At 44.5% G+C, this 144,179-nt stretch overlaps 1 non-coding gene across 1 annotated transcript; it reads right to left on the reverse strand.

Moving 5' to 3' along the window:
• Positions 1-100,650: 100,650 nt before the first annotated feature.
• On the reverse strand, positions 100,651-100,722 carry TRNAC-ACA (transfer RNA cysteine (anticodon ACA)). Its single transcript has one exon. It is a non-coding gene; the product is annotated as a tRNA-Cys (tRNA).
• Between the last annotated feature and the right edge of the window lie 43,457 nt (positions 100,723-144,179).

The following is a 144,179-nucleotide window of genomic DNA, read 5'->3' on the forward strand; positions in this document are numbered from 1 at the left end:
TAGTGAGCCACGTGGATAATAGGCAAAGGAAAGGCTCAGGCAACGGGAACAGCAAGAGCCAAGATCTTGAGTGAGGAGTGTGAGTGGTGCGGCAGGCAGATAGTGAGAGCAGAGAAAGGGGAAGGGGAGAGCGAGGCCTGAGGTCAGAGAGAGGCCAGGTCCCGCCTGGAGAACCCTGAAGACTGCGGGTAGGCCTTGGGTTTCACGCTGCATAAGGCAGGGATTTGCTGGAGGATTTTGAGCAGAGAGGTGATATGACCTGATATATTTTTAAAGGATGACTTGGCTGAAATGAAAACAAGAGATCTGTTAAGAGGATATTACAGCAATCCAGGAAAGAGGAGATGGCGGCGGTTGTGGAGGTGGTGGGAGTGGTTCATTTCTAGACATATTTGAGGCTGAGTCTACAAGTGGCTTAGAAATGGAGTAGTGTCAGGGATGAATCTAAGTGCTTGAGCCTGTGTGTCTGTAGAATGGATTGGCGATTTCATGAGACAGGATGGGCTACAAGAAGCCTGGGCCTGGGATGGGACCAGGCGTTTGGTGAGATGCCATTGAGCATCCCAGTGCAGACGCCAAGTAGGCCATTGACCTGTGTGAGGCTGAGGGAGCGGGAGGAGGTCCAGGCTTCTGTGTGAATTTGGGTATCAGCAGGATCGTGAAGCTGGGTAAGTTCACCAAAGGCGAGTAGGAGAAAGAGAACAGAAGAGGCGCCCGGACTGAGCCCCGAGGCCCTTCAGCTCGTGGAACTGTGCTTTTTAAAGCGAGGGTTTCTCTTCATTAGTGGATTACGAGACTGATTTTGGAGGATAATGAGTAGTACTTTTTCTAATAGGATAAAAAAGAGTGGAAAATGTCAGAGTACTTTGAATATAATATTGTTTGATGAAATATTCTTCGGTTATATATTTCTAAAACAAATATATATGTTTATATGTGTGTCTGTTTGTTTATAAGCTGAGTATTTTTGTATGTAGTGGCGCTAGTGGTAAAGAACTTGTCTGCTAATGCAGAAGAGGTAAGAGACGTGGGTTTGATCCCTGGGTCAGGAAGATCTCCTGGAGGACGACAACCCACTCCAGTGTTCTTGCCTGGAGAATCCCACAGACAGAGGAGCCTGGTGGGCTGCAGTCCATAGGGTCACAAAGAGTTGGAGATGACTGAAGTGACCTAGCATGCACACACATATTTACCTCATAACATGCATACATACACACACATACACTTACTTAAGACTGTATGTAAAATATACTTTTACAACAAGGAAATTTCAAATATGAAAATCACTGTTTTCAAAGCCGATGAGCTATCTGAGCAGCTGAGTTCTGCCCAGGTGGAGAAGGGAACAAGGGCTTAACCACTGCTCTGGCCCGTCTGGTACAGACGAGGAGAGTGGAGAGGGCTGGCCAGTGGGCTTCAAGGGGAGACAGGGGCAGGTGGGCAGAGAACATGGGCATCTCTAAGAAAAAGAAATAGATGAAAAGCCAGAATGCCTTTCCCCTGAAGCCACCTTTATTTCTACCAACTTGTGGATCCATTTCAGGTCCACACACGGGTCTATTCACAAAGGTGTATTTTTGGTATCTTCCTTGCAGCAAACAAGCTGATCCCAGTAAGGAGAAAACCGCAGCAACTCTCTCTATTTCTTGACCTTTCTACTTCCATGTCAGTAAGATGATGCTAATACTATCTTCCAGAGGATGCTATGAGGAGAGAAAAGTAATGGGCAGTAAATGCTTCACAGAAGAGATGACAGCTGATGCACCTTTGTGCCCCACGCTGCTCCTTCCATGCTATCCTGTGCCCCGGCACCCAGCCCATTGAGAGCACAGTCCAGGCACTCAGGGAGGCCGGGGTCTCTTCTGCGTACAGAGGAGGAGCCCAGAAGCACCCCATGCAAGCACACACAATGAGGCTTCCTGTAACAAGGTAGGACATTAAAGGAAAAGTGAAAAGGGATTATAGAAATGACTGGACTGAAGCTCAACTGTCTTCCCTGTGTGGCTCAGCTCCCTGACTGTTGGAGCTGCCTGCTCGGCAGCTTGCAGGGAAGATGGGCACACAGTTGCCCTGCCAAGGGCCAGACCGGAGCAGAGAAAAAAGGAAACACAGACGGATGGATGAAGTGGCTCTGAATTAGGTCCTGGAGGAACAGGGCCAGGTCATCTTCCCCACTCATTTTCTTCTACATAATGGTGATGTGTTCTCAAGGTCAGGAGGAATACAAATGACCCGGACTGGAGGAAAGGAGTCCAGCAATGGGCTTCCATGCCTTCCTCTCGCCCAGACCTGCGGCTGAAGATGCCCCAGGACCATCTGGAACTCACACGTGGTCCTGCCGTGTTGGGTTGGCAGACTTTGGAGCCACGCCTTCTGATCTCCCACCTTGATTTTTATGTGACACTGCTTCAGGCGGTTGTAACCCCATCATTTTATGGAAGCACTTCTGTGAATGTGTATGTTTGCCAGGCATGGGATGGGGGGCATCCTGTGGGCTTTTGTCCTCTCTGCATGGTGGTCTGCACAGAGAGGGTACTCAGAACCTCCCAGAGCCCACTTCCCAAGCTCACCAACCATCTCAGGGCCAGATTCCTACCAAGAGTCCTCGGCCTGGTCATGGACCATGTACCAGCTGCCTCCAGCTGCCCAAGGCCAACACAACCAGCTCCCCAGCGTGAGGCCAGGGCTTGGACCCCTCCGTTTGTTGCTGTGAACCTGCAGCCACACCCAAGGGCAAGGGGTCTTCACCTGGCCTGGTGCCCAGTCGGGTATGTGACTTCCCACACTGTGGGAACTTGCCAAACTAGGCTCCAACTCAAAGCTCACATCTAGAATGAACTCTTAGACTTGCAATTATAAATTTCTTAGTGTCCAAGCTCTAAAACTCAGCCAAACGGGCTTCAGAAGGCGAGCTCTGATAGGACCCTAGTCATAGATCAAGACCGGCTGGCCGTCAGCTGTCCCAGGCTTCACACGCTGCTAGGTCTGGGTCCATCCTCTTTATTGCGGGTAAACGTTGTATATCTTAACCTGATCATGATGAAAGAAACTGCTGCTTACATGAATCAAATCATACCCCAAATATCAAAGAATTAGGCCCAACCTTGCTTTGATCATCCCAGTCACACTAATTTTTCCCTCCAGTAAGTTCTTAGCGGCTCACTTCTAAGTGCTGACTGACTGCCTCATGGTTACGGTGTATCCATTATGCATGCGGTAGCCATCCCCATTCCCCCATCCCCACCCCCCGGGACTCTCGTAGTATTTCACACCCACCTCTGTGATTCCATTGATGACACTATGTTTTATATATGTGCATGTCGTTTTCCAAAATAACCCAAACACCTAGAGGGCAGGGTCTGGGAGCTATTCTTAGCACCCTGCACATAGTAGGTGTGATAAATATTTGTTGGCTGAATGAATTTATCCGTTCAGCCCAGAAGCATTCAGTGAGCAGTTCCTACAGATGAAGCACCCTGTTAGGTGCTGGGGACACAATTCTTTCCCTCCTTTTAAATTTCTCACACTTCAAAAAGGGAGAGAAACATTTAATAAAGAACCAGTGTTGAGTGTGAGAAGTGTGTTCAGAACAATGAGTTAGCCCAATTAAAGGACAGATTCATTTTTTATGAAAGCATGGAGAAGCTTCTGGGAGGAAGGGGATACGTGAGTCGGGCTTTACAGGATAAACAGGATTTCAACAGGTATGCAATGGATAGGGCCAGGCTAAAGAGAGAAGCGTGACTGGATGAAATAATGATGTTAACAGTCAGTGCATGAATTACCCCGACTGCAGCATGCAGTATCTTTGGGCCAGCAACGTTTCTACAATGCTGTGAGCTTGGTGCCAAGCCATCACTACATTCTCAGGGAGTGCTGGCTGGTGATGCTGAAAATTGCTTGAACCTCCTGCACAGTCACCAAGCAAACATGCCTTGGGAGCTGTCAGTGGTGAAACAAGGCAGTTCTGGAAGATTGTGGACATGAGGACAATTGATATTCATCTTTTTTTTTCTTTTTAAATTTTTCTTCCTAAGGACGGTTGAATCTAATTTAACATGTTAAGCAATTTGTTCAAATGAGCCAGGCTGCCTTCTGGAGCTGAGGGGAACTCCGGGGGCTACATTACGGGAATGTAAGTGTAGAGCAATCCAGTTGATCAAAAATGAATTAGCCAGAAACTGCCATGAATTATGTGATCAGAAAAGATGTTTCATGGGAAGATGAGGTAATTAAGGGTTTAGTCATGGAAATGCAGCCAGGGACATGTAAGCTAGTGATTCGGTCCTATTGTTCAAACATATCCAAGCATTCAGAGGGGCCCACCTGCTGTGTGCAAGCCCCTCCCTGGAGGGGACTATTGAGACAAATGATGTGAAGCCTGTACCTTTAAAGGGCTTGTGATTGAATGAAACAAGTATGATCATCAAGAAAACAAGTGTTTTTTGAGTACCCACACCGTGGTAGCCGTTGTGGTGTGTCTAGACCCATCATCGTAACTCACCTGCCTTTCAACCTTGTGATGTATAATTAATCCCATTTTACAGATGGGGAAACTGACGGATGCAAAAAAGTGCCAAGTGAGCAGAGAGGCAGGAGGGATGGTGCGGAAGGGTTCTTGTGCTGTGCTTACTCACTCAGTTGTGTCCACCTCTTTGTGACCCCGGACTGTAGCCCACCAGACTCCTCAGTCCATTGGGATTCTCCAGGCAAGAATACTGGAGTAGGTTGCCATGCCCTCCTCCAGGAGATCTTCCTGACCCAGGATCGAGCCCAGGTCTCCTGCTTTGCAGGCAGATTCTTTACCGTCTGAGCTGCCAGAGAAGCCCAGTACTGGAGTGGGTGTCCTAACTGGAGGGGTTCATAGGGGAAGTCATACCTCATTCACTCAGCCATTCATTGAAAGGGCATTTAATGAGCAGTGAGCAAGTACTGTAGTCGATGCTGGGAATACACTCATGAACAGTGAAAGATGTGGCTGCTGCTATCATGGTCCCCCTAGTTGAGACAAGGCATGGATTTAATCAATGAATGTGTAACTGCAAATTAAGATCAGTGTTCTCAAGAAAAAATACATGATTTTCTGAAAGTGTGTGACAAAGGACCTGGGCAGTGAAGGGGTAGGGGGAGAGAGTGGGGGCAGTAAAGATTTCCTGATGAAGGGTTGCTTGAGCTGGAGAAGAGGAGAGACGGGCTTTATCGGGTGTGTGAGTAACAGCATTAAGAGCTGCGGCATGGACCAAACATGCCCTGTAGAAGAGAGCGCAGCACGGGCAAGGAACCGAAAGAGCGGCCGGAGCCCAGAAAGCCACGGTGAGGGTGGGATGGAGTGGGGGGCAGCTTCTCCCAGGCACTTTGCCATGGAGAGGGGTTGGGTCTTGTCCTAAGAGAAACAGGTAATAGTCAGAGTGACATGAACGTGAGGGAGCTGTGAAAAGACAGCCCTGGCTAGTTTTCATGGGTAGAATAGCCTGAAAGGGAGACAGAACGGATGCAGGATGACTGAGGATGGAGGCTACCGCCGTATCCAGGCAACCTGTGATGGCAGCAGGGCTCAGGGCAAGGGACACAGATGCAGATAAAGTGACTCTGGAGCTGCCGAGAGTGAAGTGGTCTGTTTGATGATGGATTGGAGGATAATGCAGCTGAGCAGGAAGAAACATCAGGGCAAGTCCGGACAAGTGCACTAGCAAGGATGAGGTTTCTAACTAGTGTCTGCTTCTCTGAGATGTGGGGTGCCATGTCCTAAGAAAAGGGGTGGAAAAATTAAGCAAGGACACTGTATTTCAGAATTCTAAAGTGGAAAGACTTCATGGAGGGCCCACTTCATGATGCCGATATTGCCCCCAGGGAAAGACTGCTAAACCTCCACTTCGGATGTGCCCTAGGTAGGAATATTTACATATACATCCTTATGCCTACTTGTACTGCTAACAAACTTCCTGAGAGTCGCTGCTTATTGGGATGAAGCTCTGGAATTCCAGGTTCTTAAAATGCCCCCAAGCACCTGCCGAGTCCTCTTCTCTGGGCATAGCTGACCACAGTCAAAAAGGCACTTGTGAAAGCAAAGGAGGGGGCTGCTTGCTGGAGAACAGAAAGATTTGCAGTCTACCCAGCACAGCCTTGGGCCTCCCTGCTGGCTCAGACAATAGAGAATCTCCCTGCAGTTCAGGAGACCTGGGTTCAATCTCTGGATTGGAAAGATTTCCTGGAGAAGGGAATGAATGCCTACCCACTCCAGTATTCTTGCCTGGGAAATCCCGTGGACAGAGGAGGCTGGTGGGGGTCACAAAGAGTCAGACACGACTGAATGACTAACACTCTCATTTTCACAGCACAGCCTCACTGCCCTGCAAGCAGAGGCAGAGTGCCCAGTAGCAGCAATGGATACGCACTCGAGTCTAAACACAGAGCGAAGGGATGTGAAGAGACCACCTTCTCTGAGCAGTTCCTAACCTAGGAAGTTTTATGTCGATCACAGCCTTCAGCACGCCTTCATTGAACACTGCAGCTGTCTGAAGTCAGAAGACCTGGGTCCCCAGTCACTAGCTCACTGTGGGTCCTTAAATCAGTCTCTTGGCCTCATGCTCCCCATCTGACAATGAGGTGGGATGAGTCCCTCCTTCCAGAGTGAGGGTTTCCCATCCACTTTGTGCGATGGGAGGTGCATTTTGTCCCCTGCGGCAGAAACATCTGTATTTGCGGGTTACCCATGCATGTGTTTTTCATCCCTCTGCCTGCTGTACCACCAAAGCACCTCCTTGGTGGAGGATGAAAAAGGAGACAGATAGAGGGGGAGGAGATGCTGAAGCAAAGACCGGCTTGGGAAAAGTCAAGCAAGTCTTTAGGATTGACCCCTGCAAAGGCCCCAGTGTAGTACTGAAGTCAATGGAATGGGCAAGGGAGCCAATTCCGTAATGAGGAATGGCTGGGGGACGAGGGAAGCATGACAGGCACCAGTTGTTTGTTTCTGATTGTGATCGTCCTCTAGGCTCTGTATCAACATTCTGTGAAGCGCAGAGAAATAATAAGATGCAGGGCAGAAAGGGTTCCTCGTAATACTGCTCCCAAAGGTAATTTCTCTTCTTCCAGCCTCCTTTTAAAATAGATTACTTATGTGGTTGACATCATACTGTATACACCCTTTGCATTCTATTTTTGTTGAGTCACATAATGTCTGGAGCTGGCTCTCACTTACTCACAAGAGCCAAAGTACATCTCTTTCCAACTCTGAATTCAGTGACATCACGTTGGTAGCATGAAATCAGCCACGGTGGGAATATTTACACCATGGAAGTTGGCAGACACTACAAAGCAGAGCTGTTTTGTGTTCATTTTTTCAGATGGCCTGTGGTTAAAGCTTTACTAGCACACCACCAGTTATATCATAAGCATTTCTTGGGTCTTAAAAATTGTCTTTGTAATTAAAATTTTGATGGCTACCTAGTAATGTACTAAAAGCCGTAATTTCCAGGCATTAGATCCAATTTTTCACTATTATAAATAATGCTAATACACTGACATGAAAATCTTAATGCATAAACATTTTATATTTTTTACTATTTCCTTAGTGTAGATCCCTAGGTAGGGAAATATTGAGTCAAAAAATAGGAACAGCTTTCAGGCTCTTGACATGTGTTGGCAAATTGCTTTTCCTGAAAAGTTAGATCAATTGTATCCCCCCCCCCAAAAAAAAACTGTGAAATGACCACTTAACTCACTAGCATTAAACATGGTACCAATACAGAAAAAGGCAATTCAATGGGACAAAACACCCAGCCAGAACAAATATTAACATAGAACGACTACATAAAAATGAAAAGTTTCCATTAGTGCCAAAAGTAAAATCAAGAGACCAATAAAGAACTCATCTAAATTGTGGTAAATTTGACATATGATATGTTATTATATTTAATACAGAAGGAGTTTATACAAACCAACTTTTTTTTTTTTAAGTAGAGGTCATAATAAATAAAAGAGCTAAGAACTGACACACACTACTAGTCTAATTCATCTCCACATCCCAGTTTGAGGACTTTCCAGTTTATGCCAGAGAACAAGAGCAAAGTAAACTATGGGGTGCTGGGACTCCCTGGTCAAGTCTCAGAAATGTCCAGGTAAGGTGGCTCAGTGGTAAAGAATCTGCCTACCAGTGCAGGAGACTCAGGTTTGATCCCTGGGTCAGGAAGATCCCCTGGAGAAGGAGAGGACAACCCACTCCAGTATTCTTGCCGGGAGAATCCCAGGGACAAAGGAGCCTGGTGGGCAACAGTCCGCTGGGTCGCGGAGAATCAGACACAACTTAGCTTTCAGAGGAGATGTGAGCAGAGCCACATGAATGGGGCTGGAGTTTACTAGCATTTGTTACAGTGAATAAAACCAAATTCCTCCTTCTACTGAAAAAAGCCATGTGGAAAACAACACAAGGATCGTGATATAAATAGACCATGTAGTTTACTCTTTTTTTCCTTGAAAAAGAGAGGAAAAAGAGAAGTTGAGAGGATACGGCAGCAATCCGAGAACAGTTCCACGGAACAGATGGGCCATCTTTGGTGAAACGGAAGCTCTGTTGATGCTGCCCACCTCTGAGTTTCCTAGAGTGGAGTTCACTGTTCCTTGAAGATTTTGGCTGTTTCTACGAAAGCTCTGGCTCAGAAGTTTTGGGGAACTGAAGGAAAGCAGAGAGCGATGGGAAGCACCCAAGACAATCATTTTTTTCTGGATTCCAAACTGCTGCCAAGAGTCTGGTATGTATATAAGAAAATTAGTCTTCCGGCAAGTGGAAATGAGAGCCGGAGAGAAACATACTGTGGTTTGCAGTACTTTTCATTATATAAATTGTGTATTACCATGTATAAAAACTTGTACTTGTTTACCAAGCATGTGTGGAGTACCCTTCAGTATCTATCTAGCTGTATGGGGAACAATGATGCTTGTCCTCAAGGACCCCTGAATCTTTCCATGACCACTGTCTGAAAATAGAACCAGAAGTAAAATAGAAGGCTAGTTTCTACAGCAGCCATGAAATTAAGAGATGCTTGCTCCTTGGAAAGAAAGCTATGACAAACCTATATAGCATATTAAAAAGCAGAGATGTTACTTTGCTGACAAAGGTCCATATAGTCAAAGCTACAGTTTTTCCAGTAGTCATGTAAAGACATGAGAGTTGGACCATAAAGAAGGCTGAGCACCGAATTGATGCTTTTGAATTGTGGTGCTGGAAAAGACTCTTGAGAGTCCCTTGCACAGCAAGGAGATCAAGCCAGTCAATCCTAAAGGAAATCAACCCGAATATCCATTGAAAGGACTCATGCTGAAGCTGAAGCTCCAATACTTTGGCCACCTGATGCAAAGAGCCAACTCATTGCAAAAGACCCTGATGCTGGGAAAAGATAGAAGGCAGGAGGAGAAGGGAATGGCAGAGGATGAGATGGTTAGAAATGACCAACTAACCATCTCATGACCAACTCAATGGACATGAATTTAAGCAAATTCATGACTTTGAGCATGACCAACTCAAAAGGAAATCAGTCCTGGGTGTTCATTGGAAGGACTGGTCTTGAAGCTGAAACTCCAATATTTTGGCCATCTGATCCAAAGAGCTGACTCATTTGAAAAGACCCTGATGTTGGGAAAGATTGAAGGTAGGAGGAGAAGGGGATGACAGATGATGAGATGGTTAGATGGCATCACCAACTCAATGGACATGAGTTTGCATAAACTCCAGGAGTTGGTGATGGACAGGGAGGCCTGGTGTACTGCGGTTCATGGGGTTGCAGAGTCAGACATGACTGAGCAACTGAACTGAACTGAACTCAATGGACATGAATTTGAGTAAACTCCGGGAGGTAGTGGAGGACAGAGGAGCCTGGCATGCTGCAGTCCATGGAGTTGCAAAGAGTTGGACACAACTGAGCAACTAAACAACTTCTACAGAGCAGGCACACTACTGTTGGAGTTCAGAGTCAGGGATGAGAGCAACAGAGCATGTTGTGACAATTTCAGAATGTTCCATGATAAAAGTGGAGATGAGCTGGGCTTTGTACTAAGACCAGAGGAGGCCATCTGTCACTATTAGGGACATCAAATAAAGAACCATCTTTATTTCCAGACCAAAATCAGCACATATCTGTTTTCCCAAATAAATTAAATAGTATCCTAAGCTTCATAAACTGTTTGGCAGAAATAAAAGATTCCTAGTCAACGCAAGGACTGACCCAGCATAATCTCTCTTCTAGAATATTGAAAACAGGAAAAAACATGTTATTGTTTTACTCTAGCAAAATTATTTCCCCTATTTATTTTTCACTGTGGCAATATATACTTCAGATGAAATTTGCCATTTTAGCTCTTTTTAATGTACAGTTCAGCGGCATTACGTGCCTCACATTGTTGTACAACCATCATCACTGTCTCCAGAACATTTCCATTTTTCCAAACTGAAACTTTGTAACCACTAAATAATAACTCCCATTCTCCTGGTAACTACCATCCTACTTCCTATCCCTTTGAATCTGACTATTTATCTTATTTTTTTTTCATGATGACTATTAGTTAAGGTCCCAACAAGAAACAGATGACACAGTCATACTGGATAATTGATGAACTTAAGAATGGGAGTGTTTGCAAAGATTTGGATGGGATTTAAGGAAACTACAAGGGAAGATATAAACCATATGACTAGTAACATCAGGGAGTTGTCACCACCCCAGACCCAGAGGGACAGTTACCAGAACCAAAAACTGTGGCTGCATAAAATGCTGTGGTCTTTCCTGGAGGGCTCCGCATGACCTAACAACGTGGGAGCCAAGGGGCTAGATGCCCTGACCTCCACTCTCCTCCCATCCTTGACCTCCTGCCTGGGCCTCCCATTGGCTAAACCCAATCAGACCCCAGAATCAGGAAGCCCGTGGATGAAGACTTGGGAGCGGGGCAGCTCTAAGGGTCCAGGCAGGGTAGAAGGGAGTGGAAACTGGATCTGGGGGTCAAATGAAATACATTAGCATAGTGACCTCTTTTGAAGTGCACTGGGCATGTGATGAATGCGACGGAGCCAGAGGCTGAATATGCAGTAAATTAAGAGGAAGATGATGTGGGAAGAAGGAAGAAGCAAAAGCAATATTTTAGAATTGGTCAGAGAATAGGAATAAACATCTCATCTGTCACAACGAAGTAAACAAATAAATGGGTCTAGTATTTCAGCCATGAGTACGACACCCACAGAGCAAGTGTGACAGTATCACAGCAGTCAGAGGTGAGAGATTCCTAATCTTGTCCACTTGGATCTTTTCATGTATGAAAATTCTGAGATGCAGAAGAGGTGGGTCTCTACACCCTGTGCTTCTTCCAAAGCTCCCACTTCCTTGAAGGTGTTTGTTAATAAATCACTGGTTCTCCTTAAGCTCCTATTAGCCCTTAGTCAGCCTAAGTGTGACTTTGAACTCATCTGTCACTTTGATCAGCATCATTCCCCAAATCTAAAGGGTGGCTTAACTTTCCTGACCTTCAGTCTTCACATGTGTGGCAGGGTATTTGTCAACTCTGAAGCTCTAGATGAATATAGATGATGTTGGACTTATCACTCAGTGCTAAGCAAACATGGGGAATCCCTGGCAGGCATGCAAACCAGGTAGTATGCTCAGTGGCTCCAGTCTGATTCCTTGCAACCCCATGGACTGTAGCCCACAGGTTCCTCTGTCCATGGGATTTCCCAGCAAGAATACTGGAGTGGGTGGCCATTCCTTCTCCAGGGAATCTTCCTGACCCAGGGATCGAACTAGCATCTCCTGTGTCTCCTGCATCGCAGGTGGATTCTTTAACCACTGAGCCATATGAGAAGCCCGAGGCCGTATAATAAGTTCGAGTAGCTTTGGAAGGGCAAGGGAGAAGGCAGAAAAGATCATTCTGTCAAGTCTAAAAGAAGCCATCAGTTTCCTTGTTCTAGGCACTGAATTGTGTTATAGAATACAAAAAAGTATTAGGGTAGCCCCTCCACTGGGCAGGAGCTTCTAGTTGGAGAAATGACCACACAGATGGGCCGGAAACTCACATAGCAACAAGTAGGGAAGCTGGGGTTCCTGTGAATGTCAGAGCCCGGGGGACCTTAGGAGAGAAGCCTCTGAACGGTCGGTGGTCATGTCAAGGCGGTCGGTGGTCATGAAAGGCTTCATGGAGGGAGTGGGAAATTGAACCGGATCCTGAAGGGAGGACGGGATTTGGAGAAGACGAAAGAAGGCATTCCGGGTTGTCAGTGCGCATTGAAACCAAACGTACATTTCTGCCTTTGTTCGCGGAGTCAAAGTGTGCTGTCCCTGTTGATGCACTGGGTTCTCCATGCTCCTGTTCAGGAGCAGGTAGTTAGTGGATTTCCCTTCCCCGCAGAAAGCGTGAGGCCGAAATGGAAAAGCTACTGAATCACTCCAGCTGCCTGGCTTCACGCAGAGGCTGGCCCCAGCGCTCAGGCAGCGCATCTTGTCCCAGCCCCCAAGCCACCCCCAACCCTCTTGGGCAATCCCAGAAAGCTCCACAGAGCATCCAGACATCTTCCCTTCTTGGGCCGTCAGTTTCATCACTGGTAAAATAACACAGTGCGGCTACATGATCTCCAGGTTTCCTTCCATCTCCGTAAGTGTGATTTTTGTTTCTAAAGATCAGTTTGGGGGTATTTTTTGTTATCTGTTTTATACATGGTAGTGTGTATATGTTAATCCCAAACTCTTAATTTATCCCTCCCGCATTTGCCTTTTGGTAACCATAAATTGGTTTTCTATGTCTGCAGGTCTGTTTCTGGTAACGTCATTTCTATCTTGTTCCTTTTTTTTCCTTTTTTTCTACATAGAATTGTTTTCATATGATCTTTTTCTCTGACTTAGCTCACTTAGCATGAAAATCTCTAGGTCCACTCATGTTACGGCAAATGGCGTTATTTCTTTCCTTTTACGGCTGAGTAAACATCCATTGTATATAGGGACCACATCTTCATCCATTCTTCTGTCGATGGGCATTAAGTTGCTTCCGTGCCTTAGCTGTTGAAAATAAGGTTACTATGAAACATCAGGGTGCATATATCTTTTTGAATTAGAGCTTCCTCCAGATATATACCCAGGGGTGAGATTCCTGGAACATATGTTAGTCCTCTTTTTAGCTTTTTAAGGAACCTCCACAGTGTTCTTCTGAAGACTAATTTGCTGACTCCTGTTGGTTGCCTTCCCATCATAACTACTTCCTCTTTGATTTTCTTCTTTGAATGACTAGTCAAGCCATGTTTCAGCAGTTCCCTGCTTCTTATAGAGACATACTGTGCTCTCTCTTTGGCTTCTACACAATCCATTTCAAATGCCTAACATGTACCCACTCTTCCCTAACCTGGCCAGAACTGAGATACTCTTCCCTCTGTCTCCATGTCGCCTTCTATATTTTGCTACTCACTGTCACTGTCCCTTTACACATTTCTCTCCCTCACAGGACTGTGAGCACCTTAAGATCATGGGTCTTACCCCCATCATACCTGTACCCTGTGCGATTAGTCTAGGGCTTAGTTTAGGCTCTGTGTAAAGCAAAAATGCGTAAATGGGGCTTTTGTGGCTCATGGAAGAGGCATCCTGACAGGGTCTGTGGCCTGTCATCGGGTGCTTCCCTTCTACACGTGACTGACCCATTCTTCCCTCTACACTCGCCCTGCCCACATGTCTGCTGCCCACTCCTCGTTTTGCTCCCACCTGACTTCAGCTTGCGTATTGCCCATCAGTACCCCTCCAGTCTCGCTCTGCATCTGACCTTTCAGCTTCAGCTCTACCACCAATAGTCTCATTCCCTGGGGATTCCTTAGTTCTCATTCATAAGACAGTAAGTGGCATTGGCCCACCTGATCTTTTAGCACCAGATCACATCAAGGGTAGATTGATGACTGTTCATTATTTCAATCAGTGCTGTCCAGAGGGCAGTGTTGTGTGTTAGACTCAAGGATATAGAGAGCTATGACCTTCAGCTTAAGATCTAAGCAGAGCAAGCTTAAGTCTAGAAAAATCCATGTTGGCCCATCAGGGCTGTCTTGATCTGAGTTCAAGACAACTTCCTACAAAATACCAGATCACAATCCAGCCCGCAAGTCCCAGCTGAGGATAAGAATATTGTAAGTGAGTGTGAAGAGGAGAAATCCCCAGATAGGGCTGCCAGACACATCAATGGGTACATGGAGGCACCAGGCATGAAAATTGATTTCCCTAAAAGACCTCACTGATCAGAAGCCATTGGCTAGCACCATGAATGTCACCCAGATGCCAGCCATGTGGGCTACGTCCCTGGGACAAGCCGGTGCCACTCTGTCTTAAAGGGAATCAGATGTTCTAATCTCTGCTTTCCTAAAATGGCTCCCAGAGATGGATAGTGACAGCACCTTCAAGCCCTGGTGAGGCTCTAGCCAAATGTGGACAGGACACAGAGGTATGGATAGCAGAACAAGGACACGCCCAGTACGTCGCTTCTGCTCCAAGCCCAGGGAGCAGATTCAAAGATTGATTTAGAGAAGGTCCTTTGTAATAAATTGTTTGTTTCTTCACTCGCAGCAGGGGGGTCAGCTGTCGCCAGCTCTCTCAGCGTGGAGGGCACAACTGTGGGTTTAGCTCACAAGGAGAGCAGCTGGGTACCCTCTCAGCATCTTGAGAAGGGCTGCCAATTTGGGTCTGGGCTGCCATTCGATCTGTTCTTTTTTTCCTCCCCCAGTGCTCTCATTATGCAATGTATGGGATCTCATGGTGTCTGGGAGAGAGAGTGCTGGACCAGGAGGCCAGACTGGGTCTCCCAGTGGGTTCCTGGTTGTTCTATACAAATATTTGAGCTCCATTCTCCATCATGTCTTCTGTTAACCCCAGAGGACCCCATGCCCTACCCCAGAGCTCACAGTCCAGACAGGGAGAGACCAGAGAACAATCGTCATCCAGTGTTGCAGGTATGATGATAAGTAGGTAGAGCAGGGGGAGCTACACCTGGAAGGCTTCCGGGAGGAGGGGATGCCTCAAGAGAGGATTGAAAGGTAAATGAAAGGAGGACCTGCAAGATAGAGAGAGCGAAATGGACAAAGGGCCAGCCACACATAAAAAATCATTCCTCTGACATTTATTCAATCAGTCAGTATATAGTAGTGTATATAAAATATGTATATGGAAGCAGTGTGCTCTTCTGCTTTGCTAGAGGGGGAACAATAATATGAAGAACAGCAGGAGAAAATTCTGGAACGATAGGCAGAGAGAGGTAGGTCATGCAAGTCTGTGAATGTCATCCTTCACTAAGAGTGTGCACAGATTGGGGATTGTCAGTTGGATCCTCAGGCGAGTAAGATGCATGGACTATCCAAGGTTCGGCTTCCTCCGCTATGTGATCAGAGATGAGTCAAGGTCCTACATTTGTTTTGCAGGGTGGCTGATGGTCTCGTTTACTCCTCATCAGTAAGTACTCACTGAGTGTCTCGTGTGTGCCAGAAACTGCAGGGAGACTGCAGGTGCAAAGATGAGTAAGAAGGCATTATTACTGTTTTTTAGTGCCTACTGTCTAGGGTGGAGGTGCCCACAGGAAGAGCTAATTCGCCAGTCAGTGAAGTTAGGGCAGAGGAGGGGCAGATGAGGAGAAAGAGTAAGGGCCTTAGCCTTGTGCTGGATCTTGGGGGATATTATGCTGCTGAGTCTTCCCAGAAGCCCTCTATGGTGAAATGGAAGGCACAGCGCTTGGGATCTTTCATCTCAGTGAATTGCAAATTTCACAGGAGATGGAGGCATGGGCCCAGCACTCTGGGTCAGGCTTACCTGCTTAACCAGTCAAGACTGGAAAAGTGAACCCTTAAAAATGTCCTACCCAATTCTTTCTTTTTATTCCAAGCATTTGCCTTTTCACTCTTTAAAAGGGAATATTCATTCGCTCTCTTGGCTCTGATGAGACCTTGATTTACAGGACTCATGAAGAACTACTTGAATATGCTTTTGAGGCTGGGTATTTGGGGGTGAAGGTAGTCTCATGCTGAGATACCTGTTGGCAGAATAATTCATGCACAGCACAGAAATGAATTTTTTTTTAAAAATTAGGAATTTGTTTCATGGAATATTCATCACATTCAAGGTTTTGCTTGCATTATTTCCTTGTTTCATTGCAGACCAATTGTGAAACAGAATTGGGTTTTTGGACTCGAACATGAAACACCATTTTAAGCAAAATTCCTTAATTAGCACCATCGTTAATGATAATGGCAAATGCAGTGGCCTTTTTCATTCATGAATTTGATCATTCATGCAATCACTTGACAAATGTTTACTGAGCACCTCGCATACATTAGGCAATACTCTCATTTGAGGCATATGGTAATGAGCAAGACAGACACGGTCCCTGCTTCAAAAGGATCTTAGCATTGACAGAGAGAAGACAGTAAATGAATGAGCAAACAATAAAGCCATCTAGGTATATGATTGTGATTGACACATTTATTGTATGCAAATAATAGTATGGTTGATATGTTGTAGAAGTACAATATACTTTGAGAGTATAAGGTAGGGAGACATAACCGAATCAGAATGTGTAAGAGAATCCCCCTTCAGGAGGCTGCCTTTAAGCTGAGCTCTGAAAGATGAAGAGGTATGAGTGAGGTGAGGAAGGGGAAAACGCAGAGAACAGTGTATTAGAAAGTCCCATGGCAGAAAGAGACTTCCAAAGAGACTTCCGTGTTGAGAAACAGCCAACACGGTTATTGAATAATCAAGAAACTGGAAAAAAAAAAAAAAAGAGCACTGTGATTGGTGCCAAGTGAGCAAGGTGGCTGAGGGAATGAGGCAAGGTAGAGCAGGATCAAGGAAAACAGGATATTATAGGCAGACCCACAGAGTCCCTTGTCCCTGTGGCCAACTAGCCAGCAACCAGATCTAATGTCTCATGCTTAATTTCTACCTAGCCTTCAAGGCACAGCTTCAATACCACATCCATCTATTTTGGGAAATGGTACATTACAGTTTCCTCCTCAGAGGGTCACAAGGGAGATTAGGATATTTAGCACTCTGAGGAATCCTGTAACTGAGTCATACATTTGTCCCAGAATTTCCTAAACATATTAGACTACGGGAACATATGAGACACTGGTGTTCCCAGGAGTGCAGTTGGGGAATTGCTCACTTAGTGAAGTGAGTTGTCCAAACCTGGATTGAATTCTGATTGTGATGTTTAACAGCTGGGTACCTGTTCACAAACTGGTGCGCTGCTCTAAGTCACAGAGTCCTCATCTATGAGGTAGCAATGACAATAGCTGTTTTAAAGGTTTTCTATAAAGATACAACAAATAGCACACATAAAGTCTCTATTTCAATGACTGACACATAATAAGTGATCAAAAACATTAACTGACTTCCATTCTTCTATGTAGAGTAAAACAGATTAGGTCAAATTTTAGGGAATATTTCCTCCATGCTGCTGCTGCTGCTGCTAAGTTGCTTCAGTCGTGTCTGACTCTGAGTGACCCCATAGACGGCAGCCCACCAGGCTCCCCAGTCCCTGGGATTCTCCAGGCAAGAACACTGGAGTGGGTTGCCATTTCCTTCTCCAGTGCATGAAAGTGAAAAGTGAAAGTGAAGTCGCTCAGTTGTGTCCAACTCTTCGCGACCCCATGGACTGCAGCCCACCAGGCTCCTGTGCCCATGGGATTTTTCAGGCAAGAGTACTGGAGTGGGGTGACATCACCTCCTCTGTCTTTTCTCCATCAATCAAACAAGACAATTGCTAAGAACTAAAGAATGGGTATCTCTAGCTGAAAGGATCCATCAAGTTCTGAGTGCAAGGCATGCAAAAAAACCTATATCAAATCACATTATCATGAAATTTCTGAACGCTAACAATAAAAAGAATACTCCAAAGCTTTCAGACCGAATAAAAGGTCACATACAAAGAGCTTGAAATCAAACTGGTCTCAGACTTCTCAATACTAAGACCAGAAATTGGATGACAATGGAGAATTGCTTTCAAAATCCTGAAAGAAAATTATTAATTTAAAATTAGAAATTTATACCCAGCTAAACAATAACATGTTTTTTGTTGCTTAATCACTCAGTTCAGTTCAGTTCAGTTCATTTCAGTTCAGTCGCTCAGTCATGTCCGACTCTTTGTGACCCCAAATCACAGCACGCCAGGCCTCCCTGCCCAACACCAATGACCGGAGTTCACTCAGACTCACGTCCATCGAGTCAGTGATGCCATCCAGCCATCTCATCCTCTGTCGTCTCCTTCTCCTCCTGCCCCCAATCCCTCCCAGCATCAGAGTCTTTTCCAATGAGTCAACTCTTCACATGAGGTGGCCAAAGTACTGGAGTTTCAGCTTTAGCATCATTCCTTCCAAAGAAATCCCAGGGCTGACCTCCTTCAGAATGGACTGGTTGGATCTCCTTGCAGTCCAAGGGACTCTCAAGAGTCTTCTTCAACACCACAGTTCAAAAGCATCAATTCTTCGGCACTCAGCCTTCTTCACAATCCAACTCTCACATCCATACATCACTACTGGAAAAACCATAGCCTTGACTAGATGGACCTTACTTGGCAAAGTAATATCTCTGCTTTTGAATATGCTATCTAGGTTGGTCATAACTTTTCTTCCAAGGAGTAAGCGTCTTTTAATTTCATGGCTGCAATCACCATCTGCAGTGATTTTGGAGCCCCCCAAAATAAAGTCTGACACTGTTTCTACTGTTTCCCAATGTATTTCCCATGAAGTGATGGGACTGGATGCCATGAACTTCATTTTCTGAATGTTGAGCTTTAAGCCAACTTTTTCACTCTCCTCTTTCACTTTCATCAAGAGGCTCGTAGTTCCTCTTCACTTCCTGCCATTGTATCCAACTCTTTGTGACCCCATGAAATGTAGCACTTTAGGCTTCCCAGAGCTTGCTCAAATTCTTGTCCACTGAGTTGATGATACCATCCAACCATCTCATCCTGTCGCCTCCTTCTCCTCCTGCCCTCAATCTTTTCCAGCATCAAGGTCTTTTCCAATGAGTCAGCTCTTCGCATCAGGTGGCCAAAGTATCACATAAGCTTAACTGAGTAATAAGACAATCAAAGACGCAAGAAGCTTTATAGCTCATATACTCTTTCTTAGGAGAGTAAATTGAAAGTGAATCACAACATAGGAAGTTGTGGGCTGCAGGAAATGAGGCATCAACACAAAAGAGACACAAAAGGACTTCCCAGGATGATAATCAGAAGACGACCCCGTGCATCAGCTGTGCATCCATCCTGGAAAGCAACCAGTTCACACGGGAACAGAAGGACAGATGGCTGCAGAGGGATAATCTCTAGGGGAAAGAAAAAACCAAAAGCTAGAATTGATAAGTTTGAGTTGATAGAAAAACTCGTGATAAATACCCAGATATGGAAACATATAGGGGAAACTGGAGTAGAGGAAAGTATGGAAATAAAAAAGAAAAGCAATTTATTATCTTTTAAAACCCCAAATATAATACATTTAAGTACTTAGGGATCAATGTACGCACCACTGTGCTGGTGGCGCGGAAGGGAGGCAAAGGGAAATAGCACGTCCTCATCTACCACTCAAGGCAGTCAACAACCCAAACTGATAAGTCAAGAAATGCCAGCAAGAAGGATGAGGGGAAGGGATAGTTAGGGAGTTTGGGATGGGCATGTACACACTGCCATATTTTAAATGAACAACTAACAAAGACCTACTGTATAGAAACTCTGTATTTCTACAGTATAGCAGGGAACTCAGTGTTATGTGGCACCCGGGGTGGGAGGGGAGTTTGGATGAGAATGGATACATGTATATGTATTGCTGAGTCCCTTTGCTGTCCACCTGAAACTATCACACCATTTTTAATTGGCTATACTTCAATACAAAATGAGAAGTTTAGTTTAAAAGCATAGCCATATAAACACATGATTTAGTAACATGGAGAACAATGTTAGGAGCAACCAAGTATGACCGAGGGATTGGTGTATTCTAAGGCATGTATTTTACACTGTGTGACTTTTAAAAAGATGTGCTTTGATAAAAATGAAACTTAATCTTAAAAGAATCCCAGACCATCGCTATACAATGATTAAACTTTCAATTACATAAAGATTATGTGTACCCATGGGCTTGGAAACCTGGACGAACACATAGTGAGTGAAAAGAATTTGATTTGTTGGGATAATAATATCTAACGATGCAGAGGTCCTATGCACAGAAGGCTAACCTACTAGAAGCTATGGACTGACACAGCATCTCTTCGAAATTTGCTTCTTCCTTCTGTAAAACCAGAATAAAATAGACCTTGTTTCATAGGAATGTTATTGGGATTACAGCAGAGAATACACGTTAAGTCCTCGGCACAAGATTTGGACCATATGATCACTCCCTGGTGGTCACTTTTAAGACAGAAGAAAGGAAAGAAGGGAGAGAGGGAGATTTTGTTCAAGAAAGGAAAGAAGGGAGAGAGGGAGATTTTGTTCACTCTTAAACTACACAGCCCTGGAGCGTGTCTTCTGGGCAGGCTGTCCTCTCAGTGACCATCTACTTAAAGGGACTTTGTCAGGGTTGACAGGCTCAATTTAATATACATTAAAAAGAACTTAGCTGTTCCCTGTGTTCCGAAAAGGCTGTCAGTGCCCGAGAGAGAGGGTCAGCTTCCCTGCAAGGTTAAAAGACTTGCTCAAGGAAAACACTCCCATGGTCCAGCACCTCCCTAATCATTCCCTTTTGTTTTTTAGAGCATCCAAGTTCTCACTTGGAAATGCTTTTTGCCAGACAGACACATCCTTGAAGGCTCAGATCCCACCAGGTGAGTTATTCTCCAGAAATAATTAGGCCTTTCCCAGGCAGGGTTCAAACTTCCTCCTCTTGAGGTCCATGTTTCACACTGCCTTCTGCGTACTCAGAGTGGCTAACAGGGACCAGGCATTTATACCCCAAGGAGCAGTTCCCCCTCTGTGAATTCTGTTGTATTTTCTTGTATAAAGCAGACTGCAGCACAGCCGGAAAGAGCCTGGTAGAGCAGAAAATCATGGAGAGCGGAAATCCACACCTGGCCAGAGAAGTTTTGAAGTCAAGATTCAGGACTGGGTTTGAGGTGTCGCTGCTGCTGCTGCTGCTAAGTCCCTTCAGTTGCATCTGACTCTGTGCAAACGCATAGACGGCAGCCCACCAGGCTCCTCCATCCCTAGGATTCTCCAGGCAAGAATACTGGAGTGGGGTGCCATTGTCCTATGCAAATACCATTTCACCTGGCTTTCAAACAGGGCAGCCTGGGCAAGTGGGAGGAATTTACAGGTGTGACCCCAGCCTTTTCACTTCTTAATTCATCCTTTGTACACTTGACTCTCAGCTTCATCATCTGTACAAATAGGATAATTGTGTAATTGGTCCTTGTCCTGCTGACCTCACCAACGTGGATCTGAAATGTAGAAGAGCTAAGAGAAAGGAACAGTAGTGATAGCCGAAGAGCAGACAGCAGCAACCTTCTTCCCAGGCCTTGACGTGGCTCAGACTCCCGTATCTCACATCAAGGAGAGCCAGGCACAACAGGGCTAGTCACTGGTAGCAAACCCAGGTCACCTAGAACCACCTTCCTGGTGATTAGCTTTGATGTGACCTTGCTGCTCACATCTCCCTGACTCTCATTCCCTGACTTTGTGCCCTGGTTCCCTGTAGCTGCTCTCTCCTTGTCTACCAAGCCAACTCAACTCCATCTCTCACTGTATGATGCTCAAGTTTGGACTGACAGCCTCTGGATTGGGGCAGCAGCTACCTCTGCAAGTTAAAGACATTTCTCCCATCCCTTTAATGAGTTACTGCCCAGGCCAGAGGATGGGAGCATGGTCATAGGTACCAGGTAGAGACCTGTGGCTCCTTCTGTCCATTCATTGCTGCCCTTCAGAGTTTTATGGCTCACCCTTGGTGGCTCCTGCCAACTTGCCAGCTCACAATGTCGAAGGAAAGTTTTCTTTCCCAGGGCTCCTTCTTTTGTTTTCAGAGTGGCCGCCCTATGACCAGTTATTGATTAAAAGTGGATGAGAATGGGGAGGAAGGTAGGAAGGGAGATCGAGGGTGGTTTGGTGGAAGGATGGAGATGAAAGAGAAGGGAACATGAAGGATGAGGAGACTGGAAAGGGAAAACAGAAGCAGAAGGCAGGGAGGGGACGAGGAGGAAGGAGGAGCAGACAGATGAGTGTGTTTGTCTTGCCTGGCAGTTGCTGTGCCACCGAGTCTGCATTTGCGATGCGACACTGGGACAGAATGTGACAATCCTTGGCTTCAGCTCAGACCTGAGATCTAATCCTGTTCCAGCAAGTCTTTGTACAAAGGGGCAGGGAACACTGAACCTTGCAGTCCTCAGCTATAAAACCAGAATAACACCACCTGCTGTACGGGATGGAAGGTAATGTGTGGAAAGCAGGGGCACACAGGAAGCGCTCAGCAAATGGTCATTATTATGAGGCGCTTTAACCCTGCAGGGTGAGGCTGCTCTATTGAGTATAGTGCTCTGGAGCTCTCTAGAACCCCAGGATGCTGCCACTGACTGCTGCTCAGGAACAGTGTGGTTTCAACCTGTTCAACTCATTGTATCCTCTTTGGTCAAGAGACTCTGCCCTCCAGTCAGTCTTCCTCCTTTGCTTCAGCTCTTTTCATTAGTTATCTTAGAGTTTCTCAGTGGAGGGAGGGGGAACATTTTAAAAATCCTGCAAGCTTCTGAATTAACCCTTGAAAGCCTTCATAAATTCATAAGCCAAACCATCACAGGAAGTGCCACCATCTTGGAAGACGTGCTCTTGGAACATCTGCCTCTCAACCTCATGAACACACAACCCTATGCTTGGACAAGGCCTGGGTGCCCTGAAGACCACGTGCACACCCACAAGTAGATATGACACCCCTAACTCCAATCCCACTGTGCCTACCCCGTCCTCCAAGAAGCCTTTCAAATTCCTAGCTCCTCTGTGCAGTTAAGTATATGAGATCAGCTGCTGTAACTGAGTTCCGTTCAATTTCTCACTTCAGACTTGGAAAATTGTGTGTAAGGAAAGATTCACATGCCTTTTTAATCAGCCAGAGTTGACAGGAGAAAGGGAAAACCAGAAAACTTCTGGTCACTCAACCATTAAACAAATGCCCGTGACAGCACCACTCTAATTACTAGATTACTGCGTGCTCCCGGTATTTTAAAAAATGACACCCTAAGTCAGCAGGTGTCCACACTCCAGAAACCAATGGCTTCTCCCTTTCTCCCCCTTCACTTCTGCACAGGCTGCTTGGGTGCCAGCCTTAGAGGAGACTGGCTCTGGAGTGGGCAGTGTGCCCTGACACATAATACCAGTTGTTCTGAGCACATTTTGTGAGCTCCCACAAGACTACACAGCCCTGGAGCATATCTTCTGGGCAGGCTGTCCTCTTAGTGACCATCTACTTAAAGGGACTTTGTCAGGGTTGACAGGCACAAGGTTCCATTTTATTACTATCAGCTCCTTTACTCTTTCATTCTTCTTCTGATGCATTTTTTGTGATTCCCTAGAGGGGAGGGATGGGAGTGAGAAGAGAGGCTCAAGAAGGAAGGAATATTTGTATAATTTTGCCTGATTTTCATTGTTGTATAGCAGAAACCAATATACATTATAAAGCAATTCTCCCATTAAAAAATAAATTTATATATATATATATATATATATATATATAATACACAGGAAGAGTTAATTGCAGCATTATTCACAATATCCAAAAGGTGGAAACATTCCAAGAAGAATGAATAAACAAATTATGGTATATCCATACAATGGAATATTATTCAGCCATAAAAAAGGAATGAAGTTCTGACCCATCGTATAATACGGATGAACTGAAAACAGGAGGCTAAGTGAAAGAAAACAGACATGAAAGGAAAGACATTATAAGATTTCATTTATATGAAATAGCTAGAATAGGTAAATTCACAGAGACAGAGGTAGATTAGAGGTTACCAGTGGCTAAGGGAAGGGTAAATAGGGAGTCCTGATTCAATGTGTGCAGAGGTTTTTTTTTTTGTTTTTTTTTTTTTGTTTTTTTTTTGGAGTGATGAAAAAATTTTAAAATTAGAAATTGGTTCGGCTGTACAATGTAAATGGAATTAAGGCCACTGAACTGTACACTTTAAAAATGGTTAAATTTTTAAATGATTAAAACAATTAACATTTTATGTTGTATGTATTTTACCACAGTAAAAATATAAATAGTTAAATCCAAAAAAAAGAAATAGAAAATGAAGCTCATTTAAGCCACAATGTCAATGAGGATTCTACTGGGTGTACACTACAGAAAGCCCAGTATAGCTGGTCATGTAAAGGGAGGGCCTGATTGGTTCACTGAAGCTGAGCAGTCTAGGGGCAGGACTGAGTCTGGGGCTGTGCGGGATTGTCTCCCTAAGCCCCTGCAGATCCACTTGCTACCCTTCCTCTCCCTGCCCTCTGTCCCTGGAGCCTGTGCTACCTGAGCCACATCCAAGAGCCACAATCTCTGGCTGCCAGGATAGTAAGGGGGAAAGCCAGCAGAAGTCTGAAGGCAGGGAACAAAGGGAGGCCAAGGTATTTATTCCTCTGGCTGCCCCGCAGGGTCATCCCGGGTTGAGTGTGTCCCTCAGTTTGAGGCCATGTTTCTCTCTAGGTGACTCTCTCCTTGCAGGTTCTGGAAACTACTCCCCCCTACATCCCTGTGGACCTAGAAGTGGTAACAGTTCACCATGACTGGCCCTGGGTCCCTGGAGGATGTTTGCCCTGGGTGGTTGGGCACCCTGAACCTCCGCCTACAGTGAATGATCCCTTTAGTAAACCTTGTGCCTGTTCTCACCTTTCAAGTGAACCATCTCTTCCCTGTTGGACTCTGACTCTACTGAGATCTCTCATGTGGCTTTGCTGTTGGAACCTTAACTCTCCATCTCTTGATCCATTTCTTGCTAAATTGACTTTAGTCTTAAGTTTCAGGCGCGCAGTAACAGCCGTGGCTCCAGGGTTCTCTTAGTTTCAAGACCTTGAGAAAAACAGATTCTCATTCCACAAAGGATTACCAAAATTCTCGTTTCCTCTCAGTGGCTCTGAATGTGCAACGTGCCCTTTCCTGAACCCATGACAGTGGCTGGAGGGTCTCTTTTCTAACTAACTTGAGTCCCAAGCTCTGTCCTCTGTGAAGAGTTCTGTAAGGGAGTCAAGGGGCCTTCACTGTGATATGGTGATTTACAAGAAATATGTGCATGGTCTTTGCCCTTATTTTTGGCACAGAGCTCCTAAAACCCTTGGAATTTCTGAAGTAATAGGAGTGATTAAGTTGTCTTTTGTTATATTAATGAGGTGACTTTTGGTCTGAACATAGGGCTGGCTGCCAGAAGGACCAACCTTGTGATTAGAGAGTGGGAACATCCAGGCCTAACCCCCTGCCTGACATCCTGGGGGCAGAGCAGAGAGGGGTTCGAGGTTGAATTAATAGTCAGTGGTGTAGGACTTCCCTCGTGGCCCAGTGGTTAAGAGACTGCACTTTCAAAGCAGTGGACGTGGGTTTGATCCCTGGTCAGGGAAGTTCCACATGCTGTGGGGTGAGGCAAAAAAAAAAAAAAAAAAAAGAAGTCAAAAGCTAATGATTTAATCTGTCATGCCTATGTAACTAAACCTCTGTAAAGACTCTAAAGGACTGGGCAGGGTGGTGACAGCCCAGAGGTCTGGGGAGAGAGCTGATCAGAGAGAAAAGAAAAGCTCGGTGCCCTTTCCCACACCTTGTCTTATGTGTGCTGTGCTTAGTCACTGGGTCATGTCCAACTCTTTGCGACCCCATGGACTGTAGCCCACCATGGAGATTCTCTGTCCATGGAGATTCTCCAGTCAAGGACACTGGAGTGAGCTGCCATGCCATCCTCCAGGGCATCTTCCCAACCCAGGGATCAAACCCAGGTCTCCTGCATTGCAGGTGGATTCTTTACCATCTGAGCCACCAGGGAAGCCCAAGAATTCTAGAGTGGGTAGCCTATCCCTTCTCCTGGGGATCTCCCCAGCCCAGGCATTGAACCCACATCTCCTGCATTGCAGGCAGATTCTTTACCAGCTGAACTACCAGGGAAGCTCATCTTGTCTTATGCCCCTCTTCCAACTGGTTGTTCTTGAGTTACATCCTTTAATAATAAGCCAGTAATCTAGTAAGTAAAGTGATTCTCTGAGTTACTGTGAACAACTCTAGCAAATTAATCAAATTCAAAGAGGGGCTCATTGGAAATTCCAATCTAATCAGTCAATCAGAAGCACAGGTGACAAACTGGACTTGTGATTGGCATTTGAAGCTGGGACAGGACTCTGCCCTTTACCGGTAAGAGCTGATGCTATTTCTGGGTAGATATTGCCAGAATTGAGTCGAATTGAGTAGGACACCCAGCTGGTGTTGGGAAACTGCTTGGAGAAAAAAAGGGGGAAAAAAAACTATGTATTATAGTTTAGGTAAAGAACCCGCCTGCCAATGCAGGCAATGCACGGGGTGAAAGTTCTATGTCTGGGTTGGGAAGATCCCCTGCAGAAGGAAATGCAACTGACTCCAGCATTCTTGCCATAAAAATCCCATGGCCAGAGGAGCCTGCTGGACTAGAGTCCATGGGGTCACAAAGAGTTGAACATGACTGAGCATATATACGCACACAGAGAGTATTAGTTACCAAAAAGAGAGTAAATGGAAGCTGCTTGGAAAAAACATTTGCACAGCAGTCACTTTCCTAAGGTCTCACACCCCTAGGAACTCATCTTAGTTGCCTGACTCCGAGCCCCAGCTCTCCTCAGTACTCTCCATTCTTACCTCCACCTCTTCTCCCAGACAAACCTTCTGCCAGGAAGCTGGGACTAGGCTCAGGACAGAGGTTTCTGCAAGCATTCGAGCAGAAGTCAGACAGGAGAAGCAGCAGCCCATGCTGGGTTAGAGAAGGAGGATGGCATGAAAGATGGCAAGTCCAAGCTTGATCAGCTCTGTCACTTTCTACCTCCCCAGACATGGTAAACCACGACCAGGCTTCTGCCACAGAAGATGGGCAGATTAGACAAGCTGGGTTTAAGGGCCAGCCCAGGAAGGAACCAGTGTGGCAGGAACATGGGGGAGAAGTTGAGTCTGGCAGACTAAGTGTGCCCTCTGAAAGCCAGGACAACAGTTGGCTTTCAGAGCACAACATCAGAGTAAGCTGGGATGACCCTGCCTGGGGAGTCCAGGAAAGCCAGCAGATCATGAGTCAATTCCCGCAAAGGGAGCAATTTGCCTGGAAGACTAAGCTTGAAAACACATCCCAGAATAGTTACGCTATTGACTGTAATGGAACTAACCAGGCTCTATTAGAAGTCTTTCAGAAAATATTTATTGAGCTGTAGTCTTGGTACTAAGTATGGAATGAATGAGTGAATGAATGAACAGGGTAAATGGTCTTTCAGACCTATCCCATCCCTAAAATGCCACAGAATCCCTTAGGTGCTAAAGCACAGTTGGGCCATTTGAGGAATCAGGGCACTGAAAGAAGTGCCTGACTTGACCAGGAAAGGCTTCTTAGAGAAGATGATGCCGTAACTTTCGGAACATCACTACTGGTACCATCTTTATCTGGCCCTTAAATACAGGACTCTTCTGATTTGGTTGTTGTTAGTGGCAAGAGCCTGCAAACTTACAGATCCAAGGGCTCAGCAGGCATCCAGAGCATTCCTGATTTCAAGGAAGAAAGGAGCTCTTAGGTCTCTTTCATTGTACCCCTCTTTTTTTATGATTATAAGAGAATTATATAATCATTATGAACAATTAGAAAATTCAAGCAAATTTTATCCCATCCAAGAGTCAACCACTGATAATATGTGGGCACATTCTTCCCAGAATGTTTCTTAGTATTTCATATTATTATCGATTTTTTTCCCAAGATTTGTTCTGCTTGATTTCGCTTGACATTACATCATGAGCATTTACCCATGCCATGAAAATACCTTCATAAACATCCTCTTAAATTGCTACAGAATGTCCCATCCCATACAGATGGGTCATAATTTACATAACCAATCCCAGATCAGACATTTAGATTATTTATTATAATAATAAGCAGCCCTGTGATACACATGCTTGTACATAAAGTTTCTATTTGCATTTCTGATCAGGTCCTTAGGCCACAGGAGGAAGACAGATTATTGGTCAAACGACCTGAGCAGTTTTCAAGCTCTGACTATTCAAGGCCAGGTTATTTTCGAAGTGATGTTGCCCCAGTGTAAATTTCACCAACAGAGCATGTGGAATTGGTCTCTCTGCACTGGTCACTCTATCTTTATTTTCTCTTTCATTTACCCTGTTATCCCTCTGTCTTCATCTAAACCTATCTTCCGGGTCAGAGAGACCTCGGGAGGGAATGAAAAGAAGGCTTAACTAACTGCATTTAGCCCCTTCTCTTTCTACCCAGCAAGGAAAACAAAGCCACCTTAGACCCTGGAATTTTAATTAGCCTCATAGCAGCAGGAATCTGATCCCTAAAGTTAGTCACTGTTCTGAACTCAGTGTCAGAACCCCTAGTAAGAAAAGAAAGAGAATGTACAGGTTATTTACAGTAGCTCAGTTTGATCAAAAATGGTCTGAGGCAATAAGGTATGGTCTTAACCTTTTGGACAGCGAGGTCACATGAATTCCTTTAACCCAGGACCTAGGAATGAAAGAGCCCATTAGACATACAGAAACATATTCAACTGGCCTTCCTAGAGCTTGCTTCAGGAGAAAATATCCTCAATGGCTTATGGCAGTTTGGGTCCTGGTACAAGCCTGCATAGCCAAGGACCAGGATGTGAGAAAGTGAAAGGGGCTCAGTCGCGCCCAACTCTTTGTGACCCCATGGACTGTAGCCCACCAGGCTCCTCTGTCTATGGAATACTGGAGTGAGTAGCCATTCCCTTTTCCAGGGGAATCTTCCTGACCCAGAGATTGAACCTGGGTCTCCTGCATTGCAAGTGGATTTTTTTTACCCCCTGAGCCACCAGGGAAGCCCAGGAGAAGGAACTTATATCCAGCTCAGACAAACATCCTGATCAAATGGATTAGAGTCTGGGAATTATAATCAAGAGAACCAGAACTTAGAAGGGAGGCAGGAGGCTGGTGGAGTAGAGAAGTCTCAGAATTGTTTGGAATGGTTTACAAATGAAGGGCTGTGGGAAGAAATGTTACCACGTGTTCAGTGGTAGAGGCAACGTGAGAACCAGGCTCACTAAACTCCCATCCAGTGCTCTTTCTGCTAGACCATTCTGCCTATATTTTGTTCAGAGAGAGCTGGTTGATTCAGTTCTCATGGAAACGTAGCCATAACAAGGGCCAAGTTGTCTGGACAGAACAGTGCCCTAGAAAGATATGTTACCTAATGGGATAGATCTCTCTTCCTCTCTAAAAGCTGCTTTATCTAGCAGAGATGCAAGGATTTTCACAGTTATTTTTCTGCAGTGAAATTCCAACACACACACACACACACACACACACACACACACACACACACAGCCCCGCCGCATCCTGGAACCCCACCTCGTTGGTGACCCTCTTCTCCTCCAGAGCTCCCGTTCCCAACTGACACACACGCTTCTGAGAGAAAACCACATCCAGTCTAGACCAGGCAAGATGGCTGGCTTGTGTTTCATCTCAAGAACGTTATAACAAAGTGGAATCTGCTTCATGTAAAGTGATCAAAAAGACTGGCAGCCCCACAGAAGCGTGATACAACTCAGAGCCCAGGCGCTACAGCTCTGCAGCTGCTCATAGTTTCCTGTCTGAATTTTCTCATCTTTACATTGGAGAGAAGACCCCAGTTCTTTGGGCGTCATTGTTGGGATCCGTTGAGATCATGCAAGCCAAAGCTTTCTGTAAACTCTGAAACACTTCCCCAGTGTAAGCTGAATGTTTTTTCTTTTTCCCAAGTAAGAAGGTACTGAGCTGGGGGAGGAATAGTAGTCTTCAAGGCAAACAACAACACTCAGCTGCCCCCTCCCAGCCCAGGTCTGAGGATCTTCCTGAGCCATCTTGTCGCAGCTGATTCCTTAGAGCAGATTCTTTTTCTTTCTTTATTTCTTTCTCTCTCTTTTTTTTTCCAACTATTTTTTGTTGAAGCCTAGAATTCTTACTTATAAAGAAATATTTCATGGGGCCCGCTCTCCAAGTCTGAAATTGATAATGGTAGTATTGGTTTGGTTACATTGAGGCTAGATGGTAGGGGAGATAGGACAGAGTCTTGTCTTTATTTTTAACTCCTTAGCTGCCAACTCACAAAAACTGATATATTTATCCATTTATTCAGAAGACATTTATTAACACTGCTAAACATTTAGATCCTGGCAGGTCTAAATCCACTTCCCACCCTCAAGGTATTAGAAGGATGGCTGATGACCAGGTACCTCCACTTAAGTTAAAGTAAAACACTCCACTAGCCTGTGAGGTCTTCTGTTACACTTTCAGCCAATTAGTGCTTTGTCATTAGTGCTTAGTCATCTAATCGTGCAAAAGGAAAAAAGAAAACTCTTTAAGAGAAGCCAAAGTTCCCAAGAATAGCACAAAGCAAGTAGGTATAAAAGACAGAGCTTAGTGTTTGAAGTCAGACAAATCTGCTTCCAGACTTGTATCCACTCCTTATTGTCTGAATGGTCCTGAGAGAATCTCTTAATGGTTCCAGGCCTTAGTTTCCTCAGTTGTAAGATGGGACTAGCAATACACACTACCCAGGATCACACAATATATAAGATAGTGTAACCCCCTACTACTTAGCCACATTTCAGGGGACATCCTCAGAAAGCATCCCAAATAATTATGTTTGGTCTGTTAATGTCTGTCTCACCAATTAAACTGTAACCTGCAAGAGGGCAGGGACTAGACTTGGTTTGTTCACCGTAGATTCCCTAGAATTTAGTATAACTTGCTGCTGCTAAGTCGCTTCAGTCATGTCTGACTCTGTGTGACCCCAGAGATGGCAGCCCACTAGGCTCCCCCATCCCTGGGATTCTCCAGGCAAGAACACTGGAGTGGGTTGCCATTTCCTTCTCCAATGCATGAAAGTGAAAGTGAAGTCTCTCAGTCGTGTCTGACCCTCAGCAACCCTATGGACTGCAGCCTACCAGGCTCCTCTGTCCATGGGATTTTCCAGGCAAGAGTACTGGCATACAGTATTTTCCACAGACATTGAAGGAATGAATGAAGGGCTTAAAATGATCTGGGGACCATGCTAAGCATTTTGCCTGCATCAGCTGAGTAAACCCTCATGCACCCTCTATCATAATCAGCATTCTGTAAGGATGAGGAAACTAACACTCATGGCTGCTGTTGTTGTTCAGTGGCTAAGTCCTATCCAACTCTGTGACCTCATGGATGGCAGCACGCCAGGTTTCCCTGTCCTTCACTGTAATTGTCCTGGTATAATAAATACAGCTAGAAACAGGCTGAAGCTGACCTAAGGACCCAGATCCTTCTGCTCCTGAAGCTTCACCTTCACCAGCCCATATAAATGCCTGTTGCTGGAGAACCAGAGAGGCCTGTGTGGGTCAGCTCAGAGAGTATTTCTCCAGTACTTGGAGAAGGACACAGATGATCCAGGAGAAGTACGAGGGGAAGGACAAGTTGGGGGGAAAAATAAACCAGAGATATGCAGAAACCATCACTTGGTCCAAGGGCTCCATGGAGTATAGATACTGAAGGAGATAGGTGGCGGTTCCTAGACAGCCTTGACCACCTACCTGAGGATGTGGAATTTGTCTCTTGGAATTGGGGAGCCCTGGAAGGGCTTTCACCAGGACACAGCCAGCACAGTACTGGGGAAGAGCACCATGGCAGCAGAGGGGAGGATGAATGGTTACGGAGAAAGTGCAGAAACCCTGCACTAGGGTGAAGCTACCAAGTCAGGGTTGCCCACTGCCACCCACTAGCTGAGTGAGCTTGGATAAGCGACTGCCCCTCTCCGAGTTTCAACTTTCCCATTTGTTTAGAGGGGATAACGAGGTATCTATTTCACAGGGCTGCTGCTGTGATGGGCAAGTGGGATAAGGAGGCATAAACTGCACCTGACACTCACTAAGCTATTTTCATTATGGACTTAGAGGTGGTGTGTGGTCGTTTAGTCTCTCAGTAGGGTCTGACTCTTTTGTGACCGTGTGGACTGTAGCCTGTCAGGCTCCTCTGTCTATGGAATTTTCCAGGCAAGAAACTGGAGTGGGTTGCCCTTTCCTTCTCCCAGGGATCTTCCTGGTCCAGGGATCAAACTTGAGTCTCCTGCCCTGCAGGGATTCTTTACCAATTGAACCACCAGGGAAGCACTGCACAGAGGCAGAGAGAGAGACTTCGTAGTGAGAGCATTTCAGAAGCACAGCTACAAAATGTGGCTACCTTGCCCAGGAGAGGAATAAGAGAAAAAGAAATCATCTAAGGGTCCTGGGTGTCTGCAGAATGGCAATGTCATTAGGATGCCAAGTGTGATACCCCCTGCCCTCCCAGAACCCTGGGCCACGTCCAGAAAGCCCCTCCCTCACCCTGCTCCCCTGCGGCCAGCTGCTAGGTACTTTGAAACACTGCTGAATTTTCCAGACCAGCCAGAGCAGGAACAGTGCTTTTATGCTTTGGATTTCTGCAATAACATGGAGAGAATTCAAGAAAAGCCTCATGTTATTTTTCTACTCCTATTTGTAATGATTAATCATAACTAATATTTGTATAGTACATTACAGCTTACAGAACATTTTCATCTATATTGTTGTATCAGGGATAAAGGAAATTTCATCAAACACAACTGGCTTATTGAACAGTCTGAGCTCAGCAGGGCACAAACACAAACAGTTTTTGTTTTTCTCTCTCTCTTTAATCCTTTCCTTCGACCATCTTGTCACATGTCCATTTCCCAGCCCTTAATGACAACTTCAGCAGATTCCCAATTTTTCTGGTGGCTTTGGGGTCTAAAAATGTCCTCAGCTAATATGAAACTTCAATCTCGTATCTTATTTAAATGCTCACCCCGTCTTCTCTCTGCATGGGCCAGTCGGCCTCCTGCCTAAGTAACTTGATAGGTGGCAGGTCCACACTCTTGTAGGTTAAGGCAGGGAATACAAGGCGGGATGAAGCAAGTTTCTCCTACATAGCTGGTTTCTGTGTTGTCATCTCCACCTTGAGCTTCTCGGGCCAAGCATGTCTGTTGAATGGTGGGGATCCCAGCCCTGGCTCTCTTGTGGGCAGACAGGAGGGTTTTTTAGGGAGCCTGGCGAGGGCAGCAGATCCTTCTAGCATTTGGTTCTGTGATGGAGGACGTTAACATCTTAGCCAACTTCTTCCAAACGCCCCTGCCCCCAGCTCTTCTCCAGCATCGCCCATCCCACAGCCTCTCACAGCCAGGGTGCTCATGGAAGCTTTCACTCCACTAACGACTCGCAACGCAAGGATTTCCCCATCTCCTAGCCTTCTGCTCAAACAGCTCTCAAGAGCGGGGGAAGAGGGCAGGCTGGTCTGCAGGACCACTGATCAATCTTTCCTTAGAATATGGTTTCCTCACCGCATTATTCCCAGCTTTCCATTCTGGGAGCCCAGCGTCCATTCTCCAGCCAGTTAGCTAGGCTGGAAGTGTTGTGGCCTTTCCCCCTCTCCCTTCCGCAGGATCAGCCCCAGGGCCTTCCTTTGCTGGGAAAAGCCAGGGAAAGCAGAAACAGAGGGAAATGGAGACCAAAAAGCTTACACAGGTTGGTTTTTAAAAGAAGTCCTGGGCGTGATGTGTGTCCAGAACGAGAAAGAGGAAACTGCAGTGAGTGAAAGTCTGTGGAGTCGCTTTCTCTACAGACTGGTGGAGAAAGCAATGGTCTAATAAATGTTCGTGTGTCCTATGAACATACTCTATGCTTAATGTATTTGAGACAGTCTGTAGTAAAAAGTTAAATTGTTTATCAATTTTTTAAATTACAGTATAACTTATTTATAAAGTATTAGTTTCAGGTATACAGCAAAGTGATTCAGTTATATGTGTGTGTGTGTGTGTGTGTATTTGTGTGTGTGTGTATGTGTGTGTGTGTGTATTCTTTTTCAGATTCTTTCCCCATATAGGTTATTACAAAATATTGATATAGTCCCCTATGCTACACAGTAGGTTCTTGTTGTCTGTTATATATAGTAGTATATCTACGTTAATCTCAAGTTCCTAATTTATCCCTTCCCTCCCCGTTTCCCCTTTGGTAACCATAAGTTTATTTTCTATGTCTGTGAGACTATTCCTGTTTTGTAAATAAGTTCATTTGTATATATATATATTTTTAGATTCCACATATAAGTGATATCATATGATATTTGTCTTGTTCACTTACCAACTATTTTTTAATGCCTTTTGGAAATATGACACTAACATGGGGTTGGCTTTCAGGCAAACCATAACTCAGAAAAGTTGTGTGATCGTTTCCTAGTTTTAAAATGTGAAAATTGAGACATGGAGAAGTTAAGAGAATTTACTAGAATCATAAGTTAATAAGAGGTAGATTCCAGACTCCAATGCTGATCTAAATTTAATTACCAAAATCATTCTATAGAATACTGTGACCATTATAACAGTGTTATCAATATTGAAGCAAATACTGGACTCATAAATAAATTCTATCATAATCAGAACTGCTCAGGGGTAAAATACTTCTAAAAACGGTAAGAATGTTTACAGGCTAATGATGTAGATGCCCTCAAATCCATTTCTGAAGTTGGGGACGTCCTGAAAGTCACTGTGAAGAAGCAAGCAGTCAGTACCCTGCCTAACAGTGTCCTCTAGCCACGCCCTACAGCCACTCACAATCCCAGCTCAAAGAGCCCATTCACAGGTACTAGGGCCAGGGTTTGCCCCCGGCAGGATGACTCCCGGGAGATAAGGAACCATTTCTATGGAAAAGTGAAATCTCAAAGTCCATCTCCAAGTACCAATACAGGCACCTGGAAGAGGGGGGAGGGGAGACCCTGGTCCTGAAGTCCATGCCAGCCCACAGTGGGAACAAATGAAGATGATACAATAATAACATACTTGCAAGAAAATAAAGCAATCAAGAGCTTAACAAAATAGCCCAACTACGTGGGAGCTTTAGAAGCCAACATCCTGACCTTGAGCCCAGGACACGGGGTTAGAAGCTGCGTTGATGCTGTTCACTCTTCCAGGCCAACATGTATGCCTTTGTAGAGGTTATGTACCCAAAATGCTGGTATAGTTTGGTCAAAACAAGACAACGGTCTGGACTGGAGAAAATCCTAATGCAACATGGAATCCTGTCTCAGTGTCGAGGAAACACTCAGATTGCCTCACCAGGATGAAAGGAGGTTCCCCCAGTACTTCTTTATTTCTTGATTTCATTTCTTACTAAAACAACAGAAGTCCCTGGCTATATTATACATATTTGTTGTTGTTGTTTTTTAGCCTCTCATTCATGTCTGACCCTTTGAGACCCTGTGGACTGTAACCCGCCAGGTTCCTTTCTCTATGGAATTTTCAGGCAAGAATACTGGAGTGGGTAGCCATTTCCTTCTCCAGGGGATCTTCCCGACCTAGGGATCAAACATAGACATATGACTAAAAAGTATACAAATATATTCATGTGCATGGCTCACTAAGTGACTGCTTCTTTCTGCAGTTTGTTTTGTCTTTTACTGGCTATACTCTATGCCAGGCACTTTATATATCTCACTGGATCTGCCCAATAGTCTTGGATGTCAGAAATTTGCTTCTCAACTTGAAGATGCAAGAACTAGGACTTTAGCCTGTCTGTGATCTTTCTCAGGCTTCACTGTGGTGCCACGAGATGAATGGTGTAATAGAAACCAGCAGCCTCATGGGTGACAGCACCTCACAACTTACCCAGCACTGACAGCTCGTGCATCCCCCCCAGATGCAGATCAAAGAAAGAGACAGGGAGACAGAGACCATGGAGAGCGAGGAAGAGAACATGGAAGGGCCCAGAACATCTGTGGTCGGCAGAATGAGATGGAGACACAGGGCATTACTTTGGCTTATTGGAGCACAGTCAAGGCAAACAAACAAACAAACAAATGCAGAAAAGAAACCAAGATCTCCAAGGAACACATGTTCTCAACCCATTATCACACTCTATCTTCATGAGGAAGGGGGAAAAATTGGAATAAAATACCTTTGTAACTGGGCAGCATATTTTGCATTTTTCTCATATGTTTCCACATCCATGATGTGCTCAGCCTTCAGGAACACCCATGAGAGAGTAGTTCAGTTCAGTTCAGTTCAGTCGCTTAGTCAGACTCTTTGCGACCCCATGGACTGCAGCACAACAGGCCTCTCTGTCCCTCACCAACTACCTGAGCCTACTCAAACTCATGTCCATTGAGTGGGTGATACCATCCAACCAGCTCATCCTCTGTCATTCCCTTCTCCTCCTGCTTTCAATCTTTCCCAGCATCAGAGACTTTTCCAGTGAGTCAGTTCTTCGCATCAGGTGGCCAAAGTATTGCAGTTTCAGTGTCAACAGTCCTTCCAATGAATATTCAGGACCGATCTCCTTTAGGATGGACTGGTTGGATCTCCTTGCAGTCCAAGGGACTCTCAAGAGTTTTCTCAAACACTACAGTTCAAAAGCATCAATTCTTCGGCGCTCAGCTTCCTTTATAGTCCAACTGTCACATCCATACATGACCACTGGAAAAACCATAGCTTTGACTAGATGAAACTTTGTTGGCAAAGTAATTCTCTGCTTTTCAATATGCTGTTTAGGTTGGTCATAACTTTTCTTCCAAGGAGCAAGCGTCTTTTAATTTCATGGTTTCAGTCAACATCTGCAGTGATTTTGGAGTCCCTTGACATAAAATCTGTCACTGTTTCCACTGTTTCCCCATCTATTTGCCATGAAGTCAAGGGACCAGATGCCATGATCTTAGTTTTCTGAATGTTGAGCTTTAAGCCAACTTTTTCACTCTCCTCTTTCACTTTCATCAAGAGGCTTTTAGCTCCTCTTCACTTTCTGCCATAAGGGTGGTGTCATCTGCATATCTGAGGTTATTGATATTTTTCCCAGAAATCTTGATTCTAGCTTGTGCTTCATCCAGCCCAGCATCTCTCATGATGTACTCTGCATATAAGTTAAATAAGAAGGATGATAATATACAGCCTTGAGTTACTCCTTTCCTGATTTGGAACCAGTCTGTTGTTCCATGTCCAGTTCTAACTGTTGCCTCTTGACCCGCATACAGATATCTTAGGAGGCAGGTCAGGTGGTCTGGTATTCCCATCTCTTTCAGAACTGTCCACAGTTTGTTGTGATCCACACAGTCAAAGGCTTTGGCATAGTCAATAAAGCAGAAATAGATGTTTCTCTGGACCTCTCTTGCTTTTTCGATGATCCAGTGAATATTGGTAATTTGATCTCTGGTTCCTCTGCCTTTTCTAAATCCAGCTTGAACATCTGGAAGTTCATGATTCACATACTGTCTGAAGCCTGGCTTGGAGAATGTTGAGCATTACTTTGCTAGCATGTGAGATAAGTGCAATTGTGCGGTAGTTTGAGCATTCTTTGGCATTGCCTTTCTTTGGGATTGGAATGAAAACTGACCTCTTCCAGTCCTATGGCCACTGCTGAGTTTTCCAAATTTGCTGACATATTGAGTGCAGCACTTTCACAGCATCATCTTTTAGGATTTGAAATAGCTCAACTGGAATTCCATCACCTCCACTAGCTTTGTTCATAGTGATGCTTCCTCATGCCCACTTGACTTTGCATTCCAGGATATCTGGCTCTAAGTGAGTGGTCACACCATCGTGATTATCTGAGCCATGAGGATCTTTTTTGCATAGTTCTTCTGTGTATTCTTGTCACCTCTTCTTAATATCTTCTGCTTCCGTTAGGTCCATACCATTTCTGTCCTTTATCGAGCCCATCTTTGCATGAAAAGTTCCCTTCCTATCTTTAATTTTCTTGAAGAGATCTCTAATCTTTCCCATTCTATTGTTTTCCTCCATTTCTTTGCACTGATCACTGAGGAAGGCTTTTTCTTCTCTCCTTGCTATTCTTTAGAACTCTGCACTCAAATGGGTATATCTTTCCTTTCTCTTTGCCTTTCACTTCTTTTCTTTTCTCAGCTATTTGTAAGGCCTCCTCAGACAACCATTTTGCCTTTTTACATTTCTTTTTCTTGGGGTTTGTCTTGATCACTGCCTCTTGTACAATGTCACAAACCTCCATCCATAGTTCTTCAGGCACTCTATCAGATCTAATCCCTTGAATCTGTTGGTCACTTCCACTGTATAATCGTAAGGGATTTGATTTAGGTCATACCTGAATGGTCTAGAGGTTTCCCTACTTTCTTCAATTTCCCTACTTTCTTTCAGTTTACTTTCTTCCCTCCTTTCTTCAAATGAACAAAGATCATTCGGTCATTTTTGAGATTGCATCCAAGTACTGCATTTCAGACTCTTTTGTTGACTATGATGGCTACTCCATTTCTTCTAAGGGATTCCTGCCTACAGTAGTAGATATAATAGTCATCTGAGTTAAATTCACCCATTCCAGTCCATTTTAGTTCACTGATTCCTAGAATGTCGATGTTCCCTCTTGTCATCTCCCTTTGGACCACTTCCAATTTGTCTTGACTCATGGACCTAACATTCCAGGTTCCTATGCAATATTGCTCTTTACAGCATCAGACTTTACTTCCATCACCAGTCCTATCCACAACGGGGTATTGTTTTTGCTTTGGCTCTGTCTCTTCATTCTTTCTGGAGTTATTTCTCCACTGATTTCCAGTAGCATATTGGGCACCTACTGACCTGGGGAGTTCATCTTTCAGTGTCCTATCTTTTTGCCTTTTCATACTGTTCATGGGGTTCTCAAGGCAAGAATACTGAAGTGGTTTGCCATTCCCTTCTCCAGTGGACCACATTTTGTCAGAACTCTCCTCCCTGACCCATCCGTCTTGGGTGGCCCTACATGGCATGGCTTATGGTTTCTTTGAGTTAGACAAGGTTGTGTCCATGTGATCAGATTGGTTAGTTTTCTGTGACTGTGGCTTTCAGTCTGTCTGCCCTCTGATGGAGAAAGATAAGAGGCTTATGGAAGCTTCCTGATGGGAGAGACTGACTGAGGGGGAAACTGGGTCTTGTTCTGATGGGTGGGGCCATGCTCTTAGTTCAGTTCAGTTCAGTAGCTCAGTTGTGTCCGACTCTTTATGACTCTATGGAATGCAGTATGCCAGGCTTCCCTGTCCATCTCATACTCCCAGAGCTTATTCAAACTCATGTCCATTGAGTTGGTGATGCCATCCAACCATCTCATCCTCTGTCTTCCTCTTCTTCTCCTGCCTTCAATCTTTCCCAGCCTCGGGGTCTTTTCAAATGAGTCAGTTCTTTGCATCAGGTGGCCAAAGTATTGGAGTTTCAGCTTCAGCATCAGTCCTTCCAATGAATATTCAGGACTGATCTCCTTTAGGATGGACTGGTTGGATCTCCTTGCAGTCCAAGGGACTCTCAAGAGTCTCCTCCAACACCACAGTTCAGAAGCATCAATTCTTTGGAGCTCAGCTTTCTTTATGGTCCAACTGTCACATCCATACATGACTACTGGGAAAACCAAAGGGGCCATGCTCAGTAAATCTTTAATCCAGTTTTCTGTTGATGGGCAGAGCTGTCCGTTATTTGATCTGAGGCCAATCTATGGTGGAGGTAATGAAGATAATGGCCACCTCCTTCAGAAGGTCCCATGCACACACTGCTACACCCAGTGCCCCCAGACCTGCAGCAGGCCAACCATGCCTCCGCCAGAGACTCCTGGACACTCACAGGCAAATCTGGGTCAGGTCTGTTTGGGCCATCCAAGAGTCTGTGCTCAGTCCTCTGTAAGTTCTGGAGGCTCTATGGTGGAGATAATAGCAATCTCCTCCAAGAGGGCTTATGCCATACCCAGGTCTGCTGCACCCAGAGCCCCTGCCCCTGCGGCAGTCCACTGCTGACCCATACCTCAGCAGGAGATGCTCAAACACAGTTCTGTCTCAGTCTCTGTGGGGTCTCTGGGTCCTGGTGCGCACAAGGTTTGTTTGAGCCCTCTGAGCATCTCTGGCGGGTATGGGGTTTGATTCTAAATGCAGTTTCACCATTTGTACTGTCTTGCTGGGGCTTCTCCTTTGCCCTTGGATGTGAGGTATCTCTTTAAAGTGGTTCCAGTGCTGCAAGGCTCCCACCCAGCCTCTACCGTCTTGCTGGGGCTTCTCTGCCCTTGAACGTGGGGTATCTCCTCATGGTGCTCCTCACAGCAGGGAAGAAAGAAGAGAGCAAGACAAGACTATTAGCTCCACTGTCCTAGTGTGTCTTGGAACGTTGAATAACTTGCCCAAGACCACACAGTCAGTGCTGGAGCTGGAGCATGGCTGCTGTCCTGTTTGTTAATGCTGTTTCTATTTAGATAAGCACATCTGATCACATTGTTCCCGCTGAAAGCCTTCCATTATCTCAGGAAAACCTCTAAACCTTCCATAATCGCTGCCATTCACTACCTAATCCATGTTCCAGAACTGGCTAACAGTGCATGGCTCCCCAGATATCATGCCATTGCTCCCCAGCCTGGTGAGATCCCTCATCTGATGTGCCTCCGCCTGGGATGATCTTCAAATACCTTCGTATCTGAAGACCGCAATACTGTCTTCCCCAAGCTCTTCAAATTAGACATCTCCTCTCCTTTCAGCTGGACACTGAACATGGATCCAAGTCCTTCAACATCCTGGTCACTCTTCAAAGCACTCTTCAAATGCTAAACTATTAGGGCATTTGAACAGAAAGGAGCAGACAGTGGGTGCTCTTGACCAGCATATAGTATTTGAACCAACAGGGAACAAACATGCATTGAACTGGACCTAGCATTCGGCCAGCTGCTTTATCAACATCATTTCATTGTAATCTGTATTGAATAATGTAATAGTGTCACTAATACCGTTTAGCAGTAAGGAAGTTAAAGCTCCGAAACACTGAATGATTTGCCAAGCACGCACGGCCAGTATTAATAGGCAGAAGAGCAGGAATCCAAACCTTGATTTGAGCAACACTAAACCCACGCTCTTCCGGCTGTATTATCAGAATCATTTCTCTTCCTCTAGATATTTCACTCCCATTAATTAAGCTGCACAGGAGAGTCAAATATAACAGTTACAGCTGATTTTTTTCCCACTCTGCCAAGTATCCCAGGGTCATCTTGAAATACCTAGAATCTAGATAATTTTCTGATTTGTGAAGGTCAGAACTCTGATCTCAGCCCCCCTCTTCAAGAAAATGAATATAATTGGCGTTCTTCATCTCATCTGCTCTTCTGCACCTCTCTCATTGTGCCGGTTGCTGAACAAACATTGCCAGCTGAAACAGGCACATCCTCACAATCTCCATCTGCTTTATAGGTTTCTTGAAATAAAATATTCCTGTGATGAATAATATCATCTAATTGTAAATGGACATCTTGAAGCTCAGATCCCACTGCTTTGAATGGTTTCAGTGCCCTGATGGGGACTATAGACCTCAATGGATCTCAGAATTATGCATGAAAAGTCATTTGGACAGGGACCATGGTCCACTTGTCAGTCACACAAAGCAACAATGTCAGTGCCCGCTACTCTCTGGTACAGCCAGGGCCATCCAAGGAGTCAACACATAGGGTATGGATGTAACTACATCAAGGCACTTTCCACTACACCACAGCCACCCAATTCAAGATGAATGGATGGGTTAAATAAGTATGTAGTATAAGAACTGATGCTTTTGAGCTGAAGTGTTGGAGAAGACTCTTAAGACCCCCTTGGACTGCAAGGAGATCCAACCAGTCCTAAAACTATTCCTAAAGGAAATCAGTCCTGAATATTCACTGGAAGGACTGATGCTGAAGCTGAAACTCTAACACTTTGGCCACCTGATGCAAAGAATGGACTCATTTGAAAAGACCCTGATGCTGGGAAAGATTGAAGGCAAGAGAAGAAGGGGATGACAGAAGATGAGATGGTTAGATTGTATCACTGATTCAATGGACATGAGTTTGAGCAAGCTCTGGCAGTTGGTGATGGACAGGGAAGCCTGGCGTACTGCAGTCCATGGGGTCACAAAGAGTCAGACAGGACTGAGTGATTGAACTGAACTGAACTGATAGATAAGGAGGGCTTCTCTGATAGACAGTTCAGTTGGTAAAGAATCTACCTGCAATACAGAAGACCCAGGTTCAATTCCTGGGTCAGGAAGTCGGCAAGAGAAGGGATCAGCTACCCACTTCGGTATTCCTGGGTTTCCCCTGTGGCTCAGCTGGTAAAGGAAGAATTCACCTGCAATGTGGGAGACCTGGGCTCTATCCCTGGGTTGGGAAGATCCCCTAGAGAAGGGAAAGGCTACCCACTCCAGTATTCTGGCCTGGAGAATGCCATGGACTCTGTAGTCCACGGGGTCACAGAGTCAGGCCCGACTGAGCAATCACACTACACCCACCCAATAATAGATGTGAATGGATAAGGAGTAGATAAGAGGATGAGTGAATGAACTTCTGGTGTTTGTTTGTATGGACAGATGGATGTCAATGGAAAGACCAGATGAGTGATTTAAAGAGGAAAGGGAATGAGAAGAGCTGGGAAAGAGGAGATTTAGACCAAAGCTATGGCATCCATGGAAACTTAGAATTTTAAAGGGCTACTTGATAACATTAATAGCAACAAAACTTTTAGTACTTATTCTGCCCCAGGTCACATATGAATCATTTTATAAAATTAATTCATTTACTCTTCCACAAGTAGCATTATTACCCATATATTAAAATAAATGCAGAAACTGAAAAAATAGACCATAGTAATTTTCCCTCTCCACAGCCACACTAATCCAATTCCATCATGTGGAGGCACACAAATTAGGCGTGCCCCCTCTTCCCAACAAAACAATGTTTCAAGTAAAAAAAAGTATTTATTGACATTCCATGCTAGTCAAGGAATTGTAGTTGATCTAAGGGATTTAGGGACTAAGACCGAATCCCTCAAAATAACTCACAGTGAGACAGGAGAGACAGATAGGTAAGCAAATTTGTAGGTCACAGTCTTATTTGTTAAACAGCAACACACAAAGAATGTTTAAGGTTTCAAGAGAAGATGTGAGGGTTGATGCTATGACGGGACCATGATCGTGTACACCCACACACTCCCTTCCAGGCCCCTCACCCACCTGGGCACCATCCTCTACCTGGTTCCTATTTATCTGTGACTTTCCAGAAGCTGATTCCTAAAAGAATTAGGAAGGAGAGAAGCTAGTTTTCATTTTCTACCTCACTTAATGTCTCTATCACTGGAGTAAAACTGTCAACCAGAGAAGACCCTGAGGATTAGAAATCCTGACCCTCTTCCCAGATAGTGTGCAGGTTTGGTCTACACAGGCCCCGCTGTTGGCTTCAACAGCCAGCTCTCCACTCTCCATCACTGCGGCTGCTGCTAAGTCGCTTCAGTCGTGTCTGACACTGTGCGACCCCATAGACGGCAGCCCACCAGGCTCCCCCATCCCTGGGATTCTCCAGGCAAGAACCCTGGAGTGGGTTGCCATTTCCTTCTCCAATGCATGAAAGTGAAAAGTGAAAGTGAAGTCGTTCAGTCATGTCTGACTCTTCGCGACCCCATGGACTGCAGCCTTCCAGGCTCCTCCTTCCATGGGATTTTCCAGGCAAAAGTACTGGAGTGGGTGCCATCGCCTTCTCTGACTCTGCATCACGAGGAGACAGTAAAAGGGAATAATATTGCATAGGTTGTTTTTGACTCATTCATTTTGTCTATTTCTATTTAAGCAAGATTTCCTTTTTTGATTTCTAACCCAAATATGGCTTAATAAAATGTGTTACATTCAAATTGGTAACCAAGTATAATATTACTCCACCCTGTAGCGATGAACTTCTAACAGTGATGCAGTGTTAGGAAGTGGACAGACTGACCACACATTCCCAATCAGCTGGTGATCACCGAAGCCCCTGTCTGCATTCCTCTACATTCATGAATATGATGAAATTAAAGGCAGATTATCTCAAAGCATGTGTAATCATGTGTTTTTCCCATACTTGATTTATAGAAACACATACTTATAAAAGGGTATGGTGAGTCCTCTCTTGAAATGTGAACTCTAAGCAGTATAATGATAACCTTCCTCATTTATCTGGGTTTCCTAAAATCCTTCAAAGCCCAGCTCAATCTTGCTTCCCTTCTGAAGGCTTTCTAGGCCGTTAGTTCTCAAAGTATGGTCCCTGGATCAGCAGCATCAGCATCTCCTGGGAACTTGATGAAAATGCAAATTATTGAGCCTTACCAAATTAGAAACTCTGGGAGTAGGACCCAGAAGTGGTGCTGGTGCTGGGTAATGTTTGTGAACCGATGCCCTGGAATAATAGCCCCCAGGAAATGTTCAGCTCAATTCAAACCACAAACGTTTATAGAGAAACTACGATGAGGCAAGCCCTGAACTAGGCATTGGGGAATGGGGTCGTAGACATGAGTAAGACACAGAAAAGTGAAAGTGTTAGTCGCTCGGTCATGTCTGACTCTGTGACCCTATTGACTGTAGCCTGACAGTCTCCTCTGTCCATGGAATTCTCCAGGCAAGAATACTGGAGTGGGTAGCCATCCCTTCTCCGGGGGATCTTCCTGACTCAGGGATCGAACCCATGTCTCAGATGGTAAGGAATACCAGGAACGAAACTAACACCCAGTAGAGACTAAACATATGCCTAACTAAGCAGAGACAGTCTCTGCTGCTTGAGCAGAGCTGAACAATAGACTATCAATCAACTGACTAATTGATCAGTTGCCGGATAGATAGGTAGATGGATGGATGGATCGACATCACCAGAGAGTCAGGAAGTCTAGCATGAAAACCAGCAGGCTGTCACTTGCTATGGACCAGTGTGTGTGGTTAAGAGCATAGGTCTGGATGGAGACTCTGGTTTAGACCTTACCTCTGCCATTTGTTAGCTGTGATCTTGGGCTAGTTGACTTTTCTGCTCAGTAGGAGTACAGTGCAGTGATTATAAGCATTCAGTCAAAAACCTGATTGCCTGACCTCAAATCCCAGCTCTACTATGTGCAGTTTTGTGACCTTGGGCAAGTGGCTTAAAACTCTGGGCGCTTCAGTCTTCCTATCTGGAATATGGAGCTACTTCAAAAAGTTATTGCAAGGATTAAGTCAGTCCTGCCTATAGAGGACTTAGAACAGTGATACAAGCTACGTAGAAGTGGTGCTGGTGGTAAAATGGAAAATAAAATAATAGCACCTACTGTATAGGGTTGTGGGTAATATTAAATAAGAAAATGCAAAATTAAATATTTTATGTGAAGCATATTTGCTCCAGTTCTACCTTCAAGTTTATTTTGCTTTGTTTTTTCTCCTTTGGGCATAGCTCTCACTGTAAATTTAAAAGAGAAGTGGCTGTTCAAGGAAGATTCAGGTATCCCTGGATCTCCTAGAGAAATAGCATAACAAGAGCATTTTAGCATTATCCTGTGTTGTTACTCAAATTTCCCATGACTTTTGCCTCTACTCTATCTGCTATATCTCTTAAACCTTGACGGTTTGATTGCAAGCATTAAACTTTGGAATGTGTCCCTTTCTACCATTATCTGGAAACTTTATTGTGCTTGTGAATCACCTAGAGATCTTGTTAAAAGGCAGGTTCTGATTCAGTACATCCAGGGTAGAGCCTGAGATTCTGCATTTATAATAAGCTCCCAGGTGTTGCTGGTCGGTGGCCCACAGATTGAGTAGCAAAGCTATAGATAGTTCTTACCAGGCCTTTCTGCACCAAGTCCCTTAATGCTCTCCAAACTTCCACAAGTGGAATCCCAAATGTTGTCAGACTGTTCTTTGAAGGGTACTCCAGCCTCAGTTCAGGGTTCCTGAGACTGTAATGGAGCCCTGGAAAGAGGTCTCCCCTCCTTCCAGGCCATGTGACCTTGACAAAAGGACAACCTGAGAACTAGTAAGGCTTCCCAGCTCTACCCACTTCGCATCCTTTCTAGGGTGTGGAGAGTCCAGTGACATAGTGTATGTGAAAGTATTTTGCAAACTGGATAGCACAGCACCAGAAGGGCAGGCTATTGCAAGTCTCAGTAAGAAGGCGCATATCATGCAAGGGTCAGGAAACTAGCGGGCTGGCCAAAAAGGTCATCTGGATTTTTTCCATAAGATGTTACAGGAAATCCTGAATGAACACTTTGACCAGTCCCTGGGTTGAATCTGACCCACTGCCTATTTTCATGAATAAAGTTTTGGTTTTGTTTTTTTGTTTTTTAAACATCCATACCCATGAATGTGTTATCTTTATCCTACAAGGCAGAGTTGAATTCAGTTACAGCTGAAACCATATGGCTCACAGAGCCTAAAATATTCACCCCCTGGTCCCTTGCAGAATGCTTGTGGCCCCTGGCATATAGGACCACTGAGAGTGCTGAAGAAACTGACCCTAGGCTGACCTTCCAGGAATAACGCTCAAAGCTACACAGCACAGCTGAGCTTCCAAGAGAGCTGCTGCCCCAGTGTCATCAGAAAGCACTAGAAACAGGAAGTTGCCTAACAGAGTGGGAAGCCGCCACTGCACGTGCTGGCTTCAGAGCAGTGCCTCTTTTGCTGATAGAAGTGCTGTTCCACTAGGGGCCTCCACTAAAGCCACACAGAAAACCAAAGCCTCCATGATTGTCCTTGTCAGCAAAAACAGTAGACACCTAGTTGCCCAATGTTCTGCATGCATGCGTATATCTTAGTGGGGAAAACTAAGTCACATGTGGACCGCGGCCATATAGCACTCCGGGAAACTGTTTCCAGGTTTCGTGCTTTTCAGGTCCTACATTGTAGGCATGCGTGATAGAAGGAAATTGAAATGGGTGTGGAGCAGCCCAGTATCCAGCACAGTCCTCAATCAGAAAATACAATCTGGGCTTCATTCCATTTAATAAGATCCATTCTGTGGAGGCTCAGTGGTAAAGAACTTGCCTACCAGTGCAGGGGACATAAGAGACATGGGTTCGATCCCTGGGTTGGAAGATCCCTTGGAGGAGGAAATGGCAACCCACTCCAGTACTCTTGCTAGAGAATCCTATGGATAGAGGAGCCTGGCAGGCTACAGTCCTTGGGTTCACAAAGAGTTGGACACGACTGAAGCGACTTAGCATGCACACACTCATTCTCTAGGCTTTCCAAATGAGGTCCTGGCATAATGATTCCCAAACTGTTTGGGTCTCTCTCCCTAACAGCACCCAAGAGGTGTCCTATTAAGTCAAGGCTTTATAAGCTCAAGGGATTATTTCTTGAGAACCAAACCCACACTCTAGGAGGAACCACCCAGAGCTCATTAGCGGATTACTTAAGCACAAATATGTCTGAACAATTGCAGATCACTCAAGGGCCAGCCCACCCAGTGGGGAACTGGGCTCGTGTCCTATGATGCCATCTGGAACCTGTTGAGTGACTTGGAGAAGCATCTCCTCATCTTTGAGCTTTGTCTCTCTAAACTGGATTTTTCTGAAGTCCCTTGTACTCTGAAAATCTATGATTCTCAAAACACATGGGCTCCCAAGAAATGCCGAGGGGGGTGTGGGGGCATGTTGAAAGGAGGCAGGGGTGGCAGATATCCAGGGCTGCATTAGCCTGAGACAGAGGAAGAGGGGCCCTGGAGCTTCAGCATCACATGAGAGCCAGACTCTAGGGACCAGATCGGTCAGGACCTGTCTCCTGGAGATTATCTGCTTAATTCCTGTGTCCAGAACAGCCACTTCTGAGGACACGGTGGCCTGGCACCCTCACCTGGGGGCTTTTCCACCCTTCCCAGTGACTCTCTCCTCCTCTGTCTCCCCTCAGTTTCATTCTGACACCTGAAAAGATGAGAGTGATGAGATGAGTACAGCCTAGGAAGATAAAAACAATGTGAAATGCAGAGATTGGGAGCTTATCAGCCAAACAGGACATGGGGTATAAAAAGTAATCAACCTAAAGCTCTTATCAAAATCTCTCCCAGGGAAAGGTTTTAAAATTCTGTCATTGCTCAAGGAAAAATTATCGGATTATTACAGAGGAATTTCACTTGCTATTCATTCTGTATACAGAGAATGCATACATCCCTGCTAGAGGCTACAGGTAGTTTATGTCTTGATAATTATGTCTGGGAGTTTTAGGCATCACGAATCCTTAAAGTTAAGACAAATGATGTATATCCACAGGCTTACCAAACCCACTCCCACTAGAAGACTCCCTGTAAAGTTCTTAAACGTGGTACTAGATTGAGCATATGTGTTATTCCATGTATTCCACTTAACAGTTCTATCATGCTTGAAATTGCCATGTCCATTTCACACATCAGGAAACTGAGACTCACAGCAATTGCCCAAGTCACGCAAGTATAAGTGTCACAGCCAAGATTCACACCCAGGTCAGGGCCCTTCCGAAGTCCAGGAGACACTTAGATAAATCAGAACCCTTCAGTGGCTCCCTTCTACCTTTGTTGCTGGGCAGGGTAATATTAAAAATGTTTTACTGATTCTCAGCTGTACTGAAGGATGAGGTTGAGACTGAGGGTGAACCCTGATGAGGAAGAGGAAAAGGGCCAGCCAGGGATTAGAAAGAGGACGTCCTCTGCAGACCCTCCAAACTGAGCCTTGGTTCTCACCATTCACCCAACCTTTCCCACCTTCAAAATATTTTTAGATAGTGGCTTGACTTGAAATACAGTACCTAATTTATGCCTTCCACTCTTTGCCCCTAAAGGGCTATCTGTCTTCTTTAATTGTGCAGAGCACAACTGATTCAGTCAGGGTGTTCAAAGCGATGTTGTGTTTGAGAAAAGCTGGTTTGGAAATTTTCTTAACTACACTTTCAGCAAACCTATCGTGGCACTGTACTAGAAAGAGCAGGACACAGGGCAGCAATCTGGAGCTAGGAAATACCTGGAGGGGGTGGAACAGCATTTGGAACAGCTCTCCTCATAAAAATGAAGAAAGTCAGGGCTCATGCGTGGGCACGACCAGGCCTGCTCCACCAACAGGTCACGGTCAGGGGCTTCTTGTTCCCATTCCAAGGGCTCCAGCTGCCCAGCCAAGGTTCATGGATTGCTCATGGCTCAAAGAATGCTTCATTCAGGCAATCTGAGACTCAGAGAAGGGAAAGGAAGGTGGTAGTTGGACACTTTTAATGATATGGGAAAATGCTTATAATATTAAAGGATTAAAAGTAAATTTCAAAGTTGTATTAAAAAACAGAACTCTATTAGGATTTTTTTTTAAATTAGCAAAACAAGTTACAGGAAATATGCCAATATGTTTCTAGTGATTATTTCAGAGAGATGAGGTCATAGGTAAATGTTCCTATTTGCTAACAGTTTTTAATATCTTCCAGATATTCTGCAATTGTGTGTGTGTGTGTGTGTGTATGTGTGTAGTATAAATTTAAACCAGAAAAAATAGAATGCCTCACCCCAAAGTAATATAGTGACGAGAGCAGTCAGGAAGGGTAATCTCTTATGAGAAGCTGAGCCTTCCCTGGGCAATCCCCAGAATATTCCAGAGAGACAGAGCAGCACAGAACTCTGCCCCAGGGTGACCCCATGAACTGCAGCATGCCAGGCTTCCCTGTCCATCACCAACACCCGGAGCCTAGTGAAACTCGTGTCCATCGCATTGGTGATGCCATCCAACCATCTCATCCTCTGTCATCCCCTTCTCCTCCCACCTTCAATCTTTCCCATCATCAGGGTCTTTTCAAATGAGTTAGTTCTTCACTTCAGGTAGCCAAAGTATTGGAGCTTCAAGCATCAGTCCTTCCAATGAATATTTAGGACTGATTTCCTTTAGATTGACTGGTTGGATCTCCTTGCAGTTCAAGGGGCTCTCAAGAGTCTTCTCCAATTCCTCAGTTCAAAAGCATCGATTCTTTAGCATTCAACTTTCTTTACAGTCCAACTCTTACATCCATACTTAACTACTGGGAAAACAATAGCCTTGACTAGACAGACCATTGTTGGTAAAGTAATGTCTCTGCTTTTTAATATGCTGTCTAGGTTGGTCATAGCTTTTCTTCCAGGGAGCAAGCATCTTCTAATTTCATGGCTGCAGTCACCATCTGCACTGACTTTGGAGACCTCAAAAATAAAGTCTGTCACCATTTCCATTGTTTGCCCATCTATTTGCCAAGAAGTGACGGGCCTGGATACCATGATTTTAGTTTCCTGAACATTGAGTTTTAAGCCAACTTTCTCACTCTCCTCTTTCACTTTCATCAAGAGGCTCCTTAGTTCTTTGCTTTCTGCCATAAGGGTGGTTTCAACTGCATATCTGAGGTTATTGATATTTCTCCCAGAAGTCTTGATTCCAGCTTGTGCCTCATCCAGCCTGGCATTTCACATGATGTACTCTGCATGTAAGTTAAATAAGCAGGGTGACAATATACAGCCTTGACATACTCCTTTTCCTATTTGGAACCAGTCTGTTGTTCCAAGTCCAGTTCTAACTGTTGCTTCTTGACCTGCATACAAATTTCTCAGGAGGCAGGTCAGGTGGTCCAGTATTCCCATTTCTTGAAGAATTTCCCACAGTTTCTTGTGATCCACACAGTCAAAGGCTTTGGCGTAGTCAATAAAGCAAAGGTAGATGTTTTTCTGAAACTCTCTTGCTTTTTCAGTGATGCAGTGGATGTTGGCAATTTGATATCTTGTTCCTCTGCCTTTTCTAAATTCAGCTTAAACATCTGGAATTTCACAGTTCATGTACTGTTGAAGCCTGGCTTGGAGAATTTTGAGCATTACTTTGCTAGTGTGTGAGATGAGTGCAATTGTGCAGTAGTTTGAACATTCTTAGGCATTGCCTTTCTTTGGGATTGAAATGAAAACTGACCTTTTCCAGTCCTGTGGCCATTGCTAAGTTTTCCAGATTTGCTGGCATGTTGAGTGCAGCATTTTCACAGCATCATCTTTTAGGATTTTAAATAGCTCATCTGGAATTCCATCACACCCACTAGCTTTGTTTATAGTGATGCTTCCTAAGTAAGGCCCACTTGACTTTGCATTCCAGGATGTCTGGCTCTAGGTGAGTGATCACGCCATCATGGTTATCTAGGTCATGAAGATTTTTTTTTGTATAGTTCTTTTGTATATTCTCACTATTTCTTAATATCTTCTGCTTCTGTTAGGTCCATACCATTTCTGTTCTTTAGGTATAAAAGATAATGTTACCAAACCAAACTTGAGTCCACTCTCCCACATGTAGTAAAGCCAATCTACTGATACCAGGTTGTGTTGAAAGTACAGCATTTATTGCACAGCACCAAGCAAAGAGTCCAGGGCCACTGGTACTCTAAAAGCTCAAGCTTCTTGAGTTTCAGCAAAGCATTTTTAGAGGCCTGGTTAAAGCAGGGCATCCCATAGTATGTCATCAGCTCATACACAGGTCTGATTGGTTGATGGTGAAGTAACAAGATGATGTCACATGGGAAACATTATCAATCCTTAGGCACCAGTAGGTCAAGGGGCTACTCATGATCATAAAGTAGTTAATTTCTTCTGTTTGGTAGTGGTTTTCATATCTATAGAACACCTCAGGAGATGTGTATCAGATACAGTTATCTAGGTACATCAGAGAGGAGCTAAAACAGAAAACACGGGGGTGGGGTCTGTCCCAGGAAGGTACCATAAGCCCTGCTGGGTTACAATAATACATTTATAAAAGGCTTTGTACATAGTAGAAGCTCAATAAAGTTAGCTGTTATTATTATCACCTATTTATAAGTGGGCAAGCCAGATTTAGGCCCAGCCTGCCTGATTCCTGTGAACTCATCAGTCTGATTCCTGTCTCAGTGGATGTTTCGTTCAACCCCCAACTCTCTTAGGGCAGTAAAAAGGAATAGGAGTGTTCCCAACTCGGAAACAACGCAAAGATGTGATTCTTCATCTATTATTTTGAAAAATATGGGTTTCTTCCCAATTATCAGTAAGGGAAGCTTGCTCCCACACCAAATTATGTCTTCAAAAGTTACCCTGTCTGAGAGAATTAAGATCTCAAGAAATTTAGTTTTGTTTTCTGCTTCAGACCAGATTATACTCAAGAGGCAAAGAGTCAATGGTGGTTTATAGTTGGGGAGACCATAGGAGCCAGTTTGCTTAGGGCAGTCTCACTTACTCCACTTACCTCAGAGTAACTGGTAATAGTAATCACTTTCACTTTCAAATGCATGCCACTTAGGATAATAAATTGCATGCCCCTGATTTATAATGCAATATGCAAAGGTTTTCAAGTCATGGAGATCTGGGTTTCAATCCTGGCTCCATCACTTACTAGCTGTATTCTGTGGTAATTCACCTAATCTCTCTGAGCTCATATCTCCTTTAAAATGAAGACAATATTGCATGTTGTCTAGGGTGTTCTGAAGACTCAGAAAATGAGCTTACCGTGGAAAGCACCATAGTAGATATGCCCTAAAGACAAGTTATCTTTTTTTTAATCTCTTCCTTCCTCTTTCCCCAACCCCATATAAGTCAGAAGAATGTGGATTCTTACTTTATAGTTCTGCAAGGACCTCTTTTGGGTATGTACCCATTTAATAATTCATCTCAACACATATGAATGGAGAAGAACATTCCATACTCTTAAATGTAACAGAGGCATTTTCATAAATAGCACTGATACAGGCAGTGTATAGTAAGCACTAGAGAGGAAACACGAAATGCCACCAAGTTCTGAAAAGGGAGTGGTCACTCTTGGGCATTTAGGCTTCCTCCAGAAAGTAGCATCTGGGGGAGAGTCTCAAATGATGGGTGTGGTTGCAACAGATGTAGTTAAGCCAGAACACTCCTGGCAAAGGAAATAGCCTGAGGACAGGAAAGTATGGAGGGCATTCAAGGCATGGTGGTAGTCCAATTTAACTGAAATTTGGGGTAAGTTGGGAACATACTGTAGGGCTTGAAAGCTAAAGTAAGCAATGGGGAGCCACTGAGGGTCTGTGAAGGGGAGGGCTGGTATTACCACCACGAGCTGTTGTTGAGTAGGAATGGCTGTGGGCATCTCAGAGGAGCAGAGGAAAGGAGCTGGTAAAGACAAGCATTTAGTCTACCTTGTAATCAAGAGTTCAGTTCAACTGGCCTTCATTGCCTCCTGACCCTCAGATCTGAAGAAATCAAGTCTCTGTAAACAGGATTGTGTATACCAATTTCTTCCTTTGCTACCCATCCATCTAAAGAAGAAATTAAATAGCTTTTGTTTGATTTCTCTTCATAAAGCTAAATTGATTGCTAGACAACTGGTCACAGGAGAAACTTTAAGGAGCTCACTTATCTCTAAATTCCATAATCCAGTATTTCATATGATAGATGGTGTTTCCTTCTGCTTCTTCCTGGAATTTCCTCTCATTTCTCCATGTGCTTTTCTGTCTGTTTTTCTAGTCTCAGTGGTGATTCTTATCTAGGAGGCTAAGCTCCAAATGCTGGCTTTCACTGCTCTCAAAGTCACTCCCTATAAGTTGTTTCTCTTTGTAGGGAGGCTTAACCTAAGCTCCTCAGAAAGCAGAGTCTAAGACCATGTATGTGGGAATGTGATCCCAGGGGAAGGAGATAGAGAGAAGCAAAAATAGGGATGTGATATTGAGTTAGTCACCATAAAAGCAACCAGTTCTCAATCCTGCCAGACTCAGAGTTAACTGCTCGAGGGACAAAGGGAGATGATTTATCCTTTGGGCATCCACATTAGTTAGGATGACCACATAGACCATATAGTAAAAGCTATGGTTTTTCTAGTAGTCATGTACAGATGTGAGAGTTGGGCCATAAAGAAAGCTGAGCACCAAAGAACTAATGCTTTAGAACTGTGGTACTGGAGAAGAAAGACTCTTGAGAGGGCCTTGGACAGCAAGGAGATCAAACCAGTCAATCCTAAAGGAAATCAACCCTGAGTATTCACTGGAAGAAGTGATGCTGAAGCTGAAGCTCTGATACTTTGGCCACCTGATGCAAAGAGCCAACTCACTGGAAAAGACCCCAGTGCTGGGGAAGACTAAGGAAAGTAGGAGCAGGGGGGTGACAGAGGATGAGATGATTGGATGGCATCACCAACACAATGGACATGAGTTTGAGCAAACTCTGGGAGGTAGTGAGGTATAGGGAAGACCGGCACGCTGCAGTCCATGGAGTTGCAGAATTGGATACTAGTTAGCAACTGAACAACAACAAGTAAGTATTAACTTCCTTGAGCTTTTTAATTGCTATATGTGAGTAAAGCAGAGTGAACAGGTACCCATCCTGTGGTTTCTGAGGAGTCTCAAGGAAGAAGTGAAAGATACATGGCTTGAGGATCAAGGCAAAGTACTATCAATCATACGTATACAAAACTGCCAAAGCCTGCAAAAATAAGTCATCAGGGTGGTTACTAAAATAAGCTGAGAGTGTTGGGATGAGCCCAAGAGGTATCAAGTAAGCAAGGTTAGTCTAGGAAAATGTCATTCTACCCTGTGCTGACTATACTGGGCCCAAATTTACAGAAGTCCCCTTTGATGGCCAGAAATCCCAAAGAGTGAAACTCTGGTTTCATATATCTGGAAATAAGTAAGATTTGTGAGTTTCTAATTGGTGCTATCAGAAGTAATATGATGTAAGTATACATTGCCTTGAGTTCTGAACTTCTTTTAAAAAAATGCCAATTTTATCTTGCCTTAGAAAGCGCAGGGACCATCCCTGAATCTTTCTGGTGCTTATTCAAAATACTATTTTTCTAAACAACAAGAATCACAGTTTATTCCTTTTTCCATATTCAGTTCAGTTCAGTCGCTCAGTCGTGTCCGACTCTTTGCCACCCCATGAATCACAGCATGCCAGAACTCCCTGTCCATCACCAACTCCCTGAGTTTACCCAAACTCATCTCCATCAAGTCAGTGATGCCATCTCCAGCCGTCTCATCCTCTGTTGTCCCCCTCTCCTCCTGCCCCCAATCCCTCCCAGCATCACTCTTTGCATGAGGTGGCCAAAGTATCTGAGTTTCAGCTTCAGCATCAGTCCTTCCAATGAACACCCATGGCTGATCTCCTTTAGGATGGACTGGTTGGATCTCCTTGCAGTCCAAGGGACTCTCAAGAGTCTTTTCCAGCACCACAGTTCAAAAGCATCAATTCTTCGGCACTCAGCTTTCTTCACAGTCCAACTCTCACATCCATACATGACCATGGCGAAACCATAGCCTTGACTAGACGAACCTTAGTCGGCAAAGTAATGTCTCTGCTTTTCAATATGCTATCTAGGTTGGTCATAACTTTCCTCCCAAGGAGTAAGCATCTTTTAATTTCATGGCTGCAATCACCATCTGCAGTGATTTTGGAGCCCCCAAAAATAAAGTCTGACATTGTTTCCACTGTTTCCCCATCTATCTCCCACGAAGTGATGGGACCAGATGCCATGATCTTCATTTTCTGAATGTTGAGCTTTAAGCTAACTTTTTCACTCTCTTCTTTCACTTTCATCAAGAGGCTCTTTAGTTCCTCTTCACTTTCTGCCATAAGGGTGGTGTCATCTGCATATCTGAGGTTATTGATATTTCTCCCAGCAATCTTGATTCCAGCTTGTGCTTCTTCCAGCCCAGTGTTTCTCATGATGTACTCTGCATAGAAGTTAAATAAGCAGGGTGACAATATACAGCCTTGACGTACTCCTTTTCCTATTTGGAACCAGTCTGTTGTTCCATGTCCAGTTCTAACTGTTGCTTCCTGACTTACATATAGGTTTCTCAAGAGGCAGGTCAAGTGGTCTGGTATTCCCATCTCTTCCAGAATTTTCCACAGTTGATTGTGATCCACACAGTCAAAGGCTTTGGCGTAGTCAATAAAGCAGAAATAGATGTTGTTCTGGAACTCTCTTGCTTTTTCCATGATCCAGTGGATGTTGGCAATTTGATCTCTGGTTCCTCTGCCTTTTCTAAAACCAGCTTGAACATCTAGAAGTTCACGGTTCAAATATTGCTGAAACCTGGCTTGGAGAATTTTGAGCATTACTTTACTAGCGTGTGAGATGAGTGCAATTGTGTCATAGTTTGAGCATTCTTTGGCATTGCCTTTCTTTGGGATTGGAATGAAAACTGACCTTTTCCAGTCCTGTGGCCACTGCTGAGTTTTCCAAATTTGCTGGCATATTGAATGCAGCACTTTCACAGCATCATCTTTCAGGATTTGAAACAGCTCCACTGGAATTCCATCACCTCCACTAGCTTTGCTGGTAGTGTTGCTTTCTAAGGCCCACTTGATTTCACATTCCAGGATGTCTGGCTCTAGGTGAGTGATCACATCATTGTGATTATCTGAGTGTGAAGATCTTTTTTGTACAGTTATTCTGTGTATTCTTGCCACCTCTTCTTAATATCTTCTGCTTCTGTTAGGTCCAGACCATTTCTGTCCTTTATCGAGCCCATCTTTGCATGAAATGTTCCCTTGGTATCTCTAATTTTCTTGAAGAGATCTCTAGTCTTTCCCATTCTGTTGTTTTCCTCTATTTCTTTGCATTGGTCGCTGAGGAAGCCTTCCGTATCTCTCCTTGCTATTCTTTGGAACTCTGCATTCAGATGCTTATATCATTCCTTTTCTCCTTTGCTTTTCACTTCTCTTCTTTTCACAGCTTTCCATATTAATCACTCATTAATATCAACTAATTCTATCTTTCCAATGTTTTTCAGGTGCCTTACTTTTCATTCTGTCTGTGATCACTCAAATATAGGCCCTTATTAACTGCTCGATTGCATTTTAAAGAACTCCTTAATTCTGTTTTCTCTTCCTTTCTAATTCAATTCTGTTCATCTCTAAGTGGGACTAGCAGTAACTAAGATTTTATGAGATTTTCATGGCGCTAAAGTGAGATCTATGAAGTAATGTGTATGAAACACTTAGCTTGGTGCTCAGCATATTGGAGTACTGAAGATTGGATTTGGCTGCAAGTAGCAGAAAAACTGAAAATTACAGTGGTTTCAACAAGATACAAGTAGACATTTTTGCTCTCTTTCTTTTATGCATGAGTATAATCTCACTTCCAACTATGATATGATTACTAGTACTAGACTAGCCTTTTTACTACAAATATCTAGAGAACTGAACAAGCTATATCAAACAACTATTTTTAGACATTAGACAAAAGGCAGTGCATGTCTGTGATTCCTGAAATAAGGGAAACCAAAAGGGCTAGAATAATGATTTCCCCAGATTTCTACCTGGAACAGGGAGGAAAACAAGCCAAGTACAGCAGTCTTGCAAAAATAGGTGTTTATGGAGGCTGAAGAAGCTAAAAAGCAGAGTATTATACTAAACAAGAAGGGACTATGCAGAAAAAAATCCCAAAAGCTCAGCATAGGGATCTCTTTGAGTTTTTAACTTAACACCAAGCTGCACATATGTAGGATGAGACTTCATGATACCAGGCAAAGAATAACTAGCAGAAGAGAATAACTGTGGGAAAGCTATAAGTTGAACAGCTCCCAGAATTTGAAACTCATTGAACTCACTTAATATTCAGTAGAGACACCATAAAGATCATATCTTAAGAAGAGAGCTAGACTACCCTTGAGTAAAACCTTTGACCTGCCCTAAGAAGACTTTTTTGAAAGTCTCGAAAGTCCAGCAGATCTATAAGTAAATGAATTACTTGCCAAAATCCAGCTTAACACTCAAAGAGACAGTGAAATCTAGACATTCAAACTCAGGATGCATAATATTTAGCATTCAATAAAGATTACTAGACATGTGAATCAGCAGGAAATTATAATCTATAACCAGGGGGAAATTTAGTCAATAAAAAGAGACACAGGATTCATCAATATTTTTAAATTAGCAGAAGAATGTTATATAAAGCTATAACAAATGTGTTTGTAGATTTCAGGTGAAATATGAACATAATGAAGCGAGAAATGGAAACTATTAAAACGAAAGACAAAAGTTTCAGAGCTAAAATCTACAATATCTGAAATAACATTTTTTTGGATAGGCTTACCAGAAAATTAGATTCAGAAAATAACAGTCAGTCACCTTGAAGAAAAAACTGTAGAAACTATTCATCTGGGTCATAGAGAGAAGGAAAGCAATAAAAATAATAATACAGAGACTTCATGACCTGTGGGACAATAAAAGTAGTCTAACATGTATGTAATCGAAGTCTCAGAAACCAGGAGTTGGGTGAAGGGATGAAAAAATGTTTGAGATCATAACAGCTTAAAAATTTACATATCCAGAAATTTTATACTCTTAAAAACAGATAAATAAAAAGAAAATCACACCAATGTGCATCATAATCAAATTGCTAAAATATGCAATAAAAAGGAAATCTTAAGAGCAGAGATAGAGATACATTACATAGAAATGAACAAGCGTAAGAATGACTGCAGACTTCTCATCAGATGCAATCCAAATCAGAAAGTAATGGAATAGCATCTCCACAGTGCTACAGTAAGTTTGGAGACAGTTCATTCCATATGTGGTGCTCCATAGCATCAAGCACCTCTTTATCTCTTATTGATTCACCAGTCTCAGTGCGGTGCTTTCATCATGGTGAAAGATGGCTGTTCAAGCTTCAGCCATCAAATCTACATTCCAGCCAGCAGAAAAGAAAAAAGGGGGAAAGAACGGCACGTTCCCTTTCTTCAGGAACATTTGCTTAGTTCCAGGCCCTGAGTGGAACTTAGTCACAGGCCCACTCAAAGGCAAGGAAGGCTGAGAAATATAGTCAATTCCAGTGGCCATTACTCCAGCTAAAACTCTGGGTTCCAGCACTAAGGAAGATGGAGCAAGTGGATACTAGGTGACAACTAGCAGTCTTTGTCATGTTAGATAGCCAATATACGTTTCTTTCTTTTTTTTAATATTTCCCTTAAGATGCTGTATAACCTTGAATAATCAACAAATTCGCATAGATAAAATCAAAGGCTTAAAATTGGATTATAAGAGTCCTTCCAGTTCTGATCATCTTTTCTTCTATCTTGTCACTGGCTTAAGATGATATGAGATAGCAGTTTATAGTTTACAGGTCAAACGTGGCTCACCACTTGCTTTTAGAAATAAAGTTTTACTGGAACACAAATCCACTTGTATATTGCCTATGGCTGCTTCTATGTTGCATCAGCAGCATGAAGTTGTTATGAGAGATTGTATGGCCACAAAGTCTGAAATATTTACTGTCTGGCCCTTTACAAATAAGCTCACTAATTTCTGCTTTAAACAAATAAATGAATCCATGTGACCAAGCAATTTATGAAAACTCTGCTTTCAGCAAAATTTATCTTTTTTTTTCCTTCTATTCACTCCTTCTTTAGCTTATTTTCTATAATTTGAAAATGAATACAGTATGGTCTTAATTTCTGAGGAAACAAATACAGATACTCTGCCAAAGAAATAAGTGATGGAGTGTTTTCTTAATTCTTGAGAAAACCTTCATCTGCCCTTAAAATATCAGGTTTTAAACACAGTAATCTCCTTCCCCAGAAATTATATTGCAAAAAAAAATTGTTTTGGAACATATCCCAGGAAAAAGTGAGCACATAAGGGATAAAATCTTGTTAAAAATGCTCAAAATAGGTCTGCATTTGTAGAATATGCTCTCACATCAAAGAAAAGGCTCATAACCCAGGGGACCTAAGAAAGAAGAGTAAGCCAGGCAGGGTCTGTCTGGAATTCAGGCTAAAGAAAATCACTAACTAGAGGACTGGACCATGAAACAAGTAACCTGAAGTTCAAATTTGTATGTCCTGCATGTGAGCTAAGTCACTTCAGTTGTGTCTAACTCTTTCTGACCCTCCAGACTACAGCCTGCCATGCTTCTCTGTCCATGGGATTCTCCAGACAAGGATACTGGACTGGGTTGCCATGACCTCCTCCAGGGGATCTTCCCAGCCCAGGGATCAAACCCGCATCTCTTATGTCTCCTGCATTGGCAGGTGGGTTCTTTAGCACTAGCACCGCCTGGGAAGCCCTCAGATTATATGGACTTTAAAAAAATGTGGCAAAGCTGGGCCTGATTCATAGTGTTTGAAGAACAGCTGCCAAAATGCCTATCAGCAGTGATGTCCAGGGTTCATAAAATTACAGTTGACCATGACACTTAGGACTTATTTGGGGAGTTTCTTGGGTAATAATGATAGAGTCCATCTCCCCAAGCAAGAATCTGGAAAATACCAAAGTATCCTTCTAACAGATGGTTCTAGAGGATTAATCAGAAACTGTGAAAGAGCCCTGAACTTGACCTGAGGCCAAAGAAGCATGCATTTGGAATGGGCTCCTTCTCAGTGATTACACAAAAACCCAGATTTCCCCCTCAGAAATACCATTATGGAAACAACTCATTCTCTGCAGTAAGGTAGACCTGAGTTCAAACACCTGCTTAACCACTCCCAAGGTGTGAGGTCTCAGGTGATGTATTTGTCTTCTTTTAGCCTCAGTTTTCTCATTTACAGAATGGGAATGTTGCCAGATTGTCAGGACTACTGCCGAGTAAGTCCTTGATAAATGGTAGGTGCTGCTACCATCACTACCATCATCATCTCCACCATCATTTTGGTAGTCAAGACGCCAGATCTAAAGTGTCAAGGTTAGTTCTCACTTCTGGGAAGCCTTTGATTCAGATTAGCTTGAGAGCTGAAAGGACTCGACCAGAAGGCTGAAGATATCATTGTCTATAGAGAAGTGGACAGATAAGAGCAGGACCCAACGGGTAAGAGTTTTGCAGCTTCTGAGCTCTTTGGAAGGACTCTGTCCCTGCCCTGGTTAGGAGTGTCCACAGAGGTGAACGGGCAGTCAAAGCAAATAAGTGAATGAGGGGATGCGACTGGCAGTCCACCACCCCAAGTCAGTTCCACTGACATAGGGAGAAAATGCAGTCAGCCCATCATTCTCACTTTTAGATGTGTACACACCATGCCCGAGGCTCCCTGTTACCCCTCTACTCTCACTTCCTGTTGCTCTGCCTGTCGCTCAGTCTGTGCCAGCCATTCCCATCTTCTAGCTCTTCCTTGAAGTCACTTCCTTGATTTGCTCCTACCTCATGCCCTTTGCTGTTTCCTTAGAGTGAATGATTGTTTCTTCAGACATCACCAAACCTTGCTCTCTTACTGTTAGTATCTCTTTTCCAGTCTCCTTTTCCCAAAGAGGCCATTTGTGACATGAAATGAAACCCTTCCTCTATAATCTTCACCCTCTGCCCCCTTACCTTGCTTCCTTTTTCTCCATGACTCTCATCACTTCCTGATATATTATACATTTATTTGCTTATGATCTAGCTCAACCTATTGTTGAATTGAAGCTCCATGAAATCAGAGATTTTGCTTTGTTATCAACCTTTCTGCACCTAGAAATGTGCCCAAAACATAGTAGACATGCAATAAATATTTTTTAAATTAAATATTTATTGAATGAATATACCCTCTGCCTCCATTTGGAAAAAAAAAAAAAATCAATTTTGTTTAAAAAAGAAAGCAATAAATCTACAGATAGTAGAAAAACAAATATCATTAGCAGAAAGAATTTTAATAGTGATGGGAAGAGAAGGGAAATAATTATCCTAGAAAATGGGCACTATTGTGGTCGAAAACATTATAGTTCTGAACATCTTTGTGGCCAAGGCAAAAAAGGAAAAGGAAAGGCAACGGTAATCAAAGAAGACTGCTTTTTTAAGAAAAGAATATCTTAAGTCACAGATTTTCAAACATGTTAAGAGTGAAAATCATTTTCCCCCAAAGAAATCTTACCAGGAGCTCCAATAAGAAAATCGAAAGTCTGTTTAACTTCAATTTATTTTTATGTTCAAAACGTAACATTGACTTACAGTCAGTGAGAACAGTGAGGCTGTGAAGTTACAGACTTACGATACATCAAGCTCTGCGTTCATTTGCTTCTCTATGTTGCGTAGTTCTGCCAGTCTCCAAGAGACCCTTATCTGCACACGTGTGTCCTTTCTCAGTCGTGTCCGACTCTCTGCGAGCCCATGGATTGTAATCTGCCAGGCTCCTTTGTTCATGGGATTCTCCAGGCAAGAATTCTGGAGTGGGTTGCCACTCGGGGATCTTCCTGACCCAAGGATCGAAGCTGGGTCTCATCCATTGCAGGCAGATTATTTACCATCTGAGCCACTAGGGAAGCCCATTTGCACATATGTATAGCTACAAATGGCACATTTTTAATGCCTTAACTTGCAGTCTCAGTGAAAGTGAAAGTGTTAGTCACAATGGACTGTAACCTGCCAGGTTCCTCTGTCCATGGGATTCGCCAGGAAAGAATACTGGAGTGGATTGCCATTCCCTTCTCCAACAATATTCCCAAATCATCTGATCCAAAAGCTCCAATTAACAGCAGAAGGAACTTTGTTTTCAAACTTGAATCACTAATGACCTCCAACAACACCTTGTATATTTTACATAAATATAAAAGATAGGGACGCCTCCAAAGTCATAATAATTAACTGTTCCTAACTCACTCTGTTGGTTCAGTGGTAAAGAATCTGCCAGCAAGGCAAGAGACTGGAGTTTGACCCCTGGGTCAGGAAAATCCCCTGAAAAAGGAAATGGCAACCCACTCCAGTATTCTTGCCTGCAGAATCCCAGGGACAGAGGAGCCTGGCAGGCTATAGCCAATGGGGTGGCAAAAGAGTCAGACACGACTTAGCGGCTAAACCCCCACCACATTCCTAACTCACTATTACCCCCAAAATACAATATTTAATGGGATTGCTATTGTATTTCTATCCAACTGTGCATTTTGTTCTGATGGAGAGTTCCAAGAAGAGAGGCACAGGAGCCTAACTGGGAATAGATCACAGCCTTCTAGTCAGCAAACCTGAGCTGGAAGGGTAACCAATTCCCGTGAACAACAAGCATAAGCCTGACTTTTAATATCCCAAAATGCAGAGCTGCAACTGGTCTCGTCAATGACACATATGAGAGAACTTCCACGTATGCACTGAAAAGCTCCATATAGATGAAGAAAGTCAGCCCTCCATCCATAATCTGTGTGGCAAGCCTGTGTGCCTGCATGTATGTGCCTGTATATTCACACATATCTTCTAATATTTATTGTTCAGATTTAATTTTTTATTAACCTGGAATATATTTTCATGTAAGGAATGAAAAAGAGATCTAGTTTTGCAATTTTTTTGTCCTAATAGCTAGCCGCCAGTCCCAAAATAAATATCTTTTGAAGAATTTATCCTTTTTTTTTTAAAATGATGTCTTTAATTATTACTAGATTTCCATCTGATTAGATTCTCCTTCAAGGTCTTTTTTTTTTTTTTTCTATTTCTTTAGGAGTTAAAAAAACTTTTCAAATTCGAATCGAGGACCGTAGGACTGTGAGGCGTCTCTGCAGGATCCTAAGGTTTTTACATTAGTGCACTCGCGCTGATGTCACAGGAAGCTGTAACAGAGACCTGTGTACTCAGCAATCTGGTGTTCTGCAAATGCTGAGCCCCTTCTCCTCCAGCTCCTCACCCAACACAGGAATCGCAACCACAGCATCCCAGTCAGAGGGTCAGCCAGCGCCTGCTGGAGCATTTTCAGAACGAGATGCTCAGCACTAACACAGTCACCACCTTGATTGTTGAATAGCGTTGACGGCTAGAGAATTCTTCCATTTATCCGCTTCCTTCAATTCATACCAGTTGTTCTAATCCTGTTATCTACAACCTCACAGGACAGAGCTAATTCCTTTTCCATCTGCCCTTTTACTTGGTGACAGAGAGCAAAGCGTCCCTCAGTCTTCTCTGATTCATGCTCTTAATCTCCAGCTCCTTCAAAGGGTGCTGGGGAATCCCAACAGACAGGGCCAGGACTTTTAAAATTAGGTGTTTATAGTGAAAGAGTCCTAAACGTAGGGTCAGAATAGCCAAGTTTAAATTTCAGCTGTGTGACCTTGAGCTAATCTTTCAGGTTCCCTGAGCTTCAGTTTCCTGACCTGTAAAATGGGCAAGATGGTCATCAGCATGACTACTGTCAACATGAAAGAGATTTGATACTGACAATTGCAGTCAGCAATATGGCGGGATCCTGCACTGGAGGGATTGTAAAGGGTGAGAAGAGATCCTCTTTCTCACCTGCCTCATCCCTACCACCTCCACATCCTTAGGCAGATTCTCACAGCTCTGATTTTATGCGCAAGTAATATTTTGGGGGGACTTTCGGTGGTTGGTTTTTGTTTTGTTTTTGCTGCACTGAGTTTTTGCTGCTGTGCACCAGCTTTCTGTAGTCGTGGCCAGTGGGGGCTGCTCTCTGGCTGTGGTGTGTGTGCTTCTCATTGCGGTGGCTTCTCTTGCTGCAGAGCATGGCCTCTAGGTACAGTTTCAGTAGTTCTGACACGTGGGCTTAGTTGCCAAACAACATGTGGGGTCTTCTTGGACCAGGGATCAAACCCATGTCCCCTGCATTGGCAGGCAGATTCTTAACCACTGAACCACCAGGGAAATCCCCAAGTAATACTTTTAATTTGATATCCAAGAGGTGAAAACAAGTCACACAGCCTGTGTGTCACCAGTATTTCACTTTGTCTTCTCATCTACATAGGACACTGTCTTCAGTGTAATGCAAGTATATTTTCTTTCTCAATGCTGTCAGACTAAGCTGGTTTCCCATCTCACATTCTAGAACTGATTGCAAACGTCAGTCACAATTATCAAGGCTGAAAAGGAGGTGGTCTTCAATCCCTCCAGAGTTTGGTGGTTTCACCATGGAAAAGGCAAAAGGCTGGGAGGACAGGCTGAGATAAAATGTACATGTCTTTCTGCTAACTCCTTCAAAGGAAGGCAGAATTTTACTCACATGGAAGCTGAAATAGATACAGGTTGTTCTGTTAGGTTTCCAACCTTGCTTGCAAACCAGACAATTCATAAAATTAGTGAGCACCATGAAAGTTTCAGAGAAGGCTGCACCATGAAATTTCCCCGCGTTCCTGAAGGTAATTCACGTGCACATCATATTCTGAGAAACTCAGTCAGGCTTGAACGGTGCAGTAGGTGTTCCCCGGGACTTGGTGGCTTATGAATATTTAAAGGTAATAAATGTCAAATTAAGTGTTTAACGATCTTGTTTACATGTGAAAGTCCTTGAGAAGGCTCTGTTAAAGATGAAGCTGATACCAATTTCAGAACGTCTTTATTCTTTTTACTACGGGGACAAGAAGATGTCCTTTAATACAGTGGGGATTTGGTGGCTGCTGAGTCCTAAGTTTTAACAATGGTAGCTATAGGTGTTTGAATTTGTTCTTTAGAGTTTTAGGGTTTGTCAAAAAGATGTTTCCACAAACAAAAAGATAAGAAGCTTTAGATGGAAACTTCCCCCTTCATTAACCCTTGCCAGCTTTCTGGAAATGTTATCAAGCTATAGAAGGGATATGAGATTGTTGGATGGCATCACCGACTCAATGGACATGAGTTTGAGTAAACTTCAAGAGTTGTTGATGGACAGGGAGGCCTGGCATGCTGCAGTCCACTGGGTCGAAAAGAGTCAGACATGACTGAGCGACTGAACTGAGAAAAGGATGGGGCTTCCCTCATAGCTCAGCTGGTAAAGAAAATGCCTGCAATGCAGGAGACCCCAGTTCGATTCCTGGGTTGGAAAGAGCCACTGGAGAAGGGAAAAGCTAATTACTTTAGTAATCTGGCCTCAAGAACTAGTCCACAGGGTTGCAAAAAGTCAGACAGGACTGAGCAACTTTCACTTTGCCTGAATGGCTCAGTCAGCAAAGCATCAGACTTTTAATCTGAGGGTCCAGGGTTCATGTACCTGTTTGGGCACGTGCTGACTTGGGCTTCCCTGGTGGCTCAGTGGGTAAAGAGTCTGCCTGCAATGCGGGAGAGCCGTGTTTGATCCCTGGCTTGGGAAGATCCCCTGGAGAAGGAAATGGTAACTCACTTCAATATTCTTGCCTGGAGAATTCCATGGACATGGGAGCCTGGTGGGCTACAGTCCATGGGATCACAAGAGTTGGACATGACTGACTAACACTTTTTCACTTTCATAGAAAAGGAATTCAAGCACAGTTGCTGATTCATGGCAACGAAACCTCGCGATTTAGCATTAGTCAGAGCTGGGTTCATGCTTGTGTGGCTTCTTAGCTGAGGAACCTTGGGCAAGTCCTTCAACCTCTCTGAACTGTAGTAATCCCTACCTGTAATTGATCTCATGGGCTGTGGTGGGGCTCCAATGGCATAAATTCAATGAGATAGCAGGTGTAAAAGTAACTGACACAATAATACTCAATATATGTTTATTACAAAATTATAATTACTAAAGCTATTCACTGTCCAATCTACTTTGTTCATGAAGACTTAAACTTTAGCAAATGAAGAAATCTCCAGACATTCAATAAAACGTGCCCTTGTATCAACAGCACGAGAATACAGGTGGAAGTTATCAAATTCCATCAATTCCACTTGTATTTCACTTAATTTGACTTAGTTTCCAGTCAGTTGCCAAACAGAGCTCATATCTACCCTGAGTTAAGAACGCACAAGTGGGAGCCAAGAGCACTGGACTCAGAATCAGACAACATGATCTCAAGTTCTCTGCCATTATCCGGGTGAACTTAACCATGACCTTGCTCCTCTCTGGGTGAGGATAACACTTAGCAGTGAGTGTTGATATGTGACTCCAGTGAAAGTCCTGCGTAAGCCATGGAACATCACTGTTTTGGTTGTCTATTACAACTCCCAAAATATGAATCCAAAATTCACTGGCTTTAAGCAACACTGTTTATTATTTCACAGTCTTAGTGGCTTAGCTGGGTCACTTGGCCTAGAGTCTGTCACAAGCTGCAGAAAAGGGGAGGGGTCTCCACCAAGGGGTGAAGACCAGGAGGCTATGACCACTGAGAGCCACTTTAGGAGCTTACTACCCCAGTCACACAGATCTGAAAAAGGTCAGCATCCTGGGCATGTCACAAGCACGCCTGCTCCCCACAAAAATGTTGGCCATTTCTTTCTCATTCTTGCCTCAATTCCTGTTATCCTGATAGATGGAACCATCAACTGAGCCCTCTTTTTCAGTTCCCCTTAGCTCACAAGAAGCCTTACAATAAAAATACATGTTACACGGTGAAAGCATAATGTGTGATGAAGTATAAAAGAGGAATTTATAAAATACATAAAGGCTAAAAAAAAAAATGGGGCTAGAGAAGGAACACAAATATCAATACTGAGCAAATCTAAAACTTCTCTCAGATCTGGCTTTGAGCCTCTTGGCAGCCAAAACCAAAAAGGAGACCCAGTTGGTTACATAGCATTAACCATCAGAAAAAGCAATAGAACTCTTTCTCCAGAGACAGAAAGAACTTGTATGCATGTGTGCTAAGTCGTGTGGAACCCTATGGACTCTTTGCAAACCTATGGATTGTAGCCCGCCAGGCTCCTGTCCATGGGATTCTCCAGGCAAGAATACTGGAGTGGGTTGCCGTGCTCTCCTCCAGGGGATCTTCGTAACCCAGAGATCGAGCCTGAGTCTCCTGTGTCTCCTGCATTGGCAGGCAGGTTCTTTACTAGTAGCGCCCCTGGAGAAGCCCCTAGAAAGTAGCAGTTAATGGTTCAGATGGTAAAAAAAAAAAAAAAAAAAAAATTCACCTGCAATGCAGGAGACCCAGGTTCTCTCCCTGGGTTGGGAAGATCCCCTGGAGAAAGGAATGGCAGCCCACTCCAGTATTCTTGCCTGGAGAATTCTATGGACAGAGGAGCCTGGCAGCTTACAGTCCTTGGGGTCGGAAAGAGTCAGACAGAACTGGATGACTAACACAACACAACAATAACAATACTTTTTTAAAAAAGATCCCATATGAGGTGCACCAAATGACATGGTACATGATGACTTTAACAACTTCCCCACAGAAATGCAGAAAACAGTTTCATAAGGCAATCTTCTATCATTTCTCGATAAAAGCCTAGAGTATAGCTGCCAAATGTGAAGAAAACAGGGTAGAATGCAAAGCCTTCTAATGGTTTACCTTCATTGGAGAATAGGATCTAGAGTGCTTATGATGTCAGTTAGGTGTTATCTTGATTGCCAAGGCCAGATGGTAGGCAGTGACTGCCACACACACTGGGGTGAGAAAGCTTGCAAGCCCTGTCTGTGCTCCAGAGGAAAGAGTGTGGTGATCCATTAGTGATGTCTGACAGGCACAGGGATGAGGCGAGATGGCACAGACTCTCTGAATATGGACCCTGCACTGGAGCAGAAATCCTTCCTCCCGTTTTGTTTGGTTTGGTTTTATCAGAACCCAACCCTCACCATCCTAGGTATAAAAGGACTCAGAAACAGCAAAGAATTAAGAGAGCAGAAATAACAATCAAAATAGGTCAAAGCATTACTTAGATAGTAACAAAATCAACGCTAAAAATCCACTTTAACAGTGATTCTGCATATTATATTTCATCAAATATAAAACATCAGCAAGGACTCCCACTATCCTATGTACGTGAATAAAAGGAAAAATTCCACTAATTAAACTGGCGCAATGCTTCTTTAGCATGAAGAAATCCCATGGACAAAAGAGTCTGGTGGGCTAGAGTCCGTGGAGTCGCAGAGTCGGACATGACTTAGTGACTAAACAACACCACCACCAATCTTAGAAATAGGGCGTATGGTGATCGGTGAAAGAGTGTCAGCAACTGCAAATTCTATCCAGTTCCAGACGACATGGATATGCTCTGAGGCTAAAGAGCACTGTGTTTCTGAGATATTCCTGGACCACCTCTGTGTGTGTGTGTGTGTGTGTGTGTGTGTGTGTGTGTGTGGTGTGTACATAACTCCCTCTGTATCAGTGCTTCACGCGGAGGAGAGAGACCCCTCCCATAAATATCTCAAGATCTTGTCCCATTGATTCTTCATTTAATCCTGTAGTTAATACCTACTTTGAGCACAGTCGGATTCTAGGTATAGTCTCAAGTGAAAGAAAGTGAAAGTAAAGTCATTCAGTCATGTCTGACTCTTTGTGACCCCATGGACTATAGCCTACCAGGCTCCCCATCCATGAGATTTTCCAGGCAAGAGTACTGGAGTGGGTTGCCATTTCCTTCTTCAGGGGATCTTCCCCGACCCTGGGTCTCCCGCATGTAAGCAGATGCTTTTACCGTCTGAGCCACCAGGGAAGTTTCAAGAGGGAGTCACAAATAAAGACAGCTAGAGATTGAACCCAGAAATTCTTATTCTTGAAGCTCTAGACTTCCCGCTTCTTCTGAGAAGAATTTCCTCTGACAAAGTCAGTTTGGTTACTTTTGTTTCCTTGACCTTATTATGTAAAGCTTCCTAAGTAGACTTTTCAAAAGCAGAGTTTACGTGTAACTGCCTAAAGAAACCACTTCTGATTTAGAGGTAAAATTTCAATATAGAGGCCTAGTACATAGCAGGTATTATATCAGTGAAGGTGCTGCTTTTCCAGGCTCTGAATTCTCTGCAAGTTGTGATTAATCGAAGAAAAGTCCCTCCACTGAGCAGTGTTAATTAGTTGGACACTTAACAAGGAGACCTCCCAGCAAGGAAACTGCCAGCCCTGTTCCCACTGTGCCTGACTCAGGCCCGCCTGGGACTGCAGGGAATGAGTTTTCTTAAAGGAGCAGGATTCCCACTGATCCGAATAAGTCACCCTGATCAAGTGGTGCTTTCAATAAAGGAGCCTGGATGCCAGGGCCTGTGAAGGCAGAGATAAGAGAAGCCAGCAGCAGTAATCCTGGGAGTGTTCCCTAAAACACTGCCCCATTTAACCCTCTCCCAGGTGTGTGCATTCGGCTTCCTAGTCTTTAAAAGTCCTCGGCAAGAAATTGCATTCTCTGAAGGTGCCCTCCCTAGAAAATGACCACCTGGAGAAGCAGTCCACTTCCAGCAGTTCACTCAGGGCCTCTCTGCTGTGACAGGTGCTATGGTGGGTCCCCAGAGGGACTTAGGGGTTACGTCACCCATTCCCTTCCCTGATGAAGCAACTGGTCTGGCAAAGGAGTCAGACAAGTGACCAAGAGGAGGGGGAACTTCCACTGCAACTTATAGCATAAATGAACAATAGCCACTTTTGCTTTCTGACGGAGTGGGGTCTAATTTAATCTGTATTGAGATTACTTATTCCTAAACTGCTCCCCTGTCCTCCCTGAGGTGGGCGGGGGAGGCGGGAACCCAAATTCCAAAATCTCTGCCAACTGTTAATTTGTGCTAAATGATAGAGCCCAAGCAAATGGCACACTGTTCAGCAGAATGTATTACTAAGTCTTTGGACAGGGCAAGGTGGGCCTGTCAGAACCCAGGGGTGAGGGAGAGGAGGGATAAGGAGAATGCTTCCAGAGGAGCCTGGAAAAGCAGAAAAGTCTGAGGGGAGTAGGGCAGAGCACCCTGGCCCAATAAACCCTTTTAAAGATTCTCTTAGATTCTCTTCCTCATCTGCAGTAATATAGAACAAAGACAGACCAAAGGAATGGTGAGATGCTCCAGTAGCTGAATGTATTAAACAGAAACAGAACCTTGGAAGCAGAAGAGACTAAGAAGATTACATCCCCTTCCTCCCCCCTCTCTCTCTTCTCTCTCTGAGACTCTGTCTCTCTGTCACACATGCACACGTACACTCAAAGTCATCAGTTCCGTTCAGTTGCTCAGTCATGTCTGACTCTTTGCAACTTCATGGACTGCAGCATGCCAGGCTTCCCTGTCCATCACCAACTTCTGAAGCTTGCTCAAACTCATGTCCATCGAGTTGGTGATGCTGTCCAACCATCTCATCCTCTGCCATCCCCTTCTCCTCCTGCCTTCAGTCTTTCCCAGCTTCAGGGTCTTTTCCACTGAGTCAGTTCTTTGCATCAGGTGGCCAATGTATTGGAACTTCAGCTTCAGCATCAGTCATTCCAATGAATATTCAGGACTGATTTCCTTGGAAATCAGTCATCAAAGAGATAGAATTTGGGGCTCCCACTGCCCATGGATGGGCAACTTAACTTAAATGTACAGCCTCAACTGGCATCTTGGCTGTGCACAAAATCAACTAAAATTCAGCCCAGGGTAAAATGTTTGCCAGAGGTAGACAACATACTTTGAACTTATTGGAACAAAATGTTTCGAACTTGATAGAGGAGCTGTTCATTCATCCTGGACAGTGGGATGTATGGATGGGGTAGTTAATGAGACCTTTAACCAAGAACCCTACTGAGCAGCTTTTGGCAATTCTCTCCTTTCAGAAAAACAGAGAAGGTCTATCAATTGAAATGTCGTGGTTAAGAACTCAGGCCTCAAAATCCAAGGCCCAGTTTCACTTCCTGTGCCCTGGGGAAAGTTGCTGGGACTTACAAAATCTTGGTCTCCTCCTCAGTCAGATATGGGTGACTGTGGCTCTCAGCATTCAGAGACGTCACGTGTTTCACAGAGTATATCTCACAGAGTAAGGATTCCTAAGGGTTGGTCATTCTACAGCAGCAGCTGGCCTCCCTAGGATTAAGCTGAAGAATCATTAACCACACTAAAGTCAGTCTCTTCCTGCCACTGGCCACCTGGAGTACATAGAGTTGCCTTTGTGAGAAGTGGCTTCTTCACAAATCAGAGCCCGCAGGTCCAGTGTCTGCCCCTGGGTCCTGATGTTATTTGGCCCTGAGGTTATAAGCCACTGTTTGCTTTCTCTGTCCAAGGCATCTCGAGATATATGACATACCTCTTCCAAGCAGTAGTTGTATGGGGTTTTCCCAAAGGGTGGCTATCTATCTATTGGAGGAACCTTCAAAGACAGCCGAGTTAAGTACCTTGCCAGATATGTTAAGCACATTGTCAGGTATATTAAGCCAGAATGCTCCAGACTGGTCAAAATGTATGCAAGCATTTTAAGCCTATGCAGCAACATTTCCAAAGAAAGAAATCCATTTCTATTTTTATAGAGTATTGCTGATGTTATCACCATTACCACCACCAAAAGTGTCACCCAGAGTACATCAGTTTCATAGTGCTGCCAAACAAACGAGACAAACTGGGGGGCTTAAAACAACAGAAATGTAATCTTGTACAATTTTGAAAGCTAGAAATCTAAAATTAAGGGTTGTTTCTCTTTTGGAGGCAAGTGGAGGATAATCTGCCCATGCCTCTTTCTAAGCCTCTAGTGTTTGCCAGCAATCTTAGGTGTTCTTTAGCCTCTGGGTGTATCAGCCCAATCTCTGCCGCCATCTTCACATGGTACCCTTCTCTCTGTGTCTCTATGTGTCTTAATTTCCCTCCTCTTATAATACACCAATCTTTGGAGTAGTGTTGAAATTGTAAATTGCTATCTCATGTCCAACTCTTTGCAACTCCATGAACTGTAACCAGCCAGGATCCTCTGTCCATGGAATTCTTCCAGGCAAGAATACTATAGTGGGTTGCCATTTCCTTCTCCAGGGGATCTTCCTGAACCAGGGATGGAACCCAGGTCTCCTGCATTGTAAGCAGATTCTTTACCATTTGGGTCCATCCTAATTCAGCATGGCCTCATCTTAATGAGATTACACCTTCAAGGACTCTATTTCCAAAAAAGTTCAATTTACAAGTTCTGGGTAGACATGAACTCTGGTGGGGAGACAACAGTCAACCAAAACACAAGGCAATGACTATTTTAGAAGTTCCAAATTTGCAGCAAATATTGCAGATGTAGTGATGAGAAGTTACAAGTCTTTTTGAGATTTTATGACCCATAACAAAGAGTCTTTCTGACTCTTTGTTTTTACAAATGAAGAAAACTGAGGTCTCAAAATCTTACTGTAAATCAATAGCATAACTGGGTCTAGGGCCCAAGTTCTCGATCCCCAGTCTGACGCATTCTGCTATACCTCATAGTATTAGCTGCACATTATCATTTATGTTTCAGTGTGTGAATTCTGTCTTCTGAATCAAGCTAGACACTCTTACTTGTAGGCAGGAATGAAACTGTGTGTGATTCATGGCCTTGGTCTGAAGATTAAATGAGAAAATACATGTAAAGCACAGCTGGAAACATAGTAAGAGTTGGATTAATGGTAGCCAATATGATAACTGTGCCTTTTCCATCTTTGGTTTCCTCCAAGCTGAAACACACAGCAGGATACACAGTCAATGATCAATAAAACTGTGGAGTATGATAACTTGAATTACATTACTCTTCTCTTTAACGCTGCTGTTACCAGTGATGCCATCCACGGCTATCATGATATTTGAGGTTGGGTTCTATTCAATTCACTAGCTACTTATTGAGCTGTTCCTAAGCATCAGGCACTTGTGTAGGCATTGAGAAATGTTACAAAGCGCTACAAAGTAGAAAAAGATACAGTCCTTGCCATCAAAGAACTCAGATTCTTCTAGTGTATTAATAGTGTAAGCTGCCATTCAATCACAGCATGGTGGATGCTACGGATGAACGCAAAGTATGGTGCCTTGACAGAATAGACAATATGATGGATTTTGCCTGAGGAACAGAGAAGGGCTTTTATAGCGATGCTCTTAGAATGAGACCCCCCAAGAGAAGTAGGAATTTGCTGGTTGGAAATAGCATCCCAAGGCAGAGAGAATAGCAAAAGCAAAGGCATTCTGAAATGAAAGTCCATGGTGGATTTCATTTGTTGTATGCACTCTAATAGAAATAGATGGGTATGTATTGGAAGGAGTTGAGGAGAGCAGTGGGAAATAGACTAAGCTGAGACAACTGTGAAGGCGTCAGCAGGAACAGGATGGATAGACAGAGCTTCAATGTCTGACGCCACCTAGATTTCATTGCCGGCCACAGCACTTGCCAGAAGGGTTCTTCAAGCAAGTGAGTTAACCTCTTTAAGTCTCAAATTCCCATCTATAAAGTGAGGATAATGTCTTCCACACAGGGTTGCTATGAAGATTAAATAAAATAATGAAAAGAAAGCTTTAAGCCCAATACAATAAACAATGACTACTGCTATATTTTAAAATGAACTTTAATTTTTTTAGCAAACATTGGCTCTTTGAAGGAAGAAGTCATTGGAGGGTTCAAACAGGAATTAGCAAGACAAGACAGGAGATAGAAAAACACCACTGAAAGCAGTCAGAGGCTGAGAGGAAAGGCAGATGGTGCCAGGCTGAACAAGGACACTGGCCAGGAAGGTTGGGAAGCTAGGATGGGTAGGATTTGGAGAACAGAACTGACAGGGCTCAGTGACTGCAGATAAGAGGTATCGACCTAGGATGGACTCAGATTTCTGAATTTAGAGACTAAGTGTCTTTAATGAGGGCACAAAGCTCAAGAGGAAGAGAAAGTTATGGAAGGGAAGATGATGAGTTCAGTTCTGAGCGTCTTGATATTAAAGTGTTTGTGGACAGCTGGATAAAGATGTTCAGTGTGATCTTGGCTCTAGAGCTGGAGGCACCAGCATCATTGTCACCTAAGCGGTAGCTTTTGTCTTGGCCCAGGGGTTGCTCAGATGGTTAAGAATCTGCTTGCAATGCAGGAGACATAGATTCGATCCCTGGGTCAGAAAGATTCCCCTGGAGAAGGAAATGGCAACCCACTCCAGTATTCTTACCTGGGAAATGCCATGGACAGAGGAGCTCGGCAGGCTGCAGTCCCTGGGGTCGCAAAGAACTGGACTTGACTGAGCGACTAACTCTTTCTAGGAGGTGCACACCCATAATGGGTATGCAGAGAGAGAAGAGAAACAGGCAGAAGATTCAACCTGGGGATTCCAACGTGGAGGAGGTGAGACAGAGGACAGCCAGCAGGGGAAAGTACAGTAGCAAAGCCACCTCTGACTCTCGCTCCGGGAGTCATTTGTATTCAGAACAGAAAGGACGCTTATGCATCCTGTACGTCAACCTCTACATGAACACATAACAGATAGGGAAGTGACTCACCCAAGGACATAGCACAACAGGACTGCTGGGCGCACCAGAATAGAGGTCACCTGACTTCAGCCCAGGGCTCCCTCCACCGCCCCGGCCGCGGTCTGTGCCTAGACGCAGCCAGCAGGGCGTTCTCTCCCCTCTCCGGAGGTGCTGAGGGTGCTGGCTTTCTCCCCTGCTCTGACGCAGCCTTATTTCTCAGTCTGAAAGAAGGACTGGGTAACAGCTTCCAGTTGGCTAATGAGCCAGCCTCGGTTGTCTACCGCGATTTCTTAATTTTCTCCAAATGTGAGTTCTCGACATGTGGCCACGGCTTCAGGCAAAACACATTGCATTCCCAGTGAGATGCCCGGAAACCAGGGGAAGACTGATGGGAGCTCTTGGGGGTGCAATCTGTGATCCTGTCCTCGAGTGGAGTCTGGAGGTTATGGTTAGAAACCAGAATAAATGAGATAATCAGTATTTCCTTCTGATGCATATAGAGTCGAGACTAGCAAAGAGCCCCAGCCCTCTCTAGACTCCTGACGGCTCTGAGCAGCAACGAGAGGCAGTGGACATCAAGGGGGTTTGATGGGGACCTCCCCACCCTGCTCTGTGTATCCTCAACACCAAGATTGGCAGGGCAAGGGAAACACATATTGGGCACCTACCTGCCAGTGTGAAGCGTTACTCTATACTAAGCAAACATTAAAGGATAAATCTGTCTAGACTAAACCTCTACCCAAAGGGCATATCGCACATGTGGATGAGTCCAGTACCCCTAGCCCCAGTCTCTCTCCTAACTCACATGCCCAGTGGTGTATGTGACAATTCCATTCAAATATCCAAAAAGCATCTGTCTCAAAAGTGTATTTGCAATTCCTGCTCCCTGACCACAAACCTGCTACTCCCATGCTCTTCCACATGTATGCAAATGTCAACTCTCATGTGTAGCCTGCCAGGCTCCTCTATCCATGGGGATTCTCCAGGCAAGAATACTGCAGTGGGTTGTTATTTCCTCCTCCAGGGGATCTTCCTGGCCCAGGGATCGAACCCTCAACTCCTCCATTGGCAGGTGGATTTTTTAACCACTGCTGCTGCTGCTGCTGCTAAGTTGCTTCAGTTGTGTCCGACTCTGTGCAACCCCATAGACGGCAGCCCACCAGGCTCTGCCGCCCCTGGGATTCTCCAGGCAAGAACACTGGAGTGGGTTGCCATTTCCTTCTCCAGTGCATGAAAGTGAAAAGTGAAAGTGAAGTCGCTCAGTCGTGTCCAAATCTTCGCGAACCCCATGGACGGCAGCCCATCAGGCTCCTCTGTCCATGGGATTCTCCAGGCAAGAGAACTGGAGTGGGGTGCCACTGAGCCACCCAGAAAGTCCAAGGGCTCAAGCCAAAAATCCTGGAGCTCTTCTTGGTGCCTCTGCTTCTCTCATGCCCCGCAGCATCCACTGGCAAGTCCTGTTGGGTCTCCCTTCAACCTGTACCCTGAATCTGACCCCCTGTCCCAGCTTCCATCACTGCTGACCCACATGGCGCCACCATCAGCTCCTCCCGCCCCAGGTCAGGAGTCCTCTTGCTTGTCTGCCTGGTGTGGCTCTCCTATCATCCCCTGATCTGCTCTCCAGAGTGGGCCTTCTGTAATCTGATCAGACAGGACCCTCCTTGCTCTCCGTCCTCCAAAGACTCTGCTCTGCTCCTCCCTCTTCACCATCTGCAAATATTCAGATGGCTCACTCCGTCCATTTGTCTGGGTGTCTGCTCTTCACATCTCCTCAAAGAGGCCTTCCCTGGCACCCAATCTAAAGTAGCCCCTCAGGCACTCTCCCTCCCTTCTCCCACAAGATATATAGATAGATAGATAGATAGATAGATAGATAGATATAGATATAGATATAGATAGATAGATAGATAGATAGAGATATAGATAGATAGATAGATAGATAGATAGATAGATAGATAGATAGGCTGAGCATTTATCTCTACCAGATATTACATGCTTATCTGTTCATCACCGCCACTGGAGTTTAAACTCACTGAGGGTAGGAACTTTTTCTATCTTGTGCCCAGTTATGTCTCCAGCACGTAAATAATACTTATCTCATAGTGTGTGTTCAGTAAACACCTGCTAGAGGGAGAGAGAAAGGGAGGTAAAAATATGTTGGATGGGAGGTCATTTAACCCTCCAAAATGAAGAAGGCAGAGCAAGCTTTGTCCCTCCTGTGACTCTCCTACAGAACTTAGAATTAGATGAGACACACACAGTAGATACTTCAGAACAAAAACCAATTTATCAACACAGAATCACTAACCTTCACTCTGCTGATTACCCTTTACAAAATGATCTTTAGAAAAATTTCACAGAGCCAGCTTAAATTTGTATTTTTTAAGTAGAATGTTACAACTGGCCAGCACTTTCTACTGTATAATCATGAGGGATTTGATTTAGGTCATACCTGAATTGTTTAGTGGTTTTCCCTACTTTCTCCTATTTAAGTCTGAATTTGGCAATAAGGAGTTCATGATCTGAGCCACAGTCAGCTCCTGGTCTTGTTTTTGCTGACTGTATAGAGCTTTTCCATCTTTGGCTGCAAAGAATATAATCAATCTGATTTCGGTGTTGACCATCTGGTGATGTCCATGTGTAGAATCTTCTCTTGTGTTTTTGGAAGAGGGTGTTTGCTATGACCAGTGCATTCTCTTGACAAAACTCTGTTAGCCTTTGCCCTGCTTCATTCCACATTCCAAGGCCAAATTTGCCTGTTATTCCAGGTGTTTCTTGACTTCCTACTTTTGCATTCCAGTCCCCTATAATGAAAAGGACATCTTTTTTGGGTGTTAGTTCTAAAAGGTCTTGTAGGTCTTCATAGAACTGTTCAATTTCAGCTTCTTCAGCATTACTGGTTGGGGCATAGACTTGGATTACCGTGATATTGAATGGTTTGCCTTGGAAATGAAAAGAGATCATTCTGTCATTTTTGAGATTGCATCCAAGTACTGCATTTCAGACTCTTTTGTTGACCATGATGGCTACTCCATTTCTTCTAAGGGACTCCTGCCCACAGTAGTAGATATAATGGTCATCTGAGTTAAATTCACCCATTCCAGTCCATTTTAGTTCACTGAATGCTGATGTTCACTCTTGCCATCTCCTGTTTGACCACTTCCAATTTGCCTTGATTCATGGACCTAACATTCCAGGTTCCTATGCAATATTGCTCTTTACAGCATCAGACCTTGCTTCTATCACCAGTCACATCCACAGCTGGGTATTGTTTTTGCTTTGGCTCCATCCCTTCATTCTTTCTGGAGTTATTTCTCCACTGATCTCCAGTAGCATATTGGGCACCTACTGACCTGAGGAGTTCCTCTCTCAGTATCCTATCATTTTGCCTTTTCATACTGTTCATGGGGTTCTCAAGGCAAGAATACTGAAGTGGTTTGCCATTCCCTCCTCCAGTGGACCACATTTTGTCAGACCTCTCCACCATGACCCGCCTGTCTCGGGTGACCCCACAGTGAGAAATAGATTTAAGGGACTAGATCTGATGGACAGAGTGCCTGATAAACTACGGACTGAAGTTCATGACATTGTACAGGGAACAGGGTCAATACCATCCCCATGGAAAAGAAATGCAAAGAAGCAAAATGGCTGTCTGGGGAGGCCTTGCAAATAGCTGTGAAAAGAAGAGAAGTGAAAAGCAAAGGAGAAAAGGAAAGAAATAAGCATCTGAATGCAGAGTTCCAAAGAATAGCAAGAAGAGATAAGAAAGCCTTCCTCAGCGATCAATGCAAAGAAATAGAGGAAAACAACAGAATGGGAAAGACTAGAGATCTCTTCAAGAAAATTAGAGATACCAAGGGAATATTTCATGCAAAGGTGGGCTTGATAAAGGACAGAAATGGTCTGGACCTAACAGAAGCAGAAGACATTAAGAAGAGGTAGCAAGAATACACAGAAGAACTGTACAAAAAGATCTTCACAACCAAGATAATCACGATGGTATGATCGCTCACCTAGAGCTAGACATCCTGGAATGTGAAGTCAAGTGGGCCTTAGAAAGCATCACTACGAACAAAGCTGGTGGAGGTGATGGAATTCCAGTTGAGCTATTTCAAATCCTGAAAGATGATGCTGTGAAAGTGCTGCATTCAATATGCCAGCAAATTTGGAAAACTCAGCAGTAGCCACAGGACTAGAAAAGGTCAGTGTTCATTCCAATCCCAAAGAAAGGCAATGCCAAAGAATGCTCAAACTACTGCACAATTGCACTCATCTCACACGCTAGTACAGTAATGCTCAAAATTCTCCAAGCCAGGCTTCAGCAATATTTGAACTTCCAGATGTTCAAGCTGGTTTTAGAAAAGGTAGAGGAACCAGAGATCAAATTGCCAATATCCGCTGGATCACGGAAAAAGCAAGAGAGTTCCAGAAAAACATCCATTTCTGCTTTATTGATTATGCCAAATCCTTTGACTGTGTGGATCACAATAAACTGTGGAAAATTCTGAAAGAGATGGGAATACCAGACCACCTGACCTGCCCCTTGAGAAACCTGTATGCAGGTCAGGAAGCAACAGTTAGAACTGGACGTGGAACAACAGACTGGTTCCAAATAGGAAAAGGAGTGTGTCAAGGCTGTATATTGTCACCATGCTTATTTAACTTCTATGCAGAGTACATCATGAGAAACGCTGGACTGGAAGAAGCACAAGCTGGAATCAAGATTGCCGGGAGAAATATCAATAACCTCAGATATGCAGATGACACCACCCTTATGGCAAAAAGTGAAGAGGAACTAAAGAGCCTCTTGATGAAAGTGAAAGAGGAGAGTGAAAAAGTTGGCTTAAAGCTCAACATTCAGAAAACAAAGATCATGGCATCTGGTCCCATCACTTCATGGGAAATAGATGGGGAAACAGTGGAAACAGTGTCAGACTTTATTTTGGGGGCTCCAAAATCACTGCAGATGGTGACTGCAGCCATGAAATTAAAAGATGCTTACTCCTTGGAAGAAAAATTATGACCAACGTAGACGACAACATATTCAAAAGCAGACATTACTTTGCCAACAAAGGTCGGTCTAGTCAAGGCTCTGGTTTTTCCTGTGGTCATGTATGGATGTGAGAGTTGGACTGTGAAGAAAGCTGAGCACCAAAGAATTGATGCTTTTGAGCTGTGGTGTTGGAGAAGACTCTTGAGAGTCCCTTGGACTGCAAGGAGATCCAACCAGTCCATTCTGAAGGAGATCAGCCCTGGGTGTTCTTTGGAAGGAATGATGCTAAAGCTGAAACTCCAGTACTTTGGCCACCTCATGCAAAGTGTTGACTCATTGGAAAAGACTCTGATGCTGGGAGGGATTGAGGGCAGGAGGAGAAGGGGACGACAGAGGATGAGATGGCTGGATGGCATCACGGACTCGATGGACGTGGGTTTGAGTGAACTCCAGGAGATGGTGATGGACAGGGAGGCCTGGCGTGCTGCGATTCATGGGGTCACAGAGCCGGAGATGACTGAGCGACTGGACTAAACTGGACTGAACCCCTTCTAAGCAATATTATGTAGACTGCTCATCACTATCCCTTTAATTATTTTTCTATAAAAGTTCAGAATTTTAAAAGTACTTCTTGACCATTGTTGTTTTATTCAAATTAGCCCTGGAAGGGAAAAGGCGAATCTTGTTCTTCTCATTTTCCAATCTGGGATCACTAAGTTCAGAGAGGTTAAGTGCTTGGTGAAAAGTCTCATAGCAAGTCATTCATAAAACCTAAATTGAAGTCCGAGCCCCCTTCCCCCAGCTTCATGGTCCCATTATGCCAGAAATAAGCAGGTTGTCATATCAGAAAGCAACATGAGCTCCCTGACAATGTTTTATCTCCTGTTTCCAATGCTTTGCTGGAATGGTGTACTAAGGAAGGAGGTTCTGAGCTAACTTGACCTGAGATTGCTGGGTGTTAGGAAACAGCCATCTCTGACAGTGATATGACCAGAAGGTTGACTCCCATGTGTCACTTTACAAGGACTGATTTTTTTAAGCCAATGCAGGAATCATTGCCAAGGACAATTTACCTTCTGTTAGCAAAAGGGAACCTAAAATTATTCAAAAGTGCTATTAATCACAGGATGGAGAGGTCCCCTCACTCCCTCTAGCACAAACGAGAGAAGAGTGTGCCTCAGAATTAATGGTGTGCACTTCAAACAGCACCCTGGGTGAAAAGACAGTGAGAAGAAATTAATTAAAATAATGAAATGCCCAGTAATTAATGGGATTGTTGTTGTTATTCTATTGGAGACATCGCCTCTCTTCTGAATATCCAAAAATTATTTCATAATAGCATTTGTGCTCAAATCTAGAACAATGCATTTTAGGACTTTGTCAGGAAGATGACCACTGATCATGTTCAGACTTAAGTTGCTTTTTTTTTTTTTCTTGCTAAAACAGGCTAATACATATTTTTAAAACTATAACCACATGAATATACTGGGCTTCCCAGATGGCACTAGAACCTGGGAACCTTCCTACCAATGCAGGAGACCTAAGAGATAAGGGTTTGATCCCTGGGTCGGGAAGATCCCCTGGAGGAGGGCACGGCAACCCACTCCAGTATTTTTGCCTGGAGATTCCCATGGACAGAGGAGCCTGGCGGGCTACAGTCCATGGGGTCGCACAGAGTTGGACATGACTGAGCACACACACGTGAATATACCATTACTTTTGGAGATGCATTCTTCTTACGGGGAATAAATCTTGCACGGTGCCCTCAATCTCGTTTTTGCTCTCAGATGAATTACACGCCTACTGTCTTAGTGTCAGAAGTTTTGTGCTGACAGAGCCCTTGGAGACCGTCTAGTTGAAACTGCTCAGTTTCCAGATGTGAAACAGAAGTTCAGAGGGGTTAAGGGTTGCCTTGGTTTCCTCTTTTGTCAAATGTAGGCTCTCCTCTCTCTTTCCTTTCCCACTTCTCACTGTGATGCAGGGCTCCTCCAGCATCAAAGGAGGGATGAAAGGAGGGCTCAGATCCCTAAAGCAACAATCTTTGTTTTTTAATTGTGTTGAAATATAGTTGATTTAAAATGTTGTGTTAATTTCTGCTGTACAGCAAAGTGATTTAGTTGTCAGGAAGATCCCCTGGAGGAGGGCATGGCAACCCACTCCAGTATTCTTGCCTGGAGAATCCCATGGACAGAGGAGTCTGATAGACAATAGTCCATGGGTTTGTAAAGAGTCGAACATGACTGAAGTGACTCAGCAAGCACACACGCATATATGTGTATGCATACATACAGTAGTACTTTGGTGTTTATCTATATATAATAGTTTTCCTCTGCTAACGCCAACCTCCCAGTTCATCCCTCCCCCTCCCCACCCCCTTGGAAACCTGATGTCTATGTCCATAGGTTGTATTTTTGTTTTGCTTATGGGTTCCTTTGTAGTGCAAAAGCTAGTAGCTTGATTAGGGCCCATTTGTTTGTTTTTGCTTTTATTTCTATTACCTTAGGAGACTGACATAAGAAAACACTGGTATGATTTATGTCAGAGAATGTTTTGCCTATGTTCTCTTCTAGGAGTTTTATGGTATCATGTCTCCTAAAGCAATAGTGTTGAGTGTCAGTGATCAATATTCACACACACAAAAATGACCTTATCTTCATTGTCCTAGCATTTCAAGGCACCCACACAAAGATAAGAGCAGAAAGACAGAGATGGGTTTTTATCCTAAGAAGGAGGAATGTTGAAGTATTTATAAAATCAGGATTTTTTTTCATTTTAAAAAAAGTCTTTGGGGCAAATATCAATAAAAGGAAAGACTGGTAACAAACAGTTGCATAGAATTTCCTTTGGACCAGGCAGTGTTCTAAGAACCCAAGAACTTTATATATAATATTGAGCTAACAGCCCCTAAGGCAAGTCTTATATTATCTCCATCCTACAGATGAGAAAACTGAGGGTCAGAGAGGTAAAATCCCTTGCCCAAGAACACTAAGCTACAGAGTCACAAGGATGGGATTTGCACACACAGCTTTGCACCAGAGGTGATATTCTTTTTTTTTTTAATTTATTTATTTTAATTGGAGGCCACTTACTTTACAGTATTGTAGTGGTTTTGCCATACATTGACATGAATCAGCCATGGGTGTACATGTGTTTCCCATCCTGAACCCCCCTCCCACCTCCCTCCCCACCCCATCCCTCAGGTCATCCCAGTGCACTAGCCCTGAGTGCCCTGTCTCATGCATCGAACCTGGACTGGTGATCTGTTTCACATGTGATAATATATATGTTTCAATGCTATTCTCTCAAATCATCCCACCCTCGCCTTCTCCCACAGAGTCCAAAAGACTGTTCTTTACATCTGTGTCTCTTTTGCTGTCTCACATACAGGGTCGTCGTTACCATCTTTCTAAATTCCATATATATGTGTTAGTATGCTCTACTGGTGTTTTTTTTTTTTATTCTGACTTACTTCACTCTGTACATTAGGCTCCAGTTTCATTCACCTCATTAGAATGGATTCAAATGCAGTCTTTTTAATGACTGAGTAATATTCAGCCATTGTGTGTGTGTGTATTGTGTATATGTACCACAGCTTTCTTATCCAATGGACATCTAGGTTGCTTCCATGTCCTGGCTATTGTAAACAGTGCTGTGATGATCATTGGGGTACACGTGTCTCTTTCAATTCTGGTTTCCTCGGTGTGTATGCCCAGCAGTGGGATTGCTGGGTCGTATGGAAGTTCTACTTCCAGTTTTTTAAGGAATCTCCACACTGTTCCCCATAGTGGCTGCACTAGTTTGCATTCCCACCAATAGCATAAGAGGGTTCCCTTTTCTCCACACCCTCTCCAGCATTTATTGTTTGTAGACTTTTGGATCGCAGCCATTCTGACCAGTGTGAGACTGCGGTTTTGATTTGCATTTCAGAGGCGATATTCTTAACTGTGACTCTACTGTCTTCTCTCATTGGCAGATCATTCTTCAGTCCATCCCCCCCTGAAAGTAGGCACTGGCTTTAGAGGATGGTGTGTACTCAGAGGTAGAGAAATATTACATGCCCCTGAATGCCTTGTCTTCAGATTTCCTAAGACTTGGCCCGTATATGCCTAGTGCTTTTTCTAAACAGCACACTTGCAGTTGACGTCTTCTCCAGTCACCTTTGGGAGCCTTGCAGGAGAGCAAGGGGTAAGGTAAAGATACCTGAGACTTCTCAGGTGATTCAGTGGTAAAGAATCTGCCTGCTAATGCAGGAGATGCTGGAGATGCAGGTTCAATCTCTGGGTCAGGAAGATCCCCTAGAGCAGCAAATGGCAACCCACTCCAGTGTTGTTTTCTGGAAAATTCCATGGACAGAGGAGCCTGGGGGACTATATAGTCCATGGGGTCGCAAAGAGTTGGACACAACTGAGCACGCACAAAGATATCTAGGGAACAGAAGGCAATGATCCTACTAGATTTCTGGTGTGTCCTAGACTGTCCTCATGACACTCTCAACCAACAGATGAGGACTATGAAGTTGCTCAGAACAGTAGCCTGCCTCACAAGTAGCTGGGTGCCATTCATTCCTGGGTCTTCTGGTGCCACAGTCCTGGCTGTTAACGGCACGCGGTGTTATCTCTTACAACTTGCCTGATGCTCAGTTTGTCAGTTGTGTGTTGTGTGCTTAGGGCACCATGCAGGGCATGGAAGCAGAGTCAAGCTTGGAGAAGCCATATTAGGTGGGCCTAGATCCGCTGGCATCCTAGAAAGGTTCCAGGCTGGCTTGGGCTGCCCATGCGGCCAGCCTTTTCCCAGGATAAATCCTGCTGCCTCAAGATCCTCTGCGTAACTCTGTGCAAAGTTGTAATTGTCATGCTATGCCTTGTATGAGGCCTACACTCCTCAAGGAGTAAACCTTTCTTCTTACACAGCTCTCTCCACTGCCCCCACCCCACCACGGAGAAAATTACAATCATTAATCTCAATGAAGAGAAATATCAGACTTTGATTTCCTAACCATGGCTCCCCATTATTCATACTTTAAATATTTGGTAGAGCTAAGATGACAAGTGTGGAAATAAGTTCCCAGGAAAGGGAAGGCCTGGGACAGATGGGAACTGTTTTCTTACTAGGAGGCCCCACTTGAAATATCGATCTACCTGTTGCTTGGCAGATTCAAGATACAATGCAGACTTGACTCTGCCACTTCCGCAGAAGAGAACTGATTTCGGGCCTTAGGCCTTTATGGCAGGTGCCTTTGTCCACACGTCTTTCTGTCAGAGCTACCTTTTCCCACTTTCTCCTCCTGGCAAAACACCGCATGTCCTTCAAGGGCCAGCAACAAATCCACTCACTGGTACTTCTGGTCAGAACCACATACCAAATGTCCATCCTGGGGAATTCTGTGTGACCTTGCTGGAATCCTGGATTGCGTGTTTTCTCTCCCTGCTGTCCATGATCTCCTTGAAGGTAAGAACCAACCGACTCTACCCCAGAGGGTGTAGAGGATCTGTCACAGACACTCAGTCCCGGACGGCACAGTTGATACTCTCACGATTAAAGGCACTTAGGGTACAACTACCAGCATGAAGAAGATTTAAAGGACAACAGAATGAAGTCAGATGGATTCCTCTCAGGTTGATTCCAGCTTAAAGACCTAGCTCTACCTGGTTAGTCACAACATCTTACGTTCTTAGTTGAAGGACTTCAGAGAAACACGATGCGAGAGTCGTTTACGGTTATTTCACCAGACTCTGCAAAAGCAAAGAGGACAACAGTCATCCGAGTTGACTTGGAGCTGACCTGAAAATGGCAGTAAGTTCCTGAACGACCCAAGGCGTTTCAGGACAGCCAAAGTAACCTGGCTGCTCAAATCAGGGGCACACGCTCAGGGAACATTCAATCAACCTTTCTCTGCGCCTCAATTTCCTCCTTGATAACTTGGGCCACCTGATGCAAAGAACTGACTCACTGGAAAAGACCCTGGTGCTGGGAAAGGCTGAAGGCAGGAGGACAAGGGGACGACAGAGGATGAGACAGTTGGATGGCATCACCGACTCCCTGGACATGAGTTTGAGCAAGCTCCAGGAGTTGGTGATGGACAGGGAAGCCTGACGTGCTGCTGTCCGTGGGGTCGCAAAGAGCTGGACACGACTAAGCGACTGAACTGAACATAGGAAGGCAGTCTCTCCCTCTCTCCCTTTCTGTGTGTGTGTGTGTGTGTGTGTGTCTCTCTCTCTCATGTCAAGCTTTAACATGGCAATATATCAAAAAGCCAGTTTCATGACTGGTAAAAATGAAGCTCCAAGAGAATCAAACCAGTATTTACCAAGCATCTGCTCTAACTCAAAGTGTTTCTACTTTCAATACCTCATTCAGTTTTTATGAGGTCAATTTACTTTTCTTCTCATCCTCCTGAAGTGATAACTGAAGCTCACATTTAATGCTGTGAAATCAGGATTTGTAATCTGGATCTTCTGTCTCTATTCATCTTCTTTCCTGACACAGCAGTACTTACAATAGAAATATTTCCATGTTAGAGAAATGTTTCCTGGGAGTCTGGAGAGGCAAGTGTATGCCGCACTAAGCCCCTGTCATCTAAGGAATCATAGTCCAGGGGGTGAACTTGGCATATAACCTTGAGAGGCAGGAGAAGGTGAAGGTCAAGTGTGCCTCTCTGGTCTCCCATCCACCTCTTGTAAACTGGGGAGCTAGTGAACAAGTGAGTTAGCCACTCCAGTCTCCTCATCTCATAAATGGTGATACAAGTGTCCACCTCCAGGGATTTGGGGGAGAATTAAATGAGTCAACCCATTCAGTATAGTTCTTGGCACACAGTGAATCCTAATGCCAGCTATCATTAACAACATTAACTATCATTTGCTCAGAATAAAAGACAGTCCAAGAGGAAGGAATTGAGAGCCATTGCATGAAGTGGGGGACAAAAGAAAGGGCAGTATCACAAGCCTGGACATCTATCTGGTTTGAAGGGGAAAGGGGCAACATTGAATAAGCCCCCAACAAAAACCAATAGCCTGGATTAGTCAGGATCCTCTTCAGTGGGTGTTGGCTTGATTCCGTTTTATTGATGGTTTGTCGGGGCGCATCTGAAATATTTACTCAATCAGAGTTGTTGATGGGGGCAAGAGCGTGATTGGAGAGTTAGGTGAAGGTGCCAAAGAGGAGCGGTAACAGAAAACACTAACACGAGGATATGCTTACAAATTCACTGTTGTTTGCTTTTTATATCTATTTATCTATTTAGTCACGTCGGGTCTTAGTTGCAGCACACAGGATCTTCATTTCATCGTGCGGGACTTTGTGGCCATGCATGGACTCTCTGGTTGTAGCACACCGGCTCAGTTGCTTCATGGCGTGTGGGATCTTAATTCCTTGACCAGGGATCAAACCCAAGTGCCCTGCATTGAAAGGCCAATGCTTAACCATTGGACCACCAGGGAAGTTCCAATACTAGGATATACTTACAAGTCTATATCGTTCACTTATAGCCAATAACTCCTTTGAACCTCTAAGCAGTGGGTGGAACTAAATGAGGGAAATCAGTGGATACACAGTTTAAAGGTGGGGGAATCAGTAACTCCAGGGAAAGAGGAAAGTAGGAGAGGAATTGGGCAATTACTGGACAACGACTGGGTAGCATAATCTAACAGATGGTGTGTAAGCGGCTGCCTGAGCTAGGCCCCAGTGTTGCAGAGCTAACTAAACTACTTTGCCTTCCCTCAGGGAACACGCTCACAGTCTGATAGGGAAGCACTGACTGAAGATCATCTCAACACAGAGTAGTAGGTACTTTAATAAAGGGATGCATAACACACGTTAAAGAATCAAGGTTTTGCAGAGGTAAATTAGGATAAAGCTTGAGCAAGCATTGACAGGTGAATAAAGACAGGGAAGGAGGTTTTCCCGGCATAGGAGACAGCATAAAGTGGAGGAGGATGGGTCCACACAGAGAAGACGATGAGAACCAGTTCTGGGTCCCTGGAGTATAGGGTGGGGGACAGGCCAGGGAGAGGTGGGCCATGTCTAGGAAAGACAGGGGGATTCACATTCACCAGAGGCCCTCTGGGACATCCTCAAGAGATGAGATGTTCTCCAGCAGGTGATGGGGCACCTCTGGGGAGATGGCACCTTGATCTATGGTTTTGAAAGGTCATTTTGACAGCTGTGTGGCAGAGAAAAAGGAGCAAAGCAAGGAATTTAAGGCTGGAGGTGGTGAAAGCCTTATGGAGGCTGTGAAGGGGTCCAGGAAAGAACAGATACAAGTCTGATCATGGCAATAGAGATGAAGAGAGAGAGAAAGATTCCAGGAGGTCACTCGGCCTTGAGGACTGCCTTGACCTGGGGAGGGGAGCAAGGCCCCTCATTCCTCTCAGACTTCCCACTCTGACTTCCTGACAGTATCACCTTGAAAAGCAGCAATTAGAAGGCTGATTGAAAAGATAATGGGTGCAGATTTCACACCAGATCTCTAAGGACTTAGGAGACAGAGGTGCAAGATGCTGAAGGCTGCGTATTTTTCAGCTTTCAACGTTGAAAAGACTATCGTTGGATGCTTTAGAGCTTCCTGTAAAAAATACACTCAGATAGAAAGGTCCGGGCTCCGTAAATTCTTAGTCCATTTCTTCAGACTTGAGACATATTTTTTAAAATATAGGGGGGAAAGACAGGCGAGGGGAGAACGATATTTTGTGCCAATCACTTTATAAACAACCTGACTTTGCTGATGGGAAAATAGACCTTGAAAAAAGGCAATTCATCAATACAGCAGAGGTCAGACTCCAGTAAATAAAAGAAAATTGCTGTAATTGCTGATAAAATGCAGCTTTTGTCATTTCACTTATGCATTTCAATTGCAATTAGATTAACAAGGATTTCAAGGGGGAGAAATTTCCATTGCAAACTACTTTGCAGATTGAACCAGCAAGGAGTTTCAGAAATAGCTCAGAATCTACAATCATGGGCCCAGAGGGATAGCCAGGGCCAGGTCTTCTATCTCCATAATCCTGGAATTCTATACTGAGAGAAGCAGCTTTGTTCACAGCCCTGATTCCAATGGCGCTGGGGAAGGAGATGGTAGGGAATAGTCCAACAGGGGTATAAACATAAGAGAGTTACCATTCTATAGAGAGCCAGAAGTCAGACTGCTTTTTATTAACTCCAAGTTCTGACAATCACTGTTTAGATGTTTAGATAAACTACCCCTCCCAAAGTCTCTCTGCTCCCATCACATTCTTTGCTAAGCCGCTGTGTAGGCCAACCGCAGGGCTCCGGCATGTGATGACAGACACCATCCGCTTGTTTATCCACTCGTGAATTCAGTTAGCACGTATACACCCCCGCTCCTCCAACCCTGATCATTATCCTATGAGGGAGATATTGCAGTTCCAAGTTTACAAGGAAAATCCTGAGGCTCAGAGAAGTGAAGAAACTTGCCCAAAAAAATACAAATCACGGGTGAAGCATTGGACTTGGGATCTAACGCTATTCCAGCTCCCAAGACTGCAGTTTTTCTGCCGCAGCAGCGCTGACAGTAGATGATTCAAGGGACCATCAGTCTTTCCCTAGAGGCAGATTCCTGACCACCCTCCTCCGGCTTCCTTCAAGAGAAGTTAGCCTTGGGAGTGGGAGGAAGTAGGGAAGGTACTCATTCAAGATCCCACATATAAGTGACTGCTTTTTTAACCTAACAAGCAGTCCCCTCAAGTTTAAATTCGTGTCAATGCTTACAATACTATGGAAATGAGATCCTTCTACACCAATGGGAAGAAAGAAGGCAAAGGAAGAGAGGAAAAAATAGGAAAGTCATTTGTGAAACATATTGAAATGTACAGATCTGAATCTAATTTTTTTTTTAAAATGCTACAAGTCACCAGACAAAGACAAGTGTTAGCCAGAGAAGAGCTGCCCTTTGGAATATGATAAATTCAACTTTGCGGTGTTGCCTGAGCATCAACTTTGTGCCTAGGATGTCAAAGGGCTAGAAACACAGTCCCGGTTGAGTCTGGATCCAGCCGGCAGAGTTCATGTTCCTGGAGAATTTCTCTGCCTCTTCCACTGCAAGGGATGATATTCACGTGGGTGAGCCCCTCGTCCTCCCCCGAATACACAAAGTTTTAGATGCACACCAAAAAATAACAACACAGAAAATTCTTTATACAAACTAATTACAGGGCTTCCCTGATGGCTCAGTGGTACAGAATCCACCTGCGAACGCAGAAGACATGGGTTCGATCCCTAATTCGAGAAGATCCCACATGCCACCGAGTAGCAAAGCCCGTGCTCCACACGATTGCTCATGTGCTTTAGAGCCTGGGAGCCGCACCTAGAGAGAAATCCCTGCTTGCCACAACTAGAGAAATGCCCATACAGCAGCCAAGACGAAGCAGAGCCAAAAGTAATATATAAATAAAAGTATTTTAAAAATTAACTGCAAAAATCAAACTTCCTAATCATGCAATAATGTTTAAGCGTTACCAGAGCATCCGTGAGCATCACTCTGTGGGTGAGGGCATTTGTAAGTGGGTTATGTTCAGTGGCTGGCTCGCTATCTCTTCACTGCCTGTAACTCTCATACTCGAGGAAGGCTATGGATGCAGGGGAGGGAGAGAGAAGGAGAGAGTGTGGACCAAGCACTGCGGGAGCCCACAGCCTGATGGCGTGACTTCCAGTTGAAAAGCGAGGAGAGGCTTCCCAGGGATGGTGGCCCTGTGGATGAACCTTGATGTAACTTTTCCCACACGTAGCTGGGAAAAGAACAGGCTTCAGGTGGAAGTATAGCTTGACTAGAGGTATTACCCAATTAAGTTGTATAAACCCCTGCCAATAAGTACATTTTCTGTTCCGGTTCATGTAGCCAAAAACAAAGCCAAGGCTGAGATCGATACAGTGCAAGGTTTTAAAATTTTTTATTATTATTATTATTATTACTAGGGGGCTGCGCTGGGTCTTCCTGCTGTGTGCAAACTTTCTCTAGTTGCCGCAAGTGGGAGCTAGTCTTCCTGGTAGTGCGTGGCCTTCTCACTGCCGTAGCTTCTCTTGTTGCAGAGCACGGCTCTGCGCATGTGAGTTTCGGTACTTGCGGCACATGGGCTCAGCAGTTGCGGCTCCCGGGCTCTAGAGCCTAGGCTCGGTGGCTGTGACACAGGCGCTTAGTTACTCCCAGGCACGTGGGATTGTCTCAGACCCGGGATCAAACCCATGTCCCCTCCATTGGCAGGTGGATTCGTAGCCACAGTGCAAGTTTTACTCAATGGCCAAAAAATGGAGAAGCAGGAACTTCGTTCACAGACCCACTGCTCGTCTTGTGGCAGGAGGGATTTTATTATTCATTTTTAAAATTTTTCAGTTAAAGGAAAATTGCTTTACAATATTCTGTTGGTTTCTGCCACACAACAGTGTGACTCAGTCATAATTATATATATGTATTTCCCCTCCCTCTGGAGCCTCCCTCCCCTCCCCGTGTCCCACCCCTCAGGGTTATCACAGAGCACCAGGCCGGGCTCCTGGGCTTTATTTTACACTTGATGGCGTATATATGTCAATGCGGCTTTCTCAGTTCATCCCACCCTCTCCTGTGGAACACAGCAGGGATTTGATTTCAAAGAGTCAGGGCAATGGGCGGAGAAGTGGGGCTAACGATGGGGAGTCATGAGCATCAGTTACTGGGGAAGGGCCATGACTCTCTCAGGGAATGGAGTGCCACCCTCTTTTTACCCTTTTTTTTCTTTTTCTTTTTTTTGGTCTGCATCTTCTGGTCCTGCTGTGGTCATTTACTACACTAACGTAAAATCTGCTTGAAAGTGAGACTCAGGGTCTGTTGGAGGTCAGATTCATCACCATCTTGGTTGTGGTTGGTTTTGTCTAGCTTTTGTTTTTCCCTTTGTATAGCTTCCTTTCGTTGCCTCTGGACCCTGTGACTTAAAGATGTGTGTTAATTTCTGTCCAAGGAGGATTGGCAGGCTTTGAGCAAGGAGCTGGTGTCATCTCTGGCAACAGAAGCACAATATGGAGGAAAACAGACAGCAGAAGGCCCCACAGTTAGACCTGTAAAAACAGATGAATTTAGAATAGAATTATAAGACAGGCTGGGACCCTGAGTGCCAGCAGAATGCCTAGACACTACAGTCTCCATAGGACAAAAGCTTCATCCTCCTTAAGCCAGTGCGTGTGTGTGCGTGTGCATGTGTGTGTGTGTGTGTGTGTGTGTGTGCGCGCGCGCTCAATCTTGTCCAACTCTCTGAGATCCCATGGACTATAGCCCACTAGCCTCCTCTGTCCATGGAATTTTCCAGGCAAGAATACTAGAGTAGGTTGCCATTTCCTCCTCCAGGGGATCTTCCTGACCCAGGGATTGAACCCATGTCTCTTGCGTCTCCTGCATTTACAGGAAAATTTCTTACCACTGTGCCACCTGGGAGGCCCCGCTTAAGCCAGAGCTAACTGAAACTCCCCATTGTTGAGCCATCCTACTGTGAGGAGCTGTCTCGCTGAAAGGCCATACTAAAGGTGTGAAAACGGGTACTCCAAACAGCCAAGATACAGCGCTAGGAAAGCAGTGAAGCTGTAGTCAGCACTCAAGTTAACCAGGTTTACAGGCCATGCTCCTTAAATTGCACTAGATCACCTCAAAGTCTCCCTGCAAATGCAAACTTTTTTTTTTGCACTTTGAAAATACTGCATTTTTTTAAAATGAAGGTTTGTGGCCACCTTGCATCAAGCAAGTCTACCAGTGCCGTTTTTTTTCCAACCCCATTTGCTCACTTTGTGTCTGTCCCATCCTGGTAATTTTATTTTTTGCAATATTTCAAGCTCTTCATGTTATTATATTTGTTATGTTACTACTATGACTTGCGGAAGGCTCAGATGATGGCTAGCACTTTTTAGCAATGAAGTATTTTTAATTAAAATATGTACATTCTTTGTTTAGACACAATGCTGTTGCACACTCAAAAGGCAATAGTTTATACTCAACTTTTATACACACTGAAAAACCAAAAAAAAAATTGTATGACTCAATTTATTGTGATATTCATTTCATTCTGGTGGTCTGGAACAGAACTGGTGGTGTCTCTGGGGTTTGCCTGAAGTCAGCTCTCTGGGTCCTGACAGTCTCTTTCACTGGCAGTAGTGAGAATCTGGCATCCTCGGCCAGAATCTGAAGCACTGATACAACCAATGTAAAGATATCCTGTGGTGACATCCTTAAGTCCTCTCCTCCTTGCTATCAAGGACAGAGCCGTATCTTTTTGACTGAAGAAACCTAAATGATGAGAGTATTGTTTAGCTTAGAAGAGTAACCTTAGGTTTATATAACATACAAATACATTTACCACTGTTTCTTACATGTAAGTATCCAATAGAGTTGCAATTATCCATTTATTTAACAAATAGAATTATGAAAAAGATACTCTCTGAGCAGTGGTGACAGCGACAATGGTAGCAGAGGGAATTCCAAGAATCCATCCCTCTACCAAAACAGTGACTATCTTTCCAAAATCTATAAGAATCAACTTTATCAGAGCCCAGGAAAGTAAACGGAAGTTCGCAGCAGCCATGCAAATGCTGCGTCAGGAAATAACCGCAAGCCCTCTCTCACTTTCTGAGAAAGCCTGAATTCTGTCTGTGGAGTGTGTATCTTCCTGAATAAATCTGCTTTCACTCTAAAAAAGGAGTGGGGGAGAAATAACCTCTAAACCTTGACATTGAAGGCAGTTTCTGTTGAATCACTAGCTAACCACTAAGTTATCTGAACAGAACTGAGTGGCCACACAAGACAGAGTTTAGAAAATTGGCTCACAATCACTAAGCAAACAGCAACTATAAAAAGATTAGATTTAATAAATGCCGACACGGATATGGAGAAAAGGGAGCCTTGGCTCCCTGTTGCTGGGAATGTAAATTGGTATAGCTACTAAGGAGCGGAGTGGAGGCTGAATTTCAAATGAGTGGCTTCTCTGTAGGGGTTCATGGATGGTTGGTTCCTCTACTATTTCATTTTTGAATGTCTACTTCTGCCTTTTACTTCCACAGTGATTTGATCACATATAGTCATGTTGGGCCCCTTTCTCATTCATTCCCTCAGAACGCTTCGGGCTTCACTCTGTTGCTTCTGACATTGAACGTCTTTGTGGAGATGTCTGAGGTCAGCTTGGTTTTCTTCTCCTTGAAGGAGACTGTTTTTTCTCTGTTTAGATGCCAGAAGACTTATTTCTTCATGAGTCAAGTTTGGTAGTAGTAAGATAGTCTCTGTTGTTTATCAAGAATGAAATGTATTTTCTATTCTACATGTGGGTTCTCCTCAGCAGATATTATGCCTATTTTTGAATAACTTTGTCCTTCTCTGTCTTCTGTCCTTTTCTTGTCATCTGTCATCATTATTACAGCAAACCTTCTCTCTGTGTCAGAGATACAATTTTCAGCTGTATGTTTTTCTTTCGTTTATAATTTCTTTTTGTTTATAATTTATAATATGTATAATAATATTATAATTATAATATTGCATGCATCCTTAAATTTCCCAGCATTGTGAACTTCTTTTAATCTTATTTTACTGAGCCGCCATCTAGTTTCTCTGTTGAGTTTCTCTGTTGAGTCCTTGTTTTATTGGATTCAGATTCTTGGTAGACTGCTCTGTAGTGCAAAATATGCATTGGAAGCTTTCTTTGTTTCTGAGGACGTGTTTTCTTTCAGGTTGGGTTTTTCATTTGTCTTGCAGCTTTCTGTTTGTTTTGTTTTTTGGTAAGAAATGTTCTTTCTTTTATCTCTTTGTCTTCATTTATTTCTAGGTTTGGTGGGGACTATAATTGGTTGCTTACTTGCTCCATGGTTACTTTTCATCCTTCTATGCTTAACTTGGGCTGTTCAGACAAGTATAGACAGCTTTCCATATCTTTCTGTTTCTATGTAGTATGATTAAACTGTTCTCAAACCCCTTCCAATTACATCTAATATCTCTTCTTCCAGCTCTACATTAACAGCCCTACTATTGCAATACAAGGCATTTTTTGGTGGTCTCAGGCAGTACTTCCTAACATGTTTCACAGCATGAACATAACATCCTAGAAAAATGATGAGCTGGGGCAGACTGCCCATGCTGGCTTCAATCCTGAGATCACAGCAACAGTGAGCAGGGAGTATGAAGCATGTCTCCGGACAACATGCTCACATGCTTCTCTGCTTCTCTCCAGATGGAGGGTGATTAGTGAGAAGCCTCAGGTCTTCGCTCAACCACCTCACCTCCCCAGTCTGGCCTTTGACTGGAGAGGGTGAGGCTAGGAAACTTATCAGCAGGGTAAGAAGCGTTCCCTGAAATTTATGGCATGAGGTGAGAACCATTTCTTTTAGTGCTACTTATGATCTAGTCAAGGCTATGGTTTTTCCAGTGGTCATGTGTGGATGTGAGAGTTGGACTGTGAAGAAAGCTGAGCACCAAAGAATTGATGCTTTTGAACTGTGGTGTTGGAGAAGACTCTTGAGAGTCCCTTGGACTGCAAGGAGATCCAACCAGTCCATTCTGAAGGAGATTAGTCCTGGGTGTTCTTTGGAAGGAATGATGCTAAAGCTGAAACTCCAGTACTTTGGCCACCTCATGAGAAGAGTTGACTCATTGAAAAAGACTCTGATGCTGGGAGGGATTGTGGGCAGGAGGAGAAGGGGAAAACCGAGGATGAGATGGCTGGATGGCATCACCAACTCGATGGATGTGAGTTTGAGTGAACTCCAGGAGTTGGTGATGGACAGGGAGGCCTGGCGGGTCACAAAGAGTCGGACAAGACTGAGTGACTGAACTGAACTGATGATTTGGCGGGGGAGGGGAAGTGAGCAGATTTTTATTTTCTATTGCTCATTTAGTCAAGTGCCAGAGAAAAGCAACTGCTTACCTGTTTTCATTTTGCCGTCTCAGACAGAACTTCCTTATAATTAGCTATGTAAGTGAAAAGACATGGAGAATCTAAATGCTTAGAAGATTATTTAAGTAAGTAATCCTTAAAATACTGAATATTAAAGTCATTAAATGTATTTTTTGAAATTAGATGAGAAAATAAAATTCTCATGATGTAAAAAACAGCAGATTAAAACATGCATAGAGTACAACCCATTTATGTTCTGGTTATTCTGGTAGATAGATAGACAGACTCCAAAGAAAAGATTTCGTCAGTATACACATTTTTCAAACCTGGAAAGAAATACGCTGAAGTTTTTGGAGGCTATCATTCTAGGGAGCTACTTAATCTCTTGGGGCTTCCCTGGTGGCTCAGATGGTAAAGAATCTGCCTGCAATGCAGGAGACCCAGATTCAATCGCTATGTTGGGAAGATTCCCTAGAGAAGGACATGGCAACCCATTCCAGTACTCTTGTCTGGAGAATTCCATGGACAGAGGAGCCTGGCAGGCTACAGTCCACAGGGTCGCAAAGAGTCAGACGTGATGGAGCAATAACACTAACATAACACTAACACAACACTAACACTAACTTAACCTCTTGGGGCTTCTGTTTTATCCAGAGAAACAAAAACTTCTCCAAGTATTTTAAACAAAGGGCATTTATTGTAAAGAACTGGCTACATGGGAGATGGAGGGCTGAAACACCAAATGGGGAAGAATGAGGCAGCTCAAAGATTAGCCAGAGCAAGAGACTAAAGAGCCCACCCCAAGGTCAAAGGGAGTCCCTAGCATTTCAACAGCCCAGGGACTGGGGTCTCCTGTGGAAGCTGGATCCAGGGCAGATGTGTCTGATGGAAACCAGTGCCAGGGAGTAAAACAGCCTCCACCCTCCACCCTCAGGCCAGTGTCTCCCACTGGCCAAACCCAGAGGAAGCCAGTCAGCTGGGGTCAGTACCCCCTGCTTTCTAAGAGAGAGGAGAGGAAGTTTCCAGAGATGATTCTGAGGATGAACAGACTCAGATCCCAGCATAACTTCCTCTTCTGTAAAGTAGAGACAGAAACCTACCTCGGGCAGCTGTTGAGAGCATAGTGGCTGTAAAGCAAGTGTCAGGACCGAGGCTGGCCCAGGTCAGGCCCTCTCCTCTGGGATGAGGGGTGCTCGGGTGCCATGGACCCCAGGAAGGTGTTGGCAGCAGCGCAGATGCATCGGGGCAGGGGGAGGGTCATTACACACCTGAAGAGCACTGTCCTACTGGTGACCAGTGAGTGGGGGCCAGGAGCTGGGGCGTGGGCCTCAGGCTACTCAGACTCTGAGAGATCCCTGGAGAGCGGCAGCGCGCCGTTATCACTGCACAGTGGGGATGGGCCTGCCGACGGCCACGTGGTGTGTTTAGTCAACTCCATCTTCACACCACCCCCTACCCGCCTCCTGCCCAGTCCACCCAGCAGGTGGAACAGCCCTTGGTACCTGCCCACATGCACACCCCGAAGCATCTCAAGCAGCAGCTAAGAGAATGAACCTGTTAATACGAAGCATATGCTGCCAGCCCCCATCCCACCCCCAAACCACCACACTCCTCTGTGTGGGATTTCTCAGAGTTATTTGCCTCATCTTTTTTTTCCCTTTCTCTTGTTCTTTACAACTATGGAATGAAGAGTGGGATCATAGCTGCCAAACAGCCTCCTTATTAGCATCAGAACTATAGTCAAAACACATTATGCTTGGCTAATACATTTATTTTTTATGTAATGGAAATGCCATCAAAGCATAGTTAATCGGAATTGAGTTAAATCATAATTGGAGCTCTTGTGCACAAGAAAGAGAAATTATTCTTTATTGTTGCAGACTGAAGATGCTCCAATTGTAATTTACTTTTTTTAAGTAAATGACCATTGTTGGCCAGAGAGGGTGTGCCTGACCCTGGCTCTCAGGATAGTCAGTACCAGGCTACCTTATATCCACAAGTCCAAGGGCACAATGGTGATGAGAAAATGCACTGACCCAGGGTAGGGTTTTTTCCTTCCCTATGAAAGGAGGATGCTTATACATGCCAGAGAGAGAAGCGTTGGAAATTTTTGGATGGTGCAACCGTCTGTACCAAGATTGTGGGGATAGTTATACAAAATTTTATGTGTGCTAAAATCTATAAAACTGTACATACCAAAAACTCAGTTTTACTGTCTATAAATTTATGAAAAAAATTTTGTAAGAACATTTTTTAAAAAAGAGAGGCTTTGAGAAGCAAATAAGATGATACAATATGAGCTGCTAGTCTCTGGTTAGTCCTCAGTTAAAGGGAGCTCAGACTTGGGTCTGATTCCTACACCGTGGCCCACCCACTGCACCGACGACTCATAAGCTGTACCACGGCGCCTCGCCCGGCTACCCAGCGGGAGCACAGGGAAAGCCTTTTATTCTTTATTCATCTATTCATTGTTGGCTGTGCTGGGTCCTCATTGCTGTGTGGACTTTCATCTAGTTGCAGTGAGGAGGGGCTGCTCGAGTTGCAGCGTGTGGGCTCCTCATTGCGGTGACTTCTTGGGGAGCACAGGCTCGAGCACGCATGGACTTTGGTAGCTGCAGCTCTTGGGTTCAGTCGTTGCAGTTCCCAGGCTCTAGAGCACAGCCCCAGTAGTTGTGGCACACAGGCTTAGTAGGGTGACAGCATGTGAGGTCATCTGGGATCAGGGATTGAACCGGTGTCCCCTGCACTGGCCGGCAGATTCTTTACCACTGAGCCACCAGGCAAGCCCAGGGAAAGCCTTTTAAAGCACCAATAGATACCTGGTTCCCACCCAGGGCCCTCTTATCAAGCTCTCTAGAGGTGGGGGCGGGGTGCCTGGGACACGCAGGGCCTTTTGTAAGCTCCTGGGTTCTGATAACAGCCAGGATTGAGAATCACCAGACTAGATCTCAGTACTTTCCCTAGTAAGGGGATCAACCATACCTGTGTCTGTCTCCAACAGAGCAGGTTAAAACAGACCAAGCCTGTAGCTTCTGAGAGACCTAGAGAACTGTCTTAGAAATGGAAAAGCTCAAACCAAGAGCTCTTGCACTCATAGGCACCACATATGTGCTCACACAGATACTCACCCACACACATACATAAGCACACATGTATATACACATATGCACCCCACACATGCACACACATACACGCCCGTGCACATACACACACACACACACCCAGAAGAGTTTCCACTACTGAACTGCAGGGCTCTTGATCACTGTAGGAAATAGTTGGCACCCACCTCCACCTCTTGGATGCCTCCCCTCCCAAGTCATGTTTTGCGGATATTTTCTTCCCCTCCTCCACGTCACATATAGAAGTGAGAATCTTTAACCTCACCCTGTAATGAGGGTGGAAGTCATGTACTGGGAGATGAGTCTGATAAACCCAGTGGTTCCCACCCTCAGCAATGATCCCTGATCTAGAACAGCCCCACACAGATGCTTCCTCTGCCCTGCCCTCCCAGAACTCCCAGGCTCAAGGTCACACACAGAAGGGAAAGGGACAGAAGCTCAGGTTTCAGGGGACCTTGGAGGGACCTTGAGTTCTCTCAGCAGTCTCGCTAGGAGCAAGGCCATCTGGAAGTAGCAAGGGATGTTTGTAGCAGAATTATCACCTCCTGAGCTCCTGTAAGTCAGACAAATTCATGACCCATCAGCATAGACATCATCATTTCCACTTTAAAAGGTATGAGAAAGTGAGGTTCAGAGAAGCTAGAGAACTTGCCTGATATCATGGCAGGTCGAATTACAGCTGGGATTGAACTGAAATATTTATCTGCTCTTTCCATTCAGCCAAGTGTGTTCCCCCAAAGGGTGTGCATCTTGATCAGAGAGCAGGAAGCACATCAGAGAGGGGAGAAAGAGAAAACCTCTCAGAAAAGGACATCTTTTACCCACCCACTGGATTGCAAACACATACTGTGGAATATTGCTGAGTCTGGATTAGTGGAAAGAGAATTTTGACTGTGAGGAAAGCATAGAGATTCTGGAATGAACATGGGCTTAGAGTCAGACAGTCCTGGGTTCATTCAGTTCCCACATTTCCTAGTTACTAGGGTAAGTTATTCTAGGCTGATTGCCCATCTGTAAAGATGGGAAGAATACTTGCCCTGTGGGCACCATAAGGGTTTGACCAAATGCATGTGGGTACTTTTAGCATAGAATCTAGCAACTAGCAGGTATTCAAGAACAAACAGCTGACATTGGCAGTGGTGATAATCGTAGTGGTAAAACACTCAACATAGCGTCTTACACATAGTAAATGCTCCAGAAATATCGTTTCTCATGTCCCTCTGCCTAGGCTCAAATGCCCCAGGCCTTCTGTAACCAAGGATCTGGTTTCGGTATCAGGTGTGCCTGTTACGGGCTCTGTGACCTTCAGGGTAGTCATACTACCTCTTTAGACTCCAGTTTTCCCCTCTCTAAACTCAAGGGGTTGAGCTGAAAGGATAACACTGGACTCACCCCAGCATATAAGAGCATTGGTCCCCACAAGCACTGAATGGAAGGGGATCTATGTCCCATTTCATTGTCTCTGGAGCCCAAACAGACAAGGATTACTTCTTACAAACTGATAGGGTCAACAGGAATTGCCCCTGAAGCAATCGCCCCTGTAGCAATGATATCAGGCCCATAGTTTTTCACCCTTGATCTCTAACCACTGAGGGAAAAAATGACCTGATCATGAACTGGTTGAAATGAATTATGATCTGGTTATCAACAAAAAAAAAAAAAGAGAGAGAGAGAGAGAAAGGAGAGTAAAAGCAATCAAACAACAACGAACACTTGAGATGTCCTTGATGGGAGGCAGGGAGAAGACATTACATTCAGAATATAAAAAGCAAAACAAGGCAAGAGCTCAAATATATATAAGCTCTTAAATACATATAAAGTGAAGTCGCTCAATCATGTCCGACTCTTCGCGACCCCATGAGCTGTAGCCTACCAGGCTCCTCCATCCATGGGATTTTCTAGGCAAGAATACTGGAGTGGGGTGCCATTTCCTTCTCCAGGAGATCTTCCCCACCCAGGGATTGAACCCGGATCTCCTGCATTGTAGGCAGACGCTTTACCGTCTGAGCCACCAGGGAAGATAAATATATATATAAATGAGTGTTTAAATCTCACAAGTGAATTTTTTTTTAAGTCTAAAGTGATTTTTAATGTTTGATGGCAGAAGCTTAATTCCCTGGGCTCTGTTTCCAGTCGCCTTGTTTTAAGCAAAACTTTCCAGTATTACAATTAAAAAAAAAAGACACAGGGGAAGAAAGCTTATTTTTCTCAACCCACTTAAAAATAGTAACACCAGCTCCTCAGCCAGCCTTAGCACCGCCAACACACCTGACTACCCTCTTGCTGGCATTAACTGTTTCCAGCATCAGCCCTCCCCTCCCCCACCAGACACACCCTCCGCTGCAGGTACCGCCCCCCCTCCCCGGAACTCCTATTGCCAAATCCTCAGCCTAATTGCTCTGCACCATCTCTGGGGCACCCAACAGTTGAGGCTGACATTAAAGCAGAGCTTTGGGTGTCTTTTGACTTCCTCAGAGCTCCCAGTTCCTTTCACTTGGTGACTTTGCCAGGATTATTAATATTTTTCTGGGTAATAAAGAATGAGGAGGCAAGGAGGAAGGCGGGGTGGGGGGCATAGCGGCGGGTGGGGGGGGGGGGTAACTGAGGGCTGAGGCATGACGGCTGTGCTGTGACCAGCAATTACAGAGGGTGGAGGCAGAAAGGAGTGGCATAAAGTACAGGGGAAAAAAAAATCTGGCCCTAGAATTTTAACAAGGCTGGCCTCATGGGCGTTATGTAACTTCTTGAATTGATTTATATGCTGCCTTATTCTAGAAAAGATTTGAGGAAAGTTGCCCCCCCCCAAAAAAGACATTCAAAATAAAGTTCAGAAAAATAAGGAAAGGGACAGGGGAAGAGAGGAAAAAAGAGCAATTTGTTTAAATGAAACAGGAGAAAGCAAACAGGCATCAGGGATTTCAGGCTGCAGAGACTAGGGGGGACTTTGATAGTTTGGGGTTTCCCTGGTGGCTCAGACAGTAAAGCGTTTGTCTGCAGTGCGGGTTCGATCCCTGGGTCGGGAAGATCCCCTGGAGAAGGAAATGGCACCCCTCTCCAGTGTTCTTGCCTGGAGAATCCCATGGACGTAGGAGCCTGGGAGGCTACAGTCCATGGGGCCACAAAGAGTTGGACGCAACTGAGTGACTTCTCTTTCTTTCTTTGATGGTTTACCCAAGCTCCTTATCACAACAGGAGAGTGCTGGGCCCTGCCTTGGGACAGGACATGCTTTTCCTATACCAAAGTCAGGGAGAAATTCCTGATGGAGGTCACTTCACGCAAGTTAGGGAGTGATGTGCCAGAGTAAAATGCTGCTGCTCTTCTCGGAGAGTTCAGTCAAAGCCAAAGCCTGAGTCCCACGAACCACTGAGCAACCTGATGGCAGCTCGGGGTGCCACGGCGGCCGGGGGTCAGCTGGCAGCAATTTAGTCACAGCCAAGCCACAAGCCGTTCCTTCACTGGCACATATTAAAATGGTCCCCTTTCAGGTTTTGGTGGGGCGGGGAGACCCTTGAGATGGCAACATAGAAACCTTATAACATAGAAGGAAAGCACTTCCTGAGGCTGTGTATGCATACCCCCACATCAAAATTTGGAAGTTTTATTTTACCACATCAAGAGTCCTAAGTTTTATTTCTGCACGTTTATAGCAAAATTGTGCCACATTTATCCTGTGGCTTTCTCACCTCCCAGTGTCCCAGTGACAATCCTGAGCAGCTTGAGAAGCACTGAACAGAAGGTCTGGGTGGTCACCTCCAAGTCTCCTTCCACATCCTGCACTCTGGGACTCAGGCTTCGGAGAATGACTCTGCAGCAGAGTTGGGCGGAGTTACATAGGCAGATGGAATCAACCCCACAACATGATCAAGTTGGCCCTCTATCAACCCCCATTTTACAGATGGGACCACCAGAGGTCTGGAGAAGGTGAATCACTTAGGAAGCGAAATGATGCCAGCAGTGAGCTTGGTATGCAAACCTCATGGAGTTCTGATCACAAGGCCACCATTTCTCTGGGTTTTTTAGCAGCCAGGGTATCAGAGGAAAAGATGCTCTACCCACTAGCTCTCTCTGAGCTAGAAAACAGTTTTCTCCAGAAACATGGAACTATTTCTGATACTGAAACCACAAAGGTCTCCCAAGGATTCTCCAGTTATAATATACATGAAAGTCATTGGAAAACTATAAGTACTACAAAAGTCACATCACTTTATTATTTATTTGGCAATTAATGCTAGTGAATAGGATAGCATGCGTACATGCTCAGTCGCTGACTTGCGTCCAACTCTTTGAGACCCCATGGACTGTAGCCCACCAGCCTCCTCTGTCCATGGGGTCATCCCAGCAAGAATTCTGGAGTGGGTTGCCATTGCCTTCTCCAAAGGATCTTCCCCACCCGGGGATCGAACCCACATCTCCTGAGGCTCCTGCTTTGGCTGGCGGATTCTTGATTATTGAGCCACCTGGGAAGCCCCCTTGATTGAATAGATAAAACCTCAAATCTCCGTGACTTGACGTGGTAAAAGTTGCTTTTCCACATCACAGATCATTTTCAGTCTGCAAGGACTCAGCAGTCATTCATGGACCCAGGCTCCTTCCTTCCTGTGGCTTTACCTCCTTTTTCTTCTAGTGGTAAGAGAGCAAGGTCACAAGTGGAAGCCATGCCTGGGCACACACACCCATCCAGCCACACTCCATTGATGGGAGTCATATGGGACACCTAGCTGCAAGGAAGGCTGGGAAATGTGTATAGCTGATAGCTGTGAGTGCTAGCAGTTCTGTCACACATTTCTCATTGGTCCCAAACCTCTTTTCTGGTCGGTTCACAGTTCTATCGCTTCTGAGGCCCTGATATTCTGTCACCCATCTCCTGTGCAGCCTACCACGCGGGGCTTTTGAGAAGACTGGATGTGACAGTGACGTGAAAGCATAAAGCAGGGTCCCTGTGTCCTTCAGCTCCATGTGGCCCTGTCAAGTGGTTTTACAAGATGAATTGCCCTTTGCATGTCTTGTGAGTCTCAGTATGGTGTGCTCAGCTCACTTTACCATCATTAATAATACAGACACACCCCCGGGAGGCAGGCACATGTTAGAAATGAGAAAGTGGAGGTGCAGACAGAGGTTACGTGTCCGCCCAAGGCAGCCTCGCCCTGCCAAAACGGGTAAACCGAGGAGTGACTTTTCCAACTTCAGAGCAATGAATTCTCATTCCTGCAGGAGGAGAAAGCTGCCTGGAGCACTGAGGGAGGAAGTCAGACAGGGGCTTGCTCACAGGACCCTATCTGGAGGGGAAACAATTCCTCCTATGTGTCCAGCCCTGCGTGAGTTAAGACCCAGCTCTCAGATCTGCTTGCTTCTGTGACCTTAACCAAGTACCTTAACCTCTGTGAGCTTTCTGGTATGCCTCAGTTTTCTTATCTCTAAATGGGGGAAATACTAGCTTTCACAGAGACTTGGGAGGCTTAAACGGGATAGTCTGTGTGTATCAAATATCTTTGCATCTGGAATATATTGATAGCAAGTACCATAAGATGCTGGAAGATATGACGATGGAGATAGTGTGGAGTAGCTCTGAGCACCATGTCCCATTCTAATGCTTCTATTTCATAGACCTTGAAGAAAGCAGGTGTCCTCTGTCGCACTTGTAATGTACTCAGAGCCTAACACAGTCTGGGCCAATAACAGAGGTCCTGTGAGCACTCAGAAGTCAAGTGAGGTTGCACAGAAGACTTGGTGACAGCCGGAAACCCACACAGCCAGTTAATATGAACTGGATTCTGAATCTGGCTTTAGGTTAGTTCTCTCTACACTCTTCTTGGACACAAGTCTTCTTTGAGGCATATCAGACTCAGAAGTTATGGAGTTGGCTATGGGGCCTTGCAAAAACGACTTCCTTCTCTGCCCCTCTGTCTCCTCATCTACAGAGGCGGAGTGAGAATTGGTCAAGCCTCGTAGGATTGGTGTGAGGATTAAACAAATGCATGTTATGTGCCTGGCCCTGTCCAGGTGCATCTGGAAGGTTAGCTGTTTATAGGAAGGTTAAGTACAATGCCCCTGCAAGTGACACTAAGGCTTCTGAACAACCCAGGTAAAACTAATGGCGTAAAACTCAGGCCATTCATGACTCTATATGTTACATTTTTCTTTTACAAGTTCCAGGCTGATGTCGATGCTGCAGGCCCAAGGACCACAATTGGAGGAGCAAAAACATACTTGTTAACAGTATGGACACTAGGGTCAAACTGCCAAAGTTAGAATCTTGGCTTTTACTGTGTAACCTCAGACAAGTTAGTCAACCTCTCTGTGCCTCAATTGTCTTACATATCAAATAATGATTGTCATAATAAAACCTACCACAAGAGTTTATGTGAGAATTAAATTATGTAAAGTGCTTAAAGTGATGATTATTATTTCAGTTTTTAAAATGGAAGCTAACTGGACTGGAAAGGCCTAGATGGATGGCAAGGAGCAGGGGTCTTATTTAAGGCAATTCTGTATCCCCCACCACATGCAGCCCAGAGGCTTGGCATTCATTCATGCAGAAAGAAATCAGATGGACAGCATGATGCTGGTGTGGCAATCAACTGGGGTTAATAAAAGACACCAATAATTTAAGGAAATTATGCTCAGACGCTTTCACATCTGGAATAAACCAAGGGCCCAAATCATGTTGAATGATGATGACAGTGAAGGTCATGGTGATGATTAGCTCTAAACCCCTTGCCCACTTCAAAAGCTTCCGTCTTGATACATCTTTAAGAAAAAGACATCCTATACCACATTTTGCACTCTACAAGCATAATCTCAGTTATTTCCACCCTCCTATTCCTGCAGCGCAGGTGTTCCCTCCAGGTTATAGATGAGGAAGCTGGAGCACAGACAGCTTGAACCGTTTGCCAAAGGTCACCCAAACTGTAAGCAGGGGTTCAGGGCAGGAGCCAAACCCAGGTCTAGGGACCTGCAACGCTCTGACATTTCACCACCACCAAGGGTCCTGCCCACCAAGGCAAACTGGCTTAACTCCCTAGAATCTGCCAGAGAGACATGGGCCTTTGGGTCTGCAGTTGTTCAAAATAACTAAGGACTGATGAGTCGAATCCCTGCTCGAAACCTTGCTCTCTCTGTAGCCTCAGGTCAACAGTTTAATCACCTTGCGTTTCACTTTCTTCATCTAGAAGCAAAAACTTAGCTACACACAGAGGGATTGGAAAGATTAATCGGATGTTCCAAAAGTGCCTTTAAGATGAAAAATATGGATTATTTGCATTATTATTTTAATAGCCTTGGACTTTGGTGTCCCCAGTTTACACAGAGGCAGAGAGCTTAGATGAGGGAGATTGGTGAGATTCATTTTCTCCAGCCTCGTCTTCTGAGCCAGGCAGGAAGACACAGATACCTCTTGATCTGGGTTTTAGTGTAGATCATCCCACACCTAGCATGGGTGTGCCATGACGCTGAGGCCTGGTGGCCGCCTACAGCCCTCTGAGACGCCAACAGTCAAAGAACCAGAGGACAGCGGTCTCCTCTCTTGTCTCCATGACCACAATGTGAATACACCCAGGACAGGGGCCTTTTCTGTCTTTATCAGCATATTCTCAGCACCTAAAATAGGCTCTCACACATAGCAGTAATTATATGCTCAATAATTATATGCTAAATGAATGAATGATTGGAGTGGGTGAATGAATGAGCAAACAACGAACGAGCCAGAAAATGTAAGAGTAGAGAGAACATGCAGGAGATTCTCTCGGCCAGAAAGAAACAGAGGAGTCTTCCAATGGGCACCCAGACACTGTGATGGGTGCTGGGGTAGGAATGAAGTTTGATGGTCCTTACCCTCAGGGAATTCAATCTAAGAGTATCAAGGTCACTGACAGTTAAAGCACACTGAGTGTGGGCTCGGATAGCCAATTAGACCGTGTTGTGTGAGCCATCCATTTCTCCAGGAAGATCAGCGAGGAAGTAGCATTTTAGCAGGCTCTTCATGGGAGAATAGGGTCTCCCAATGGATGAAGTAAGGGAGCCTCCTGCCATAGAATGGATGCTGCATGAGGGCAGGAATTTGTGTGTGTTTGTTTTATGAAAGCAACCCTTACCATAGCACATGTACGCAGCAAGATCCTATGAACAAGTGTAACGAGCGTGTAGCATCCTTACCAAGCAAGATCCTATGAACAAGCGTAACAAGTATGTACCTGCGTGGTCTGAGTGTGCACGGCACACGTGCATGCAGCTTTGGCCAGCAGATGCAAACCTGTGGACTTGCGAGGATGATGAAGAATGATAACGTTGTTCTGCAGTGAGGCAGAAACGCACATTTGTTGAGAAGAGGGCTGGCTAAAATGGGGAAAATTCAGAAGAGCCTTGAATACCACACTCGCACTTAGAAATGTGGAATGTTTCCCATCCTCTGGCCTTACATATTTCAGTGGAATCTTTCAAGCCAAAAAAAAAACAAAAAAAACAAAAAAAAACCTTTTTTTCTTCTAAGATTTTCTTCTGCCAGGCCTGAGGGCATGCTCATAAAATGTAAAACCTGTTTAAATAATTAAACCTGTGGCCTAGAGCAGTGGTCAGGGTAGAGGCTGGCCTGTGATGTCGTAAATCACTGCCAGGCCCGGTCCTTGGCGCAGCACGGGCGAGGCTGGGAAAGCGTGTGGGCAGGTGGCCGGGCCCTATGTGGAAATGCGGAGTCAGCACTGGGCGCTTGGTTTGGAATGAGTTATGGAGAGGAGGCGGGCGCTCCTGGCCCTTCCTTCTGACAGCCAAGCCGCCTTGAGGAAAGACAGAGCATGTCTTTTATGTCTCCTCTGCCCCACTCCCTTCTTTAACATCCAGGGGACTCACTCCACTCCCAGCAGAAGGATGGAAGGTGGGCTGGTGGGGCTGTCAGATCAGCGCCAGACCTCCAGGGGAACTCAGGAGAGGAAGGACAATAGGGTCACCTCTCAGCTCTCAGGCCACCAGGGGCTAGACCCTCCGCTCCCTGCTCTGCCACGTACCCTCACCTACTTACTTGTTTGGAGTTGAGCACCTGTATGCGCCAGGCTTTTCACATGCATTATTTCAAACAGCAGTTAAGACTAGAGACATTCATCCTAAACCAACCAGACCCACAAAGTAACTTTACCGCTCCTCTGGGCAAATTCAGGAAAGTGATTGAACATCTCTGTGCCTCACTTTCCTCTTCTTTTAAATGAGATCAATAATAGCCTGGTGGTTGTGAGGCTCAAATGAGGGTAAGATAACTGTCAATCACTGAGCACTTCCTGGCTTATACTGTGTGTGTTTACGTGTTAGTTGCTCAGTCGTATCCAACTCTTTGTGACCCCATGGACTGTAGCCCACCAGGCTCCTCTGTCCATGGGATTCTCCAGGCCAGAATACTGGAGTGGGTTGCCATTCCTTTCTCCAGAGGATCTTCCCAACTCAGGGATCGAACCTGGGTCTCCTCATTGCAGGCAGATTCTTTACCATCTGAGCTTCCAGGGAATGATATATAACGTTAGCTCTGATGACCAACCGACTAGCAAATACTCACTGAGCATTTGTTCGTATCTTCAGCACTGTGAAAGTGAAAGTCACTCAGTCATGTTCGACTCTTTGCAATCCCATGGACTATACAGTCCATGGAATTCTCCAGGCCAGAATACTGGAATGGGTAGTCTTTCCTTTCTCCAGGGGATCTTCCCAACCCAGGAATCAAACCCAGGTCTCCCGCATTGCAGGCAGATTCTTTACCAGCTGAGCCACAAGGGAAGCCCAAGAATACTGGAGTGGGTAGCCTATCCCTCCAGCAGATCTTCCTGACCCAGGAATCAAAAACCAGGGTCTTCTGCATTGTAGGTGGATTCTTTTCCAACTGAGCTTTTTGAATAATTTCATTCATTCATTCAATTAACCAATATTAGAAGTATCTATTATATGCTAGATACCGTACAGGGTATTTCCTCTGCCTTATCTCATAGGTTCATTTTCGAAGCACTTATTAAGTTTGTGCTCTATGCCAGGGGTTTACACAGCACAGCACATAATTTCACTGGTGTCCCTGTATTTGCTCCCTAAATCTTCCCCAGCATAGCACCACAGACTGGGCAGCTTAAACAACAGAAAATCATTGCTCACAGAGTGTGATCAGGGTGTCCGTGGTATTGGTTCCTTCAGAGGGCTTCGAGGGAAAGTTGGCTCTAGGCCTCTCCCCCAGCATCTGATGGTTCGCTGGCAATCCTGGCATCACTTGGGCTGGGGACATGTCGCCCTGATCTCTGCCTTCATTCCCACATGCCTCCTCCCTGAGTGCATCTCTGTGTCCAAGTGTGTCTTTTTCTAAGAACACTGGTCTTTGGGGATTAGAGTCCATCCTAATGACATCCTAATGAATTGATGCTTTTGAACTGTGGTATTGGAAAAGACTCTTGAGAGCCTCTTGGGCTGCAAGGAGATCAAACCTGTCAATCCTAAAGGAAATCAACACTGAGTATTCATTGCAAGGACTGATGCTGAAACTGAAACTCCAATACTCTGGCCATCTGATGGGAAGAGCCAGCTCATTGGAAAGGACTCTGATGCTGGGAAAGATCAAAGGCAGGAAGAGAAGGGGACTACAGAGGATGAGATAGTTGGATAGCATCGCCGACTCAATGGATATGAGTTTGAGCAAGCTTCAGGAGTTGGTGATGGACAGGGAAGCCTGGCATGCTGCAATCCATGGGGTTGAAAAGAGTTGGACACAACTGAGTGACTGAACTGCACTAATGACGTCATCTTACCTTCGTTACTTCTATAAAGACCCTATATCCAAAGAAGGTCACATGTTGAGGTGCTGGGGCTTAGGATTTCAGTGTTTCCTTCTGGGGGAGATACAATTCAACCCAGAAAACTCCCTGACAATAATTTTCTTTGCTAAGACTTCGCATATACTCACACATTTGCTCTGGTGGGAACCACACCAATATTATCTCATGCATCTCCTCGAGCCAGTGTTTCTTTCTTGACTGTTCCAGGCTCCATTCCAGGCACTTCACAGACAGCAACACAACCTCCTTATTGTGATGCCCATTAATAGTCAAGGTGCTTGTGTCTGGGGACAGGTCAACCTCAAAGCCCACAGTTCGTCCGTGGTGACTGGTACCTTTCAAGTTAAGGAAACTTTGCTTCTCCTGTGGCCCAAATCAAGGGAAACTCACCTTCCCCTGTCCTTAGTGTCCAAAAGATGCAGTTAATATGCATCCAGAAGATGCTTCCTGTACTCCAGAGCAGTTGAACAATTAAAAAGAAACCCTCCACTCTCCAAGAATGGACAACAATCCCATTCGTTGTTTGGCAGAGCTAAAAATACCCTCATGTAGCCAAACTGATGGGGCCTTGGTGCTACGGCCCTGTTTCCAGCTCACAAAAGGACTGGGGAGCTGCTGGCGCTGGCGGGGGCTTCATTAGGAGAAAGGCAGAGGAGAAAAGAATAGAAAAGTTCACCCTTAATGAGAAATGACCTCCATAACTCCCTGGGTCTCCCTAGAGTTTCCTTTGTAGAATATTACATCTCTCCATATCCAATTCCAACCCATCTGTCTTATCACACTGTGGAAATATTAATACAGATAGTTTTGTTTAGGCCTTTTATTTATTTTACTGTATATAAAATGATTTTTGGTTCATTTTCCCCCTGTATGTTCTCTTCTCTTGTTTTGTATGGTCTTTGGTATTTATTTTAAGGTATTTCATATTTCATCGCATAAGGCTGACACACCCTTGGCCCTTGGCAACCCACAGATGCGCCCACAGGGGCCTGGGCATGGCCTTCTCTGCCCACTAAGACTTGTGGCTGCAGCCAGCACTGGCCAGTAGCTTCTCATGTCACAATTCATCCTGACCTGAACCAGAGTCTCCATCCAAAGCTCTGGTTCCCCAGGAGTGGCCCACAGTTCATTTCACTCCCCATCTCTTTTCCACTTTGTTGGAACCCCTGTTTCTGGCCAGCAGCAACTTGAGGCTGGGAATATTCATTTGGTTTCTTGCAGCCTTTGGCTCTGTTGTGTTCTCTCTAAGCTTGACTTTGACCTCAGCCTTCCTTTTGTGCCGCTAGGAAATCTGCATAGACCTTTACACATTCTGCAATTTGAATCCGGGTCCTCCTTTCACTAGCTCTGTACCTTGAGCAAGTGAATTAATTAGCTTTCCTGAGCACAGTTTCCTCAACCACAAAATGAGGCTGGTGCACGTAAGACGCGGCATCACTTGCTACAATCAATGGGAAGATGTGACCTAAAGATCAGAAATGAGAAATTCAGTTACTACCACGTAATGAGAGTTTCCATTAAAACTACCCTTTATCTAGTCTGGACTCCCAATTTTAATTTAAAGAAAAGTCACGGCCTTCCCTGATTTGGTACAACAGCTGCAAGAGGGGTGGGTTTAAGTGTTATACCTCCCACCCATTTCACAGAAAAGAGAACTAAGGCTCCTGAGACAGCTGGGAGCCAGGATCAGAAGGCACCCCGAGACATCCTCTGGCACCTTATACAGAGGGCAGAATGCGGAGGACAGTGGCCGGGGTGGAGAGTAGGCACCTAACTCCCTAGGTCTTCATTGCCCCACAGACTGCGAGCTGCTGGTTAGACGCTTAGTGATGGCACGTATCTCAGTTCCTAGTCAAGGATCTTCTTCTGAAAATGCTAATGAGAAGTTTGGAGTGAACACTGCTGGAAAAGTCTTCCACTTTCCTGAAATAATCCAAATAAAGCTTTCTTGAGCACCTCTGCCCCTCTGCCCCCATCACCCCACAGCAGCCACAGGGGCCTGGGGCCTGGTCTGGGGACGCGCCTCCTGCTATGGTCTCTGCACTCCATCCCTCCATCTGTCTATGGCCCTTCTCCGGGTATCTGCGCGGCAGGCTCCCGCACCTCCTCCAGGTCTTTGCTCAAAGGTTACAGCCTCAGGCTGATCTTCCCTAATGGCCTTAATAAAATAAAATGACTTCCAATTTTATAATAAATACATAAGTATTCATTATAAATAAGAAACTATTCATTATTTCTACTGAGAACCAAGTCTCTAGATATTCTGTATAATATTGTGTTATAAAATTATGTGTTATAATGCTGTGTAATCGCTTGCAAATAAGACATTTATGAAGTCCACTTTGGAAGCCACTTTTCATTTAACTCTCCCATTATATTTAAATCCCATGTAGAAAAGCACTGTTGCGCTGTGATTTGAAAGTAAAAGAGGGTTGACTATATTTCTTTCATTGATATTTTGTCATGATCAAATGACTAATGAAAGGGTCCATCTATAGGAAATAAATCAGATATTGAATGTCAAAGAGCCTACTGATGTTTTGCTTCTACTTTAGACTGAATGGACGAGTCATTCTGATATTAAGCATTTTTAGCCTATATTTGGGCTTCCCTGGTGGCTCAGCTGTAAAAAATTTGTCTGCAAAATGGGAGATGCAAGAAATGCAGGTTTGATCCCTGGGTTGGGAAGATCCCCTGGAGGAGGAAATGGCAACCCACTTCAGTATTCTCACCTGGACAGAGGAGCCTGGTGGGCTACAGTCCATGGGGTCACAAAGAGTTGGACACGACTGAGCAACTAAGCACACACTTATACACACACACACAGCCTGACATTACTTTAAGCTGTACTTAAAAGATATTTAGAATGGTGAACTCTAATGGTGAAATATATTGTATGTGTATAATTTGCAAAATATATACTTTTTGTTCAAGAAAAAGTTAGCAGAATATTATTATCCTCCATAGCAGAAAGAAAGACTTATTGTTCAACTTATATGAAAACAAGCAAAATGTTCCTTCTGGTCTGCTCTGTAACAGGAACATTTGACTTGACCAATCAGGAATGATGTAACATAAAAGAGGAAAGTTTCTTGAGTTGTTTCTTTGTGTTTGTGTTAATATAATAATATAACATATTGGTAATTTAAAAAAAAAATTTTTTTAATTGCAGTCCCTTCCCACTTCTAGCACCTTCTATGCTATTCCTTCAAAAATGGTAAATGCAGTTTATTCATTGTGTTAGGTATCTCTTTTCTCCTACTACAGTATGATTTCCTGAGGGTCTGCATGCATATATATTTTGGTCATTGTTGTAGCCCCAGGACCCTAAACAATGCCCTACAGTTAGTAGGTGCTCAATAAATATTTAGTGAGTGAAAGGATGAAAGAATGAATGAAGGAGGGAGGGAGTGAAAGAAGGAATCTATGTTAAAACAGACCACCATTGTGCAGTTTTTTCATAGGAAGCACAAAGTAGGAAACAGCAGCTTGGAAAAGAAAAATCTGGAAAAATCAGAGCTATGACCTTATTTTAGCTGTTCTCTAGTGTTAGGAGGACTGAGTAGAGAGGCGGCATACCAGGCAGAGTGAAGGGCAAAAAGTCTTGGTGTCAGGAAATAAGATAACTTGGTGACAGTGGGAAGTTTCAAGTTAGTGCCAGAGAAGCATCTCCTAGTGTGTATTTATTATGGAGCATCAATCCTGTAAGATACCCCTTGGTGGAATGATATCTCATTCTGTTTGGAGCAAGACGAGCTAGAGATTTGTAATTCACAGGAAGACCTGGGTTCAACTCTCACCTTAAGCCCCTCTTGGCTCGAGTGTGCTCTCTTTATTTCTGTTCCCTTGATAATAATCATGGGGTTGTTGTGAGAATTCAGTGAAAGAATGGATAGAAGGCACTCATCACAATGCCAAGTACTTAAGAAGTCTTGAAAGTTTGTGTCTAGCATGGTGGCCACAGCTGCCTATTTCAGAAGCTCTCTGGGCTGGAGTCCCCTCTCCCCTGCTGACTAGCCCAGTGAATATAGGCATGTCCCTTAACTTCTATCCTCTGTTTTGTCTGTAAGGTGGGGATAATGGAAGCATTGCCTCCCAGAGTTGTGAGGATTAAATAAGCTCCTATAATAAAGCACAGGGAACAGTGCCTGACATGCAGCAAGTGCTCTGTTATTGTCCAGTCCAGTCCAGCCCAGTCGCTCAGTCGTGTCCGATGCCTTGCGACCCCGTGCACTGCAGCACGCCAGGCCTCCCTGTCCATCACCAGCTCCCAGAGTTTACCCAAACTCATGTCCATTGAGTTGGTGATGCCATCCAACCATCTCATCCTCTGTCAACCCCTTCTCCTCCCGCCTTCAATCCTTCCCAGCATGAGGGTCTTTTCTAGTGAGTCAGTTCTTTGCATCAGGTGGCCAAAGTATTGAGTTTCAGCTTCAGCATCAGTCCTTCCAATGAATATTCAGGATTGATTTGATTTAGGACTGACTGGTTGGATCTCCTTGCAGTCCAAGGGACTCTCAAGAGTCTTCTCCAGCACCACAGTTCAAAAGCATCAATTCTTTGGCACTCAACTTTTTTTATAGTCCAACTCTCACATACATATGACTACTGGAAAAACCATAGCTTTGACTAGATGGGCCTTTGTTGGCAAAGTAATGTCTCTGCTTTTGAATATGCTGCCTAGGTTGGTCATAGCTTTTCTTCCAAGGAGCAAGCATCTTTTAATTTCATGGCTTCAGTCACCATCTGCAGTGATTTTGGAGCCCAAAATCACTTAGTGTCAGCTATTGTTAAAACTGAGAGTCCTACTGTTTCCAGGGCAACCTTGTCAAGGATCCACTGGAGAGCTTTTGTCTTATAAATTAGCATAACACAGGCTCTGAGAAGTTGCTATAACAAATAAACCTGCTGAACCTCCTGCGGTGTTAGGGAAGATTCTTGAGAGTCCCTTGGACTGTAAGGAGAGCCAACCAATCAATCCTGAAGGAGATCAGTCCTGAATATTCATTGGAAGGACTGATGCTGAAGCTGAAACTCCAATACCTTGGCCACCTGATGCAAAGAACTGACTCACTAGAAAAGACCCTGATGCTGGAAAAGATTGAAGGCAGGAGGAGAAGGGGGCAAGAGGATGAGATGGTTGGATGGCATCACTAAATCAATGGACATGAGTTTGAGTAAGCTCCAGGAGGTGGTGATGGACAGGGAGGCCTGGCATGCTGCAGTCCATAGGGCTGCAAAGAATTGGACACAACTGAGCAACTGAATTGAACTAAACTGCACTGAACTGAACCTCCTTCAGTAATTTTTCCAGATTTAATTCCCCATGGAATGCTCTGCCCTGCTTCTCACCCCTCTCCATTAACCATCTAAAGGCCTGTTTTCTGGGGACACACCTTTGGGACTGTGGGTTACACTCCATGGGTATTTGGGACTTGGGGTGAGACTCAGATAGGACAGGCATCAGGGCTAGAAGATCAAGATACTGGTGTTGCCCTGGGGAGCTCAGGAAGGGAGGTAAAGAGGGAGGCGACTGTGAGATTCACATTTGAGGAGACCCCCTCAAATGCGGATGGAGGGTAGGACCCAGACCTGTCTCAGAGAGACCAGTTACAAGCCTGCAGCAGTGGTCCAGCTGAAAGACACAGGTTTAAGTTGGGGGTGACAGCAGCAGGCTAAAGAGAAAAGGGAGCATATAAGAGATTCTTAGAGGCAGAATAGCCATGGGCACAGCCAAGGTTGAGAGAGGGATGGGGCTGACGAAGACCATGTTTGGCATAATAACCAACCAATGGTTGTAGTTCTAACTAACTCTGACAGCGTGGTATAAATAACATAAGATTTCTACTTGGTGCGATCAGCGTTGAAGATCTATTTCCATTACTTCCTAGGTAGGTGACTGAACTTCTCTAGCTCTCACAAAATGGAGAAATAAGACTCTCTGGCAGGGCTGTGAGGATTAAATGAAAGAACAGAATCTGCTAGCCAGTCTGGTAGGCATACAACAGGTACCCAGTGATCCGCAGCAAGGGTAATTCATATTGTACCTAATTGTGAATTAGGCTGTAATGAAAGGTGCCCCCTTCCTTTGGGAGACGCAGACCGTATGGTCTCGGCTCCAATTCACCGCCCTGGCCTGGGGGCTTTTGTGCAGTGCACAACGAGCACACCTGTACAGTGCAGCCTGCCTCTGACTTGCCTGCTTTGTTTGGCTCAAGACTGTTCCAGGTTTGGAAGAAAGCATCTAGGTCCCTTCCTAATTTTCTCTCTGTTGGCTCTAGTTAGCCTCCTTTTTGTGAGCTGGTTTCTCCACCTTCCTCTCCTACTTGCCATCCTCATTTCCTAGTCCTCCTTTCCCACCATCCTAGAATCCTGGACACCCCTCCCTGTGCAGCTGGCTTGAAAACCACTGAGCCCAGTGGCTGGATCAATGACCTCCCTCTGGCCTCAAGGGCTCAGCCCGGGTTCTGGAGCAGCCTCTGCCGAGATAACCTAGCGCTTTCATTGCCAACAGCAGTCAGAAGGAAGCAAATGATCACGGCCCATAAAGGGCGAGAATCCTCAGTGGAGAGCTGGGTTGGCTGCAGGGCCATCCAAGGCTATTTTTAGTGCCTGGCGAAAGAGGTGCCGGGAGAAAGTGCCAAGTGGGAAGGCAGCCGGCCCAAGGGCAGGGCTCCAAGGGGCCTGCCTGCAACGTTCAACCCCAGCCTTTGTGGCCCCTCTTCCTCCATGGTGACGTCTCCAAGCGTGGCTAATGGTGGCCAGCCATCCCCCCACTGGAAACCAACGTGGGCCGGGAGGCACTACAGTTACCTGTTCACGGACGAAATGCTGGAGTTGGGTGTCCACACTGCCCACACTTCGCGCCAGGGGCTCAGCTCTCATACGGCTCCCACTTTTTTAAAAAATTGTATATATTCAGTCCTTTCTTTTTGGCTGTGCTGGGTCTTCCCTGCTGCCTGGGTTTCTCTCTGGTTGTGGCGGGTGGGGGCATCTCTTCACTGCAGTGTGGATTCTCCTGTTGCAGAGCACAGACTCCAGGGCGCTCGGGCTCAGTAGGTGCAGCTCCCGGGCTCTAGAGCAGAGGCGAACGGTGGTGGTGTGCAGGCTTAGTTGCTCCGTGGCAGGTGGGAGCTTCCCAGATGGGGATGGAAACCATTTCTCCTGCACTGGCAGTCAGGTTCCTTACCACCAAGCCCACCAGGGAAGCCCCTGGCTCACTTTGTAACTGAGAACACTGGGCCTCAGGAGTAAGGAGTGACTTCCTTCAGGCCTCTCTGCCCTGAGGGTTCCCTGTGCGGTCTTTGTCAACTCTTGCTCAGAGCATTTTGTTGGCAGAGTGGTGGAGGGGTGCCGCCAGAGCCCCTGGGTTTGCCTCCTAGTCTGACTGGTGTGTCACCTCGGACAGGGTCCCTACCTTCCCTGAGTCCTAGGCTGTCATCTGTGAAGTGTGGGGAGGAGTGTGCCCTGCAGGGTTGGTGGAGACAGGTGTCCCTGGCCCGTCGGAAGTATCCGCCACTGTGAGCTGTCAGTATGAGACCTCTGTCTGCAGCCCATCTGCCATCACTGGACATGAATCCCAGCTAATTCCTGCACGGACTCAGCAAGGCTTTTTAACGCCATTTTCCAGATGTGGAAACTGAGTCCCAGAGATGAACGGAATCCCTCAAGCTAGGAAGGGCAGGGGATTGGTCTAGAGCTCTGGGTTCTGCCTTCCTAGTTCCAAGATCCTTCTTCCATATAGGCTGGAACTTCCTGTGTGCTGTGCCTCTTGGGAATTTGAGCAGAGTAGATGTCAAGAGCTCATGAAGTGTGTGTGTGTGTGTGTGTGTGTGTGTGTGTGATGTGTTCAAAAGGTTGGTGGGGAAGAAGAAAAACACTATAACCCAGAGCTTTGGTTAGCAAAGATCAAACGCCCCTTTACTCCCCCCCGGCTTCCAGGGTGTCTCTGAGACAGATGTTGGGAGGAGGAGGCCCAGAGTCATTCTGAGTGATCCTCCCAGCTCCTCCTTGCTCAGTGCACACCAAGGGCTGTGAACACCAGGGGCTCTCCTGTCCTGACCAGGTTCTTTCGGAACTGAGGTAGCATCCCCATGAGCTGGTATCACTTACTGCTATGTCTCAGGAACCTCATCTGTAAAGTGGGGAGAGTAATAAAGCCCACCCCACTTAATGGTAACACCTGCCAAAGACTGTGAAGTATTGAAAGGATGAGATAAAATCTATCTCAAGTGCTGACTATAGTGCCTGGAACATAGTAAGCCTACAGAAGAGAGTATTATTGAGAGATTGAGTCACCTTGGGCTGCCACAACAGAATACCATAGCCCAGGTGGCTCACAGCAACAGAAATTAATTTCTCATGTTTCTGGAGGCTGGGAAGTCCAAGATTAAGGAGCTGACAGGTTCAGTGTCTGGTAAGGTACTGTTTCTTGATTCGTAGATGGTCATCTTCTCACTGTGTCCTCACCTGATGGGAGAAAGGGGTTCTTCAGGGTTTCCTTTATAAGGGCGCTAATCCCATTCATGAAGGCTCCACTCTCAAGACCTAATCACTTCCCCAAAGCCCTACTTCCAAATCCCATCACACGGGGCTAGGATTTCAGTGTATGAATCTGGAGGAGAGACATAAACATTTGGTCCATTGCAGCCATCATATATATATTTTTAATTTATATATTGTTATTTTTCTACCAATGCTAAGACTCCTATGGGCTTTCCTTGTGGCTTAGCTGGTAAAGAATCCACCTGCAATGCGGGAGACCTGGGTTCGATCACTGAGTTGGGAAGATCTCCTGGAGAAGGGAAAGGCTATCCATTCCAGTATTCTGGCCTAGAGAATTCCACGGACTGTATAGTCCATGGGGTCACAAAGAGTTGGACCCAACTGAGCAACTTTCATTTTCATTAGGACTCCTAAGACTCTAATTTTGTTTTCTGCTGTTTCACCAGGGTTTATTTCAGGACTTGATAAACACTTTAAGAATAAATAAGTGGATAGAAGGATGGATGGATGAAAAATAAATAAATAATGAGGAGTGTCCTGCACACCAGCAGGACATTATGAATCATTCCTAGTGCTCCGTGATTTGATTTGATCACTGTGTGTGTTTTCTTGTTTTCAGACAGAAGAAAGTACAGTCAGTTCCATTATAACACAACATATGTGTTCTGAAAATCACTGTGCAATCCAGAATCATGCATTAAAAAACCCCAGGCTTATGGTAGAAATGGAGTTAAAGCCACAACATTCAAAAGCACCAATGACACAGTTTAAAAAAAGAAAAAGATGGGAACTTAATTTTGGCAGAAAAATTTTAAATGTATTAAATGGTTAAGTGCATAAATATCACAATGAGTATTAGCACTTTACCTTGAAAAAGACCTGGAGTTTGCTTGTGGAGGCAAACATCAGAAGCTTGAGTTATTGTGAAGGAGAATTATCTGAAATTGGACAGAGATTTTGGAACCCAGATGTGCGTGCCTGTGGCTCACACCCCAGGCAAGGAACTAAGCCAGCTGGTAGGTGTTTGATGCGTGTGTGTGCTTTGTGTCTTATGTGGCTCTGTTCAGCTGAGATTTGGCCATGCGCTGTTTGGGCATTAGTGTTTTCCACTGGGGAAAGTAGGGACGCTTACATTGTTCCCTCCTGTAAATTGCATTAGAACAAATTCCTACTTTCAAAACAAGCATTTCAGCAGGACCAGCTGTAGGCTGTTTTGATGTTTGTATCTTGCTGCTTATTAGTCCTCTTCGCGTTTCTGTTTCCTACAAAAGCTGAGCTAAATTATCGGCACCCTGTTCCTCCAATCATCCATGTGCTCACAAGCGCCTGTCCAGGACCTATCGTGTACAACCACTGGAAACACGGGAATATATGTCCAGATGGTCCCTGAGTTCACAAAGCATAGAGTCTAAGGACAGAAGCAAAAAATAAGCAAATAATTACACATACTTCAAATGACTAGGTCCACCCTTTGGCAGGGGTATTTCTAAGCTTAGTAATGTTGAGTTCTCTTCCATTTCGCCCATCTTCACTGTAATAAATCACACTCAAGCACACAGTGATGTCTGCTTCTCATGGTTCATACCAGGCTACCGGCCCCCAGCAGAACCAGAGTGGCAGGTTGGCACAAAAACCTCATGCTTCCTCATGAAGACTGGACCCATTCTCAGAACCGAGTAGAGCACGGGAGGACTAATGTGGAGGGTGGGTTGGTGTTGACTGAGTTTACGTTTTTCCTCCGCTCCAAGGAAGGATGTTTATCCATCTGGGAAACATAGGCAATGCAATGACAGTTTACCTCTCTCCTTGTTTAAAATCCTTCAAGAGTTTTCCATTCTCTATAGTCCACAATCCAAACCCAAATGGCCTGAGCGGCCTGGTGAGTTCTGCATCCGCCTGGCTCTCCAGCCTTCACTGATGCCCAGCCTCACTGGCCTTTCTTCCTCCTCATATCGCCACTCTGGGCACCTCTTACTCCTTCTGCCTGGAATGCTCTTCTTGGGGGGGTCCATTCTCATTCTCTCCTCAGAGACATTCCCCAGTTGTTATATCATCAAGATATTTCTTTTCTTCATAGCTTTGATCACAATCTGGACTTAACGCTGAGTAGTAGTTTCCCATTTCTGCTGTGAAGTGAAGTCGCTCAGTCATGTCTGACTCTTTGCAATCCCATGGACTGTAGCCTATCAGGCTCCTCCATCCATGGGATTTTGCAGGCAAGAGTGCTGGAGTGGATTGCCATTTCCTTCTCCAGGGGATCTTCCCGACCCAGGAATCAAACCCGGGTCTCCCGCATTGCAGGCAGACACTTTACTGTCTGAGCCACCAAAGCAACATAGATTTATTTTCTTAGAGCTCTGGAAGTCAGAAGTCTAAGACTGTGTCTGCAGGACTGCATTCCTTCTGGAGGTTCTGAGGGCAAATGTTTCCTTATATTTTCCAGCTTCTAGAAGTTGCCTTATTTCTTGGCTTCCAGCTTCCATCTTTTAATCACATTAATCCGACCTCTGTTTTAGTAATCACATCTCTGACTGCGGATCTACAGCCTCCTTTTTCTGAGGACTCCTGTTATTACATTGGATCTATCCACTTACCATCCACTTATTGGGTCCAGGTAAGCCAGCTTAAAGGATTCCCTGGTAGTTCAGATGGTGAAGAATCACCTGCAGTGTAGGAGACCTGGGTTCAGTCCTTCGGTTGGGAAGATCCCCTGGAGATGGGAATGGCTACCCACTCCAGTATTCTTGCCTGGAGAATCCCATGGACAGAGGGGCCTGGTGGGCTACAGTCCATGGGATTGCAAAGAGTCAGACATGACTGAGGATCTTTCCCTTTCACTTCTTTCAAGCCAGCTTCATCCCTCAACTCAAAATCCTCAACTTAATCACATTTGCAAAGTCCTTTTGCCATGTTAACATTCAGAGGTTTGGGGGATTAGGATGTGGACATCTTTAAGAGGGGCATTATTCAGCCTACCACATTTTGTATATTTATTTGATTACTTGTTTACTGTCTCTCTACTACATTACTTGCCCCATGAGACAAAGAACTTCTTTGTCTTTTTGACTACTGTTTCCCCAGAATCCAGCATAATTCCTGGTACATTGTTGTTGTTCAATCACTCACTCATGTCCGACTCCTTGCAATACCACGATCTGCAGCATGCCAGGCTTCCCTGTCCTTCACCATCTCCCAGAGTTTGCTCAAACCCATGTCCATCAAGTCGGTGATGCCACCCCAACATCTCATCCTCTGTCATCCCCTTCTCCTGATACATAAGTGCTCAGAAAATATTTATAAAATAACAGGATTGTTGAGAGTCTGATAAAACTACAATCAATCTCAGTTTGTAAAATTATGTATAGAATACTCCATATTCTAGTTATAGGGTGCTAACTGCTGCTAAGTCACTTCAGTTGTGTCCGACTCTGTGTGACCCCATAGATGGCAGCCCACCAGGCTCCCCCGTCCCTGGGATTCTCCAGGCAAGAACACTGGAGTGGGTTGCCATTTCCTTCTCCAATGCAGGAAAGTGAAAAGTGAAAGTGAAGTGGCTCAGTTGTGTCTGACCCTCAGCGGCCCCATGGACTGCAGCCTTCCAGGCTTCTCCATCCATGGGATTTTCTAGGCAAGAGTACTGGAGTGGGTTGCCATTGCTAAACCTTACAGCTAGCTAGCTGTGTGATTTTGGGCAAGTTGCCTCACCTCTCTGAGGCTCCATAGTCATATCTGTAAAATTGAATATATTTTTAAAAGTACCTCAGAGATATTGTAGGCATTAAATAATATAATGACTAGGAAAAATACTTAGAAACTGTAAAGCATTAACAGTTATGATAATTACTGTTACACAGATTACAGATGAGCAAGGTAGGGTCTGACGGGGAAGTCACAGACATAAATAAGTAACACAAGATAAAGCTGTGCTTCACTGGGGTTGCTGTGTGCTGAGAGAGGTTGCATAGTATATCAGGGAAGGTTAATCCCAATTGGGAGACTGGAGAAGATATAGTTATGGAGTGACCCATGGGGCAGCCAGGAATGGCAGAGAATAGGAAGGTATTAGATTGTTGCCAGGAACCAAATTTAAATAAACTCCCCAGAGCAGCAGAGTTAGAGAAGGGAGATGCTAGAGGACCCATTTGCAATGACCATCTGGCTTGTTAAAATTGATTAAAGGTAAAAAGAGAAAGAGATCTGTGTCTGCAGCATTGAATTACTCCTCAGACGAGCAGGTCTGCGAATGGCAGGCTTCCCTGGCTACAGTCTCTAAACCATCCAAAGACATGATTTCAATTTATGCAGAGAATTCATTTTAAAACTCCACTAAAAGCAGGCTTCATCGAGAAATGTTCAACACTGCTCAATTACTTTATTAAATTCCCCTTTTTATGTGTTGTGAAGGGGCAAAAATCACTGCAGACTACAAAAATAACACAGACTTTGTCTCATGTCCTAAGTGGGGAAAAATGACAAGGGCGTGCGTTGTCACTATTGAAACCTTTTAAAAATTTCCAACGTTTTGTAATAAATTTAGAAGAAAACAATAAATAGGCTTTGGAGCGAGACAGCCCTGAACACGGGTGTCAGTTCCACGACCTCCTGGCTGTGTGACCTTGAGCAAGTCATTTACATTTCTCAGCTTCAGTTTTGTCTTCTGCAAAACAGTGATAATCCTTACCATCTCACAGGTAGCTGCGAAAATGAGAAGTAGCACATTACCTGTTCATGTCAAAGAAGGTGCCATCTAGCAAGAAGTGGTTAAATGTTAGTTCCTTGATGTACAAGAGATAAGAAAAATCACTCAGAGAAGCAGATCCTGCTGGAATTTCAGGCGTCCTTGCACCACAGTTAACTAGAGAAGCCACTTGCTTCTCTGAGCCTATTTCTTCTTCTAGAAAACACTCATTTTGTCCAAGACTCCGGAATAGCCAAAAAATGTTCTCTTGAATCCCAGTCTCAACTAAAAGATGAATTGGGAGATTAGGATTGACATATCTCTAGTATTCTTGCCTGAAGAATCCCCTTGGACAGAGGAGCCTGGAGGGGTACAGTCCATGGGGTCACAAAGAGTCGGACACGACCAAGCAACTAAGCACACACATATACACTCCCGTGTGTAAAGTAGATAGCTAGGAGGAGTCAGCTATAAAGCACTGGAAGCTCAGCTCAGGGTTCTGTTGATGACCTAGAGGGGTGAGATGAAGGCGAGATCCAAGAGGGAGGGGATATATGTCCACATATAGCTGATTCACTTCATTGCACAGCAGAAATTAGCACAACATTGTAAACCAATTATACTCCAAGAAAGAAATAAAACATATAAACACCCAGATAGTTTGTTGCAAAGAATTCAGAAACCATGTCTGGGTTCATGGGGAAAGATTGATTAGTAATGTCTGCCCCAGGCAGGGCTCTGGGAGTGGCAGCCTAGCTTTGCATTTGCTCTCTGGAGTTTCTGACCTTGGAAAACAGTGACACAGGTGCTTCACAACAGCCTCCCTCTCTAAAGTTACATTGCACACACACACACGCATACAGAGACACACACACATACACACCACCACCCTCATCACCAACAGCTCTTCAAGCAAAATTAGTAACTGATACTTCTGTATTTTCAGGGATAGAGATCTCCTCTATCTCACCATGGTCCTGGTTTGTAGTACGGGCTGGGTTGGTCAAAAACTTCATTTGGGTTTTTCATAAGATGCTATGGAAAAACCTGAATAAACTTTCTTTTTTGGCCAAGCCAATATTCGTTTACATGCCTTGCTGTTCCATTAGGCCCTAAGCTCCTTGAGAGCAGAGGCCAAGTCTTTATCTTTTTTTTTTTTTTTTTTGTAAAACCAAAGAGGAGGTAGCCAACTGTAATGGAAAAAGCATGACTTTGGGTCACCTCTGGCTCTATCAGGCTTCCCTGGTGGCTCAGTGCTAAAGAATCCACCTTCTAGTGCAGGAGATGCAAGAGATGTGGGTTCAGTTCCTGTGCCAGGAAGATCCCCTGGAGGAGGAAATGGCAACCACTCCAGTATTCTTGCCTGAAAACTTCCATGGACAGAGCATCCTGGTGGGCTGCAGACCACGAGGTCGCAAAGAATCGGATGTAACTGAGCAACTGAGCACACTCACTGACTCCACAACCCCAAGAGCCCTCAGGCCTCAGACAAGCCATTTGATATCCTGGACCTTGGTTTCCTCATCTGTAAAATGCAACGATAGCTCCCTGGAAAGTAGGTATGGGAGCCAAAGTGGGGTTGGGATTGAGACACTAAGTGGAAGCTTATCCCTGGGTTCAGAGAGAGGACAGAGGCCTAGAGAGGAGCAGGCAGAGCTCCAGGGCAGATCCAGCCTAGGGCGGGGTGAGCTGTCCCCACCCCTGGCAAGAGGTGCAATGGTGAAGGGAGCCACATGCTGCTGAATGCACCCTCTTCTGAGCCCCTCTTCATCTTTCAAGAGTTACTATTCTGGTCCAGGTTCAAGGATGGAAGAGAACACTCATTCAGGTTGGAACAAGGTTATGATGACACTTTAATAACAAGGCAGCTGCCAAGTCAAGCACAGGTGGGGAGACAAAGGATACCTCTGCCAAGATCTGCCCTTGCTCCTCCAAGAGGCACTTGGGGCCAGTGGTCTCAGCAGCCTGCACAGATGGAGAAATCTGCGGGTCAGAGGGGCCACAGTTCCCCTAAAGGGGTGATTTATGGCCTCCCGGGACTCTGGGACCTCCTAGAGGGTCAGTAAAGCGGGCCTCACCAAGACCTGCCACAAGGGGGAGCCCAAGAAACTGAGGCTGAGGATGGAGAGAACTCAACAGAAGACTCGAGATGGAGGTGCACCAGGTCACCCACAGAGATGCTGCTGTCTCAGGGACAGACAGGCGCCGGGCTTACAAGACACTGGGCAGCAGGAATGAAGCAGGCTATGGGGAGCAAGGGCAGAACTAATGGGGTGAGTCTCCTGCAGGACCAACTCTGGCTTTTCCAGCCTCATTTGTACAGGAAGGCCCGCCAGGCTTTAAGGATCAGGGTTGGACAGAAGCAGGAGGCTTGATAAAGGCCTCTTGAAACAGTGATGCTGATTTCCCACAAGTGCACCTTAAATCCATGCATGAGGGAGAGACAAGATTTCATTCCACTTAGAGCATATACTTTTTAATGCTGATGATTGTAAGATGAGCATTAGTGGGACATAAAAATTATGATCATGATAACAACAATAATAAAAAGCATTTAAATTTGTACAGCACTTTATACTTTATGAAATGTGTTCTCATTCATTAGCTCGTGGGAGCCTTCTAATAGCTCCCTGAGGAAGGCAGGATGACTGCCATTATCCCATTTTAGGGGTGGGGAACGGGCTCAGAGAAGCACAGCCAATAGACAGAGACCACACAGCTGATGGGGGCCAGAGATCTTTTCCCCAAATCCACTGCTTTTCCCTCAGTCTTCAGAGAGAAGCATAAAAACATCCTCTGATTTCTATCTCACTCACTGTCTTGCAACGGTCCCCCAAGGACAGTCTAACAATCTGGGAGCCTCAGTGGGCGGGCCACCAACCCCAGAACAGCTCATTCCTTCTGATGACTAAGGACTATTTGGCCCAGAAGACATGCAATACGTTGCAGGGCATGGTCTCCACTAGGATAGCTCAGAATCTAAGCAGAGCTAAACGCAGACGTTCCCAGAATTCTAGCTTCCCTCTGTAACCTTCTGGGGACCACAGTGGTGTCAGCTTCAAAGACAGCTGCACATTTTTGCCACTGGAGAACAAAGGTGCTAAAAGATGGCATCTCAAGTCTGGAAGGAGCCAGGCAGAGAGAGAAAAACAAAGAGACATCCTGAGAGAGACAGACAGACGGGGAAGGGATGGGAGAAAACAGAGAGGGCAAAGGGGGAGGGAAAGGGAGCCAACGAAAGAGAGGAAGGAGAAAAGGCCAGTGAGAGCAAAGGGAGCAGAAGGGACTAGAGGAGGCATTTCCCTGGCAGTCCAGTGGCTAAGATTTCGACATCCGATGCAGGGGGTGCAGATTCGATCCCTGGTCAGGGAGCCAATATCCCACATGCCTGGGGACCAAAAAAAAAAAAAAAAAAGAAACAAACAAAACATAAAACAGAAGCTATATTGTAACAAATTCAATAAATACATAAGAAATGGTCCAGGTCCAAAAAAAAAAAAAAAATGAGAAGGGAGTGGAGAAGGGCAGGGAAAGAAAGGCAGGAGCACCTGGCTTTGAAAGTAGCAAGAAGGAAAGCATTTACGAGAACAGCTTAAATACCTTATTCTCTGAGTCCCCCAATGTAAATTTTTCTTTTCCTCACAAGCTAATCAAGCTTAACCAACTCTAAGAGCTTGAAGGACTCGGCTTAACTGCAACAAAGAATGTGTCCACTGAAGCTGACCCCCTGTCCACTCGCCGTGTCAAAGCAGCGGAGGACAGGAGATTAACGAGGCTGTCCTCACCCAGGCAAGGCCGGCCAGCCCTGCACAAAAGCAGCCGAAGCACACGCTGGCGGTCAGCTGCGCCCGGCAGGGCAGGCAGCTGTGCCCCAACAAGGAAGAAGGCGCCCCGGTGCTCCCGCATTTCTGATTCTGCTGCTGCTGATACTGCTGCTAAGTCGCTTCAGTCGTGTCTGACTCTGTGCGACCCCAGAGACGGCAGCCCACTAGGCTCCTCTGTCCCTCGGAGTCTCCAGGCAAGAACACTGGGTGGGTTGTCATTTCCTTCAACTTCTGATTCAGGACCCGGATAAAACCACTGCCAGCACCAACTCCATCTCTTCTGCCCTCTCAACAACCAAGAAGAGCAGGCAGGGAGGGAGACGTTTACAGGCTGGACTCTCATTGGCTGAGAGGCTGGTGGGCGGGGCCGAAGCCTAAAGGGCAGCTCTCCTGGCGGCTGCGGAGCACAGTAGGGCTTCAGCCCTGCACAGCAGGGCTGCACCTCCACCCTGTGCTGCTGCTGCTGCTGCTGCTGCGAGATAGTCTTAATTCTAAGACTCCTGAGTTTATACTCCACAAGGTCTGGGGCCTCAGCTGGGAAGGCTCAAAGGCTGGAAGCGTCTGGAAGCATCTTCAATCCCTGTCCGTGCGGTTAATGTTGGCCATCGACTGGGGCCTCATCTGGGGCTGCTGGCACCCTTAGAAGTGGCCTCTTCACGTCCCCAGACTTCTTCATCCCATGGGGACTTCTTACGTGGTGGCTCAGAGTCCCAAAGGCAAGTGGCAATGAGCAAGATAGAAGACCTGGGGCAATTTATGGCCTCGTTTTGGCAGTCAGCCAGCATCCCAGCTACTGCATTCTGTTGACCCAGAACCCACCCACACTCAAGGAGAGGGAACCTAGACTCTGACTCTGGATGGAGTTGGGGTACTGGTGACCAGGTTCTAGAAGAGCATGTTGGATGAGAGATATTATTGTGGCCATCTTTGGTAAGTGCAGTCTGCCACGACTTTTGAAATACACCCCCCCCCCAAATCATTGCAACAATTCTATATGATAGCAGTATCCCCCATTTTAGGGGTGAGGAACCTGATCTTAGAAATGTTATGTAATTTTTGCAGAATACCATAGCTAGCAATTAGTAAACAGGGATTTGACCCAAAAGGAATTCCAAAGCTCTTGCTCTTTATAACGACAGCTTACTGCTTTCCTAAAACAAAAATAAAAAGAACAGCTTACACACAGCACTTACTATATGCCAGACACTTTCCTAAGCATTTTTTGTTCTTTACCTCATTGAAAAAATAATGATTGCTACTATTTGTTGAGATTACTATGTGCAAAGCATTTTGTATTAAGGACTGCGAATGTACTATCCCCAATTCTCCGAACAACAGCCTTCAGAGAAAAGTACTATGCCTATTTTATAAAAGCAAACGGAAGAGAGAGATGATGAAGCTGGGGATCTACCCTGCATTATCTAAAACCAGAGCAGGTGGGCAGGCAGCCCACACTGGGTGGGGACCATTGATTCCACACCAGACTATGAGAGTCGAGGGGAGACTGAAGGCCCCTTTGAAAGTGTGCAAACTTTGCTGTAGAGAGATGTCCCCAGAGCTAAGGGAGCTTGTGCAAAGCTGGTCATAACTACTTTGCCTTTGACTTCTAAGTAATTTCAGGGCTTTAAGGTACCAGAAGATAACCTTACATTTTCTGAGCTAGCCAATAGATGGAGGCAAGGAAGTAAAAAATGCATCCCCAAGGGATCCCCAGTCCTAGAAGACATATAAGGAATATAAAATGAACACACAAATAATTAAATGCATGGAAGAGATTATGAGAAGTACTGGGCAAGAACATGAGAAAGGATATTATTTATTGAAGCAGGTAAAAGGAGTGATGTCTCTAACAAGAGAGATCAAGGAAAGTTATTTGGAAGAAATAAATCTGAATGGGACCTTGAATAGGATTTCACAGCATAAAGATGAGAGAGCTCTGCTTCACTTTCCCTCACCTTCCACCTTTACCCATTCAGAGCCTTAGCCTCAAAGATATATCACTTTAGAGAGGATTAAAACATACCAGAGTGTGCATGACTGCCTCATGCACATACCTTTATTAGTATCTGAAACTCAGAGGAAACAAAGAGTCTTATTTGCATAAAAGACATCCTCCCTCCCGGGAAAATGTTGAAGGACTTTGTGACCTCTAACTAGGTTCCAAAACTGCTGAGAGTTAAACCCCATCTCACTTGCTCTTACCCAGAAAAGTAAGATTCCGTTACCTACAAGCCTTACTTTTCAAGAATAGAAATTACCAGACATATGTTAGGAGACAATCAGTAGTCCAAAAGGAAAGCCATTCACCTCCATACTGAGCCTTGACTCTCAAATCTCATCTAGCCCAATTTCACAGTTCAGCCAGCTTTTGTCAAGACAGCTTGCTGTGTCACCTGGAACAAGTCATTTAATTTTTTTAAATTTATTTCTTTATTGAAGGATAATTGCTTTACAGAATTTTGTTGTTTTCTGTTAAACCTCAACATGAATCAGCCATAGGTATACATACATCCCCTCCCTTTTGAACCTCCCTCCCATCTCCCTCCCCTCCCCACCCCTCTAGGTTGATACAGAGCCCCTGTTTGAGTTTCCTGAGCCATACAGCAAATCCCCATTGGCTAAGTCATTTAATTTTGACGGACTTCAGTTTGTACAGTTGTAAAATAGGAACAGTTTAGAATTAAAGATAAAGGCATGTGATATCTCTTGGATCCCAGGTTTTCTGCCAGCCAGGTGTTACTGGAAAACTCCATCAAAGGCATCACATATGATTTATGCATACTTTTTAAAAAGTTGTTAAAGACCAGTATACATTTGACCCTTAAAAAACATAGGGTTTAGAGGCACCGACCCTCCACACAGTTGAAAATCCACAGCTCTGCCCTAATCCGAGGTTCCTCCATAGACGCAGCTCCTCTCTCCATATTTGCAGTTCTGTGTCCACGGGTTCAGCCAACCACAGATCATGCGGTAATGTGGTCTTAACTACTAAACAAACAAGCAAACCAATTTGTGTATAAGTGGATACACCTACACCTTTTCTTAAGGTAGTTCTGCTGTAACATGGGTTTGTAAGAACCTCTAGAAATTCTGAGTACAAAAATATAAATACCAGAGAGATCTCTATGTACATATATATTTTGTTTGTTTGTTTAACTTGAAAAGGAGAAACTTGTTTCTGTAGCTAACTCCAGAAAGTGGCGGTCAAAGAAAACCTAAGCAGCCAAAAATAAAAATTCCTTTACACTGATATCTTAGATGCATATCAAAAAATCCATCTTATCTCCAAATTATTACAGGAAAAAAATATGTAACGTATAAATCTAGAAACCGTAAAATCAGAGAATGCAGCAATCAAACTTGGTAGTCCAGGGATGTCATTGACATAGTGTTTATGAGACGTGGACAGAGGACTGATAGTTTGTGTAGGGTGTGAATATATCCCCAGGGACATGGTGTTGCTAGTAATTCCTGCCTTCAGGGAGCTGTAGGAGAACAGGCAAAAGTGAGAGCAGGAATGTCGGGGCTGCAGTTGTTCTCTTCCTGATATGGGGCCAAGGCTGTTGATTATGCTGGGGGGTGGGGTGGATAGTAGGGGATAACTATTGTATTACCCTCCTCAATGCTTGTTTCATCAGAGTGGAGTCTGGGAAACAGTGCATCCGTATCAAAGTCCGGGGACCAGTTTAGAATTTTCAGCTCTGACATTTACCCACTAAGTGACCTAGGCAAGTCTCATAACCTCTCTGACCCTCAGTCTCTGCCGGTGTAAAATGAGGATACTGTGAGGGTTAAATGATGAAATCTTGTGAAGGCCCTTCAGTCTGGGGTCCTTGCTGTGCAAATTAGAACGCTTCAGATTCTTTTTTGTGGAAAAAGGAATGGTTTCAGCCCATCTATAAATAACACATTTATAATTATTTTAATTAGTTCAGAAGTGGACATGAGGTTAAACTGCTCAGCAAGCAGGATTGGGAAAGCGCCTGAAAGCTGGGCATGGGCCAAGAGATGGCCCTCTTCCAGGGTGCTGTGAAATCTATTTTGCCTTGAGATTTTGGAGAAAGGGTTAGACAGCTCTGCATGGTGGCAGAGGGGCAGGTCCCTGGCAACTAATGGGACCTCATAAACCACCAGACTTCCCTTCCTCCCCTCTCTTCTTTGTATGCAATTGAAGAGCTGCTCCCTTGTACTGGCCGGCACCCTCCACCCGCCCTCTCCCTTCCCATTCCATCCCCCACCCAGCCCTGACCCTACTCTCACCTCATTCTCCACCCCAGCACTTGGGCTCTCAACCAGCCACAAGCAATAAAGTTCCAACGTTCAGGACTAATGTCTGCATATCAGATAATCAGAGTAGAGGCAGGGCTTTCTGGGCAAGAAGGTCCCCTCTCTCATTTCCATTACAATGTTAGAACTTGAGTGGGAGAGAAGGGGACAGAATAACAGTCCTCAGGAAACCAGCTTCAATATGCATTTAAAGGGCAGCGACAATATTTAGAAGTTAGGCAGGTCATAAGCGATTTCAAAAATGTGGAGGGAACATCTTGAAATCATGATATATATCCCATTAAAATATCTAAGGTCTTGGGATTTAATGCAAAAATGAGAAGATTCAACAATTCTGTATGTTTTCTCCCTACCCACCACCCCAGCACTGTGAGGTGAAGCTCACAAGCAATCACCCCACTTAAATGGGGCAAGAGGCTTGCAGTTCACCCCAGTCATACCTGCTGGTCTGGGACACCATCTAAATAACCTGCCAGGCGTCTATGTGACGTTAGGTTTAACCACAGGAACTGAGGTTGCAAGCTCTGAAATTTAGTAATCTGGGTTTTAATCCTGTCTCCACCATGTATTGACCTTTGGTCTGTAAGCAAATTTCTTAACCTCTCTGAGTGTCAATTTCCTCATCTTAAAAATAAGCATGGCTCAGTTCATACCCTATGAATTGTCATGAGGATTAAGTGAGACGATACACTTAGCATGTGCAGAGCACAGCAGAGACTCAATAAAAGTTAACTTTTATCATCATTGGTAACAGTGGCCACCAGTGGCCCTCACTGGGGATTTTTCATGCGTGTCGTTGACAAGGATTGGACACTGCTAGACCAGTGGTTGCCCACAGTCAGCCTGTGCACCCGGCAGAGTGCCCCTGGCCGAGTGCCCCCATCACTCCAAGTGAAAAGGCACAGCCAAACCAGCACTTAGCAGAAAAATTAGAGCTTCTCCATTGGATAGGGAGACTGATGGGTCCTTCATTCTCTTCCACCATGAAAACTAATCGGTGGCATCGCTGCCTTTTTTACATCTCATTGTATCAAATTTAAATACCAGCCCTATAAAATAGATATTATTTATAGTCTCCATTGCACATTTGGAGAAGGCAATGGCACCCACTCCAGTACCCTTGCCTGGAAAATCCCATGGATGGAGAAGCCTGGAAGGCTGCAGTCCATGGGGTCGCTGAGGGTTGGACACGACTGAGCGACTTCGCTTTCACTTTTCACTTCCATGCATTGGAGAAGGAAATGGCAACCCACTCCAGTATTCTTGCCTGGAGAATCCCAGGGATGGGGTAGGCTGGTGGGCTGCCGTCTATGGGGTCGCACAGAGTCGGACACGACTGAAGTGACTTAGCAGCAGCAGCAGTGCACATTTAAGACTCGGAGGATACTGGGTCAGTAACTTGACATAGGTCCCAGAGGAGTGTGCACTCAGAACTGGAGGCCAGGACTTCTCTCTGGCCCTTCTCAGGAGGGATGTTTCTTGTTGATTAAGGAAACTCCTTGAAGTCAAGTTTCCTAGGGTGGCATTAAAGCATGATGATACACAATAAAGGCTGACTGTTAAGCAGAATGTATGCTTCCCGAATGGATAAATTCCTACTTCTAAGCACCAGAGCTTGGCCAAAGGGCCAGGTAGAATTGAACTGAGCTGGGCTGGGTTATCTCCTGGAGCCCAAAGTACTCGTCTCTGTCTCCCTGATGGTTACCTCAGTCACCTAGCACAGCACTTCTAAAGAAAGAACGTGTATATAAAACATAATGTTAACAGTAGTTAATTTGGCTGGTTTGTCAGTGGCTGGTCTTCAAAAGAGGGGGAAAAACCAGCGAGGGAAAAAGGAGCATCAGGGAAACCATCACTAGATGTTTCCATCCTGCCAGTCCACTCCTTTATTTATGCAACCAGCACTTACGGAGCTATAAGCACTGGGCTCCCCCGGTGGCTCAGTCAGAAAAGAATCTCCTGCAATGCAGGAGAACCGGGTTTGATCTCTGGGTTGGGAAGATCCCCTGGAGGAGGTATGGCAGCCCACTCCTGTTTTCTTGCCTGGAGAATCCCATGGACAGAGGAGCCTGGTGGGCAACAGCCCATGGGGTGGCAAAGAATTCGACACTACTGAGCAACTAAGCACAGCACACAGCACTATAAACACTATATTGGGCTCTGAGAATCCACTGATGAAATATCCTGGGACCTCTCCTCTAGGAGCACGTGAGATCTTGGGAGCTTTACATGTCACGTGCTTCTAATACTCTGGCATCCCAGTGTGCAAGCATTTACCTTAAACAGTGTGATAGGTCAAAAAAATCCTACCACCCTACATTGACTATTATTAACATTCTGTCTCCATAAAGAAAATGAGGACAGAAGAAAAGGGGAAAGGAAAAATTGTACACAAAGTTTTTTACTGCAGTATCTGATTTACACTCGTGTATTAGTTTCTGATGTGTAGCAAAGTGATTTAGTTATTTGGATATAAATTAATATATATACATATTCTTTTTCAGATTCTTTTCCACTGTAAGTTATAAGATATTGAATATATTTCCCTGTGCTATACAGGAGAACCTTGTTGTTTTATCTATTAATATTTTTTATATGGTGCGTGTATCTGCTAATCCCAAATCTTTAACTAATTCCTCCCCCATTTTATTCTTTGGTAACCACAAGTCTTTTCTCTGTGTCTGTGAGTCTGTTTCTGTTTTGTAAGTACGTTCATTTGTATCCTATTTTAGACTCTACTTTAACTCTCTAGTTATTTAGAAATAACTCCAGAAAGAATGATGGGATGGGGCCAAAGCAAAAACAATACCCAGTTGTGGATGTGACTGGTGATAGAAGCAAGATCCGATGCTGTAAAGAGCAATATTGCATAGGAACCTGGAATCTCAGGTCCATGAATCAAGGCAAATTGGAAGTGGTCAAACAAGAGATGGCAAGAGTGAACATCGACATTCTAGGAATCAGTGAACTAAAATGGACTGGAATGGCTGAATTTAATTCAGATGACCATTATATCTACTACTGCGGGCAGGAATCCCTCAGAAGAAATGGAGTAGCCAGGATGGTCAACAAAAGAGTCTGAAATGCGGTACTTGGATGCAATCTCAAAAACGACAGAATGATCTCTGTTAGTTTCCAAGGCAAACCATTCAATATCACAGTAATCCAAGTCTGTGCCCCAGCCATTAACACTGAAGAAGCTGAAGTTGAATGATTTTATGAAGCCCTACAAGACCTTTTAGAACTAACACCCAAAAAAGATGTCCTTTTCATTATAGGGGACTGGAATGCAAAAGTAGGAAGTCAAGAAACACCTGGAGTAACAGGCAAATTTGGCCTTGGAATATGGAATGAAGCAGGGCAAAGACTAATAGAGTTTTGCCAAGAAAATGCACTGGTCATCGCAAACACCCTCTTCCAACAACACAAGAGAAGACTCTACACATGGACATCACCAGACGGTCAACATCAAAATCAGATTGATTATATTCTTTGCAACCGAAGATGGAGAAGCTCGATACAGTCAGCAAAAACAAGACTGGGAGCTGACTGTGGCTCAGATCATGAACTCCTTATTGCCAAATTCAGACTTAAATTGAAGAAAGTAGGGAAAACCACTAGACTATTCAGGTATGACCTAAATCAAATCCCTTATGATTATACAGTGGAAGTGAGAAATAGATTTAAGGGCCTAGATCTGATAGATAGAGTGCCTGATGAACTATGGAATGAGGTTTGTGACATTGTACAGGAGACAGGGATCAAGACCATCCCCATGGAAAAGAAATGCAAAAAAACAAAATAGCTGTCTGGGGAGGCCTTACAAATAGCTGTGAAAAGAAGAGAAGCGAAAAGCAAAGGAAAAAAGGAAAGAAAAGAAAAGCATCTGAATGCAGAGTTCCAAAGAACAGCAAGAAGAGATAAGAAAGCCTTCTTCAGTGATCAATGCAAAGAAATAGAGGAAAACAACAGAATGGGAAAGACTAGAGATCTCTTCAAGAAAATTAGAGATACCAAGAGAAAATTTCATGCAAAGGTGGGCTCAATAAAGGACAGAAATGGTATGGACTTAACAGAAGCAGAAGATATTAAGAAGAGGTGGCAAGAATACACAGGAGAACTGTACAAAAAGATCTTCACAACCCAGATAATCACAATGGTATGATCACTCACCTAGAGCCAGACATCCCAGAATGTGAAGTCAAGTGGGCCTTAGAAAGCATCACTACGAACAAAGCTAGTGGAGGTGATGGCATTCCAGTTGAGCTGTTTCAAATCCTGAAAGATGATGCTGTGAAAGTGCTGCCCTCAATATGCCAGCAAATTTGGAAAACTCAGCAGTGACCACAGGACTGGAAAAGGTCAGTGTTCATTCCAATCCCAAAGAAAGGCAATGCCAAAGAATGCTCAAACTACTGCACAATTGCATTCATCTCACACGCTAGTACAGTAATGCTCAAAATTCTCCAAGCCAGGTTTCAGCAATACATAAACCGTGAACTTCCAGATGTTCAAGCTGGTTTTAGAAAAGGCAGAGAAACCAGAGATCAAATTGCCAACATCTTCTGGATCACGGAAAAAGCAAGCGAGTTCCAGAAAAACATCTGTTTCTGCTTTATTGACTATGCCAAAGCCTTGGACTGTGTGGATCACAATAAACTGTGGAAAATTCTGAAAGAGATGGGAATACCAGACCATCTGACCTGCCTCTTGAGAAACCTGTATGCAGGTCAGGAAGCAACAATTAGAACAGGACATGGAAAATCAGACTGGTTCCAAATAGGAAAAGGAGTACGTCAAGTCTGTCTATTGTCACCCTGCTTGTTTAACTTATATGCAGAGTACAACATGAGAAACACTGGGCTGGAAGAAGCACAGGCTGGAATCAAGATTGCTGGCAGAAATATCAATAACCTCAGATATGCAGATGACACTACCCTTATGGCAGAAATTGAAGAGGAACTCAAAAGTCTCTTGATGAAAGTGAAAGAGGAGAGTGAAAAAGTTGGCTTAAAGCTCAACATTCAGAAAACGAAGACCATTGCATCTGGTCCCATCACTTCATGGGAAATAGATGGGGAAAAAGTGGAAACAGTGTCAGACTTTATTTTTGGGGGCTCCAAAATCACTGCAGATGGTGACTGCAGCCATGAAATTAAAAGACACTTACTCCTTGGAAGAAAAGTTATGACCAACCTAGATAGCATATTCAAAAGCAGAGACATTACTTTGCCAACAAAGGTCCGTCTAGTCAAGGCTATGGTTTTCCTGTGGTCATGTATGGATGTGAGAGTTGGACTGTGACGAAAGCTGAGCCCTGAAGAATTGATGCCTTTGAACTGTGGTATTGGAGAAGACTCTTGAGAGTCCCTTGGACTGCAAGGAGATCCAACCAGTCCATTCTCAAGGAGATCAGCCCTGGGATTTCTTTGGAAGAAATGATGCTAAAGCTGAAACTCCAGTACTTTGGCCACCTCATGCAAAGAGTTGACTTACTGGAAAAGACTCTGATGCTGGGAGGGACTGGGGGCAGGAGGAGAAGGGGACGACAGAGGATGAGATGGCTGGATGGCATCACTGACTCGATGGCCATGAGTCTGAGTGAACTCCGGGAGTTGGTGATGGACAGGGAGGCCTGGCGTGCTGCAAGTCACGGGGTCGCAAAGAGTCGGACACGACTGAGCGACTGGACTGACCTGAACTGAACTTAGACTCTACGTATAAGTGATACAGATTTTTATGACTTCCTTCACTTGGTATGATGATCTCTGGATCCATCCATGCTGCTGCAAATGGCATTTATTTCATTCATTTTTATGGCTAGGTAGATGTGATTTATATGTATTGAGCTTCGCAGGTGGCACTAGTGGTAAAGAACTCCCCTGCCAGTGTAAGACATAAGAGATGCAGGTTCGACCCCTGGGTCAGGAAGATGCCCTGGAGGAGGGCACGGCAACTCACTCCAGTATTCTGGTCTGGAGAATCCCCATGGACTGAGGAGTCTGGTGGGCTACAGGCCATGGGGTCACAAAGAGTCAGACACGACTGAAGTGACTTAACATGCATGTACACACCTGTATACAGACATTTATATCCTTATCCATGGACATTTAGGTGCCTCCACGCGTGCATTCTTAGTAGCTAAGTCATATCCGACTCTTTGCAACCCCATGGACGGTAGCCTGCCAAATTCCTCTGTCCAAGGGATTTTCCAGGCAAGAATACTGGAGTAGGTGGCCTTTCCCTCCTCCAGGGGACCTTCCCAAATCAGGGATCAAATCAGTGTCTCCTGTGTCTCCTGCATTGGCAGGCAAATTCTTTACCACTGAGCCTCCTGGGAAGCCCCAGGTTGCTGCCATGTCTTGGCTATTGTAAACAGTGCTGTAGTGAGCATTGGCATGCTTATATTTTTGGTTGTTTTTTTTAACAATTTGTTTAAAAAGGAAAGGTTTAGAAATTGAATATTTTAATACAGTTTAAAACACTGATCAGCTTAGTCCATGGGCTGTTACTCAAGTATTGAAAGTAAATCTTTCCAAATATCAGGATAAAATAAAATGTTGCATATTTGCATTGGGAGTCCTTTTATTATGAAATGAATTTCTGTGCAACTTCCTTTTTCATAATTATTTCATTTAATTTTATTTATTTTTTTAGCTGACAAAAGACTGTTTTGCAATTTTGTTTTGGTTACTGCTGTACAACATGAATCATTCATAACTTTATATATATCCGTCCCTTCCATCCTGCACCTCCCTCCCCTCCCCCCATCTTACCCCTCTAGGTCATCACAGAGTGCAAGGCTGAGTTCCCTGTGTTATTTAGCAACTTCCCACCAGCTATCTATTTCACACATGGTAGTGTATATATGTCAATGCAACTGTCTCAGTTTGTCTCACCCTCCCCTTCGCCTTTTGTGTGCACAAGTCCCTTCTCTACTAGGTTTATCAGTTCCATTTCTCTAGATCCCATATATATATATATATATATATATATATATATATATACAATTCTTGTTTTTCTCTTTCTGATCTACTTTACTGTATAAGAGGCTATAGGTTCACCCACTGCACTACAACCGACTCAAATGCATCTCTTTTATGGCTGAGTAATATCCCCTTGCATATATGTACCACAGCTTCTTTATCCATTCATCCATCAGCGGGTATCTAGGTTGCTTCTATGTCCTGGCTATTATAAATACTGCTATAATGAACATGGGGATTCATGTATACTTTAACACTGTGGTTTTCTTTTGGTTATATGCCCAGTAGTGGAATTGTTGGGTCTGATGGTAGATTTATTTATTTATTTATTTACTTATTTATTGTTGATGGTAGATTTATTCCTAGGATTTTAAGGAATCTCCATACTGTTCTCCATAGTGGCTGTATCAGTTTACATTTCCACCAACAGTGCAAGAGGGTTCCCTTTTCCCCACACCCTCTCCAGCATTTATTGTTTGTAGAGATTTTGAGGATGGCCATTCTTACTAGTGTGAGGTGATGCCTCACTGTAGTTTTGATTTCAGTTTCTCTAAGAATGGCAAAGTTGAGCATCTTTTCATGTGTGTATTGGCCATCTGTATGTCTTCTTTGGAGAAATGTCTAAGTTTTCTGCCCATTTTTTAATGGAGTTGTTTTTCTGATGTTGAGCTATGTGAGCTGCTTATGTGTTTTGGAGATTAACGTTTTTGCCCTTTTGAATTAGAGTTTTCTCCAGGCACATGCCCCAGGTTGAGACTGCTGGATCACACGGTAACTCTTCAGTTTTTTGCTGAACCTCCATGCTGTTCTCTGTAGCGTCTGTACCAACTTAACGTTCCCACCAACAGTGTAAGAAGTCTGTCTTTCTACACTGCCTCTGCAGCATTTATTGGTTGTGGATTTTTTGATCATGACCATTCTGACTGGTGTGAGATAATGTCTCATCGTAATTTTGATTTGCATTTCTCTAATAATTAGTGGTGTTGAGCCTTTTTGCACATGCAGTTGACCCTCTGTATGTCTTCTCTGGAGAAATGTCTGTAAAGATTTTAAATAAGGGAGCAATACTGCCCACTCTTTGGTCAACAAGATGTGCCCAAAACAGACCTGAGTTACGTGGTGGTGCTTCCTCTGTGTTTAGTCTCAGCTGTAGTGTGAGCTTCTTACCAAACGTACGCCTTTAGGGAATTTTCAGGAACAATGATAATTCTATGTGGCTCTCCATGTATTTCTTCATTTCAGATCCTAAGCCCTACACAAGTGGCATTACTCTGTTGGAACTGAGAGGCAGCTGAGTCCAGTGGTTAAGGGCTCAGACTGTGGAGTCAGACAGACCTGAGCTGAGCCACTCCTCTGACCCTTACTAGCTGTGTAACCTCAGACAAATACTGGACCCCCTAAGCCTCCGTTTCCTGACCTGTAAAATGTGGAAACAACGGCACCTTTCTCCTACTTTGTGGTATGAGTTAAAGCAGATAATGTGTAGGGAATGTCTGGCCCATGGTAAGCTCCTAATAAATGATTGCACTTAGGACAGCTGGAATTATTATTAGGATTATCTCTGCTGTTGGGACAGAATTACCCTCCAAAGGCTAGTTTGTCTCCTAGGTCATTTGCCCATGATGATCATTTGACCATCGTCAGTGGTCCTTGCACAAGCTCCATATTAGTAAACCCCCCAATCTTGTTGGGTTAGTAGGCAAAGTCTAGCAAGAACATAACAGTCTCATGGGGAAAAATAATGAAAAGAGAGTCCCTGGTGATGAAAAGGATGGGTATGAAGAACTTCACTGTTTTACAAATGTAATTCAGCTGACGTCCCAAAAGGGGAACTCGTGAGCTCCAAGACTGCACTGCAGGAGGACAGAGGCAGGGCTAGAACTTACTGGCTTCCAGTCCCCTTCCGGCTTCCTTCCCAGCTCCTATAAACAGACCATGGCTATTAGAAGGCCACTGCAAAAGTATAGAATCAGACTATTAAGATCCCTGGTGACCTTGTTGCAAACATGAATATTCCTTGTTCTGTCCCTTAGAGATTTGTGTGTCTCCACTCTCCCCAATCTGTTTCCTGAAATGCTAATGATCAGATCTCAAATATCAAAAGTGTGCCTTTTCACCAGTCTTCCAACATTTTTCATGACCATTCTTTCTGCCCCCCGCCCCCCACCTCCACTACAGAAATTTAGTATATGACCAGACAGATGAAATAAACACACACACGTGAAAAACAGCTCTTCTAAAGTAGTCAGAAGTATGGGATTTCCCTGGTGGTCCAGTGGTTAATACTTCACTTTACAGTGGAGGGGGTTCGGGGTGCTAAGACCCCACATGCCTTGGGGCCAAAAAAACACAAAATATAAAACAAGCAATAATGTAACAAATGCAATCAAGACTTTAAAGATGGTCCACATCAAAAAATCTTTTAAAAGAAATGTAGTCAAATTAAAGGGAAGCTCGTTTTAGCCAGTGATGAGGAAAGCTTCCTTCTAGAGAGACTTCCTCTGTTCCCCAGTACCACCAAGTTGTCAATAAAACATTGGTTCTAGGCTTCTCAATGTGGGCAAGTCTTTTGCCTTTTCAGCTGAAATTTTAAAATAGTCCTGAGTCATTTGAGGCCAAATCTAGTGAGTGTACTAAAAGGTTAGGTGGAAGCAGTGAATTCTCCTTGAGGTTTTGCTGGAAGCAAGAGGAGCAGACCTGAAGTTCTCTGTGAGAGCCTTAGAAATGAACCCCTTGCATGCCACTGCCAAAGAGGAAACGCCAAAGTTCTGAGCAATAGGAAAAGTTTCAAAATTTGTCTTTAACTTGGAGGGGAATAACAAAAACAATATCCATGTTTACTCAACACTTCATTTTTAACACTTAAAAAAGTTTTACTGGAAACAATAAAATACAGAAACACCAAATTCTCATTTTAAGGTGAAACTGACATTTTCTAGGACTTTCCTAGTATTCTACCATTCTTATCACTATTAAAAAACAAAACCAAGTTCTAGATCCAAAATGATTAATGAATCTGCTGGTAAACATTCTTCTCATGGTTCTAGCTATCACCCCACTCAGTTTTATTCATTTTGCATTTGTACCTTCTCAAGAATGAGTAGCAATTTTTATTTGTTTTTCCAATTTTTATTGGAATTACTTTCTTCATATTTTTTTTAAAAGGCACACACACCCTGATCAAACAGTTAACACATGACAGAAATCTGCTGATCGTTTTCTATAAATTTATAATCCTCAGAGCTCCCATGGTAAGTAGATATTATTATTATTTTATAGGTGTGTACATGCATGTTAAGTCACTTCGGTCATTTCCGACTCTATACGACTGTATGGACTATAGCCTGCCAAGCTCTTCGGTCCATGGGATTCTCCAGGCAAGAACACTGGAGTGGGTTGCCATGCCATCTTTCAGGGAATCTTCCCAACTCAGGGATCAAACCCGTATCTCTTATGTCTCCTGCATTGGCAGGCAAATTCTTTGCCACTAGAGCCACCTAGGAAGCTCATTTTATGGGTGAGGAAACTGAAATTGAGAGAGATTTAATGCCTTGTTCAGTGTCATCAAGCAGATTCCACAAAAAAATCTTTTATTAAGTGAGCAACTCCTCATTGCCAGTAGTAGTGATTATATTCATTACCATTTAATGAGTATATACATATATGTGTATAACTGCTTCACTTGGCTGTATATCTCAAATTAACAAAACATTGTAAATCAACTATACTCCAAGAAAAAACTTCTTTTAAAAAATAGATGAAAAAAAATTTTTTTGGTCCAGGGAAGAATTTGCTTTTGTGAAAAGAATATGATTTTGTATTTACATCCTCTAACCAGAAATCCAGAGTTTAATTTACTTTTGGCCTCCAGGCCTTAGTGAAATTTGCTGTTATTTGCTGTGTGCTCACTAATGTCGATCGGATGAAAAGCCCATTATGACCAGCAGTGTAGGGAAAGCGTCTGTGTGGATCCTGCTACTGGTCATTCCATGTTTGGGTGCTTAATTAAGGCAGCTGATTCCTCTTTCGTTGGCTTAGTAAAAATGATATTATTTAAATTCCGTTAAGTGGAAAATTGTGTTGTGTTTATTGGTTTACTTGCAAAATTCTCAGGGTTTCTTTCCTTTTCAGAAGCCCCTTTCATATCTCAAGCGTCACAATGAGGAAATACAGATTCATCAAAAATTATGGTAGAAACGGAGATGTCAACATAGATACAACTTCTCATTTGCTTATTGTTGATCTTAATTAAATACAACATATGCTCGTAGGTTTAAAGTCCATATATATGTTAATCTATTCCATTCCCAGTTTTTGTTCTGAGAGCTTCTTATCTTGTATTCATTACATCGGGAGGCAGCCCATCTCACATGGTTGCGATGACTCTTGCCTGGCCACCAAGGAACTCTCCTGTATGAGAATGAATGGGAACCCACTCATTCATTAACTCAGGAGCCACCTGAGCCTTCTTCTTCCCCAGGTGTTACGTTAGTCTCTGGGGACACTGATTGGAGTGAGGCACAGTCCTTAGTACAGAACCCAAGGTCTTCCAAAGAAAACAGGTCAACCCTACTCATCTGTTAGTATCCTTATGTAGCCCACATTTTAAAGAATAACACTTACAGTCAGAAAACTCAGGTCATACCTGGTAGATTCCAAATGCTTATGACACCGAGTCAGCACCATGCTTTCCCTCTCTGATGGCATTGCCCCAAATACCAGAAAAGTTCTAATCCCAAGCTGTCTCCCTGAAATACTAGAAGGAGAAGATACACAATGGGTATGAAATTCTTTCAAATCTGTGAAGTGCTGTTTCATGAGGAAGAGTCATTTTGGCAGCAGTACTTGTGAGGCACTTTAGGGTTCATGCAGGGTGATAAGGCCCTCTGTCTCGTAGAGTGGGCTGGGCTGGAAAATGTCATCCCCATTTTCCAGGTGCAGAAAAGGAGGGGTGACCAAGGGACTTTCTCATGATGCCCAGCTTATAGACGGCTATAATACATAATAAGAATTCTGGCTGATACCACCTCCGTGATTGAATCAGATGGGGTTTTTTAAAAGCTTGCAGTTCAACGTCTGGTGCATGGCAGGTGTGTGATGAATGTTTCTTGAAACTGATTTCCACTTGCAATTTTGAATACCGTTCTACAATCCCCAACCCTTTCTTCAAGTGATGGGTGTCTTTCTGGGGAAACCACAGAATTGAGGGATAGAGGAGAAAGAGTGTTTGGCCTTTTCCTGATAGACCAGTGGTTGACCACTGTTTGCGCTAGTATGTCTTGATCTGCAGTGAAGTGTGTGTAAGTGATTTTTACTAATGATAGCTCATAGCACCATCTGATTGATATTTGCCAAAGATTTGCTTTTTAAAGTAGATTCAAGTTTCCTCCTATAACAAATGTCACTTTCACTCTCTCCTGTTCAAATGTACTTTTTGGTAGGAGGCAAAAGGTGAAGGCACAGCCAGGCAACAATGCTCTGAGTCTCTTCATTTGCTCACTTAGCCTCATCTTTGGGTCCTGGATTTGGCTCAGATGGTAAAGAATCTGCTTGCAATGCCAGAAACCCAGGCTCCATCCCTGAGTTGGGAAGATCCCCTGGAGAAAGGAATGGCAACCCACGACAGCCTTCTTGCCTGGAGAATTCCATGGTCAGAGGAGCCTGGTATGCTACAGTCCATGGGATTGCAAAGAGTCAAATATGACTGAGTGACTGATTCTCTACACTAGGAGGATACCAGTCCAAAAAGGCAGTGGTGTTCTACGTTGACAGGTTCTAGCACAACACAGCCTGGGCCAGGCTATTCCCTGCTCACTCACCTGTCAGCATCCTGAGTCAGGGAATGAAGGAAGAGACCTGGACAGTACAGGGTAGGGGCTGGGAAGCCTTGTCTACAGTGAGTAATCCTGAGGGAGGGAGAGTGGATGAGCCAAAGGCTGTCAGATAGATGAGCTGTTCCTCGGCAAATGGGTGGGTGAGAGCCAGCCCCCAGTAGCAACATCCCAATTTCCAGTAGGCTACCCAGGCCTGGCTGGGAGCCCAGGAAGCAGCCTCCAGCCCTTCCCTGGGAAAGAGATGAGTAACAACTGGGAAGGATGTCAGGAAGGCAGGGTCCCAATCAAATGTGTAGTGTGTGGGGTCTCAGGGACCTAGGATGAGGGATGATAAACTGAAGCAGAGCAGTAAGAGAGGGCTGGACAGTGGAGACAGGCTGAGAGAATGAGGCCAAATAGGCATGGGTTTACCCTGGAAAACTGCCTCTGGAAGCAAAACTTCACTCTAGACTCTTCAACATGTGGGAAATGGCTCCTGGCACCCCACTGGCCGCGCGGGGCTGAGAGCAGGTTGCAGACCCGCTCTTGGGTCTTTGAACCTTCCCTGCTCCGAACTGTCTTCCTCTGTGC

Source organism: Ovis aries, chromosome 21 (assembly GCF_016772045.2).
Source record: "Ovis aries strain OAR_USU_Benz2616 breed Rambouillet chromosome 21, ARS-UI_Ramb_v3.0, whole genome shotgun sequence".
NCBI classification, from domain to species: Eukaryota; Metazoa; Chordata; class Mammalia; order Artiodactyla; family Bovidae; genus Ovis; species Ovis aries.